At 34.4% G+C, this 134,527-nt stretch overlaps 4 protein-coding genes across 6 annotated transcripts; 3 read left to right on the top strand and 1 right to left on the bottom strand.

Moving 5' to 3' along the window:
* Window positions 1-15,479: 15,479 nt before the first annotated feature.
* ARHGEF28 (Rho guanine nucleotide exchange factor 28) lies at window positions 15,480-93,855 on the top strand (the record flags this gene model as incomplete). Of its 2 annotated transcripts, XM_012938154.3 has the most annotated exons (16): window positions 23,429-23,617; window positions 29,945-30,003; window positions 33,706-33,902; window positions 39,370-39,638; window positions 42,725-42,847; window positions 54,024-54,141; window positions 57,448-57,738; window positions 63,631-63,737; window positions 65,963-66,170; window positions 67,137-67,529; window positions 69,420-69,560; window positions 78,218-78,270; window positions 80,659-81,087; window positions 85,324-85,786; window positions 87,099-87,466; window positions 91,405-91,656. In XM_012938154.3, 16 exons carry the CDS (start codon window positions 23,429-23,431, stop codon window positions 91,654-91,656), a joined length of 3,660 nt encoding a protein of 1,219 aa, XP_012793608.3. The 2 variants fall into 2 exon arrangements, with proteins under 2 accessions (XP_051066912.1, XP_012793608.3); XM_051216334.1 differs by lacking the exon at window positions 23,429-23,617 and adding exons at window positions 15,480-15,535; window positions 19,975-20,031 and having other exon boundaries at window positions 24,795-30,003; window positions 65,963-67,529; window positions 69,420-81,087; window positions 91,405-93,855.
* A 12,004-nt stretch (window positions 93,856-105,859) lies between these two features.
* On the top strand, window positions 105,860-111,795 carry MS3_00007997 (uncharacterized protein). The gene is made up of 2 exons (XM_051216333.1): window positions 105,860-107,183; window positions 111,479-111,795. Exons 1-2 carry the CDS (start codon window positions 105,988-105,990, stop codon window positions 111,741-111,743), a joined length of 1,461 nt encoding a protein of 486 aa, XP_051066911.1. The 5' UTR covers window positions 105,860-105,987; the 3' UTR covers window positions 111,744-111,795.
* Window positions 111,796-119,585: 7,790 nt separating this feature from the next.
* Window positions 119,586-124,549, top strand: MS3_00007996 (uncharacterized protein; the record flags this gene model as incomplete). 2 transcript variants are annotated; one of them, XM_051216332.1, is made up of 5 exons in its annotated part: window positions 119,586-120,783; window positions 121,676-121,733; window positions 121,780-122,223; window positions 122,268-122,450; window positions 123,138-124,549. In XM_051216332.1, the coding sequence occupies exons 4-5, from the start codon at window positions 122,409-122,411 to the stop codon at window positions 124,434-124,436; spliced, it is 1,341 nt and encodes a 446-aa protein (XP_051066909.1). In that variant the 5' UTR covers window positions 119,586-120,783; window positions 121,676-121,733; window positions 121,780-122,223; window positions 122,268-122,408. The 2 variants fall into 2 exon arrangements, with proteins under 2 accessions (XP_051066909.1, XP_051066910.1); XM_051216331.1 differs by lacking the exon at window positions 123,138-124,549 and having other exon boundaries at window positions 119,586-122,046; window positions 122,080-122,223.
* A 365-nt stretch (window positions 124,550-124,914) lies between these two features.
* On the bottom strand, window positions 124,915-129,288 carry PSMA3 (Proteasome subunit alpha type-3). The gene is made up of 6 exons (XM_051216329.1): window positions 129,221-129,288; window positions 128,808-129,187; window positions 128,630-128,773; window positions 127,036-127,148; window positions 125,136-125,203; window positions 124,915-125,097 (listed from the first exon to the last, which is right to left on the bottom strand). The coding sequence occupies exons 2-6, from the start codon at window positions 128,901-128,903 to the stop codon at window positions 124,988-124,990; spliced, it is 531 nt and encodes a 176-aa protein (XP_051066908.1). The 5' UTR covers window positions 128,904-129,187; window positions 129,221-129,288; the 3' UTR covers window positions 124,915-124,987.
* Window positions 129,289-134,527: the final 5,239 nt, after the last annotated feature.

The following is a 134,527-nucleotide window of genomic DNA, read 5'->3' as shown; positions in this document are numbered from 1 at the left end:
AAAATAATGATTTGTTTGCTTTTTGAGCCTTGGTTAATATCAACCAATCAAATGTCTGTGTTGTGACCAATGAAATTCAAGGAAAATGTTTCGATTTCACCATTCAATATAATTTAGAATAATCTATAACATTAGATGGTGGTTGGAGGTAGTCTACAGGAAACCCTGGACCCGGGTTTCGTGCTACTTGGCACTCGTCAGCAAGGTGTACCTGTAATCTTGAGGGAACTGGTGCTCCCTGGCGGATTCGATTTCGTGTCACCCAGCTTCACAGTCAGAGACGTTACCACTGGTCGATAGCATTCGATCTGCACTAATAAGGACCAGACACGCATGAAATTGATCGCAACCCAATGATCAATCAATTATGAATGTATAATATTAATGAGTTAATTCAAGACATTTAGTTGAATGAATAAATTTGATAAATACGGCATAGAATTCATTTGGCATTGTTCATTTGAATCTTCCCATTGATGTTTAGGACTACATTTGATCAGCTTCTTAATGGCATATGTGCATACTGTGTATTGCCTTGATGTAGTCTTAATTCACAAACATTATTTGCAAAGATGGATGGCGGTTAGCAATGGAATCCAGGATTCGCGTTTCGTCCTATTTGGGAATCGTCATCTGGATGTACCTGCATCTCAGAGTTCACTCTGGGACTCGAACTTAGTGCCGTTCGCTTCAAACGCCATCACGTTTGATCACTGATCACTGATGACTGGTCAATTGTAGTCCTAAACATCAATCGGAAGATTCAAACGAACAATACTAAGTGAATTTAAGCTTCACCCCAACACAGAATCAGGACTCAGTAGTTAATAGGAAAACGCGATGGTGTTTGGAGCGAACGGTACTAAGTTCGAGTAACGGAGCGAACATCAACTCTAGGATGCAGATATATCCAGTTAACAAGTCCCAAGTAGGACGAAACACGCATCCTGTTTCCCACTGCTAACCACCATCCATCTTTGCTTATAATGCTAGTGATTTAAGGTAATATCGAGGCAATCTGTACAGGATGCAAATATTCCAATAAGAGACTGATCAATTACATTCCTAAACAACAATGTGAAAATACAAACAAACAGTACTAGGTAAATTTAACAGTAGAATATGTTTATACCTTATCGTTTGAGGATGTTAGTTACTTCGCTGAATAATTAAAAAAAACCATTTAATGTAAAAATAAGCACTGAATAACATTGAGTACACTTTAGTTTTTATTTTGAAATATCTAGACGAATTATTTACTGTGTTCTGTGGAGACAGTTTCATAATTTGATTTTTGTGACATTATGAACTAACAACAAATGTATAACTATTTAATATACGAAAAGAAACTGCTTGGATGATGTCAGTTGTAAGATTACATATATAATACGTTCAGTTGTACTATGTCTATCGTAAATTGCACTATTTCGGGAATTATAAGTCAAAGTGAATACTTCGAATTATCATATAAATATAGATAACAATTGTCTTTACAATACGAAATAAACTAAAATCATGTTTTCATAAATATTTTCATTCTTTCTTGTTTATCAAGCCTTTTGTTAATGTCAGGTCTTTTTAAAGCTAATGTTTATTAGCCCCACAATTAATGTCGGGTGCGTTGATGAGAACTGAGGTTTAATAAGGTTTAATGAGAGATCATTGGTAAACAGTGAGGTCACAAGAAGATCTACCATGGCCTCCTATGAAACTACGGACAAAGACGCTTTTCAGTTTTACCATGCTCTGTCAACTTCAATACAGATTGTTCAGCTCCGTTGATGATTCACTGACTTGGACAGATCAGAAAAACCAATCTGATTGATGTTAGCCAATAAAATGGGGTTTAGTACAAGGTCAAACGCTTTGGTAAAGTCTGGGAATAGTCCACGTGCGGGCAGTTTCTGATCTTGATTCTCTGTACAACTGTCATATGTTGACAAGGCGTTTGTGTTATGTGACTTCTATTTTCCGAACTCATGATGTGGTTTGTAAAATAATTTATGGACATTTTGTCGTACACCAAGCTTTCAAACGTAATCAAGAGTTCTAGAGGCAGCAACACCAGTCTACAACAGTTTTAATGCTTTATGTTACCTCTGTTGAAAATCACAGAGAGGATCAGTAATTTCCTTTTGGAACTGCTTAGAGATTTACAAGAGTCAGGACAGGTAACTTATTACAGTATAAACGAATTAAGCTCATATTTCTAAAATGGCACGGTATATTTCATTGCAGCCTGTCTAATTTTTGGATGTAGGTTTTTTTGTGCAGTATTCCCCACTATTATGGTTGTCGATTAATCGTTTTAACATTCACAGCCTTATAAGTGATTAATTTGTTTGTCACAATGTGTGATAAATACTTCAGCAGTTTCGAGGTTAGTGATAGTCACGCCTAGGAACCTTATAAGTGAAATAACCCTGTTTTATTTATTTTCTTTAAGAAATAAATTGGTACATGTAGTTAATGTTTTGCAGTTCACGAAGACCTTCTATCTTTCTATACCCTAAGTGCACACCTATTTCTTAATGTCATGTATAAATCATGCTGGCAGTCTCTTTATCTGTTTCTGGTACTTAATACAGTCATAGCCATTTTGTATTTCTCCACCGATAGACGTCTTTCCCATTACGTGATGTGGGAAGGCCTTTCCTCTTGTTTTGTTGTTGCTCATTAGTGATAATGAATATGGAGTGTGGTCTTTGTTGTCACATGACGTATACATTTTGCATCATGTGACCACTACTGTACACGTTATCTAAAATGCTTCTCTGAGTTCTATATCAGGAGTTTTTCAAGGACTTCTGGCTGAACATACAAATTCTTCACTTGTGAAATCCCTCCTTCCTGAGTTATGACACTGACTAGGTGTTCTCATATTCTTGGTGTAGGAACTGGTCAGAATGTTAGTACTGTACTGGTACACAATGAACGAAAACAACAGAAGTAGTAGTGTATCGTACTTGTGTCGACAGATATAAGTATTATGTAACACTAATCAGTAGTGCAATGCTTGGCAGCAGAAAATCGAGAAGACTGAATCGAAGAAAACAGGGCTGTAAGTAGACAGTTATTGTAATAACAACAAGAATGATGGAACGATGAAGTTTGTAAGAAACAGCTAATGGAAGATGTGCAAATGAAGTATTATATGTGTAGTGGCATTGGACCATAACCACACAATCTTCAAAGCTGAACACAACACTACTCGGAAAATAGGTATTCAATATTTAACGCGGAGAAATACCTAACGATGGAAAAGACGGGAACAGATAATTGAATGAATTGGAGTTGATCGAACGGCATGGCTCGGCCATGCATGCGTGGTCCCTGCTGAATGTTACCTTATTTCTTCTATTCATATTAAATATATTGTTCTTTCTCTAGCTTAACCTTGTTCTACATCATGTATTGGTAATTGGTACGATACAATGAGTTGGCGTAGTAGTCGATGGTGTGACTTCCACGTAAGACCTTATAGATTAGGCAGTTATATCATGACAAATCTACAATTTTAGGATTAGGTCTATTATTAGAGCAGCACTAATATCATAGTAGACCATAATTCTACATATGTATGGTTTTCATAATTTGCAAAAATACTCTGTAATTTTGAACTGAGAAAACGGTTTACCCCACTTGAGTGTACGTCCACTACAATGTGAGGGAGTTCAGAAAGGATAAGGAAGTACACAAGATAAGGACAAGATAAGGCAAGAGAATCCGTAATGAACAACAGTGTAACCTTAAAATTGCAACTTTATCCTTGACTGTCTTAATTAGTAGCTTCGCTTGCTTCTGGTAGCTATTTTACTAGTGTTGTATTTGCAGTTGACTGCGTTTGTAATTGTCCCATTTACAGCCAGAAAAAAAAGCAATTGATCTAAACAACAATGATATTTTCTGTATTAATTTTCGTAAAGAAATAAAAGTAATGGGTTAATGTGATAACTAGAAGTATTTTAATGATTGTACAAACTGTGGATCCCATAAATAACACAACTTAAGCCACGAAGAACGATATGTAGTGACTCACTTTTATCACGAGAACACGATTGGTTTGATGAAAACAATTATTATTATTATAACCAATTGTACCTGTGCTTGTCTAATGTACTCTTTGTTTAACTGTGCTAATGACAGCTATATTATGCTTCCATTATTATTCTTACACTTTGATTGTGACCTCGCACGAATTCGGTTACGCTCTGTAAACAAGATTGTATCCTGGTACGATCTCGGTATTCTCTCGATACCACGAGATCGCCAGCAAATATATCTCAACCTGGTCCATTAACTGCCTTCTGATATTTGGCTTCCGGGGATTTTTTTTTGAGTAATTTGGCACGTGTTTCTCTGTAGCGGTCTTCATAGTCAATTGGGACTCCACGTCCCGCTACAGATATGCACAGAAACGAACGTATTGTATTTGGAATTCAAAATCAAGTACAAAGGAATCATTAGTTCATACAAACACCACATCTGCCACAGCTTAAATTGGAGTATAAGCTCGTATAATCAGTTGTACGTCTTCTACTTATATTCGTTCTATGTGTGTCCGACAGTGTTTTGGATACAGACTCTCTATTATCTAGAATGTACTCATTAGTATCAAAATTAACGACAAAAATTAAAATAGACTCACCTAGCTACTGAAATTGTATTTGATCAGCATGTCAGTTGTATATACTTAAGGTATTAATATTTAAAATTCGCATCATGGATTTCCCGGCATTCTTCACCACAATCATCGCGGCTAGTCGGAGACCGTTTGCACGATAATACGTAACTTCTGAAGACTTCAAACACTTCGTATTCGAACGAAGAATTCTTCTTTTTAATAGTTTTGATGGAGTGTCTTTCGTCACAGAATGGTTAGCATTTCTTTATTGCAGTAGAAATGTGTTTACTCCCCTCTCCAGTTCGTTAAATGTTGAAGCAGCAATAGAATCAATAGCAATTTTCAATGTCCTGACAAAATGTCTGCCTGACCATTAAAACAAGGGTGCCTGGGAGCAGTGAATAGACGTCTGCACCTTATAACATTCAACCAGGTAGTAGGCATCTGAAGCATAATGAGAGCCACAATCAGTCGCTAACAGCATTGGAACCCCTTTTCGACTAAGCACCTTTTCTTAATGTTTGGATTGCTAAGTTAGGATTTGGTGAAGTTGTGAAAAGAAATTCAGGCCACTTTGAAAAAAAATTAATCACTTCAAGAGCATAGTATTTACTGAGAAATGGACCACATTAGCCTGTGTAACGGAAAGAGAACGATGAAAATCCCTCCGCAGCTTTTTTGTTGGACACTACTGTCATTTATTTGTTTCTTCTCCCTGTCGCGTATTTTAACCTTTGTTCAGATCTCGTTTAACCACGCCTTTTTTTCTTCAGTCTTCCCCGTCTGAGCCTTTATCGTGTGATTTTGGATAAAGACTTATCTTTTGTAATCTACTGGACGTATAGCTCAGAACAGATTCTTCAGACCAGAAATGGGACTTTTGTTTCATAAGAACACAGCAAAAGTTTGAGAAATGCCGTGGCTATCGATATTCTTATCCGTTTATACATCAAAGTCAACAGATCGGTGTAGCTGGAACAGCCTTTACTGAAACCGTAATTTTTTTGATGATGGTACCACAGGGCGAAGAATAGCAAAATGTCAAACCTTGACTGAAATGCTTCGAGTTATAGTAGACCAAGGATGCTTTTTGATGCAACAAGCACACAAAAGCAAAGATGATCAAAACAAGCACCTAATCACCGCCTTTTTCAAACGCTTGCTTCAAATAACGTCAACCCCTAAATTTCCAATACCTCAAAGAAAAGGACAATCATAGACTTCTTCAATTGTGATAAGATAGTGTCTTTCACAGTCTCTGTGACGAGTCCTAGTGAAAAGGGGAACATATAGGGAAGCTGTGATTGCTGTGATTTTTGGAGGAGGCCAAATAGTAGCAGACTGTAGGTCAGGTTTATGGATATACAGGCGTACTGTTGTAAGTCCTGTGCTTCTCATTGGTATAGAGCGTTTAGTAAGGAGAGCCATAACAGGAATGTATTCTAAGGTGTCTTTGTGTAGCAAGAGGGATTTTGGGGGCCGGTGTAACGGAAAGAGAACGATGAAAATCCCTCCGCAGCTTTTTTGTTGGACAGAACCGTCATTTATCTGTTTCCTCTTCCTGTCGTGTATTTTAACCTTTGTTCAGATCTCGTTTAACCACATCTTTTGTCCTTCATTCTTCCTCGTTTGAGCCTTTATTATGTGATTTTGATTGAAGACTTATCTTTTATTACCTAATTTTCTATTGCATGTTGCCGGACTATTGACATTATGGTCGTGTTTGACTAGGCTCAAGGTCACAGCGTGGTTCAGTGTGTGACTGTTAACCTTCTGACTGTCTGCTTGGGAGGATTGCTGGAATTCCTGCGGATAGATATTTGATCCCATCTTGTTGGGAATATTTTTATTGATTCTCAGGTATCGAACCCTTTGGTATTAACCGTTTCTTTTATTGTTTAGCGCGCTACTTTGAGTCAGAAAAAACCTTTGATTGTATAGCACAAGCTGTACCATTTGAGGCACTTTGTATTTTTGTTATAATTTGTTGTACTTCCTAAATTAGAGCCGTTTGAATTGAGCACGCAATTAGTGTTTTGATATAATTTATTACGAGTATCTCGAAAACGCTTGGTACACTATACAGAAGAACATAGTCTGGCCTTTTCAATTAAATTTTGGTTCGTCAGTCCTGCGTTCAAACCGAATACTGGCAGTTCGGTCGTTACAGTCTGCGTGAATTCTCTGCCAGGCTTCAGACAATACTGACCATGAAGTCCACTTCGTAGACTGACTTTTCCAATTGTGACATTTCCACACGCTTTTGCTATATGACATATATCTGCATTTATCTCCGATCACCAATATATGGGCCTAGCCAAAGACTTCATTTTTTCAACACCAAATGTCCACCATGTAGATCACCATTTACGCAATGAAGGAGGAATAACAAAACGATCGTTTAGGCGCAGATTACCATCAGGATTAACGGATGACTCATCGTGCCTTGAAAAATGAACAGGAAATCTACGTTTCAGATTAGCATTCCAAACTTTCCGTATAGCATTAAGCATGTATCGTAAATATCGACGGGTTTCTCTAATGAGATTTAGACGTTTTCCCGGTAAAGGCCGCATTAAGAGACAGTTTGAATTATTAACAGGTCTGTCTTGTAATGTTTGTCGATTTGTGTAATCAATACGTTGGATTTTCGGCATTTCTGTGGTGAATCGTTTAGTCATAGGCACTCAATGCAATACTTCATCGTTGAACAATAGCGACTGAGGAACATATTAAGATTTTTTAGGCTGGTAAATGAACTTTAAAGCTTCATGGTCTGTAACAATAGTGAACTTCTTTCTGAATAAATATTCATGAAGTCTTTTAACAGCCCAAAACGCAGCTAATGCTTCTCGATGAGTTTGTGAATAAACTTGTTCAGTAAGTTCACGTGAAACACAGATTGTGGATCTACCGTCCTATTCAGAAACTTCACCAATATCCACAGGTTATGCATCAGTAATAAGCAGAGAATGTACACTATGTGAGTATGTTTGAACAACAGAATTACTTCGAAGAAACGTTACTACGTTTCGTATGCATGATTCTTGTTCCTCACCACATCTAAATGGATTCGATGGCAAGATCTGGAATAAAAAATTAGCACAAGGGAAATTGTGAATAAAACAGGAATAGTGTTGAAGAGTGCCCGCTGTTGGACGCAGTCCTGTAAAATGTCTCGGGGGGTGGTGTATTTTTCAGTGCAGCTAATCGCTTCATATCTGGTTTGAAATCGTTACCATCGACTAGGTGTCCAATATATTTGAAAGCAGATATACAAAACGGATACTTACTAGGATTCACTGTAGTGTTTTCTCAATTAAACGATATTATAATGCAATTTGTTCCCGATCATGGTCCGCTTTACAAAACCATGAAAAATAAGATCATCTTGATAAGCCTCAACGCCTTTATGATCACTGATTACCTTATTCATCACTTTCTATAATACGGCTAGGGAACAACCTAGACCAAATAGAAGAGAGCTGTATTTGAACAGACCAAAATGGAGGGTTAATTGTTGTCAAAATAAATGAAGATTGGTCGAAAGGGATTTGAAGATAAACATCTTTCAAGTCAACCTTCGAGAACACTTTAGAGCCATGAAGTTGATTTAGTATATCTTCATCCACCACCGTGGTTCGTATCTTCTTCAACAAACGGGAGTTCTGTGTTAATCTATGGTCACTACACATTCTAGGGTTCTTACCATCCGATTTCAATGGCGTAACAATAGAAGTACCCCATGCTGAAGACTGAATAGGTTCAATTATACCATTCGAACACAAGTCGTCTAATGTCTTATTTACTGCTTCTCGAGGACCATAAGGAATTATTCCTCTTTTAAGAAGGACTGGATCACCATTAACTCGAATTTTTATTACCTCCACTACACTTTGTACACGCAGCTATCAAATCTTTAGGCAAAGCGCCAAATTTTTTGTGTACTAGTAAAGACAACTCCACTTTAAGTCTTTTAAAATTTTTTAAACTAATTTTTGGCAATCGTGTTTCGCTAACCAAAAAAATTATAAAGTATGTATGAAGAATTGTCACCTCTTACTAGCAATTCATAACAACCTCGTATGGGCAGTCTGCGTCCAGTAATCCCCAATATTGATACTTTAGTGGATCGTAACACAACGTTAGGATCTAAAGATTTCAAGTTCTTAGATTAAATATTGGATTCTATACTGTCTAAGTTCACAAAGAAGTCATGAAATGATCCAATATGAGCATTATCTTTCAAAATGGTGGAAAGAGATAAATGACCATTTGGAACAGCCGAATTAATGGGATCTATATTACAAGATTTAGTACTACTGGAAAAAAAATGAACAGTAGTTTAGCATACCGACTGAATATGTCCTATTTTACCACATTTCAAACATTTAGCATTACGAAATGCACATGAATTACGAGAATGAAATTTGCCACAGGATAAACATTGACCGAACGTGTCTCTTGATGATTTGCTTTGCGATTCCTTGTTTGAATTATATATTCACGAGCAACGGAGTCACTATTAAATGAATGCGAGTTTGGTCGATCCTGAGATTCATCATGAAGACTAAGAAAAGAATCAGAAAGTTTCATCGACTGAATATCAGGTTGATTCACTGCTCCGTAGTTGATACATGCAATTCTAGCATCTTGAAAAGAACAATCCTGCATTTTTAACAGCCCTCTTTCACGGCCTGGTATGTTAATTCCCTAAATTAATCGATCCCTTAGCTGCACATAAAGTTGATCACCAAAATATCATTTGGCAGCTTATCTTTGCAACTCACGGATGAATTCTCTAAACTTCTGGTCATTCTGATGAGTCGTCTTGTGAAATTTCGCCCTCTCACAAAATCCAAAACTGGTACACTTTACATGATTTAATAACAGTTCCTTAAGATTAACATAAGGAAGTGAAAAATGCTTTTCAGGGAATTCCAAAGTTTTTAATAAATTGCGAGCTTCCCTTTTGATGAATGTCAGGAAATGTGCCGAAATTTTATCACCATTCACATCTATCTTGGTCATGCTCTAGACTTAAAACCTTTCCAAGTAATCCTCAAAAGCTTTGAAAGTTGAATGAATGTTCAACTGTCCTACCGCAGTCTATCGCGACGCCAATGCGATAAGTAGAAGTATTTGAATTATTGTGCAAATTAGGAACTACAGAAATAGCGGAATTTAACCAAGAACTATATGAGGACAAATGATAAAACTCAAATTTTAAAATACTACGTCATGTTGTGTATACAATAACAGTTTAAAATCTTATTGCTTCTACAGGATGTGTATAAGGAGGTGTGCAAATTTGGTGTGCTGACGATGTGTTATAGTGTTGCTGACACGTGTGGCCAGTGAAAACTTGATATTTTTGGCTATTGGGCCTAGAGAAAAAAACGTTGATCAGCTGCCTAATGTGTGGCCTTCTTTCTATTATCTATTTCTTTTTCTCGGCTCGTTGAGTGCAAACTTCTTGTAGTTGTTTAGAATGAATGATTCTCCAGCCTTCATGTAATCCTCTTTATTAGGTTATGAAACATGCATTTGGTGAATCGTGATAACAAACTGTACTTAACATATCGATCAAGTAATATATTTGACGGTAGCGCTCTTCTGACTACAAGGAATCACATTTTATTACGACATGTATCCAAAACTCAATAGTTTAGATCAAATTGATGATCATCCTAATTAGATTAATTGATTACCAGAGAAACCTTGGATATTGCCTATCCGAATGCCTTTCGACTGATGTTTGATGGTGATCAGCGCTTATGATATAGCCCATGATTATGTTCACCTGAATGAAATGTGTGCATTTATTTCAATCATGGAGAATTGTTCTGGTCGGTTTACAATAGCTTGTCAACCGAATAAGTTTAGTCTATCTCTAATGTTACGATCCACTCATTTATGTCCCCATTCATGCTACACTTAAAAAGCCTAGCACATATTAAATGCTGACAACGAGTAACAACAGAGGTTAAGAGATCTTTTATACATAGAATGAGATACTGAAACATGTTTATACCCACATTCAAGATTCTCTTAATTCAAGACTACGATGGAATATCATCAGTACTGTTTTCAGAAGTTCCGCTGATATCATCAAGGTGAAGCTACGTCAAACTACTTTGATGAAGTTTCTCTTACCTATGACAGTGGAACGTTTGTTCCACCATCTCAAATCAGATGAACTAGTGGCCCTGATGTTATTCACCCGCAAATCTCGAGAGATTTCGAGGGGACGATTAATTGTTCAAGAGTAGTGCTGTCTATCAGATCGTTGTAGCAGTTTAAACCACCAAGAGCACGGAAATATGACAAATTTAGCCAGGCAAATGAAATCACCGTAAGCATTTGATTAACAACTGTTATACAGTTGCGATAATTGATATGTAAGAAGCTGTTTCTGACATTATTTTGGGCTACATGGAAGGAAACGGCCTGTTTTGTAATGTAAACAATTGACTTAGAAGTGTAAACGAGAAACAAAATAAAGTCGTGAATTATTGTCAATCTCTAATAGGACGGGTAGTACCAGAACGTCCTATTGATACGATCAATGTGGGACTCTCGTCTTATGGCATCAAGAATCTGGGGGATGAACGCGAGTCATTTGACTTCGTATCTATAACCGTCAGGGGAGTAGTGTAACAGATCCGCCCACTATTCAGATTCAGATTTGTGTAGTAGTACAGAAGGCCTACGGCCTATGTTATTCCTTTTCTAGTATGCTTCTGTGAGTGTCCAGTCTTCTCTCGAAAGAGTCAATTGAAGGTGCGGACACCACTGCTTCAGGCAGCAGGTTCCAAGTATTGATGACTCGGTGTGAAAACCTGTATGCCACGGGTATTTTGTTCGTTCTTGGCTTTTCTAGTCGCCTGCTATGTCCTCCGAGGTGTCCCGGTCTAGTGGGAAGAAAGAGAGAAAATAAGTTAGGTCCGAAATCATTTCTCAGTATTCTGTACATCAAGATTAGATCTCCCCTTAGTCTGCGACAGGACAGAGTAAAGAGGTCCAGCTTTTCAAGCCGCTCTTTGTATGATAAACCCCGTGGTTCCGGAATTGCACGGGTAGCTGCCCTCTGTACTTTTTCTAGTATGTCCGAGTCACCTTTTAAACAGGGGCTTGCAGCCTGAACACAGTTCTCTTAGTTCTCACTAAGGATGTGTATACTGTGGTGAACATGGTAGAATCTAACTTGGTGAATGTCCTTTTTAAAGCTCAGAGGGTTCGAAACCCCTTAACTGCGACCTCCCGGCAATGGGCCGTCGTCTTAAGATCATTACTCACTGTCACCCCTAGATCCTTATGAGACCGGACTACAGGTAATGACACATCCTCTATGTTGTACGTATTAACCTTCGAATCCTTCAAGTGAATGTAGACACAATTTTTCGAGTTGATAGGCATCAGCCACTCTTTAGACTAGTTTATCATATTATTTAAGTCTGCCTGAAGAGTAAATACGTCATTGTCTCCAGTTATTACTCACCAAATTTTTACATCATCAGCGTATAATAACATTGGAGACCGTACTATACTTGTAAGATCACTAACGTACATTATTAAATGTAAAGGACCTAGGACCTTGGGGTACTCCACCAAGTATTAGTCTCCAGATGGGGCACTTGGAATTTATTCTTACTTTCTGTCTACGACCTACTAGGAAATCCATAATCCATTTTAAAAGAGGTTCGGCAATACCAAGGTTTTCAAACTTCAATAGCAGTCTATTAATTGGCAAGTCTATGTAGACAACATCCACTGAGTTTCCGTTGTCTAGCACCTTTATCCAAAACTCCCTTGCTATAAGGAGGCTCGTTGTGCAAGATAGACCCTTTCTAAAACCATGTTGTGCCATGTTCAGCAAGTTATTGGTTTCCATAAATGCTGTTATGGTCCGTTTGTTTATCCTTTCCAGTATTTTAATTACAACACTGGTGAGGCTTACGGGTCTGTAATTTGATGGAACTTGTCGTAGACCTGTTTTATGTATGGGAGTGACGATTGCGTCCTTCCAGTCCATAGGTAACACACCTTGGTCAAGTGACGTATTGAATATCACAGTCAGTGGGGCCGCGATATATTGGGCAGTATGTCTCAAGATTTTGGGGTATAGTTCATCTGGTCCTGCTGAATTCTCCATGTTTAGGGTGCTAAGAGCCTTAAGCACATCGTTTTGGTCGAAGTCCACGGGGAGCAGCTGGTTTGTTGACTCGGTATTTGGAACTGGTCCTTTCTCTAGAGGAGGTTCCTGAGTGAAAACTGCCCCAAAGTAGTCAGCTATAGCCTCTGCTTTTTCCTGATCTTCCTCTATCATTCCAGATTCACTTCCTACTTTAATTAGGTTGGGAATCCAATGATGCATCCTTGTTCTGTAGTTTATGTACGAGAATATTCTCTTGGGCTGCTTGAGTGCAGATTGTGCCAGCTGCGTTTCATATTTTCTTTGAGCTTCCCGAATTTTTGTTATACACTCGTTTCTTATCGATCTGTAACGTCTCATCGTACCTGCTGTGCCAAGGCGGATGGCAACATCTCAGCATTTCTTCTTTTGTCTTAGTAAGCGTCGAATATCCCGCCCTATCCAGGGATGTCCGTGCTTCTTTTTCTTTGGGACAGTCCAGGTATGTATGGTTGAGTTACCCGATTGTATAACTGCCTGAATAGAGTCCATGCTTCTTGTACTGATGCCTTTGAGCCAATTTCTCAGTTCTCAGCCGATGCTGCGGAGTTAATTGCCTGAATATCTGCCTTCCATATGTTGGGACGGGCCGGTGCAACTGTTTGCCAGGCAATCTCAGCCATGAATTTGAATAAGATGACTGCATGGTCACTTCTCCCAAGTGGTGGGAGAAAAGCCATTTGATCAACATCATCACCATGTGTGAAAACTAAGTCTAAACGAGAGGAAGAGTTTCTTAAGTCGTATCTCGTGTGATCTCTAATGTGTTGGAATAATGCTAGTCCAATCGAGGTTTCTAACAGTTTGCAGTCGAACGACGATATTGATGACCCTACTTCCAAGTTAACCCAGTTTATATATGGTGCATTAAAGTCGCCTACTACAAGGCTTTTACCGTTGCTACACCAGAACGTAAGTTTATTTAGGAGAAAACTATCTGCTAAACATTCTGAACTGCGATATACTACAACTACTTCAATATCTTGCCGTCGACATTTCAACTTACATCTCACCAGTTCACATATCCTTGAAACCTGTGCCACTGTCACAGCTACTCTTATGGCTAAGGTACTTTTCGTGTACAAGATAACATCGCCCCCCTACAGTTTAATCAATCAGCCCTACTGGTTGAAAAAACAGTCAACTGAATTTCATTACCTAATACTTCTGACGTCAACCAAGTTTCCGAGATAGCAATAACGTCCGGTTTTTCTTTATCCACCACTGACTTCAGCTCCCCCATTTTATTTAGTAGGCGAGCATTAGTGTAGCATACCTTCAAGTCTGTGGAGAGCTTTCCCTTGCCACCCAGAATGGCTTGGGGATCGTTTTGCTCCGAACGTTTACAATTTGAAAACCCTTAAGAACGAGGTTTCTTTCACCGTTTTGGCGACACTCATTTATTTCTGCTTCTGCAGCTCGTCTCTTAATACGATCTGCTAGGCTGAGATCCTCACGGACATATATTCCGGATCCTATCAGTTTACGTGAATTACTTAGAATCAGGTTCCTTTCTTCCACCGTGTTGAATGTAACCTTTAGGAGGCGGCTTTTCTGAGGACTTTCGGAATCCACCCTTTTTCCTATTCTATAAAGCTTACAAATACTAACTCCTGAAACTGTATCTGGGAGTAGTTTACTTAATGATTTCTTAATATGATTGAGATCATGTTCAAATCTTGCCTTTGGTTCAGTATCTGAATATTCTCTTATCTTATGAAAAACGACTGATCTCTCAGAGAGATCTGTTTTGTCACACAGTGAGGATTTTTCTTCTGATAACATCCCTTCCAATGCCTTGCTGACCAGCTGCGTTTTGCCCACAGACTTTTTCTTCCCATATCGTTTTCTCCTTACTGAAGTCTATTTATCACCACTCAGGACAGCCACACCTGGACTATGTGGAACGGTGACAGTTTTATCCGGATCTTCTATTTTGACTAGAGGTGTATGATTGCCGATGTCAATATCAAGCGGCACTTCATTCCTCGTTAATTTCAACGGAGATTTCACGTTCCCGTCAACCGCAGTCAGGTGTTTAACGGGTCTGGTAGCAGCACTTACTACACCGACACATCCTTCACCGTCAGTGCTCTTGTTATCAGTGCTTCCGCCATCGTTTTTCTTGCAGGCCAAAGCCAATAGGCCCATAGCCTCCTGAATTAGTACCTTTTTATCCGTAGAGCAGAACATACAAAGCCAATGCGAGTTAGTCTTCGAGCATCTTTTGTAAGCCGTCGGACTTAGGCGTGTACACATTTTGGGGTACCACTTTTTACTATCGTCACACTTCATTCCCTCCTCAACGGGGAACAAACAATTTGGTTGCTCACATTTATGAGTCGTACCAACCATTGAACATAAGTGTTAGTCAAGGAGTAAAAAAAGGTACTCAGGACAAAATTTAGCAAAAAATTTCAAACCTTAACCAAAGTACTTTTAGTTAAAGTAGACCAAGAATGCTTTTCAGTGCAATAAGTACCCAAAGCAAGTATAATCACAGCAAGTACAAAATCACTATACTATCCAAGTTCCTGATGTATCTAAGTCCGTTCGAATTCTGCTCAGCATATGAATTCAACAGCGTAATCTCAATGATATATTTGCAAACATAGATTTTTTTGTTTAGAAATACATTTTCTGTTGTTCAGTTAATTCAATTATGTAGGTCATGTTGAGGAAAAATTTACAGTTTTTCGCGGGGGATATAAGTCTACGTAAGCGTGTTTGTTATTCGAAGTGTCTAATTTGACTTTAATCATTGTGGTCTAAATAATAGTATTTGTTCTCCACGAACACAGTCTATCCTTAACTACGTGAATGTCTGGATAACTGAGTTATAAGAAAGCCATTTATCTATTTGTAACAGCCCAAAGAAAACCTAATATTGACCCACCAATTAAGTAAGAAAAATCTTTTCAGGAACGGATCATTAGTTTAACCTGATTTTCATTGTACTTACAAAATATTTTGCCCATCATCGAAGCCTTCCCAGACTTGAAGTCGTTATTGTTAAGATTCATTTATTTGTATGTAGTTATATTCGTTATCCATGAAAATAGGACTTACACGTTTATAATGAATATATTCAGGATATAAACTTTTTGTTGAGAAAAACTTACTCTTCAGGTAGTCACCTGTTCACTATTTGTCTCCAGGTCTCCCATCTGTCAATTTTATTTGTCCTATTATGGAATGAACCTGTTATAATTTGTAAGTTTTGGTACTGAGCTCATTTTTAAGGATGTCTCATTTGTAATTTGTAAAAAAGCTTCATGTCCCGAGAAACTTCAGCTATGACTGAACTATCTGTCAAGTGACGGGTTTGTATACTGCTATATATTTTATACTGCACGATGACAAAAGCTACTAGGTGGATTTTGTTTTGACAAAAAACATGAGCTGCTAAATTAGCATACAAATATTATGATGAAAACCATCATTCTGTATTGAACTGATCCAAATCTATTTCCATTTCAGTTTGAGTAGTTCTCTGTCCTGAAACGGCGAGACTATAATTTATGGACTAACCCATCAAGTGTAAGATAACAGGTCTCGAATTTTGGCGCGAAATTCACCCATCCATTTGTCTAAATAGAGTTTTAGCATTATAGCTGATGTCAGTTAGTGATGAAAACCCTGGATGTAATTCCTAACCCTAACCATCAACTGTAAATCACACAGGTTTATAACATTCATTTGGTCCTAGCTGTTAGGTGAAAACTCTCAAGGTCACTCAAAGGTTGTCCGTAAATTATGGTCTCACCCTTTAAATACTACTAAAACTTTAGGTGTTATTAGTTGAATATAACCAACTATTAAACAGTGTGAATGACTGCCAGCACTCATTTAAACCTACTGCTATTAAATCTATAATAACCTTGTCGTCTGACAAAGCCGTTGCTTGTAGACCGTGGGTATGATTCGGTAACTTTAATCCCAATTGTTATGTATGGTACAGTTACCTTTCCTGTGGTGCTTCATATAAATACCTGCACTTCAGTATAGTTACGGGTTTTTGTCAGCCTTTATTTTTACAGTATATACAGCTTTGAGGAAATGTATTTTATGATCTGTGTTGAAAAACCGAAAAAAGATCTTCGAATGTTTCTTCATATAGGACATACTTTCCCCAGCATAAATCAACACAAACGTCAGTGAAACCTTGCAAAACGTACTTATATTAGCAAAGTTTTTCTTTATTTTCTGTACTATATTTTTTATAAAACATGTGTATATCTATATACAGATCGAACACATATGAACAAGATGACTTATTCCATTCATGTGTTTTGGTTTTCATTATGTTAAATCTGTTTTGTGTAAAAATATGGAGCGACCTAATCACATGACTACTGTGTGATATTTTCGGCATTTTCATAAAAATATATCGACTTACAGTATCCAAAATCTTAATAATTAATGCCTGTTCCTAGACTTAAAAATAATCCATTGAAGTAAAAAAAATTTATTATAATGATAGTATTATCACTTCAGTCATTTTTATTATTAATATCATGGTACATTTATCTGAGGCATAATTTAAACATTATAATTACTACTGTTATTCCGTATGAATTTTGCTGTAGTTTTTCCTTTTCAAGCACGCACCTCTTACAGCTGTTCCCAGTCACGTAGGCATGATATTACGGTTTAATCTTTATTGGGTATATTTAAACCTGCACGAATTACTGTAATGTTTCTACACATTTTTATTCGGTTGTTAAGAGGTAGATACAATGTATTTATTTTGTGATTATTGTGTCAACCTAGAAAAGCTCTATCGGCCAAAAACCCAGTGGTTATTAATCGATCATATTTAATATTAACTTGGGATAAAGATAAAATGATCATTTCATATATGATGTTTCGCATGAAATTTCAGTCAAGTTCTCATTCATGTGTCAGTGGACAACAACCATCTCTTGGTTTTAGAAGTCTTAATCACAACAGTCTTTTACTCTGATAATTTCATCTTTTTGTGCTAATAAGTCGTGGAAATTCGAACCTATCTATTTGTGTGTTAGGTTCTACGTTACGTATGATTGATTGACTGATTACAATGCACTCGAGAATTGAACTGTCATAAGAAATTACTGTTAAATATAGATAACAGTTGTCTTGATAATGTGAAACTAATTTGAATCGTGTCACAAATTTTTAAATGTCTAGTTGCACATAAGTTCACCACTGAATTTAAGGGATCATCAACTGTTGTATGTGAAACGTGATACTTCTTAGTGTCAGGTAGTACTTAGCTTTTGGTTTTAGTTAAATAAAAACGACCAAACGCGGAAAACTGTGTAAACATGTTTTATGGTGTTTGTTCAGTCATGTTATCAGTAACTCATTACAAAGTGTAGATTCATGCAATTGGCTTCTAGAGACTTTAACTTTAGGGGTCTGTGATACTTCCTAGTCGTTTTAATCAAAGTAGATGGAGGGGGGGGTAAATAAAAGACTTAGTGACTGAAAGTCAAATATCTTAACTACTGAGCCCCTGCTCAATTTTAGCATACAGTTAATAAATAACAGCATGTCGTTTTGGTCCTAGCTTGTTAATAATGTGGATGTGCGAGTATTGATTTAGTTAATCCGTGTACTTCTATCTCTGGATGTTGGTATTATAAATTTCCTCTGACTATATGGCCATTCTGAATTCCTAAAGTTCGTCTTTTACATTAAGTCGTCATAACAATAGAACGTGAAATTTAGTCTTTTAAAAAACAGTAATGCTTTTCCAGTACTTTTTCCCTATCTCATCATTTCAATAACAAGTCTGCTCCCAGTTACATTGTGCATTGAATACAAAATCCGTTCTATTTTGAATTAATAACAATTTGAACTGCAAAATTAGTGTGCATTGTCCTACTTTTATCTTAAAGATTTCTATCTTCTTTACAATAATAAGTATCCTTAGTTTCAAGCAAATATGAATAGCAAGTTTTTTGTAAACGTTTTAAGAAGTTATACATTGAATGAATGGAATGTGACTGGCAGTAGAATCCAAGACGGGTGTTTCGTTTTATTCAAAACTTGTCATCTGGATCTACTTGCATCCTAACCAATAGTGGTCAAATTTCATTCAAAACATCAACTACAGGATAATCCAAGCTACTACAAATCAAATGAATGGGATCTTAGTTATTAAATTTTGAAAAAAATCAAAATTATTCATCTTATAATACGAACTATTAATTTAAATATGTAAATCTTAATAATCGGGTGTCCGATTCGAAATCAGATTCTTGTTGTGTCAGTGTAACAATTCACTTCTCTCGTTAGTTCCTATTCAGTCAACAAGAATAAAATTTTATTTTAGGTATCTTTTAGGTAGATATTTATATTTTTGCAATTGTTTCTGTGTGCTTTATTTAAAGATAACCTTGTAAGCTTGAAAGGTTAGTTACCTCAGCTTAGTCAACTACAAATGTAACTTAATCATTTGTCCAGTCAATTAGTGAATGTAATTAGAATTTATAGGTAATTGATTATTTCATAAGCTGTCAAAAAGTGGTAGCTTTTGACAGTATTGACACTGTTATTATATTAACTGACTTTACTGTATATATTTGAAGCGAGTTGTCAGAGTTTATGATGCTAACTAGTTTTCTCTCTTGTAGTCAATTTTAATAATTTTCTTTTTACAGTTTAACTTGAACGTTTTTTTGTTTTCATAGCGGATAGCTAATTTAATTTACCGTTGTTTAGTATCAGAATTTCTAACTATTTTCTGGTTATGTGAAGAGTCTATCGATTTTATAACCGAAGTCAAATAATACAAAGATCATCAACCTTCTCTTTTTAAGATACTGACGTGTATCATAAAGTTTAAACCCTGGCACTCTTGCTGATTGTATTACAAAAGACATTTTATAGTTGTAGTGTTAAAGTGACTCAATATTGACTATCAATGTGATAATTTAAACAAAAGGCTCTATAGTCAGATTTTGTAATGATCAATTACAGAAGATAATAAGATAAATGGTAACTGTAGGAAATCAATGAGTTCAATAACAACAACTATGAAATCCATAATCACTGTACTGCATTGCTTATTTGATCCTTTTTTTAAACAATTCAGTTCACATGTTTTTTCTTTGTATATTTCTCGAAAGTTCAACTGTTATATTTATGGATTTCTTTCTTTTTTTAGATGAACTGAACTTGTAATTACTATTATAGTTTGTGTTATTGAAGAATGTGTGATGAGGTAAATACATTCTCAATTAGATAAAATCTATTAAACATATATTTGGAATTTTTATTATGAATAAGAATTTCAGATGAGTTTTGGTAATTTAAGATTATTTTACATAATATATTATCTCCATATTAGTTAATAAATTCAGTCAGATGTTAAAATGAAATCTAGACACATCCATCAACTTTGAGATGCAGATATATCCAGCTGATGAGTCCCGAATAGGACGAGACGCGCATCCTGCTAACCACCATCCATCTTTGCTTATCATGCTAGTGGTATGAGGTAATATAGAGGCAATCCGTACAGGATGCACATATGCCAATAAGAGAGAGACTGATCAAATGCGGTCCTAAACATCAATGGGAAGATTCAAACAAATCATAGAAAATGAATTTAACTCTACAAGTGTTTGCATTTTAATGGTCAGTGATACGATATTATCTAAAATCAAAACAAAAGCTCAGCTTCTAAAATGTTTCACAATTAAATGGAACAAAACTTGACTTTAGTTCTAGATTCCAATCGTTAAAGTATCATATGTATTTGTTATCTTATTTAAGTGTCACACATTCATTGTCGATCGTAATATCTACTCCTATAAACCTATCTATTTGTAAATGTGAATCAATTAGGCATTGAAAAAGAATCCTTGACCTAAAGAACCGAAACATTTTTATTTTACTCACATACCATTTCGAATGATTATTAAGTTTAAGTATTTAGGAAATCAGCCATGCAAATAATGATTGATATGTACACTCCTTTTTAATGTTGGCTATTGTAAAATAAAGTTTTTCATAATGCCTAAAGTGTACTCAATTTTGGATGGATGAAAAAATCTAATATCTTACTACTGATCTTACTATTTATCTGTCGTAAAGCAAAAATTAAATGACTCTTAGAGTGATAGCAGTTACAAAGCTTTACTGTCTTAACTTCATAGTTAGTTAACATTCCACTAAGTATTTACACCCTACGACTAAGCAGTCTGCGCGTCCTTCTCTTCCTTCTATTTCTAGAGATATTCTTCACCCTGATGATTTTATGACAGAAAATGTCATATGATTTTAGTTTGCAGTTACCATAGTAGTTTCTTGTTTGTTTTTTTTCGCTATATAACTTGATTATTAATTGAGTGTAGTGTAGTGTTTAAACTAACATTTACCAATTTCAAGAAAAAAAAATTCAATTCCGATAATTATATGTTAGATTGTCAAAAAAGTTGACCCTATCACTTTTAGTTTACACGACAGTGTTTCTGTTCATTACGTACAAGTAATTTCCTTAATTTATCTTATCACTCTGAAGCCAGTATTAAAAACGTAAATACTTACGCACTTATGTACAGTTAATCAACCATGTTCTAATTTCCCATGTTCACTTTTATCATAAAATATCATTTTGGGATTTGTCGGTTTAGGGTTGTGGAAATTATTAGGTTATGGATTGATATCATGAACCTATTGATGTTAGACCACCATTGAAAACCTAGAAGCACTGGACGGCCGTTTCGTCCCGTTTTGGGACTCCTCAACGGTGCGCATGCACGATCCCTCTCGCGGGATTCGAAGCCAGGGCTTTCAGTCTCTCACGCGAACGCCTAACCTCTAGAACACTGATTCGGGATCCAACGGTGTTAATGTCTAACCTCAACCAATCCACGAGATTGCGCGATCATCCTCTACTGTACTGAAGTAGATACCTGTCTCTACCCGATGCGGATTAGCTCCGCTTTGGGATTTAACCATTTTATTTTATATTTAAATTTGAATACATTTATGTTAATACTTTGGAGTTCATCGAATATCATCATAAAACAACTCTTGTTTGAGATTAAAAATGTACTCAAATCTAAGTGTAATTTCTTTAATCTTCAGTAGTATGCCAGTCATTTGATTTCATTATGAACAATTACATTTTTGGTTACGTACGTACTCAATATTTGCGTGCATATACTTGATTTTTGTGCTCTAATTGTATACGTGACCTTATATATAATATATGTATACTGATCAATAGTGCATACATATAAATTGTACTTTGTTTCATTTTATAATCATTTGCTTTATTATCATTGTATTGTACACCGTTCGACTTCAAAAAATGAATGAATGTACTAGTGTTGAGAAAAAATATACTTCACTTAAACAACATGAAATCCTAAAATGTTTAATCTCATAGGTCACTTACATGTATCATTTAATTTCTTGTCATACTCAGTCTGAAATTAGAACATTGAGCATAGACGTAGAAAGTATTGGAAATAATTTACAAAAGTATGCGACAACCGATAAATATCCTTTACCACTCAAATAGGTGAATGATTGCCGATCTGTCGAGCGATTCACAATCGGCCTGTTTTCTGATTTCCTCACGACTTAGATTATCATAGAAAAACGTCAGAATTTGATCATATTTCATCATTTTATCACTATTTATGTCATTCTACCATACTTTACACTGATCAGGAACATACGTTGATACATAATCATCCAAGTCAGTTAATGTCGTCTATTACTGCTATTGATTTGTTTTCCCGAATTAAACTACCAATCTTATGTCAATATTCTTGTTTTTATCAATGACTGTGTGTTGGAGCGCGGTAGTGAAGCTTGCCGATCTATCCTTTCTCCTTGATGTGTATGAGAATATCTTGGTGAAATCATTAATTGCATATGGTGAATGTTGGTAATGATGGTACCATAGACACTAGAAAAAACAAAATTAAGAAAAACAACTAACTAGTCATTCAGTGCTGTATGTTCCAACCATGTACTAAGTAATACCCTAAACTTCAGATCTTATAAGCAGTTAAAACTATTTTATTCTGAGATCATTAACCTTCTCTGTTGTCACTTCATGTTGAGCAGCTTCTTGTTCCTTTTTTAAACACGTTCCGTAAATACCATCTATTTCTGTTCTGGATGAGTTACTTTTCAATTCTCTTTTTCTAAATGATCCTTTTTCTGCCTTTTGTGTCTTCACAATTATGTTATGATTTCATTTCATACGCTGATGAATTTCTTAATGGCTTATTTTATTAAATTTTTCTTTATATGCTAGGAGTAACTTTAGAACAAATAAATATCCATGTACATTGACACCATCATTGTTAAATGATTGGTAGTTGGTATGCGTGTTGGCACTACGATGACATTCTTGTGTAATGATTATTGTCTACTAAAAAAGTGTATTTGTGCACAAATAATGTATAGACTTAAGGTCATAATGAAATCAATAACTCAATAATATTTGTGATCACAATTAATGAATAGTTTTACGTACTGTCTTAGTACCATGGACCTGTAACAAGACGTGAAATGTCGTATTGCAGTGAACGAGCACTTTGTGGGAAGAACCCATTTATTGTTTAGTGTAAGATTACAGAGTGTCTTTATAAAATATGGAAAGTCATACGTTAAATACATCATTTGCACATCTTCCATCAGTTGTTACTTATAAACTTCATCGTTCCTTCATCTCTGTTGTTATTTCAGTCACTCTGTTTACATTCCCGTTCTTTTCATTTCAATCTTGTGCTCGCAAGCGTTCCACTTCCGATTGGTGCTACATAGTACTTATACCTGTCAACGTAAGTAGCATACACCACAGTATCTTACTGTCCAAGCCAAATTTACTCCAAATATATTCCACGATGCACATCCTGGCAAATCTCACTGACGATTTCCCAACAGGATGGAATACGCCTCCTGGGTTCCTCTACCTCCCATAATTCATCTATTGATAAACACTTTCGACGAAGTGGCTGAATTTTGATATTTCTCACATGATGCAAATATGTCAGCATAGACTGATCACATTTAGTTCTGAATATCAACAGCGGGATGATTCAAATCTTTATTAGTGATGATGTATGATTAGAAAGCTCATATGTGAACACTGCAGTTTTAATCACACACCCAGTTTATATTCTTAAATACAATCTTCATTACTAGCTAACATCAAATAAAAGGCTATCAAAAGTCATCAGGATCTTTATTAGACAAGCTATTGTGACTAACATAGAAATCACAAAGAAGACGAATAAGTGTGTTCACATTTAGATTGAAACTTTAATCTATACAGATATCTAATTTTTATCTCATCCGTATGCGTAATCTGAGTGATTATACCAATTTATGGTTAGAGACTCTAAATGATGTGGCTGATGATAAGTTGCAGTGAACATTGTATATTTCATAAGTTCAAGCTTATATATTTCTTGTTTTTGTATTTTCACTACTTCATTACCTCCTCTTCTTTTTTTTTTCACATACTGACTTTATTTTCGTTGTGTTAGTATGAGTGAGTAGTGACAGACTTAAACGATGCTCATTCACTCATTTCTCTGACAGGCTGAACGAGTGCAGATATATCATGTGCATGTGTTCACAGGCCACATTAAGATCAAACATGCGGTGAGAAATTAATAATGAGGCATGGTATTGGATGAAGTTGATCGGGGACCTAGTCAAGGTTTCAGTTTACATGTCGTTCTGTATATCGGAAAGATAATCGTATATATATACCTATGATTCACATACATTATAATTCGATTTGGCTATTAAGCGTTTTTACTCATTTAAAAATTCTCTCAATTTCATAGTTGGGTTTCGTATACCTTATGAAGTGTATTTCTAAATTGAATTAGACTGCAGAACATAACAGTCTCACGTTGTTTATGCATGTTTATCTGTTGTTACATTTCAAAGTATGCTTCATTTTTGTATGTTTAAAGTATTTCATTCTTTCGTTTTAATGTTGTTTAGGTTGATTCAAGTAGGATGAATACAGTCAGAGTGATTACAGTTAGATCAACTTCAACTTCATCCCAACAAGATACTCGTAAGTCTATCTCTATATGCGTAATAATAATCATACAAATTTTTAAAAAAAAACCCATTTAAATCCGTACAAATGGATAAAGTTTAAAGTTAGTTAACCGTAAGAATAATTATTATTGTGATATCAATATTGTGGCAACAAAAGCTGGTCAACTGGTCCAATGTCCTACTTTACCAGCTTCTTGATGTTCAATAGTTGTCTAGGTTAAGTTGGTGCTTGATGTAAAGTGCATAATTTAGAACTGAAAAAAAACCCAGTATCTAATAGTTCGACATCGTTATTGTTGCAGACGTCGTAAAATACATAAGATATTTACTTATTTGCTTCAAGTACTGAATTTATTCTAACATGTCTTTTAAATAGTGTTTCTAGTTACCGTCGTTGTCAGCAGATCTCAGACAATAATATTATCTTACACTTAAGAATACCTTATTTTTACAAATGTAATTCATGCTGTGTTTTTAGTGAGTTTTATGATTATGTCTTATCTAAATTGTTTGTCTTAAATTACTCTACGTTACGTAGAGCCTGGCACAGATTTGCATGGCCTATTAGTACAACTAAATGAACATAACAAGATTATCAAGAGAGATCGAAATGATGTAGTAGTAATGATAATGATGAAGACGGAACGTTGACAATGTGGTTCGAAAAGAAAGTGTGAAAAAGTATGCATGAATGAATATTGGAGTTTAATATAAAGAGGATGATAAAGAATGAAGGCTTCTGTGTCATTGTGAATGATTCTAAGTTGTCACCTAAAGTTTCCAACGACTGATCACGGTTATCACACGCACCCTAACCAGGTAATCTGCTTATAAATAACGTAGCTTAGACAAATAGTCAATGACTTCATGGATTAATATCATGTCTTGGTTCTACTACTCTCAACTTTCTTCCAACTTGCTTCTGCACCAGCAAACATCCGATAGAGGTAAACGGTAATTAGGCATGCATTACACATATCCTAAATATCTCAGTCGATGCACATTCTTGGTCTCATGAATCGGTTTGAAACTCAAGGTGTGCTTCTAAGACATACATAATTAAAAAGCTACATCCCATACTTGTACTTCTTTTAATACTCACTACCCAAAGTCAATAAAATATTTGTCAACACTCCTATTGTAATAATCCAAATTTTAAAGATAATCCTCCTGGTGTTAGTTGGTATGTTTTTTTCTCTCTAAAAACGATCATCTTTTTAATAGTTGAAATCATGAGTCAATTTAAGCTAGACCACCATGGAAAACCTGGAAGCACTGGACGATCGTTTCGTCCTGGGACTCCTCAACAGTGCGCATCCATGATCCCGCCCCCCGCGAGATTCGAACCAGGACCTATCAGTCTCGCGCACAAGCGCTTAACCACTAGACTACTCATGTTTTCAACAATTGAAATTTATAAAATCTCCACAAAACCCCTTCTGATATCATCTTTTTACTTTATTATTTCTTTCTAAAAAATCTCACATTTTATATTTCTGTTTTGTTTGTTGCAAATATTCATGTTTATTATCTTATACATTGGTACACATGAATAAATATATGCTGTCTACTTGTTCACCGATCATAACATTCATTTATTGTATTCCTACCAACTGGTTCTTTTCAATTCAATTTGTTGTTCAGCCTCAGTAAGTGTATATTCACAATATATATAATAATAATTATTATTATTATTTTGTAATCAAATGAATAAGTTATACTTCTTCTTTGTATGTCCTATTAATATTTGCAAAAACAAAGCTAACTACAGATGGTTTTCAGATTTGATAGAATGTTTTTTGTCATTGATCTACTATGTACAAAATAGGACAGAGGTCAAACTTGTGACCCTCTGTGATAGTTGGATGTGAATTAACCTAATGACTAAATCATATTTTAGTAAAAGTTTGATAAAACAATACAAGTTTGTCTATCAGGAGTGTTTGGTAAGTGTATTATGTAAACATTAGTAATAATACTCTGGTACACGTAAATTCAAATATTTGAAATGGTTTTGTAACGTGATGAATTAATATCTATAAAGCAAGTTGTTTGCTTGAGTTACTAGTATTTCTCTTCATATTAATCATGAGGTTTACTGATTCCCTTCAATTCATATCGTGATTTTAATTCAGGCGATAATATAATATGTAGGTTGTGTTCGTCACAAATTGATCTCAGTTGGGATAACATTAAAAGCTAGGTAGCAGTAGGATTTATTGTCCAAGTCCAAAACTCTTCAGTTTACACCTTTGACCCCACTAGAAGTCGAACTCAAAACCTTCAAACTGCTCGGTGAATGCTTAGGCATTAGAACCACTGGATCGGCTTTCAGTAGTACATTTCTAACTTTAATTAGTTCACGATACATTGAGACGATCATACAGTGGTATCGGTGACAACTGTTTCATTCCCGATATTTTTGACTTCCTCCAGCCACGACTTTTCAGTAAAGTTAAAAGAAAACCTTGGAGTACGTTCATGGTGAGTTGACTATTTAAGTATGGTTGAAGGGATTTTGTGGACGTTAGTTTAATTTGTTGATTATTCTATTATCCTCGATTTTCTCAATATTTGTTAAGGTACTTAATTCAAACCCCAAAGTGCTTCTGTGATGAATAAGACCGATCATATTGGTTTTGACCAGTATGTTATTATTTCACTGCAAAAAGGTAGTATATGTTTGTTTGAAGTAGATCTCTACAGATGACCTTTGTTTTATCCATTTCGTTATCATTACTCATGAAAACATGTTGTAAACTGAGATTAAAATTACTTTATACCTTTCCTTCTACAAACGAATTCTTATTGTATTATATCCTTATACGAAATATTTCTTTTATATATTACTACCATTGGAGTAAATACTTCTATGAGTTTTGGTGTTCATCTTGTTGTGCTAATGAGGTGTGTCTGTGACTGTGAAGTTGGGCAACATGGGCTCGAATCCGTCAGGGAGCATCAGTTCCCTCAAGATTACAGGTACACCTTGCTGACGAGTGACAAATAGTACGCAACTTAGGTTCAGGGTTTCCTGTTGACTACCTCCAACCACCATCTTATAGTGAGGTGTGGCAACTTGAACTGATGCATATATGTGCCTCGTCCTACGTTGTAGCTGACTGACTGTAACTGATCAACAACCTTTCCTTGAAATCTGTAAAGTTCGGGGAGTGATTTCATAATAATAATCTTTTATTTTGACAGCTAACTGATTCAACGTATTAATTAACTGTTGATCTAACATCACATTAAAAGTACTTCATGTGAATGACTACATATCCAGATTGAAAATTAAATGTTGTATTGTATTTTCACCATACTACAACATCAACTTATTACCATTTAAACCTAGTTAAGGGACCGACTGATATCGAATAATAATAATAATAATAATAATAATAATAATAATAATAAACGTTTTATTCCTTTAATGCACACAAACCCGCTGCTGGTCAAATCGAATACACACTTATTTGTCCAAAATCGATTCAGTTAATACAAGTAACTAAGTCAACAGTTGTGTGTTGGATTGGACTAATAATTGATGAAGATAGGAACATTTAATTATTGATTTAATAGTGAATTTTCAATGAATAAATTAATCAAATTTGTTTAAATCATTTCAATAAAGTTTTATAGTACAATGATATATTACTTGCATGTGTATGTGTGTGTGTTTACAGACACACAGATACAAACACATATACAGATATACAAACGAACAAAACTATTATGTAAGAATACACAAAATAAATCAGATGTAATTCACCTGATGATTTTGTGTATATTCATGTGATTGTAATGCAACGCCATGATGTTGTAACTATAGTACTTACGGATAACTTGGTGGTAAATTGTAATATAAGTAGCTTTGATGTTTGACATCAATTATACCTGTGATATATTTATCGGTATATTATTGTAGATTTTAAGAAAAGAATTAGTTGTACGAAAAAAATATTCATGAGGATATAGATGGGTTCATTCTATCTTACTGTACGGTTATATATTACCATCTCTGAGTTAACTACTTCCATGAATCCGGTGTTCATCTTGTTGTGTTAATGAGGTATGGCAACTTGGACCGTGCATATATGTTCCTGGCCCTACGTTGTAGCTGACTGACTGACTGCTGTGCGGTTGTAAAACGAGGATATTTGTACGTTACTAGTATTTGACCATGTATGCCATCGAAGCATTTTTAGTATATGTTAAAATTATCGATTACCACAAAGTACTGCTTAATAATAATAAATTGGTTGATGAGATGAGATGGTTGGAACGTATACTAGGTACGCTCCACCACTCTCTACCTCAACTCATGATGTCAGCTAGTGTAGATTTAGTTTAGAAGAAAGGTAGGGTGTTGGCTAAATTGAAATGTTTCATCAATCACAATTGATTGATCACTGGGTGGTGATCAATGTCATGCGTGTCTAGTCCTTATCAGCGCAGATCGAATGCTATCGATCATGTTGCAGTGTGGCCACCAGTCTAGGTGACTCGACACTGTGGGCACTATATATTGAAATTTAGATGGTGGTTGGAGGTAGTCAACAGGAAACCCTGGACCCAGGTTTCGTGCTACTTGGCACTCGTCAGCAAGGTGTACTTGTACTCTTGAGGGAAGCTGGGTGACACGAGATCGAATCCGCCAGGGAGCACCAGTTCCCTCAAGATTACAGATACACCTTGCTGACGAGTGCCAAGTGGCACGAAACCTGGGTCCAGGGTTTCCTGTTGACTACCTCCAACCACCATCTAAATGTATCATCAATCCATGAAATCATTAACTGTTAGACTGCTTCGTTTTTATAGGCTCAAATCTTGTTGATGTTCGTGCAATTATAGTCTATCTCTAACCTTTTCTATTACCACCGATACTGTTACTACTACTAATTTCGTATTTGTCTTGATGATTTCATTTCTCTGTGTTGATATATTGTGATAGCTTCAACCTATGCACATATGTGTAGGTTCTACGCTGCACATGTATATATCAAATTACCATTATTGGCAATTCAAACTTGCAAAAACGATCTTTCTGATTTTTTTAAATTTTTTGTTTTCCACTAACCTTTTAGAGTCCGTCAAGAGTCAGTGACACTGGTAATCGTAATGCCTTCAATCAAGATTCTGATATGTGAGTAAAGATTTTTATTTGCATTTAAATAAATACAGCTAACTCACCAATGATATTGGTTTGTTGTTGCGCAATATTGTAGATCGATTGAAGTTAGAAATGTTGACTTAGTAGTTTGGATATTAGGCGTTCATGGTAGGACCTGAAGGTCGTAGTTCTGATTCTCAGTGAGGTGAATAGATACTGCTGAGGAAGTTTCATACTATAACGAAATAGCTGTTTAGTGATTTTACTTTTTTGCAGTGTTTGTTTAAGTGAGATCAATCTGTAATGTACATTTTAAACGAATGTTGTTAACGTTAATTAAGTGGTTCTGATCTTAGATGCTTTTGTGACTTGGAGGTTAAACCTTTACCTTATACGGCAATCCCAATCTATTTATATATTGGCTAGAGCGTTTGCTTTTAGATATCTTTTTGTCCCGTAAAAGTTCTATGACTGCGAAGTTGTATAATTGTTGATTGTTCCACATTGCGTTTATTGTTTATAGAGAAAAACTGATACATGTTAAACTTTTATCAAGTCGAATTCTCCATTCAGATTGTCCAATTTATATTTTAATAGTTGAAATCATGAGTCAGTTAAATCTAGACCACCATGGAGAACCTGGAAGCACTGGACCGCTCGTGCGCGAGACTGACAGGCCCTGGGTTCGAATCTCGAGGGGCGGGCTCGTGGATTCGCACTGCTGAGGAGTCCCATACTAGGACGAAACGGCCGTCCAATGCTTCCAGGTATTCCATGGTGTTCTAGCTTCAATTGACTCATGATTTCAACTATTGAAATTACTAAAATTTCCACAAAACCCCTTCAGATAATTTACATTTGTAAAAATGTCCGAAAATGTCAATATATTACTCACTGTTAATATCTGTTGTGCTGTATCACTTTTTTCTAATCTCTTTTAATGTCATTATGATCATGACCAATGGTTAAAGATGTTGTTCTGATTTGACTGAGAATCAAGTACTATGATTCAGATCCATTCACTCTTCAATTTTCCTTCAAATTTACGGTTTTTAAATTGTCTTACTTTTTTCTATTCTGTAGATCGTTTCATTCTTCTCCAATCGTATTGTATGCGCTGAATATTTTCTACTACTAATGATACTGTTCTTACTTTTATTACTCTCATATTTGTTTTGTTGAGTTGTAAAGGCTAATTTCTTCTACATCTGACTCCAATAAATAATATTCCGTTGACTGAGTATTTAATTCTCTCTGGATAGGTAATCTAACTAGATTAATTAATCAAGGATTTAATCTTTCCTATCTTGAACCATACACAAATGGTACGTGTACTTGAATCTTACGCCACTCCTTCTCTTTCTTCATCTATCTTTGGATTAAGTGACCCCCTCCTGTAAAAGGTAATATAATTATTATTCTACGTAAAGAAAATGATCAAATGCACATGGCACTATAAACACAATAAATAACCCAATCATCAAAATAAATGGATAGATTAATGATGATGATGCTGAGATTTTGACATTTTTCCAAATATATAATATATTAGATATGCATGTATACCCAGTCATGTGTTTAATGTTGATGTGTGTGGTATCAACAAAAGTATCATTGCTTAAATTTGTAGTCAAATGTTTACAGTTGTATATCATGTACTGTATTCCTGATAGTTCTATAACAACATTATTTTTCATCATGATCAAAAGAACAGACTAATATTAACTTATGTGCTGTTCGCATTGGGTATTTTCTTGATTAACACAGAATTATGCATTAAATTTAACGAAATTTATACATAATTATATACTTCAACAAGAAAATGTTTTATAAGTGTGTGTACAAATGGTGTTTTTGTGTAGTGTTGATTCCGATGTCAGAGGAACAAACAGTTCTATTATGTGAAGTGGTTTGAATTATTTTTTCCGGTTAGCGTGTTTTTAGCGAGTTAGTTTTCTACGGGATGGGGTCGCTAACCCCATGCCCAACCCTCCTCCTTTACCCGGGCTTGGGACCGGCAGTAATGCTAGAAGAGCTACAGGCGGAGTTATTATGTGAAGTAGTGGACTTTAATGATTTATAGTGGGAAGAATATTTGAAGGCTGATTGTTCAATTAATGAGTAAAATGCGTCTATCGATTGATTTAATCAACTATCAACATTGTGCACTTGAATGATATATATATATACTTACCGTTTACCCTTCAGATCCATCGACAAGACTTTGAAGCCATGATAGCAACCAGAAAAATAATTTACATTGACAAAGAACACTTCTTTCATCAAAATTTATTTTGGAGATAAAGCCCCATCTTAAGTTCTGACAAAATCATTCGTTTCTGTTGGGTGTTGTACACTCCAGTCGCCTACTAATTAGTGTGTACGTTAGGAATAAACTGTCGCTTTTCATCACACCATTGTGTATACAGAGTTTTACTCACCAACAGCTATATCTTTGAAAGACTCCAGCAATTTGCTGCTCCACTAGAATTACATTCCAAAATTATCCACACTCAGAAAATTAACTCACAAGAGTATAGGTGAAAAATAATCTGTGCATTACAGGGGCGACAGAAATTCATTAAGTCTAAACTCTGTATGCCAAAAAAGGCGTATACAATCTCATATTCTGTTATAATTCTAACCATTTTCTTATTTTTCATATCTTATAACCTGTTGATATTGTCCTCTTCTGATGATTTGTAGTTATTGATTTGTTGTCATGTATCCACTTCAATTTTGTCTACTTTGCATTCTTTGTATTTGTTCAGTGAATCAGATAATTACTACTTCTCAACTATAAAACCATATTCTTCACCATACTAATTGAGTTATTTTTTTAAGTAACCAGTAATGAACGTTTGGATACTTGAAATTTACGATTGCTTTACAACTCAATACAATTCTATTCTGCAAATGACTAGCATAAATGCTAAACATCTGTTGAAGATGTATTAAATGATAATGTAGTTCCAAAGACAGGTTTTTTTGTTTAGTTGAGTTTGTTCCTTGTCAACCTCATGTAGTGGCGCTTTATCTGTCACCATCTCTCGATACCTCATCTGGTTAACAGATGTCATACAGTATATGTCACCTACATTCTATTGGATAAACAGATATGTCAGTTTCGCTATTCGAATTCTGTCCATTTTACCTTGTAACTTTCAACTTTGTTTTTGTTAAGTGGTTGTAGGTAGTCGCCAGGAACTTAATGACTTGGGTTTCGTCCTAGTTGGCACTCCTCAGCAAGGGATACCTGTAATGAAGGCTCTGGTTCTCCTCAGTGGATTGGAAAGTAGATCACAGTCTGAGGTGTCACCACAAGTTAACTGACTTACTGTGGAATAGAAATACTGACAGCTGGTTGATCATTAGTTAGTAACTAATGTCATATCTGTCAAGTCTTTTAGCATTAATTACATTCTATCACATTTACCAAGTACGAAACCCAACTTCAAGGTTGTCCATTAAGCCATGATTGAGAAGTCCTAGCAATTGAATGCTCTCTAGTTTTCATTAGTTAGTTAGGTTTATATCCTGTTGTCGAATTCATATACTTCATAAACCAACTAAACATGTTCATTTTCCAAAAATGATCGTGATTGAATTTTGGAAATGTTTTACTCTTACGTGCATTTTTGTTATGCACTTTTTATCTGTTAGCTATTCCTATGTATTTTTGTGTCATGCATAATTTAGTTGTTAATTAAATTTTGTGAATTTGTCAACTTACAGAGATTCTAATGAAGATGAAATATCCTGTAAAGATGATGAAAAGATCAGAAAATTCTTGGATTCTACTGTTTCTGTTTTTGAACTAATCGATCAAACGAGTTATTTGCAACAATATCCAAGCTGGCTTGGATATTGTGGTCCAGAAAATAAAAAGAAATACACTCCAACCTATATTAATCGAAATGATAATATATGGGGTGAGTAGTCTTATATATCATGTAACAATATATATTATACATTGTTAAATAAGATTTATGTGGTAATTAGCTACCGGATCACATTGTCAGTTTGGGAATTGCTCCAGTGCGACAATACTATAAACTTACAATTATTTTCTGAGATTAATTACTACTTAAATCGCATGTAACAATATATTGTATATATTGTTGAAGAAGATTTATGTAGTAATTAGTTTTGGAAGAAACACTCTTTAGAAAAATGGGTAAAAGTTTATAGTAGCGTCACCCTTAAGCGATTCTTAGTTGACAATGTGATGCTGCAGCCACTTCTCATTTCATGATCAAACTGTCTGTATTAATCAAAAGTATTTTGCAGATAGGAGTAATGAAGCGTTTTAGACTTCAGTGTTTTTTCATCCTCTTAGTATCAGTTTTCTGATCTCAATTTCTTAGAAACACAAACACATAACGATATTGATTATTCATGTAAAAAGTTTCTTTTCTTGAATCTTTCGTACAATGACAAACATTTCAATGGTAACCTCATCATCAACTGCAAGATCTTCATCAATAAATAATTCATTGAAGAGTTACCGAGATGAAATTATGTGAAGAACAGTTGTTGTCACCGTGTCGATATGAACAGGTCATATGTAAAACTCGTTGTCGAGTTTTGCATTCTTACTTCATTAGTTCATGCCTTTTATTCAATGTACCATTAATAAAATAGTTTATCTTCACATGTTTATCAAGAACGAAGTATGCTACAATAAAAACTGATTAATTTATGTTACACAAAATGTGTATATAGGAGAGTGAGTATTTGATACATCTAACATTATCCGTTTTACTGTGTGATGACAAAGGGAATTCTTTCGAACAATTTTAAACCTTTTTAACATGACACATAGTGTGTTTCTGTGGCTTATTGTAATGATGAAGATAAAAATGATTCACTTTTGGATTGCTCCACAAACACTCAAAAAGTAGTTTATTCAATTCTTTCGGTCTCATCCCTATTTTGTACTGCAACCAATTATTGTTTCATAATTTTAGATTAGTTGAAACTGTATGCATAAATATTTATCACTTTCTTTTTTACTAAATATTTATAATAATCCTTCAAAAGTATGGGTCTAGATATTGTGTTCTTCTGAAGTTCCTAACTTTCAACTTCATTAACGGAATTGTGTGTGTTTTGTCAGCGCAAAAAATCTATTTATCTTATCACATTAATTCGCTTGGATGCAACTAGATGATTTGGATTTTGCAGATGACCTAGTCATTCTATTGCATACCCACAATCAAACGCAGGTCAAGCTAATCAGTGTGGAAGAAGCCTCTGCATCACTAGACCTCAACATACACAAGGGAAAAAAGGGAGAACACTAATACAGTCACACTTGATTGAGAAACTTTGGAAGGGGTGGAAACACTCACCTATCTGGCCATCATTATCAATGAACAAGGAGGATCGAATGCAGATGTAAAACCAATGATTGGCAAAGCATGAATTAACATTCCTACAGTTAAAGTACATATGGAATTCAAAACAACTGTCAATAAAAACTGATTGATTCATATGTTTTTGTACACTAGATAAACTGTGATATATACCGTTTTTTTACACATTGATTATGTATATCCTTAATCAAAATGAAGTTTATTCATAATCAGATCTTATCAATTGTATTGAGAATATTGATTTGTTTGAACCAACTACATAATCAATCAAACTGATCACATGTTGTTGTCTAGTGAGTAGTGATATAATAAGAAATAATGTTCTTTTTTCTTTTATGCACAAATAGTTCATTATGTGATGGCACAATTCTTATTACAATTTTTGTTAAAAAGCGTTTTCTGCACACATTCAACTTCTTTTTTTTTCTTTCTTAATTCCAGTAAATCTAGTTTATTCATAAATAAGCATGAAACAAATAGTTTTGAAGTCAGACAAATTTATGTTATTAATTTCGTTTTAGTTTGGAATAATGAAATTTTGACAAATTCGAATAAGTACGTGTATATATATATATACCTAATGTGAACGAAGACGTCATGTCGGGTTCTTCTTAGGTTCTTCTTAGTGCAGATTGAATTGTATCGAACAAGTTGTAATGTGGTCACTAGTCTAGGTGAAGCGACATTGCATGCACTATGTTGGGATAAGATGGTGGTTGGAGGTAGTCAACAGAGAACTCTGAACGTGGGTTTCGTGCTATTTGGCACTCGTCAGCAAGATGTACCTTTAATTTTGAGGAAAGTGATGCTTCCTGACGGATTCGATCCTGTGTCACTCAGCTTCATAGTCAGAGACATTACCACTGAGCTATCCGGGTCGCGACTGACTGGGTGACATGGGATCGAATTCATCAGAGAGCATTAGTTCCCTCACGATTACAGGTACACCTTGCTGATGAGTGTCAAGTAGCACAAAACCTAGGTCTAGGGTTTCCTGTTGACCACTTTCAGCCCCTATCTTTTCACAGAGTATGATCGTAAAATATGAAAACCGGACATTAAAAAAAAACACATGATTTGCAAATCTTCCTTCAATTTTCCTTTACATGCTTCATGATTCTTTCACTTCTGTTGTTATTGAAATTACTCTCTGTTTACATTCCTATTCTCTTCAATTCAATCTTCTGCTGTCAGGCATTCCACTCCTGATTGGTGTTACATACTACTTATATCTGTCAACATAAGTTGCATACATCACATATTTAGGTTTCATGAAACATCAACTTTTCTGTTTGTGTTCTGTAAAAATTATACATTATTGCAGAATGTAGTTGAATAATGCTATGGAAAATCGAAAGAAACTTTTATTCAACTCATTTAAATTCACTTTTCATAAACTATTTCTTAATGAAATCACACTTTTCTTAGTATTTATTATGTTCACATGATTCGATCCTTATTAACTAATGTTTTTAATTGTGTATCCTAAATCACACTTAAAAGCTAAGGTGGTCACTTTAATGCTCTGTGATTTTGAATCATGTTTATGGTTTAATTGTTGTTATTGATTTGATTTAAAATATTTCACCCCGTGGCGACCACTAGAAACTATGAAGCACTGGACAGGTACTTCATTGTAACATAGAGCTTAACAGTGTACATTCATCACCTACCGGGAATCGGATCCAGGACCTTGGTGCTTCTCAGTAAGCTCCTAACCTTTAGACTTCTGAGTTGGCACCCAATGACTTATTCCGGTAACTTCAGTTCATTTTCTGTATTGCACAGTCATCATCTGACTGAGATTTGACGATCATATATGTGGATCAAATGTAAATACTTTCCTTATCTAACAAAAATCTCATGGTGTTTTGGAATTCGTCTTCTGACAATATTCTGTGTTATTTATTAACATTGTCTTTATACTCGATACCTTGGTTCGGTTGAGAGCTAATACGTCGTAGCTTGTGATAAAGTTCAAACATTCTATTTTACCTTAATCAGCTTTCGTTCGCTAATCGGTATTTCTGTCAGTTAATCATCAGTTAATGAATTTAGGGTTTATTTTGGATTTTAAACTGTTTTATCATAAGTTTCTAATTGATCAAAAATTAATGATGAATTATAGACTTCAGCTTATAATACAGTCGATACTAATTCAAAAGTTATGTGCGTTAAAATCAAAGTTACTTTTTAATTAATTTATGTAATTGATATTATAATAATACAATACAATTCACTATCTAGAAATGTCTAGAAGAACAAATTAATTTCAGTAGTTGAGATCATGAGTCAATTGAAGCTAGACTATCATAGAAAACCTAGAAGCACTGACGGCCGTTTCGTCCTCTTGTTTAAATGATCTTCATTTTATCTTTACTATCGAATTCGAAATTATTCGATCAGAACAGTAGTTATCACGATCTTTACTTTAGTTTTCGATACATGTATTTAATAAAAGATATCCTTAATCTGTTTCAGATGTACAGGATGGTAAGGTTCGTAAGCGGATACGTCATCATTTAAGTTTTGTAAAGAGTCTTATTTTCCCATTTATATCATCCTTATTGTCATATAGTTAAATTCCACGAATTTTCAAATGACAGTAAATTGTATCAGGTTTTTTTTACAGGCATCTGTAAACAATTTATTTCTTCAGTACCAAACGACTGACGTTATGAAGTAGTTCAACTTCACTTCTATACATCTAGTTATTGGTTTTCTCACACTGATTTACGTGCATAGATTGTTGCGTTAAACAGTTTGCTACAAATATTGCATATCTGTCACACTTCTATGTTCATATTTTCCCCTGAAACAGTAAATAATAGATTTCCATTGATCTGTTCAGTGCACTAGTCAGTAGCTTAAATAAATCAGAATGGGTGTGGCCGTTCTATTTCTCCCAGAAATATTTTTCTTAGTATAGGAAGATTTATGGAGATCGTAACATTTTTATGGTTGAAGTAACAAACTTATCGGATGGTTCACATTTCTAAGAAGTCCAATGCTAGGACGAAACAACCACCCAGTGCTTCCACGTTTTCACTAGTAGTCTAACTTACGAAAAAATTCTGCAACCTCCGGAAATCTCTTTATGCTACCTTTAACAATCATTTGCTCTCCAGTGACTAGCCTTAAGATGCAACTATAGAAGTTCTACTAAGAAGCCATGACTAGCGGAGTTTAATTATGTTGAATGTGAGATAGTTATCAACCGCAGGCGATGGATGAAGGTTGCGCAATATCGTGGATTGATTCAAACCAGATATGTATTTCGTTTGATGCCAGCTCATTGGTCTAAAGGTCAAGCGTCTGCATACGAGACCTAAAGTGCTTGGTTCGATTTTCGGGAATTGTAGTGATGGTTTAGCTAAGATCTGTTCGTGATTTAAACTATGAAAATATTCATTTGTTAAATACCAATTGTCCAGTAAGATAGTTGAGTTAAACTATTTCAGCTTACATTCATAATAGCTCAGATGCATTAACTTTTTTCTTCCCTTTAATAATAAATTTCAGTATTCCTTCTAAATTTTTCTCAAGGTTTGATCTTTCTTTGTACTATTGGTTCTTTATCATTTTAGTCGTTTATTTATCTTGTTATGTTAATCAACTGACAACGTGAGCCAACGTATATCTGTGCCAAGCTCTATGTTGATAATATCTGTCTGTTTGTTCGGGTTTCTCTCATTTTCTGAAATATTTTCGCTTAACACGCTTCCGTATCGTGTAGCAGTGGATCACTGATGCCTCCAGGTAAAAACCTAGGTATGTTTAACCATAAAAGAGAAACAAAATTAGTAAAATTATATCGAGAAACTGTCTTAAGTCCTTAGGAATATGTCAAGTTTTCTCCAATGTTGACTAGATCTGTGAGGCAAGCAAATAGAAATTTTAGTGGGATTACAATTGGCTTCTATTCTGGGCCATATTTGATAAACTCTCGGTAGTTGCTTTCGTTTATTTCTTGTAGATCATCCAATTTTTCTTTTTTCTTTACTTTTTTTTCACTTTACAGAACTCGTATTTTCTGAACGTGGATATGTAGATATGTTACTTATTGTTAGAGATTTATATATGAAACCTTTCCCGAAAGTTGATGTTAATTCAGTAATTGGTTTATCTACGGATCATTTATTAGGAGATACAGATTTATGTACAGCTTTATTCCCGTGTATTAATGAACTTGTTACTTCTCATGAGAAAATATTTCGTGTTCTAGCTGGTTTACATCTAGAACGTGAAGATCATATTATACCATCATTAGGAGCTTATTTGGTGCAGTTAGTGAGTTTTAAATTTTAATTTTGTAACACAATATTCTTTTTATAAAGTGGTTGTTCTTGTATCTATTTATTTTTGGATTACATCTATTTATAAATTTGAACACAGATATTGGTACAAAAAGGAACCAAATACATATACGCCACACAAATCTCATTTGATTTGTGCGAGGGCTGTGATACTGCCCGGTTGCCCAAACCGATGCAGGTGTTTTCTTAGGGGGCCAAACCCGGAACCTTCGACCTAAAGGTCTGACAGTGGAGCAACGTTAGGAGATCTAGTCACATGGTAGCCGGTGACCAACGATTGGTTCATACGCCATTTATTCCTTCAGGATACTGTAGCCCATGTGCACTATTGGTTTGAAATGAGGGTTTTCCAACTCCCCTAGTTGGACTTTTCATGTACACCGACCCGGTTAAAGCGCCGGACATTCGCTCTTCGTTCTCTCAATTTCGTAAACAACAGTAATGTCGCGAGAAGACGGTGAATAGGACTTTCTTGGCAGTGGTTTTATGCACGTGGCCATGTGAGAGCATCTCGAGAGGGAGAGCGGACTCTCACTACCCTCGGCCGTACCAGGGCATTTGGGGGAGACTTACATCAATAGTTGGAGGTGTTATATCTTCATTAAAATGATTAAGTATTGTAGTTTTCAGTTGACTTCCGTTAAATTCTATTTATGAACAGTTGAGAATCTAATACGAACATGAATGAATATGCACTTAATATACCGTAGGTTTGATACGCAACAGCATTTCAGTTTTAATAATTCATATATTATTATCCGAAAACGGGACTTTCAGGTTAACTTTATATTCCAGTCAAATATTAGGAATGAATAACTCAATGACCTTAGACCACATGTCTGAGTTAACAAACCAAAAGCAGTCACAACCACTAGGTTAACAAGGACTGTTGTTACACAAGTAGGACTTAGAAAATGTCGTCGAAATTATTGTGTAAACAAAGAACTAACATTTTAAACATAAATGATAGATAACCCGATCTCTTCTTAGCGTTAGATCACGTAACAGCAATATCTTCACTTTAAGTTTAAAAGAATGAAAAAAATTGACAGAAGGTAAGCGGAAAGAAAAAAAAGCGACTGAAGCAAACGTCACAATAAATGTTACGCATGTGTTTTTTCTTCAAATCAACTCTAAGTTACTTTAGTCAAGTTGGTCAATGGCATATTCCTACCATTTTTGATGCTAGTATGAAGCAATTATCTTGTTTATTAGTTGCTTAAACTAAATTTCTTGGTTTTATATTCTTCAATATCCGTTAGTTGATTAAGCGTACCATGATTCGTTTTAATCCTATCTTACAACCACATGGTTTCTCTTGCTAACTCTTCTGTATCAAGGTTCATTTTTATGAAGCGAGGTCGTTAACCCCATTTCCAATTTTCTTTTGTTTGCTCGGACTTGAGATTGAGAGTAATTCCTCTATAATTTGACTAATAATCTTTATCTTGATTTCTTACACGTCCTTCTTTAACAGTTGTTTCATTAGTGTAATACATAGAACAAACAATAATGATTGACTGCTTATTAACTAAATACTGATAAAATCCTCCATAACTCATTCAATGACTTCTTTAGTGAATTGTTTTTTAAATCGTATCAACTGTAAATGTGAATCTCCCATGAATGATTAGTCTTTATTTTGTACGCGCTATGTACGTTCCATAAAAAAATTGATGTTTCAGAGAAAAAAAAAGCTTCATCTATTGGAAACATTCTGTTCGTTTATTTTATTATTGAAATACACTGTATCTCTTGGATGATTGTTACACTTGTTCAACTAGATAACTAAGAGTAAGAAACTGTGAGTAATACTAATTAAACAGGTCTAAAAACTAAATCTGTCATATTATTATTATTATTATTATTATTATTATTATTATTAGCTTTATTCAACATTATATTTTTGGTACAATATAGAATTCTCAGCATAAAGTATTTCAACAAATTTCCTTTTCTTATACCTTGATCTATTGTGACGATAAATTTTGAATGATGACCGGTTAGATGTTAGGAGTTCGGTTATCCACATTTGATTAATGTTCATTCGTTTCAATGCATATTGCCAGCCACCATGATGTCGCTGATTGTACCTTTTTGTATCCCGTATAGCGAAAAGTTGTAAACTTTTCATAAACGCGCCTGAATAGATTGTGTGCACAATAGAGATAATGATGTGCTAAAACAAACAACAAAACAGATAACTTGATGAAATATCTTGATCGGAGGAACAGGTAGCCCAGATATTCAAGCAGGCCGCCATTCAATTACGTATATCTATTCACCAAACAATAGTATTGATAATAATAATAATAATAATAATAATAATAATAAAGTATGTAATGTTATTATCAGAATGGGTTTTGTGGAGAGTTTTAGAAATTTCACTTGTTGAAATCATGAGTCGATTAAAGCTCGACCACCATGAAAAACCTGGAAGCACTGAACGGCCGTTTCGTTCTAGTATGGGACTGCACGATCCCGCCCCCGCGAGGTTCGAACCCCCAGGACCTATCAGTCTCGCTCCAGGCGCCTAACCAACTAGAACACTGACCACTGATAGGTCCTGGGTTCGAATCTCGTGGGGGCGGGATCGTGGATGCGCACTGCTGAGGAGTCCCATACTAGGACGAAACGGCCGTCCAGTGCTTCGAGGATTTCCATGGTGGTTTGGCTTCAATCGACTCATGATTTCAACCTATGTAATGTTAATTGACTTAATCCATTGTAGAACCAGTAACATCTCCATAAAACAACTACTTACTTTAACATTGTTTATTCTTTGATGTTATTGGATTAGAATGAGATTTTTAATTAATTTGCATAGTGATTTAATGCTTGTACTCTTTTTATACTGTAAATATAACATTAAACAACACACTTGTTATTACTTTAGCATTGTGAAATAATAATCTTATGCACGCAAATTTGCGCAAATACAGTAGTACACTGTTGTTTTTAATGTCTTTCAGTCAACATTATTGATTATGTTGTTTGTTTGAATCAATTTATGAATTTTATAAATGTCACTTTTTTGTCTTAACCTTTATTTCTGTTCAGTTTGACCAAGAAAGTCTTTCATCCTTATCACAGTTATATGGCCATTTTCTATATGCACAAAAACGTATTCGCGAACGTTTACAAGCCTGTAAAAATCATGCACGAATTGCAGCTTTCTTTCAGGTATGTTCACACTTATATATATCGACAGAGTATTCAAAAAAAATCATTTATTAATGTTTTTCACACTAATAAACCGATATTTGTAAATAGATAGATTGATGTATTTCAATGTGTACCTTCAGACGTTAGGAAGTTGGATGTAGCCGGCTGGAAAACCTGGACTTATGTCTCACACTGTCTACTTCTTGTAAGTGAAGCGCATCTGCATTGTTGAGGGAAATGATACTTCTCTTAGGATTCGAACCCGTTTCACTCAGATTCATAGCGATCCAGGCCTCAACTGATCTCGTGAAGGACTGAGGTATTTATAACACATTAATTACTGAATAGTGATTATCTGATGTTTGTCTAGTCCTGTATTATTGATTGAATTCTATCAATCAATTCGAAATGTGATCAATACCTCCGTGCACGTAACATCTATATTTGTTGCATGTGATGTTGAGTCTGTAACACTCAGAGTGATTATTCGAATCATGCATCATAACATCTCATAGAGTTGTGGTTTCTACCTCGATCTTCGAACTGTATATCTGCTTCGACTGACAGCATTGAGAAAATAAGATAAATTAATGGCAACAAAATACGAGTAGGTGACCTCCAAATAACTGGTTCTGTGATTTACTGAAGTTTTGTACTTCAAATTAATGAGAAAGAATCAATAATGCCGGTAATATTTATGGTATCTATTATTCATCCAGAGATAATATTTCCAATATTCAGTAATCACCATGTTAGGGAACAGCAAATAAAATTTCGGAAGTTGGTTTAAAATGAATCATAGAATACATTATACCAATGCTGATTAATGTTCTTTCAAATTGTATTCTCCTTGTTCATGAAATATAATAAAGAGATTTCATTATAAGCTCTTATTTCCACCATATTTATATCCCTTATTCGGTATATTCTAGTATGCTACAATTCTATATTCATAGTAGACAATTGAGGATAATTTTAGTCATTTAGAATATAATTTTTCATGAAATTTACATTGTAATGTGCAATATTCACTCATTCAATAAACAGAATAATAGTAACCGAAATTACTGAATACAATACATCTGTTGAACATTGAAAACGTTTCAGCCAACTTAAAATGATCCCATAAATTTACATTTCCACATGTTTGTTTCTTTCTTTCTCAGAAAAAAAAATTAAGTGGTTCTTTGGCGCCAGTCCTAAATTCTCCTTCTTTTTCCTTTATATCTCGATTGTATGTGTGTGTCTGTGTCTGTGTGCGTGCGTGCGTACGTATGTGTGAGTATTTATCTACTTGTAAAATAAAGTAACTTCATTTTTGTCTTATTTCCATTGCTTCTATTCATGGAAAAGATGTTTGTTTTTTTATTCAAAAGAATTGGTTGTTTGTTTCTAGATAGAATCGGGTTAACAACCTTTTTTTTTTTGTTAAAAAAAAACTATTCTCCCGTATAATTACAGCTGTTTTTAGATATAAATGATAGTGAACTTCAATTGGTTCTCAATGGTTTGTAGTTTGTAAACAGTGTAATAATGATTAAATTTGTCCATTAAAAGGGATACAATAGATTGTTACAAATTAGAATTACAAAAAATTATTTATTATCTTTAGTGTTTGTAACTTTGGAAGTGATTGACTTTGAATTCTTTTGTTAAAAATTATCGTTAGTAGTTTGCCAGGTTTATTTGATTAAATAATACAGCTGTCCTAAAAGATAAATTAGTATGATATATGTATGCAGAATATGGTTTATTGTTTTTTTTGGGGTGGGGGCTATTAATGCTGAATATGCGAATCTGTTCTGTTGGGATACATTGTTTATCTTTTAAAGTAGTAGAGCAATGTCTGATTAAGTCATAGATTCTAATTCTGTTTCATCTACACCAGCAGTTTGAGCAACCAATTTGTTATGTTCTTATGACCTGTTAATTATCATGTGATATGATCATCAATTAGAACACCGACTTACTGACCAGGTCAATGATACATAAACCAGTACGAGCAGTTCAGAGTCAATTCCTTAGTCTTTGTTGATCCACCAAGATAGTAGCTTCTCTCCCAACCCAGCTGGTTCAGTCCAGAACGCCAATATCAGCCTCCATTGTACGAATAATATATTTAAGATATACTGGGTTTACATAGAAACAAATCCGACCGCATCACACCATAAAATAGAAAATAAAAATTATACAAGATCAAGGTAAAATGTGGCTGTGATTGTGAGAGACTGTAACTAATAAACCGGGAATAACATAAGAATAGTAAATCGTATAATAATAGTCAATAGATCAAATAAAAGTTCATAATAAAAGGAATATAAATTCACATATAATGTAGTCACTTAATAGTTATACAATAAGAATATATACATATTCATAGTCCATAAATAGATACTAGCAGTTACCACTCGTCCGGATATAACACAAGTAGTATCTGTAACAGTCAGATTTAGAATATGGCTGGTAGCCATTTATTTGTACCTTCGTTAAATTAACTAAACATGTGTCTATCTTTTCCAATGATGTTTTGTTACAAGAAATATATATATTTCTTGTAAATCGAAAGGTGATCTCAGATATCAGAAAATAAGTAGATCAGTTGTTTCTATCCAACTGTACTTCAAATGTTTCATATTTACTAGAGAGAGAAGTATTTACATGAATTGTTTAGAATGTTAACATTTTATGCGACACAATTTATGCAGTCTTAATTTATCATTCACTTGTTAATTCATCTACTAATGATTTATTCTCTTCATTTGTCAACATTTTGTCATTTTAATCGTCATTAGTATGAAGGACCTTTATGTTTGGTACTCTTTATAAAGCTCTTCTTGTATAATAGTTAACATTATCTGTATTCTAATACTGTTCACGGTGAAATACTCAATGAGTGAGTGAGTGTCCGTAATATCGAATTTTAACTACTTCAGTGGATAAAACTTCATATTGAGTAGTTCCATGATACAATAATCCATATCATGTGGTAAAGTACACACGATCAAATGTTTTAGATAGTTATTTCGATTGCAGAATTGAGTATACAATTTTTTTGATTACAGTTTTTTTACTTGTACTAAGTTGTGAGTATCAATTTAAACATCAACACTAGAGTGAAAGTACATCCATATGACAAGTCCAAAATAAGACAAAATGCATATACTGAATTCCATTGGTAATAATATAGTACACCATAATTTGTTGAATAAATAATTTTCTATAACCATAAACAAATGTAAGTGTAAAAGTTGAACAATTCATTTAAAACTAGTACTATTACTCTTAGATCTGATGTAGACATAGTCTATGGTGACCTGTGATCTAGTGATTATCAACATCTGTTTTTTTTCCTATTTACAAAATATTTATTTCACTATCAAATATCACTATGCAAATACACAATTGGCGTGCGTTACTTGGTTTTGTTTTCATTTTTTAATTATGATGATGATGAGATCAGGTGATATAGCTTCTATTTTCATCGCTATCTTTAATCACATCATGTTCTGTCTGAATAATACTGCTATTCAAAGAATATTCGAGATATATATATATAGTGATTGCCCCCATATTATCGTTGTGTAAAATGTAGTTGTTTGGTGAAAATGTCAAATTATCGATCATGGTATAAGTGCCAATGATACATGATTACGCATCATCATTTTTCGATGTAGTATTTAAAGATATGTTGCGCATTGAATGTGTATGAAGAAGAACATTTATGAGAGTGGATCTGTTAAAGAGGAAAATAGATGTGAACTAATGACTGAGAAAGCATATGACGTGTACTTATGTTTAATAATAAAAGTAGTCAATAACAAAAAGCAATAATACTGGGTTCAGATTGACAATTGTAACTAAGATTTGATAGTGTGAGATTCTGAGTTACACAGCTCCTTTTGATGAAAGAGCACCATCCTAGTGCTTGGATCATGTATATGGTTGGGGAGTTAAATACGATAAAATTGTTGCTGCATAATTAGCCTGACCCTACCTCCGATACCTACTGTTAACGTCCAACATTACATTTGCCGTACGGTATGTACTTGCTGTAACCTATACTGCGTCCAACAATAAAAGACTAAAACTAATCAGATTGTAGTGTAACTCATCAGTAAAAACAACTTATCATCATGCCGACATATATTAGTTTATTTCTAACATAACTTTCAGCTCAGACCTTTAATTGTGATCATACTGTATTTCCCAAACTTTGCATGATTTAGTTGTAAAGCTGGTTTCTAATGTAAGTAAATAACATTATCATCTATATGTTCCTTAACATCGTTTTAGAATCTTTCAGAACTAACTTTTATGTTTTGTGACCTGTGACCAAGTCACCAATCAAAATCTTGATTCTAATTTGATCGATTTCGCGTTTACTGTTTACTCCATAGTTTAGTCACTCCGAATTAGCCAATCACTCGTCCGACCAACACTGTTAACCTTGCGTCAACAGCTAAGTTGCTATTGATCCGATATTCGAAAGCCAGATGTGCCCTGTCTTTGAGTCTGAAAGCCAGCTATCAGCCTGTACCATACTTAAATTCGAAACAGACGTGGGATATATTCAGATATACCGGACCACAGCACTCTATAAAATTAAAAAACCCAAATATATATGAACAATTCAAAAGTGGTTGTAAATAGGGAAGACTACAAGTAGTCGACTAGCAACAAATTAATAATAGTAAATCGTATGGTAATAGTTAATAAGGTAACCGAAAGCTTGTGAAGTATATATACATGGCAGTCTAGTTACGCAGTACTTATATTGATAATTCGAAAAAAAACAATCACAACAATATTCGTTCAGTTATAACACTGACTAAATATTTGAACGTAAGAAAGGAACTGTGAACTAGTTGATATACTGTATTTGAAAAACATGTTATGTGAGTGAGATTTCGTTTTTTCTTCGAGTTTAAGGCTTACTTTCCAAACTATAGGAAAATAAGTGTCTTAAGCTAAATATCATTGATCAAAAATTGTGCAAATGCTGATTCGCTAATTCCCCCACTCATGATTTGATTCAAACTTGACCTATAAACTGATCTAACTATCATCTTCATATTCAAATTGTTTTGTGTTGTTTCATTCGTGATTATAGCTTTCCTCAGAATAAAAGTGGTTTTCCCCAATATTGACTATTTTATTTAAAATCTGTTCTATACATAATCTACTCCTTCTTATGTCGTTTTAAACTTATGATTTGTTGTACAATGCAAATTTATAGCAGGCTCTATTTATTTGAATTGCATATTAGACTAGAGAATCATATGACAACCAGTTACTTAATAATATGACGAAATCTGAACTCATATCTTACTCACTATCCCATCTATATTCATGGTATTTCATTGCATTGTATTACATCATTATCTGTTTTAGTTGTTAACTTACTAGTCTAATCTGTATCAAATCCAATAATGACTCTTTCATTCTGTTATGACACGTGTCAGCCAGTCAGTAACAACGTAGAACTTCGTACGTACGTACATCAGTTCGAGTCGCTATGCCACATTAGCACAGAGATGCAGTTATCGATTCGAATCCCGTAGTGGTAGAGCTAATAAGAGTATAAGCAGTAATCTTAATAATTTTTTTTCTTTTTCTTTAAACTCTTTTTTGCATTTATCACACCATTGAGTTTTATTCCAACTATCTTATTTTATCAACTGAACTCTACTCATTTTATTCCTATCAAGGTTTATTTGTTTCTAACCGTTTGAACTGTTGTCACAATGTTCTTTCATCACATAAGGTATATATTTACAAGATTCAGTCTATTAAATTTATTTACACCCTTGCTATACTATATGAATATGTCTTTAATATAACTTCCAATCAAACTCTTTTATGTAATTTAAACCCATTAATTATGATTTTAAATATCACAGGTTGTAAGCAGCTGACGAGAACCAACGAAATAAAAATGAATTCATGCTATTCTGCTAGAATGTTTGTTCTTGCTCTTTTCAGAAAGATTAGGGTTTGAAGATGTTATTCAGAGAGTATAATTCAGGGAAATAAATTTGGAAACAGAAAAAAAGAGAGACAATGAGGATTCAGGAGATTAGAATTTAAGAGAAAACAAAAAGTGGATGCACCTGCACCATTGCAAACGATTTTGAACGATGTCATTCAGGGTCTCTCTAACCATCGGTTGCTATCATCTCACGGTTCACAACCAGGTAGTCTACATGTGATTATTATTAAAATTAGAGTATTATTGAGAAATTAAATTCAGTAATACAATAAACATGGCATAAACAGCTCTGATTCTTTATTTTCCTATGAAAAGAATTATATCCCTATATATCTGATGGTTTGTAAACCTTAAATAACATTTAAATTCTAATGGTTACTTATATTTATTCTCTGTGTATGGTGTACATTTATTGTATTGTTTTAATGTTCGTTTGAAATTCAGAACTCCTAACCAGAATGTTTGCCTTCTTTTTCCTTTTGAGAGGTCGATTAATGTATACAAATAATTCAATATTATCATCTAATTTCTGATTAGTTAATATTTAACTCTACTTTCTTCAAGTTGTTTTTAGTTTCCATAACTCATTAGTAAAGTTTATTTTTACCAATAAGTACTTTATAATAAATAAATAAATAAATAAAAAGTCACTAATTAGTTAATATTTAAGTAATAATGATATTACTGTTAGGAGCGGCTAAACCGAGACGTGGCATCAGTGCTTGAAGTCACCAACTTCTAGTCTGAACCATGTTGGTAGATGCAGACTACTTGGTTAGGGTCCGCGTGACTATTGTAACCAATGGTTGGAGACTCTTGGTGACATGACTCAGAATCGATCACAATGGCATAGGTGTATACCCTCTCTGTCTTCCCTTAAACTAAAAGATTAAAATTGCTTTATATCTTTCTTCCTACGAACTAATTCTTTCTTTCTGTACTATATCCTTATACACAATAATTCTTTTATATATTGCTACCACTGAATTAACTATTTCTATGAATTCGGTGTTCATCTTGTTGTGCTAATGAGTGAAGTGTGGCGATTTGGACCGATGTATATATGTTTCTGGTCCTACGTTGTAGCTGACTGAATGATATTACTTACTTACTTAAGCCTGTTACTCCTCGTAGAGAAGCATATGCCGCCCACCAGCACTCCACGTGTAGCTCTATCAGAGTTACTTCCAGTCCCAAGCCCAAGTAAAAGAGGAGGGTTGGGCATAGAGTTAGCGACTCTATCCCATAGAAAACTTACTCACTAAAAATAAAAACGTTAACCGGAAATAATGATATTACATTTATTGAAATTCTATATTTCTTATATGCATCATTTCATTCAACTAAAGAATTTCTTTTCGTTTTTTTCATAGCAACAAATTCATTTTATAATGCTGTATAATCATGATAAACCATAAGCTTTTATAAACAAATTGTAATATTAACGTAATGATTTATGATAAGAGAATGATCTAGTTTAAAGTAAATATTTATACAAATGAAAGTTTATGGAATATATATATATATATATATCATTTGCAATAGGGTAAACAGAGTAAACGTTTCTTTTAATGATTAACCATTAAGAACAATTGAAAAGCTTGTGATCTTAATAATAATCATGAATATATATTACTTAATAGGTAAATAAATTAAGTAATAGGAATGTTTTTTGTTCGTGTATAAATAGCATAATTATAGTTATCATAACTGCAATTGTCTTTTGGATATTTTAATTTGAAGAATTAAAGAATTTTTCAAGTTTTGACAACATACTACTTCAAGTAATTAGCATCTTTTTATGTTTCTATAAAATTAACTATAAATAGGATTATAAGCAAAGATTGATAGTGGCTAGCAGTGGAATCCAGGATGCGCGTTTCGTCCTATTTAGGACTCGTCAGCTGGATGTGCCTGCATCTCAGAGTTGATGTTCACTATAGGACTCGAACCCAGTATCGTTCACTTCAAACATCATTGCGTAATCCACTTAGCTACTGAGTCCTGATAGCCACTTGCTTGTACAACGGGGTATTATTTTACTTGGATCTTCTCGTTGATGTTTAGGACTGCAATTGATCAGTCTGTTATTAGTATATGTGCATACTGTGCATATTACCTCGATACTGACTTAATTTACAAAATTATGTAGATGAAATCGTCGAGAAGAAAATCTTCATTGTGTTGCCTTCCTACTTTTTCAGTGATGTAATGAGTTACTTTCCTTATTGATTAATCTATTTCTCTTGAACTTTCATAACAGTATAAATTAAGTGGCCGGTATTGATAGATAATGATGATGAGTTTATAGGTATTTATTAACCTGCTTTGACTTGGGCACGCGAGCAGTATCACAGCCCTCACACAAGTTAAATGAGATTTGTGTGGCGTATATGTATCTGGTGCCCCCTTGTACCAATATCTATGTGTCCAAATAAATAAAGATAGTTATTAATACGAAGGTTAGACTTGATAGTTTCAAATAAATTGAGCATTGGGTAGAGAGTTAATAATAAATTTATTTTTTTGTTGTTATATCCAAATGAGTAGAAAAATTGAATTTCTGACGTTTTGCGACTTCATACGATCCACTTCTTCAGAGTAAAAAGGTAACCACAATAAATCAACACAATCGGAGAGGGATTTCGTACATATTATATTAATTTAATAGTCGAATTCATGAGGTAGGATTGTGGATGCGCACTGCTGAGGGTTCCCACACTAGAACTAAACGGCCACCCAGGGCTTCCAGGTTTTCCATGGTGTCCGGCATGCGGGATCGCAGGTGTGCACCACTGAGTAGTTCCGTCTTAGGACGAAACAGCCGTCCAGTGCTTCCAGGCTTTCGATAGTGGTCTGTCTTACATGGACTCATGAATTCAGCTAAAATCAGTACAAAATTACAGAATGTCTACGTAAGATATGAAAACCATACTTTAAATGCATCATTTGCACATCATCCATCAACATTCTTTTGCAAAATTCATCGCTGCTTCATTCCTGCTATTATTACAATTTCTCTTTGTTTATATTCCTGTTATCTTCAATTCGATTTCCTGCTGCCAGGCATTTCGCTTCTGATTAGCGTTACATAGCACTTATATCTGTCATCATCAGTAGCATACACTACGGTAGTACTAATCTCGTATCACTTAGGTTAAAGATGAAATATATATACGTGTATTCGTGAATATCTCAGTGAATAGCAAAACTATTGAATTTGTGATGTAAGTGAATATAACAAATTTGTACCTCTTAATAGTGTGATACTTGGACAGAACCATCATTATTATTGAAGTTAAGGAGAGATCGTTCGATTTCCACGAACCGGTCTTCGTCAGACTATTACTGAATATTAGGACGCACTAGGAATCTGTTTCGTCCTAGTGTAGGACTCTTCGGCGGTGCGCATCCATGACCCTACCGAGGATCATACTCAGAATTTATCAAAGCTGGACGTTTACACCATTGAATTCTGGTTCACTGGTTTAGATGTTTAGCGCTCGCATCCGATACCCAAGATCCTGGGCTAGTTACTTTACAGGATGGTGGTTGCAAATAGCTGGGGCGTCTTATACAAGGACGAAATGGCTTTCCAATACTTTCAGTTTTCGATAGCAGGCCACCTAAGATCAGTCCTTGATGTCATCTATAAGAAGAAAAATAATCGGTGTTTGGATAAATAATCCATGAATTGCTAACTCCTTTCTATTGAGTGCATTGGGGTTCAGCAATATATGTTATGCTTCAGGCACTTGTTCTCGAGTTGTTCCTATATTTTCAGTATCGACTTGATGGTTAATAGAAAAGCACTCATCCTTGTTGCTGATTTGATTTGTAGATAATCGAATTCTACAAACCATTAGATCTTGTCGTGTGGTTTATATTTTCATTCGGTTGAATTGCGATTTTACGTGATTCCTATATTAAAGTCATCAGTCGACATAACCCAGTGTGTAGACACGATTGTTAGCAGAAGTAATTAGGGACTTTCCTTCCATTCTAATCAAAGCGTTTTGAGTAGTTTTCAAATATTGAGGATGCTTAATTTTATTCAGTTTGAAAAATTATATCACTGCTGTAGGTTAACGGTTTGGTTAAACTATGATAATAACCCATAACATTTCATTCAGTCTATTATTTAACAACGAATCATTTCGTTTTACTACAGTTTTGAGGATATTCATCTAGAACTTATTAAATTACAAGATATCTATCTTATTATTCGCTTTCTTTTGAATTAATTTAGAGACAATGAAAGTTTTGTATTGAATAAATGTGTAGATTTCAATGTTAATATGTTGGTCTATTCATGTGTCAGTTTATAGTAGTTAGTTAGATTTTTAAGTCTATCTGAATTTTCTTTCAACTAGACAGATCTAAAAATATCAACGTATTGTGTTCAGCTTTTGGTTTTCAAAAATTGGATTCAATGCGTATTTATCAATTTATATATAGGTAATATCAGAAGGGGTTTTGTGGATATTAAAGTAATTTTTAATAGTTGAAATCATGAGTCAATTGAAGTTAGGCCTCCATGGAAGCAATGCACGGCCGTTTCGACCTACTTCGGGGCTCCTCAGCAGCGCGCATACACGATCCCGCCCTTTGGGATTTTAACCCAGAACGTCCGGTCTCGCGCGCGAACGCTTAACCTCTAAACCACTGATCCAGCATCCAACGGTGTTAATGTCTAACTTCAACTAATCCACAAAATTGAGCGACACATCCACCTTTGTCTCCAGTGAGTAACTATCTCACAGCAGACCCGCTTGAACTAAACTGGTCACGGTTTCTCACTAGAAATCCGGGAAATATCTCTGGGGGCTGATGAGTCCCACAGTGGTACGAAACGGCCGTCCAGTGCTTCCAGGTTTTCCATGGTGGTCTAGCTTCTATTGACTCACGATTTCAACTATTAAAATATTATGTAGTTCTTAAGAGTGAATACATTATTATTATTATTGAAAAATGTATCATTCACATATGTGAGCCAAATTTATTATTATTAGCATGATCTAAGTTTGAATTGTATTCCCAAGTGTGTTTGTTTTAATGCTTTAGATGTGCAGTTATTATGCAGTAGATAAATTTTGTTTGGGAATATTTACATTTCTGTCTCCCACTGTATGTCGGAATTATTATTATTATTACTATTATTATTATTATTATTATTATTATTATTATTATTATTATTATTAACAGCAAGTGAAACAGAATCCTCGTAGTTCACGTAAATCATTAGAAGATTGTTATATGGTGATTGTACAACGTTGGACTAAAGTAGAAACGTTACTTGAATCAATTATACGAAATACATTAAGTAAGTATTTTAATATAGTTTCATAATTATTGAATTTAACCAATCCCTTTATTTTTTTAAAATTATTTTAGTGGAGTTTTGTTTTTCGAGCTGGATAGTTGTTTGGTTGTAGAATATTCATTGTTCTTCTGAACAACATCATGATGAACATTTATCTAGGCTACAAATCTTCATCACTATCTTAATATTCCGATTTCTATCTGCAATCAAATATCCATCATATAATTACATACTTTTTCTTTATTACTTTCATTCACAATACTTTGTTTTTCAATGTCGATGCAATCGATCTTTGTTGTTTTTCACCATCTGATTTTATTACTATGTATACCTCTTAAGGTACACCAAATTCAATATCCAAATGAAAAAACTGCAACTGATCAGAATGGTGGATTGTCAAGTTGACTTATTATAATCTGTACTGCCATATAAATATGCATTTATATGTTTGTGCTATTGATCCAAACAAAAGTCTGCAAACCTAAACCTTATTTTATGTCTGACCGACTTCCTCCGAAAATTTGTCTCTCTTGTAATTTATCGACCAGTCGATAGTGAGATGTTGTTTGGGCTCTCTTAGACTATCAGTCTGTTACGCTTGAGCTGATTTTTATTATTTTCCTCCTATATTAGTGCGTAAGTCAGTATCCTAGTCATGTCCTCATTCATATTAAACTATAGTAGCTTATATCTACATATGTCCTGATCTATTTTTATTTATGTAATTCGTATGGATTCGGGTACAATGTGGCACCGAAAATTGAATGTGCTGTTTAAATTAATGGTTTGTTTTGGTTGTGATATTGTCAGCGCACCCATACTGAAACAGGAGCTTTTCTTGTAGAGCGTTTCTCTGAGTACCTGACCCAAACGTTTAATCTTAGAATAAAACCTGCAACTTCAGGAGCTGTTGGCTCATGGTGGTTGATGACCTCAAATAGGTTTGTATTCTACTCGTTCTTTCAGGATTCTGAAGCCTATTTTCATACTACTGGTTTAAAATTACAAATTTGCAACATTTCTGCGTGGAATCTTTGTATATGTCATCCGGGTTCGTTAAAAAGTTTACCCTTACTATCCAATAGCGCCACATGAAGGCATTGAGTCGAATTTGGCTACTATATCCTTTTTAAAATTTTGTAATCGTTAATAACTAACTAGTGTATAAATGTCAATTATCACTAACATAAACTAAACCTATCGTTTTTTTTTCTTACCAAAATAAATATTGAATAACATGTTTCGTAGGCAAAATCCAATTTCCAGTGTACTACAAAACAGTTTTGATACTTTGATCTAACTTAATAATTGAATAGTTACCTAAGTTTAACTCTGATCATCCACTTAATACTCTATTTTGATCTAATAACTTTGGATTTTTTGAAGTCGTTTTTCAATCGTCACCGACTCTCTACTTCATAATACTTATGTTAAAAAAAACCAAAGATAGTAATAATATAAAATTATCTTGAAATAAATGCCTAAGAATATGATCTCGAATAGCTCCAAACTACTGAACAATGTCGTAAGAAGACGTATATTGGACACCGGTTGTTCACTTAATCCTGTTACTGCTTTTCGGATAATAAATCGACAGAGTAATGACAGATTTCCACGCTATACAGAAGCAACCGCTACCCATCGTTCCAATTTTAGTTTATGTTTACTGACGCTGTCATTGTGACTAATTCATCGTTAGCCTTCTCTTCCTCCTTTTTTTTATCTCTCTCGTTTCCAAACAAAATATTGTAAGTTTTGTCTTATTTGTTTGGATTCATCTTTGTTTCATAACTTATATTTTCATTGTTCAATATAGTCAGTTAGTCACTTCTAATTTGTAGTTATTATTACTTCATTGTTTTAACATGACTCAATAAAATGTTTGACCTTTTATCAATTTAGTCATGCAACTACCTCTATTTTCTCGTGTCCCCTTCAACTAATATTATTAAGATTATTGTTGTTATAACTTCACCTTTTGATTTTTTGGCAGTTGATATTACATTGATCATTCTATCTACCGTCATCATAACAGTATGTATTTGATTACATCATAATCTTTCTTCATTTCTGTTACTTAATCCTCTCACCTTGTACGAATATAGAAGTCATGTATAGTTATTTTTCAATAGTGAAACCAATCAGTGTATATATGAAAAGAATCAAATCACACGATACGATTAGACGCTCTTCCGTTATTTTCTTTGTTCTTTTTGTATAAAATTTAGTTCAAGTGCTTTGAATTACCACTCAGTAGAAATTGGGAACTTGTAATGAAGTTATTTACTCGCATATAAATTACAGCGCAAAAGCTAGTTGCTATCTGAACTTACTAGCTCAATAGACTAAGACATTGTGAGTCTGAAGCCTAAGGTACTTGATCCTCATCCTCATGTTAAGTATTAACATTGATTTGACAGGTACGATTTCCTGACCGCTCTCAAATATGATGAAATAGGCATCCATTAATCTAACTTTACTTAAAACATGACAACAACAAAGCAATCTACTCAAGATTGCATATGCCAGTCAGTCAGTAACAACGTAGTACTTCGTACATACGTACATCAGTTCGAGTTGCCATACCACATTAGCACAGAGATGCAGTTGTCGATTCAAATCCCGTAGTGGTAGAGCTAGTAAGAGTATAAGCAGTAATCGGAAACATTAGGGTCCGAAGATGTTATTCAAGGAGTATAATTCAGGGAAATAAATTTAGAAAGAGAAAAAAAGAGACAAGGAGGATTCAGGAGATTAGAATTTCGAAGAACACAAAGAGCGGGTGCACCTGCGCCATTGCAAACGATTTTGAACGATGTCATTCAGGGTCTCTAACCATCGGTTGCTATCATCTCGCGGTCCCCAACCAGGTAGTCTACACCTACCAACATGACTCATTCCACTTGTCAGTGGCTTCATGGACTTGTGCTATGTTTTAGTCTGGTCGCCCCTAGCTTTCTTCCAACCTACTCCTGCACGTCGGGGCAGTTGATAGTTGGGCATGCGTAACACGTGTCCCAGCCATCTCAACTGATGAAGTTTCACTACTTCATCAATCGATTTGCCATCCTTACGTAGTACCCGTTTCCTAACAACTGCATTACTTACTCGATGGTCCCAGGATATACGAGCAATATTTCGAAGACACCTATGACCAAGTACTAGTAACCTACGGATATCCTCTTTCAAATTATAAATAACAAAGTACATAATATGTAGTTTTTATTCTTAGTACTTATGGTTCCATTTCATGTTTATTTTCTATTTCTTCTTTAAAACCATAATTCACTTTTTAACAACGTCAAGATGATGATAATGAAGTTGCGAATTTAGAAATTTCTCGTAAAGCAGTCAAATCACTAATAAAATCTTCAGAAACTATATTGACAGAATTTGAATACACTGGAAAATTGAGAGAATTTGCCATGCGCTTAAATGTATCTGATATGACGACTGGTACAACAATGATGTCATTATCAAATAATACTTCATCGGATGAAATGCAATTACTTAATGAATTGAACTCACCTAATGCAAAGTTAATTAATCATGGACGATTATATGCTAATCCAATGGTTTCTGGTTGTGGACTACAGTGTGAGTGTTTGATAGCTAGTTCTGTATTATTCATTATTCATTATTATTATCATTATTATTGTTATTATCGTTTAGCTAATTTATTTGTACATGATTCAATATTATACTTTTGTGACTTGATTTTCTGGTCATAACTGATTCAGTACAAGTGAAATAGCTCGTATATTACATTCTTAAGTGTTAATCGTAGTGGTATTTATTGTGTATTTAGATACTACTCGATATCACGTGTTAAATCCGTTTACAATTTCTCTATTCCGCGTCGGTTATATCGATCATAAACTAGTATTTCAGCCTTTAACATTATGGCGTTATGGCCTGCACAATTGACCTTAAGTTAGCTTGATCTACGGATTTATTGTTTCTTCTACCCTCAGGTTTTTCCATATTTTCAATCTTCAGTTCAGAAGAGAATTCAACACTCAAGCATCTACTATTATCATACTTCAGTTAGCCAGGATACCACTGCACTTCAAATACCTGGACTACTTCTTTTATAGTCTGAAAGTTCCTATGCACATAGGCTAAGCTTATTACCAAGGTGTGACTATAATTACAATAAAAGGTACTTAAGTCGTCATAGGTAATTTGAGTATATATTCTGTGTAGTTGACTCTCTAAAAGTTATCTAATGTTAAGTAGCTATGTAAATTTAAGTAATTAAAATATAGTAACTTTCCACTAAATGTTTTCTAGATGATTTCCATTTGATGATCATCAATCCCTTTTAGGTAATGTTCTATCTATATTGAAATACCTTGGCAAAGTACAACTGTATCCTTATTTTCGATCGGGCACTATCAATATTTTTATTTGTATTAATTGACCACTGAATGTTGACTCGTCATGTATACTTTGCTCGTCCTAATCTTAATCGAGTCTTAAAAATGATTTGCAATTTTACAGAAACCAGTCTATGTAACTCTGTTCCCCGCCCACTGGTCAGTAAAGCAGTCATACTCAAAGTAGAACTTGGCACATCCTAAAGTAGTAGAGCTGGTAACTGTATTAATGGTAATGTAATAGTTTAAGCATTGAACATAAATTTCGGGAGGAGAATTAAATTGGTGATATAAGACTAAAGTCATCTATAAGGTATTTAAAAAGAAGAAAAAGGACGAATTCACCATTGCAAATGATTTTCAGCCATTTCACCATAAATCTCTAACCATTGGTTACAATGATCATGTGGATCTCGACCAGGTAGTCTACACATGTTAATATGACTCAATCTAGTTGTCATTGACATCATGGGGACTGGTGACATGTTTTGGTTTACCACCTTTGCTTTGTTGCAATCTATTCCCACACTGGCCATCATAGTGCGTCAAGGTATTCGGTGGTGGGGCATACATAATACATGTCCTAACCATCTCAGTCGATAAAGATTCACTACCTCATGAATTGATCCACTATCTTTATGTAGTACTCCGAGTCTAACCTCAGAATTGCTACGCCGTGAACTTAGCTTTTAGTTGGAAGACGGGTTTCTCACCTACGACAAAAGTGATAGAAGTTGACAGCAGCTAATCGGGTTTTCCGAAGCCATCCAGAAAGTTCATCAGACATCAATCAATTAGAGTTATTATCTAACTAATATATTTCATATTACTGGAGTTATAAATTGGCTTTCATTCCAACGAATTGCATTCAAAGATGCTTTGTGTAAAATCGTAGGACATTAAATGACAGCCCATAAAATAATGTTAAGTTTATTGTATGTAATTTTACCATATATTCAATGAATGCTTTTCTCTAACTTCTACGCATGCACTTTTGACCGTTTTGTATATTTTCTTAGTAATCGTATGTATGTTGCACCCGAAAAACACGTCATTCATCGTACTACTTGTAAGTAGTTTAACACTGAATGCAAATACTGATCATTTAAATAATAGTTCAGCGTGATCATCCATTGTTACCAATACAGCATAATCTTGAGCCGTAAATATGGTCTTGATACTTATCCAAAATGCTGTTCTTTTTTGTTTTTATAACTTTTTAAAATCACTAATCAACTAAAATCCTGTATGTTTGTAAAAATCCTCCGCTTTTTTGACTTTCTGAGATAATAGATGGATAACTACCAAGTTGAATTTGATTACGATCAACTTTTTTCTTAGATCATTTCAAATCAAATATAAGGCTAATAAATGTTATGTAATGTTTAGCCACGTGAAGTGTTACTTCATTCACTAAGTACGTTATATTTCTTGGTAATAAGGAAAACAATTACATATTTTTTGTACTATTTAGAATTGATTACTATCACTATTGTTAAAAGTGAATCCAGAAAGGATTCATTAGTTAAACACTAAGCCTCAGGTCTCAAACCCATTTCTATCTACTTCGTTGGTTTAACCAACCTAATAACACTATTATCCATCATCACAATTAGAGTATAATTCTAAGCCTTATACACTAATCTATACCTGGTAAATGAGTGGAATAAATAAATGAATATCTACAATGATTATTGACACTCGAATCGGAATATTCATAAATTTACGATAACTAAAATGGGAACTTGACATGATACAGCATTTTTCATAGGTTTTTACTTATTTATCTATTTAAACACATATACATTGGTTGAAGGAGGCACCAAATACAATTGCTTTACATGATTCGATTTGTGTGAGGGCTGGAATACTTCCCAGGTGCCTAAACCGAAGCAGGTGGTTTTCCTACGTAGCCAATCCCAAAGACTTCGATTTAAAGGTATGATCCACAAGGAAGTGGAGCAACGTAAGGAGATGAAGTGCCATGGTAGCCATTTGTTCCCTCAGGATCCTGTAGCCCATATGCACCGTTTGTTCGGAATCAGCGTTTTCAACTCCCCTAGATGGATCCTCCATACGCATCAACCCGCTTAAAGCACCTTACATTTGCTTTTCGTCCTCTCAATCTTGTAAACAACGACCTCGTCGCGAGAAGGCAATGAGTGTAAGATTTCCCTGACATTGGCTATATACTCGTGGCCAATTGAGAATATTTGGATAGGAAGAACTGATTCTCCCCACCCTCTACCGTACCAGGGCATTTAAATAGATATTAGAAATAAACGAAATCGAACTTCACAGAATCTTTTTCTCAAATACTAGATATCTATCATTCTTCAGTTATACCTTTCACTTAGTTGGACATTATCATGCTTACATACTTCATCATTAAAACTATTTTGACAAAATAGAATTCTTAGACATGTCAGTAATAGCTAATTTTCCTTTTTTCACTCATTGGAAAAATGAAATTTCTTAAAATAACAACCAATATCATTTACCCAATTCCCAAATTTTTTTAAAAGAAAATTATTACGATGTAAGGTGGCTGGAGGTTGTCGCCTAAAAAATCTGTACCACCTAGGTTTGATGGTGCCAGTTGATATTTATCAGTAAGGTCTACTTCATTTCATAAAGATTGTAGCTAGTAAAGAATGTTTCATTTAATTACCGTATATGTAATAAATAAGTGAGTTGTTTCATGCTATTTATAAGGTAGTCTGCTTTCTCTGTAAAGATGTGCACTATATATATATTCGTTTGTAACCAAACCGAAACAGACACAATCATTTCTTTTACACGAAAATTTTATTGAGGGAGAGAATGAATATGTGATGTAGTATCTTCCCAATTATTGCTCTTCATAAGATTGTTGTTTTCTCTGTTATTACCACCCAATAATAATTGCTTATTAGATGATACACTTTTAACCATTCAGTAACAATTTTGTTATCATTGAACTAGTTTTTATCTATATTTATGATCGCATCATTCTATTTCTTTATTCAACTCTTTTGCATTTTCTATTTCGGAATGTCCATTTGTTTTGATTCTTAGATAAAACAATGGATAGTGTAAGGCTTTACAAAATCATCAAATTATATTTATATAACCAAGTAGGTTTTATTTTGTGAAAGAACAAAAAAAAAAGAAAACTGTTTATTTTCTTTCAACCGTTTAATGACTTTCCTTTTGTGAAACATATTTAAAGTCTTTCGTTCTCTTTTTAATCACAGTTCGAACAACTCACATTCATATTAGTGTATTATTTTAACATTAAGTCTCATACATACAGTGTATACAGTTGTGTTAGCCGAATATGCTTTAATAAGTTAGTTCTTGAATATTAACTTTCATAGTTCAGTCAGTTTTGAGTGTTGTTAGAGGTATAAGAGCGGTTTTCACTTCCCGGTCACCCACACTATGAAAGGGTTCTTCTAGAAGTACCTGAAAAGAAAATTGGGTTGGAGGTAGTCTTAGTGACCTGAGAGGGTGACCGCAGTGCTCAACGGCTTGAAACCGGTCATACACGACCTGTTTGTGAGTAATTTTCATGTCAGCTCCGCACGTTTTGGGACCTTACCGCAGGGAATGTATATCCATGGGATTAGGTGTGTATATTTTTGGGTCAACCTTTTCTAAACACACCCCTTCTTGTGGAAGGCAGCACCACTGTTATGCTGGTTGTTTGAGGGAAACCCCTTCCTATCGTCTCACTTCTGTACATTCAGCAGTACTACTTCACCCTCGGACCTCGGGTTTGCTGATTTTAGGCTCACCGCTCTTCAAACGAACTGTCTGGCATGGTAGGACGTTGAGGAACGATTGTTCTAGCCAGTGCAGCTCGATTGGTTCATCAAGATAAGCAAGGTTGCAGCAACGGTCGGGACTTTAATGATTATGTGAACTCAGTATCTCAGTTGTTAACACGTTGCCGCTTAGCCTCAATGCCAAAATAAACATCAACATTGGGTTGTGACAGTTACATCTATCTGATTTGTTCCTAATTGTCCTAAAGTCTAGTTCTTGTCACAACGATGCATTCCAAAAATCTTGCAATCTACATTTGTTCAATGTTTTAATAAACTTATCAAAATGTCAAAAAAACTAGGACTAAACAAGTTTGAATGTTTCCTTTTAAAATTTTTCGTGGTGAACTCCTTCCAATTACATATACATGTTAACTTATTTCATCTCTCTCAACAATTGGCCATGTACGAACAGTAGTGACATGTGACAGATTACAATATCGCAAATTCTTATTGTGTACATTGAATAAGTATATGTGTAATGGATCCTAAAGCGCGTTATATATTACCTTCTATTCGATAAACCTTGTCAATAAATAACGATATTTAATCAGTTGGTTAAATACCAAAGACAGTTATCTTCTATACAAAAAAGGTGTTGCTTGTGAAACATTCATTAAGATATTTCAGAATTATGGTATAAGTTAAGACATCAATCCTTACTATTTAAATATAGTGATCTGTTTATTTGCGAAATGGAGTATTACAAATGTGTTCTGTTGTATTTCTTTATTGGTCGTACTTTTTTTTATTTCAACACTTTTCCGGATGTCAGATGACTGGATGCAGTCACCGGAAAACCTTAGATCCAGGTCTCCACTCGTCTGCAAGGCATTTCTGCAATCTCAAAAAGAACTAATCTTACCTATGGGAGTTCAGTCATTGTCATTCACCTTACAGTTTGAAACATTACCACTGTGTTATTCTTTGAACAGTCCCAGTTCGATTCCTACAGATAGTGTCAGTTCCTCTAACATTGCGGTTATACCCTTACTGATGATTATTAACTAGCGAACAACCTAGATCCAGGGTTTAACTCCGGCTACCTCCAATCATTTAACGCCTAAACATAATTTACTAAAGAAAATTAAGTAACTATTATGACATCACTCGCTACTATTTAGTGATCAATCAAATCTGAATCGTTTTTTTTTTAACTATTTTTTTATTCTCTATCTGTTCTTGTTTTGGCTTCTTCATTTATCTTTACGTTTTGTCGTTTACTACTACTTACTTTTCTCATCCATTATTATGTGATACAATATCATCTACAATCTATTTTCTGTCTTTCCATGTAATAGCGAGTACATCATATGAAGTAGAAGGTGTAGCGTTAAAAAGTTGCTTCTTTATGCTACAAAAAATACCGGATTCAAATCGATACCAATTATTCCGTGGAACAGAAATGGTTAGTTAATTTGTTTATTTTTTTTCTTTTCGAGACACTAATCGTTTATTATACATTTACTACGATTTACTTAAGAGCGTAGTCGATTTATACATTATTAATGTGGAAATAGTTCTCAACATAAATTTCGTATCAACCGCAAAGCTTACTGTTATAACTGAAAATCAGCTGTTGTTTTCAAACATTGAAGTATCATATTTTAGATTAATCAACTTTGGCATCTACTCGTAGCTTCTTGTACAGTTATATTGAGATAATATTATAACTTATTAATGATTCTTGTTCGTATGTCACGTATCTTTGAGTGAACGTCGATATCAAATAAATACAAGATATTTGGATTAATCTCCCATCATAAATGACTGTCTAAGCCGTTCGCATTCTTCATTCACTCAGTTATCAACTGGTTCTTTGATTATCTTCAATCAATAATAACGTATATCAAACAAGAATGACTATTGCTCAAAAGAGTTTTAGTGATTTCATCAAACAGAAGTCTTGTGGTTTCTTTGAAAGGATAAGATGTTTTACGATATCGATTTTTCGTACAATGATCTAGTTTACAAAGCGACAGCGATCTTAATAATTTTTGAATCATCTATGTAAAATATGTCACGAAACAGTATACGTGATCAAACATATGTAGGACCAAAGCAATAAGGATTTTTTATACTGAAGGTCATTACGATATCAGCACAAGAGGTTGGCTTTAATTTAGCTTCCTTTTTTAAAGAATAAGGCATACGCCATCCATCAAAAGGTGTGGTTTTTTATAGATGAATGAATGCACATATATTTCGCGGTCCGGTTTTAGTCGATAAAGCTTTCTTCTCTCTCTCTCGCTGTCTGTCTTCTCGCTCAAGTAACTAGCTGCATTTTTGTAAAGAGGAAGCTTGTATATCAGCATCAGAATTGAACACTGAACAATATAACAGCATTAACGATCACTTGTTCAAAACTGATGATTCACGTCACTCAATTTCGTGTATATAAGGTTAGGTCTGGCTTCTTCAAGATCTAAGTGATTCTAGATTCAAAACTGTCTAATGTCAGATTTCCGAACTGCTTTCTTACCCATCATTCATTTACTATTATTATTTACTAAAAAGGAATACAGTAACAAGTTGTATTAGACAACTATTTTTCATTTCTGTTTTTTTTACTTGCGTATGCCTTAGATTGAATAAATAAACCATCAAACCGAGTTACAGACAATTAATTCATTATCTTTAAGTTGATTACCAGATACACTTTGTATACAACCATTTTTAGTACAAATATGGTACTGACTAGGTTTTTTGTGCCAAGCTTTAGTTAGGAAATCATATTGATATTAGATTCAGTGTTCAAATGAATCCTAGTTACTTATTGACCATACAGTTCGGAGTCATTTTTCAATATTAAGATTAGAAAAGTCTTCAAAGCCTTGCTTTATACCCGATTACTTTACAAGTTGTAGATACATTCATTTTTGGTAAGAACTGTTCGGCGCCACATACGCTATCGATGACTCATAGGAGCTTTACGATTATAACTGCACTGAACTATCGAAAACTTCCTACATATTCTATAAAACAAAAAGGTAAGCTCTGTATCCAGAGCTTAAACATTCGATTACTTTTGTATTGAACTTCAAGTTAGTAAGATGGTGACAATCACTAGTGATTTTTCTCAGTGTTATCGTAGAATTCTGTGGTATGCGACTTACGATGCCTGTACGAATATCGGAGCCATATGGGAGATTGTAGATTATACATCGAAAAGTTAGTGAAACCTTAACATTCTCGGTTATTTCCAGGTGTTTCCCCGAACCTCTGTTACTACTGATGCAAAATAAGAATATTCTGAACATATTGACGTTAGTTGGTTTTTTTCTCTATTTCACTTACCACACCCTGTTACCAGAATCTATTGTGGTCTTACAGGTCAATGCACCTACCATCCACTCTACTAACACTTGTATAATTCTATCGTATTGAGGAAGAATATAAGTCTAAATCGGTACTTGATTTACTAGCTGGTCAAATAAGTAAGCTTATAACTGTTATATAGGTGACTTGATTGATCCAGATAACGACATGTACAGTTGGTGTTTATATGAATAATCCAATATATGGCAAATATTTTCCAATTTATCATTCGGCATTAAATATCGTTCGATCTTTCTGTACTCATCTCAAGATTTTCGCATCTCATTAGCCTTTTTTTCTTGTTTACTTCTCAAGCCTCCTATTCTTTGGTGGGGCAAACATTATGGATATTTTAGAAAATCAGGGGAGAAAGCCAGTTTCGGATTTTACATTCTTTTACATTCCGCTACCGCCCTTACGTTATTCCGTTGTGCAACTGTAGATGAGTTAGCAAGATGGGAAACTATTTTCAATGATGGTTTTGCTCAATGGCGAGAGCACATGGATACTTTTGAAAGTTTATGTAAGTATAATATAACTAGTTCCTTTTGCCTTACTGTTTCGTTTGTGTAAGTATTGTTGGTGAAGATTTCTTGAAACGGCATCATAACAAAATTTATTGAAGTCATAACTCATGTCTTTGGCTAAATACTACAATCCTTTTGTACTATTTATTTCTAAAGCTCTTTTAATGTTTAGACGTTGGATTAGACAAGGTTAGTTTTATCTGTTTTGAAACTGTTCAGTGATTTCTTTATCCTACAATTCCTTTTGTGTATACAAGAAATCTAATCAGATTGTTGTTGGATTTACTTTTTTGTTTGTTCATTGCAAGAAAAAAAGTTATTCATCAAGCTGTAACAAAATCTCTGATACCTTTACTATCACTACAATAGGATTTCTCTTGATAATAAGTATAAGACAAAGAAAATGCATCTGTAGCATTTCAACTAATTCTTAATTATTTGACTCATCGTCTCTAACCGTTGATCGCAGTTTTATCGTCTGCATCAGCCAGGTAATTTGTACCCACGTACATATTACAATCCAGGAGTCTATACTTCATGGAATGATATAACGTTACGTTTCGCTTCCTCCATATTTCTCACAACCTATACCTGCACTAACCAGCACCAATTCAGTGGCTGAACACTTATCCCAACCACTTCAGTCAATTTAGATTGAGTACTTCATCAATCGATTATCCATCTTTATCGAGTACTTTGCGTTCAAACGCATGATTACTCAGTCTGTGGTCCTAATATACACGAATAATGCTTTGAAGGCATATTTGATCACATAATATCAATCTACGAAAATCGTTTATTTTCAAAGGTCATCTGTAACATCCCTGAAGTAGAATGGAGTGAAACGCTGAGCAGTATATTTGTATTTTGGTTGGGAAACGGTTCCCTTACCTTTAAGATAGTAAACGACCGTGTACATATCAAGTTTTTGAGAATATCATGTTTGTCTTATTTACCTATAGCTGAAGAGTTCTCTAAAGCTCGTGATGAAATTGCTGAAAAACAAAAACGAACAGAAGGTATTCTTGAATTACTATACCAATTAAATGATAAACGTCTTACATTCTGGAAAATTTGGGAATTCATTTCATCTGTATTAATTGATGAACGTCTAGCTGAAATGGAAATGCTAACGTCTAAAACAGAATCATTGTCTACATCAACACAAAATAATGCAAATCGTTCAAGTATTAAAGTAGACATAACATCACCTCCGATTACACCAAATATTAATAATAATAATAATAATGCTCAACAAATTACTACCATGGATACGCTCAAGTTACATACGTTTATTTTAAATCTTGATACATATAATGATTTAGATCAACTTTTTGATTTATTTCATGAATATTGTAAGTTAATTTTCATTAAGTGTTGTTTATTTTGATTCATGTTTCGTACAAGGGTATGAAAATATTCTTCCTTAAATGAACATTTACCAAATAAAAACACGAATGATCAAGAAAAACTAAGTTACTGTTTATGACAGTTCGGAATTCTTTAGGTTTCATTGAAATCATGAATCGATCAATATTTTACTATCATATATCCAATGAAACTCAACAATCTCTACAACCCTATACTGGCAAATATCATTTGTTCACTAGTGACAATCTTCAATAGGAAATTCCTGGATTTCTAGTAAGCAGCAGGGACCATTGAAGTTCAATTGTGTTGTTTGTGCGGCAGTTACGCACCAAAGACAATTTGGGATGGCTGCTCAATATCATGGACTGATTGAAGTTAGACATTAACGCCGTTGGATACCGGCTCAATGATCTAGATGTTAAGGGTTTACACGTGAAACCGTAGGTATTAGGTTCAAAATTCGCGTACGAGCTCGTGGATAACCACTACACAGGAGTCCTATACAAAAACAACACGGTTATTCAGTACTTCCAGGTTTTCAATAGTGATCTAACACTGATCAGTTCATGATCCCTATGCTATTTAATTCCTAGTCTGCTTTGTTGTAAGAGTTCAACAAATAAACTTCTTATATACACTTATAAAATTCTGAGTTTGTTCATCATTAGAGTAAGGTAGTGAATGCATACTATTGACAAGTTTCTCACACTGGAATAAAAATTAACTATTCTGTATGTTTCATAGTTTTCACCAGTTGTCTAGTTGATGCTAGTTTATAACCTAAAAATTGACCATTTTCACAAACAATATTTTTGAATACCTTTTATACAAAGTTTAAACTAACTGTGTTTACTTAATTTATTCCACTTAAATCATATTTTGAAACTTTCTTCAGAAAAATTTGTTTTGATTTAATTAACCATAATGTAGTTATAATCTTTCATTTAGTTTTTTTAGGGTTGAAAACATAGCATGTAGGTGAATTGTATTACATCTAGTAGTTTCTGATATGCTTGAATGCTATTACGAGTTCATCTTACTTGGTAAACGGAACGAAGGTCAAAGATATAGTGATACGATAGGCTATTCTAATCCGTTGTCTATGGCCCTGCTAACTAGATCACGAAGTCTTGATGAGGTGTAGAGAATTTATTCTATAAGCACCCAGAAAATACGAGGTCTTCTTGTTGTCACGAGCGGCATTGCCAGCCAACTGAAGAAATTCAACCACCAGGTACTCGAGGACAGTTGCCAAATAAACAGGGGCACCAGCTCCGACACATTCTGTGTAGTTACTCTTGCGAAGGAGGTGATCGACACGACCAACTGGGAACTGCAGACCAGCACGGACTGATCGCGTTTTGGCCTTAGCACGAGACTTCACACCTTTACCACGTCCACTCATTGTCCGTAAGAGTCGATAATCGTTAACTCGTAATCGGTTCAAACATAGCAGTTTCAGCCATTTCTACGTTTATTTAATAGCTGCGTCCTGTATATCAGATCGTAATTTTCGCTAAGGAATCTATTTCAAGCGTCTGGAGTTATCTCAAACTATTTAATATGACTATATCAGTTCAGCTAAGCCCAGTAAGTTGGATAGAAAGGACAAAAAAAGCAGTGAAACGTATGAACTCTCTAATAACTACCACTCATACACTTAAATGACCTAAAGTACTCACTTATTGAACATTGAAAATTTTATGGATTCTCTTCGGTCTGTAAAATTAAAGCATAGCGTTACTTATATTGTCTGTCTATGTAAATGGTTTTTTGTAACTTCACCATGGAATTTGTTCTAAGCGTCCGTTTTGTTGAAGTTTATATACTTTTTGCTGCTACTTGTTTATTATCGTTTTTTTTAAATCTTTCAGTTTATCGTTTATCTTTCGCTCTCCTCAGTGGACCGTCTTCCAATCTATCCAGAAGTGCCTCAGATGTAGATGGTAGCAAACGGCCTCAAGCAAATTTAGTTAAAAAACACGAAACATTTAGTGTACATGATAGTGTACCTGGTAGGTTTATGCTCTCGTTTATTTTGTTTTATTTATTCCTTAATTGATTTAATTCATGTAACACATGTTGTTACATTTATTCATTCTTAAGATAACTCACTTTTGTCTAAAGAAACCAAAATGATGAAGGAAAGATTAAATAAAGTTAATGAAATGCAAAGACCAAAGTTTTTCAAATTTTCCTAATCACATAATATATTAGTAGTAAAACTAGGCATTGAAAAAAGTTATCAAATCCTCTCTTATAGAGTATGGTGGTTGTTACCGTTAATCCCTCAGTGATAAGTTTGAATTCAGTCGGAAAGATGTGATGGAATCTGTGGAATCCCTATAAAATACCTTTGATCTGTCACATGGTCATTACTGATAGAATTTGGATCAAATAAATTTTTATAGATTTTATATGAACTGAGAAGGGATTAGCTGACTATGGGCTGTGTTTGAATAATATTATTCGCAATGAATTATTCCTTTTTCATTTCATCTCTCCCTCAGTTTGTTGTTTTCTTTGCCTCTCTATTTTGTTTATCTTTGTTGTCGTAGCTGTGTTTTTAGAATTTCACCAGTGGATCATTCATTACCAATTTCATTGTATCAATAAAATTTGTTCTATTTATTAAGACTATCATCTTCGTTTATCTAGTTTACTTATATTCAACGTGCCTGTGATTGGTTGGTTTATTGTCATAAAGTTCCTCCACGGTGTTGTTTCACTGCTAACGTTTTCCTATTATATTTACCAATATTTTTGGCATTGTTGGTAACTATCGTTTAACATAGTTCTTGATTTAAGTAATTATAATAGGTGAATCAATTATAAGCAACATAGGACCTTACACATACGTACATATCATCACATTGCAGTGCCATATAAACACAACAAGACGGAATTTTCAAGAGAAATTTGATAGTAGAGGTAGTAACAATATCAGTAGTAATGGCAAATCTTAAATATAGTCAATGTAATTTGTAAAGAATGAATGTTTAAAAATCAAAGTATTTTCTTCTCATAGATTCTGAATCATTTCGCACAATTTTTCCGACCACTGGTTACGACAATCATGTTGACTTTTACTCGTTTACCAACATAACTCTGTTCACTATGTCTTCAACAAATAGAGCTATGTTATCTACGTGAATCTAGTAGAGTGAGATCGATTCCATAATAATCAGAGGATAAAAACATTATTATTAAAATTCTTTTTTCTAAAAAGTGGAAAAACTGAACAACCCTGAAGTAAGACTCTCTTCAATGAACGTTTATTGTAGAACGTTTATCGTAGAGGTAAATATACAGACAATAAACTGAATAAATTTCAAGACTTTGAACATTTTATTCTTCCATTCAATGTTCGTCTTTGTTAATATACACCTTTTGATGATCGCTCTTCTGGTGGTTGACCAGTTTTGCTTGCATTTTTACAAATGAATGCTATAACAATTAATGTATATATTATTCAACTATATATTCTTTACTAAGGTTTTTACTTTCTTATTTCGAATTCACTAAGGATTTAATAGATGATTGATGATGATGATCCATTTGTAGAATGTTAAATATCAGAAAATTGAATTTTTGACTTCGTGACTGTCAGGTTAAGTTAATTCTTTAAAGAACATTTAATTTATTCTGTGTAGAAGTGACTTACCCCAAGTCATAAAGCACTAAAAACTCAATTTATTCAGATTCTGCAAATATTATATATATTCACTAGTCGATTTGACCTAGACCACCATTGAGAACTTGCAAGTACTAGACGGCCGTTTCGTCCTAGTATAGTGGTGTACTTTACATCTGCTCGTGGATTCAACTGTGAAAATGCTATGATCTCCGCAAATTCCCATACTGATATATATATATATATATATATATATATCATACTGTTTACTGACTCTTTTTCTGATGTACGTTTTCCCTGTGATAATGATTATTTTAGATGAATTAGATAAACTTGTTGAAGAAAGTAAGCGAATTATTGTACACAATATATAGATTTATTTATCACTAAATCTAACCGTTTTGTTTGTTATGTTGCTATACAATGCTAAAGTTTATACTTAACATTCAATTGTTTAGACTAACTATCTGTAATCAACATTACAATTTAATATATCTGCACTTTTAAATAGATAACACTTATAAGTAATGAATCTAATCAATAAACTCCTATCCAGTGAAGTAGCTCTATGTTACGGGTAAAGTTTGCCATAAATAATAAATGTATCATTAACTCTACCACACATAATTGTAACATCATGTAAACATAACGATGGAGAAAATCAGCGAGAATCCTTAAAGGCAAAGAGTACGAAGTAATAGTAGTATTAATAATTGTGGAAAAAAATGGATAAAATATGGTTACAATAGAAGAAATGAAGTAAAAGAGTGAAGTGTATCAAACAGTATTTAATTTCTATATCTGTGGTATTATAAAGAATCAATGATTTCACACTGATTCCTAGTTTTTCTCACCAAAGACTTCCTAACACTATTGTAAGGGTCCTAATCATACATTCAAAATCTATCAACACTTCTCAGACTTCTAGTCAATGACTTCATGAACTGATTCCGCGTTTTGATTTTACGGCGCTTACCTTTTTTCTAACCTACTCCTACACCAGCCGGCATTGTGTCCCTAAGTATACGATGATTGGATATATGTGACACATGTCCTAGCTGTTTCATTCAATTAAAATTCACAATCTTATCAACTAATTTTCCGCCTTTACTTAATATTCACTGCTTAACCTAAGCATTATGCACTTGGTTCTTCCACCATTCATAAACAGTTTTTTTCAATTTTAACGTAATAGATATGCCATGTAAATGGAGACACTAAATGACTTAGGAATAGTAAACTATCCTAAAAGGAATAAGTTAGGTGTTGCATGAATCTGTATTGTTAGGTCAAGTTTTTTTCTAACAAATAGAGAAATACCACAGATTGAAATCATGAGTCAATTGAAGCTAGACCATCATGGAAAACCTGGAAGCACTGGAGGGAAGTTTCGTCTTAGTATGGGACTCGTCAGTAATGCGCATCCACGATCCCGCCCCCTGCGACATTCGAACCCAGGACCTATCAGTCTCGCGCGCGACCGTTTAACCACTAGACCACTGAGCCGGCCGGAATCCAATGGTGTTAATGTTTCACTTCAACCAATCCACGGAGTTACGCCACCACACATCATTGTCTTCAGTGAGCTGATATCTCACAACAGACCTGGTTGAACTCCACTGGTAACGGCTTCTCGCTAGAACTCCAGGAGTATCTCTTGAATTCAGTCACTAGTGAGCAGATGATTATTATCGGAAGGGTTTGTGGAGATTTTAGAAATTTCACAGATTGAAATCATGAGTCAACTGAAACTGGACCAATGCTGAGGAGTTCCATACTAGGACGAAACTTCCCTCCAGTGCTTCCAGGTTTGCCATGGTGGTCTAGCTTCAATTGACTCATGGTTTCAATCTGTGAAATTTCTAAAATCTCCACAAACCCATTCTGAAAATAGAGAAATAGTCCAACCTCTCTAATCTTCTATTTATATGATCCTAAAATAAATTCAAATCTTTCATTATAGAATTAATTCATTCGAGAGAAAACTCTCTTTTATAACAAATTTGAATGAAGAAGGTACAATTCACCTAATTATCCAAATGTGGAATAAATTTAGAAATAGGATACTTTGCCAATTTAGTTTTATAAAAAAATATTCCTGATATAATATCAAGTTTATTAGTAAAAAGATCTGGTGATTATCGGTATCTTCCATAATCTCATACGGGCTAGGTTTTTGTCCTATAAAAGACAAGCTATGGGAAATATGATCTAATAGATTAAAAGGCAAGATGTTAAATTAGTAATTAATACAAAAATAAGTAAGTATATTGGTAATCTCTTTATGTTATCAAATACCTGATATTCTTATTACAGAATAGACTAATGGAGAATTTTCTTTCTTCAGACAATTTACCTGTAAATACCTATCCAAGTCACTGCATGTATATATATATATATATATATATATATATTCCTTGGCGTAACTTGTTTACCAAGTACAGGTTTGTCTACTTGACTTGAAGACACTGTGTCAGGTCTAGGGACGCTACTCATATTGAAGTGGGTGGACCGGAACTGAGACCTTTCAGCCGAAAGTCAAATACCTTATGTTTTTTTGAGGTGTTCTGTAAATACTGGAGTAATCATAGATACAAAAAAATGTAATCAGAGATACATTTCTAATAGCAGATATAAAATAAACAAGTGAACTCCATTGAAATAAATAACTTCTAGCACTTATTCTCCTTGTTTTCTATTCTGTCATTATCACCTTTGCTGATTTTATGCCCCCAAAAAATTGAACATTTATAGGTGTCGAAAGTATTGAGTGGTTATATTATTTTAGCGTTAAAATAAATGATTTAATAGATTCCAGTGCTTCCAGGTTTTCAATGGTGGTCTAACATCATTCGGTTCAAGATCTCAATCAATAACTTAATAGATTCTATCATAAATATTCTACTTGTGACTGGAGAAGATGTTCGAATTCTCTTCGGTTTTACATTCATTCTTCTTGGCCTATGTTCATCCCCTAACACTGCGTCGGCGAGACTATGATTTTTCGACGAACCGATCACATTTACGATAACAGGTCTTCAGTTTTGGCGCAAAATTAATTCATCCATTTAGTTAAATAGAGTTTTAGCAGTATAGCTGATGTCAGTTCTTAATGAAAACCCTTAAATCTAATTCCTAACCCTAATTATCAACTGTAAATATTAATTTTAATTCCTCACATTAGTGTATAACCTTGATTTGGTCGTCATATGTCCGTGGACATTTTCAAGGTTTTTTTTAGCGTCATTCAAAGATCGTTCATAAATTATAGTCTCATCTATTGTGTCTTTTAATATCGAATATGTTTTGTCGTATATTTTGTATAAATTCAGTAGTTAATATTACTTTTATATATATCTTTAAATACAAGTTTTTACAATATGAGCTAGTTCATTACTCCTTGTGGATTTCTGTAGATTTCCAAATTCTAAACAAAATATATCATCTTTTATTCTCACACGGTGTTTTTTTTTTAAACATAAAGTCACCCTTTGACACTTTTTCCACACTGATAATTGGAAGAAAACTTTATTGAATGTACTAATCATAATTGAGTAATATAAAATTAAGGGGTCAAATATGCAATAGAACTTTAACAAAGGGATGTGCTTAACAATTATTATTATCATCATCATCGTTATCAAGAAATTTGTATTTCTTATGATGGTTTTTATGTAAAATTGTTCTTCGATTTTTTTCTTCTATTATTAACCATTATATAACAAAGAAAAAGATTACCGTAGCAACACTACCTTATATAAATGAAGGAATCACTTAAGCCTGTTTTTCATCTAGTTTAATTTTAATGCTTCACAGTAATCTGACAGATTATATTAAAGTGTATAGGAGAAAGAAAAGATAAAATAGAAGGAAAATAGAAAGTATCAGAATGTTTTTTTATCTTAATTTATTTATTTATTTTAACACATAGGCATTGGTAAAAGGAGACACCAAATACATACGCGCCACACAAATCTCACTGGATATGTATGAGGGCTGTGATACTGCCCGGGTGCCCTAACCGAAACAGGTGGTTTTCTTAGGGGGCCACACCCCGAGCCTCCGACCTGTAGGTCTGATCCACAAGGCAGTGGAGCATCGTAAGGAGATGCAGTCCCATGGAAGCCGGTGACCAACAATCGGTTCACACGCCATTTATTCCCGCAAGATACTGGAGTCCATGTACACCATTGGTTTGGTATCCGGTTAAAGCGCCGAACATTCGCTTTTCTTCCTCTCATTTTCGTAAACAACACCCCCGCCAGGAGAATTCAGTGAGTCGGACTCCCCTGGCAGAGGCAATATACGCGTCACCATGTGAAAGCATTTCTAGAGGGAGAGCGGACTCTCCTCACTCCCGGCCGTACCAGGGCATTTAGGGGCCTTTATCTTAAACATACTATTACATAAACAAATGGTTAACTATTTAATTAATTACAAATGTTGATGTTAAAAGAGATTGATGCACTTTGGTTTTCACAAAACATCGATGTTAGCCTATAGATTTTCATCCGACTATTCATTATTCTAAGCAAAGTATTTGATGTACATGTGTATGGGAGAATGTTTACAAAGACTTTTCTAACTTGTTCGAAAGATGTTGTTGTATCGTCAAACATTAACTGTAAATTAATTAACACGTTTGGAGAATATTCTTCGCATCATCTATATATATATATATACATAGCTTATTTCAGTTCACATCCTTAATCCCTATTGGTTTCAATTTAACCTTAGATTAAATTATTTTTTCTGCAAAAGACAATTATTCTTTGTGTTTTTGTTGCTCTGGATTACACACTAATCATTTAATTGATTCACATTTTAATAGCTATGTTTGTAGATAACAATAATTTAAACATTGTTGTTGCAGCTACCTTTTGCTTTTATCAAATTGTTGTTATGCATCTAGTTAATTTTATATGATAATATGATCAAGCGAATTAATGTGATAATATAAATGGATTTTTTGCGTTGACAACACACACACACACACGATTCCGTCAATGAAGTTGAAAGTTGGGAATGAGACCTACAGAATTGAATAAACTACTTTTTGAGTGTTTGTGGAGCAATCCAAAAGTGAATCATTTTTATCTTCATCATTACAATAAGCCACAGAAACACACTATGTGTCATGTTAAAAAGGTTTAAAATTGTTCGAAAGAATTCCCTTTGTCATCACACAGTAAAACGGATAATGTTAGATGTATCAAATACTCACTCTCCTATATACACATTTTGTGTAACATAAATTAATCAGTTTTTATTGTAGCATACTTCGTTCTTGATAAACATGTGAAGATAAACTATTTTATTAATGGTACATTGAATAAAAGGCATGAACTAATGAAGTAAGAATGCAAAACTCGACAACGAGTTTTACATATGACCTGTTCATATCGACACGGTGACAACAACTGTTCTTCACATAATTTCATCTCGGTAACTCTTCAATGAATTATTTATTGATGAAGATCTTGCAGTTGATGATGAGGTTACCATTGAAATGTTTGTCATTGTACGAAAGATTCAAGAAAAGAAACTTTTTACATGAATAATCAATATCGTTATGCGTTTGTGTTTCTAAGAAATTGAGATCAGAAAACTGATACTAAGAGGATGAAAAAACACTGAAGTCTAAAACGCTTCATTACTCCTATCTGCAAAATACTTTTGATTAATACAGACAGTTTGATCATGAAATGAGAAGTGGCTGCAGCATCACATTGTCAACTAAGAATCGCTTAAGAGTGACCCTACTATAAACTTTTACCCATTTTTCTAAAGAGTGTTTCTTCCAAAACTAATTACTACATAAATCTTCTTCAACAAAATGACAGTGTGATTCGGTAGCCATTTCTCATGAAGTTTTCTATCTGTTCGCTCATTATGCTATCAATGACGGCAATGTGATTTTCTCAAATAAAGTATCTGTTTTGAAGTTGATCGGGCCTACGATAAATTTAAATTACGAACGGGATCTCATGCAAAGTCGATAGACCAAATAACTGACACACTACATTTCAACAGTAATAATAAAGTCTAGAATTCAGGAAAAGTATAATGTTCACGAAAATTAATTTGATTTACAACAACTTTTTATTATATCATATAGAAACACAACCTTAATTCACTAAAATTACAAAGTAGAAGTGACAACATAAAGTCATTTAAAAGCCGATGTCAGTATGTAGATCTAAATTTTGAAAATGTTATCACGATTATCCTTACCGAAATGAGCTAATGTATATGGATAAAATCTAGACAACCTTAGATCTCAACATTATCTAATTTACAGGACTTAAAGCATTCATAGTAATTAAAGTTTATCGTACTTCTACGAAAAAATATGTGTCTATGAAATGTTTCGTCTAAATTTTTCACTGAGGTTCACTTGATGTTCAGAGTGATTAGTCGTTAACCCTCTTTTTACACTTTATGTAAAAGATATATATATATATATATATATATATATATATATTGGTTTGAATTACTTTTTTGTGGTTGGCGTTTTCTAGCGAGTTAGTTTTCTACGTGATGGGGTCGCTAATTCCATACCCGACCCTCCTCCCTTATCCGCGTGGGGGGCCGGCGATAACTCCAGAGGGGTTATATATATATACAGATATATACGGAATGTGTGTACCTCAATCCCAAACTTCCTTAGTTGAATTTACAGTTATTGTTTTCATTAGATTCCTTGCTCTGAACTAGACAGTTTAATTACTAAGCTTTTTTTGTCATGCTGAACATTATCAGGACTTCATGTAAAATTGAGTCTATTAGTTTCTCCATACACGTATTAATCATTTTTCTTTTAGTACTGTTTGCTGTTGGTTGTTTCCATGTTGATTGTCAGTTTTGGTCGACCTGTGATTGATTGATTGATCTCTTTTCCTTATGAGGTGATAATAAGTTGAATATGCCTCGATGATCGTAGAGTTTTGAATTTAGCTTCGACTTATTTTTCGTATGATGTTCAAACTACCGATCCATTCATCTCTTTACAATCATCGTAATCCTTTTACATTTTAGTGGCTAATGAATTACGATCGTCAATTGATGTTGGTCGTATGAAATCAAAGAAGGTATGTTGTTATTTAAGTTGTAATAATCGGACGTTTTGTGATATCTCTGCTACACTTGTTTTACTGTTTTCATAGTATAACATTTATCTGTTCCGTCAGAAATGGGTTGGTGGTGGTAGTGAACTCGAAACGCTGCTCGACTCAGTTGTCGTATTAATTAACACATATCACCATGGTATTTCCTATAATTCTGAGGGGATTTGTGGATTGAACCTAGACTGTCTAACTTCTCAATTTGAAACATTGCCATTGAACTAGTTGGGTCTCAACTGTTGTCATGTCGTGGTTTTATGACTGTGACCCCTTAATTGTAAAATTAATCACCAATTTTGCTGTCATAATCAATATTCATTCAGTCATATTAGTTTATTGTGTAAGCAGCCTAATAGAATTTATTTATTACATGATGACTCTATTGTGTCGCTCTATGAATTTATTGAATACTCCATAGCTATATTATAATGTGTTTATGTGGTTGAAACTGTCAGCAAATTGGAAAGTCTTTTATTGCGTAGATTGCCAAGCGTGTTTTGAATTGATCATTGACAAGATAGTTTTTTTTACAATCCAGTCCTTACTCATGAATGGAAAATTCCACTTCTTCAACATTACCGTACGACACGGAGAGAATAGTACAATTGAACGTCCTTTTTACCGAAAGGATGCCTTGAATGGTGTTTTTCTGAAGTTTAATAGCTTTTGTCTGATGAGTTACGAAAAGCACTTATCAAAACACTGTTCTACAGAGCGGAAAAGATACATTTTACTGATACACCAGAAACAAAATTAATAAACGTAAAAGAGTGACTGAAGAACGATAGGTATCCAAAGAAATTTGTTGAAAATACAAGGAAAGTTAAGACAAAATACCTAAAGAAACCACAACAGACAAAAAACATATTTTCATCCAAATTGAATTCAAAAGAGACGATGTTGCAGTGACAATCAATAGAAGATTAAAAACCACACTTATCAGAACTTATCCAGTATAAAACAATATGTTCTTTACTCCAATCAAAGATAGGTTAGTACCCCTTTCATGATACCACTAATTGCGTATAGAAATTGACGTGTACCTGCCAAGACAGTTGTATTGGTAGAACAATAAGAAAGACTTACTTTCAATTCTAAGAACATATCCCAAAACGTTTGTGATCGATCGGGATAAAGGTTTTAACAGTGCTACTGTAAAACATCTATGCGACACATCAAGCATCAAATTGACAGACAAATTTTTCAGCATTGTCAATCGACAGTCAAATTCGATGAATCTATCAAACAACTTAAACTGGACTTATTTATCCCAAAGAAAACAATTGTAACTAGTTATTATGAGTTTGTTACATCAGTCTTGCAATTTTGATGAATAGTATCATTTCTTCCAAACTCATAAGCTTATTGTTTGCTTTTTTAACTGACTGATCTCAACTCATGTTATTCTTAATGGTTATTAATTTATGTTCATCTAATTCTATTACATAATCAACCGATTCATTTCTTTGATCTGGTGATCTAGAATCTTTTTTTACATAATAATTTACATGTCTTCACTCTCACTACTCCATCATGATGATACATATACATTTTCACTATAATACTTATGTAAACTTGTTGTAATTTTAATGGTTGAGATCATGAGTCAGTTAAAGCAAGACCACCATAGAAAACCTGGAAGCACTGGGAGGCCGTTTCGTCCTATTATGGGACTCCTCAGCAGTGCGCATCCTTCATCCCACCTCGCGAGTTTCTAACCCAGAACCTATCAGTTTCATGCGCGAGCGCTTAACCACTAGACCACTTAGTCGGCATCCAACGGTGTTAATGTCTAACTTCAACTAAGTTGCTTATAAGTACCTTATGAATAAAATGAATCCGTTATTTTGTTCAATTCTTTGTTCTTATTTTATTCAAGATAATTTGATCTCATGTAGTCCATTTACACTTCATCGTAAACATGACAGCTTTTTTTTAATAAGAACATAACATGATATTGGTTCACTGGGGATAATGACCAACTCAGCAACAAACCTACTGTAATACATGTAAAGTTCACTGTTTTTACATAATTAATGTAATTTTCAAAATTGAATATAAACTCAGAGTTTTAAGTCAGTTTATTTGTATATAGGCCATAAACCATACTCATAACCCTAAACTTAATTCTCTTATTTTTTAATAAAAGCTCATTCACAATTATTTAATTTTGATTGGCCGTTTTTCGTACAGTAATCTAAAGTCTTTTAAGTACCTAATGAAATTTCCCTCATTAAAACTAATTGTAACACATTCGATAGACAACATCGTGACTTGATATTTACTCTGTGACCTTGATGTCCTTTTGATTCTTATTTGTTCCTAACTTTTTATTCTATGATTTCTCTGTTCTAGAGAGATGTTCATCGACTTAGTGCTACTATGGCTAGTATATTCCGTACACCTAGTCGGGATAAACATTTTACTTTAAACAATCAATCATCTACAGATCATGGTACAAATGGCTGTGGTATCAATACAACTGGAACATATAAATCCATTAAACAACGTCAACCTTTATCTTCTTCCTCACGTACTCAACAACAATTATCAGGTCCTCCTCTACCTCCACGTCCACCACCTACAGTTTTAGCTAATTTAAATCTCACTGGGGGAAGCGGAGCAGGAGTAGGTGTTAATGAACAACTTTCGCCAACCAGTCAATTATCACTCAATCCTGACAGTTTAACTGATGTATCGAATTCATTGATTGCTTCAGATCAACCATCTTCCGAGTCATTAATATTACTTGGGGCATTAAATCACATAGCTGGTGCCCTCTTTGTAAGTGTGGTTTTTTTGTACGTATTAACGATGTACAGATTTTTGCACTAATCAATGGATAGCAACTTTCTGTATAACATTTAAGCATACAATGCAAAGTATACTTTACAGGTGACCTTCAATGCCACCTAAAATGACCTTGAATAGGTGAAGCCACTTTTTAACCAATTAGAATATATTACGTAAAACCTTGAGAAGAGTTTATGGTTAAGATTTAAAATTGAGGATTAAGATTTAGGCTTAGAAGTTTGAGTTACGAGTTAGTTGTAACGATTACGAATCAGATTAGAGAAATATCTTGCAACCATATGCCTCAGAACTGGCCTGCATCAACACCTGAACTAAGGGTAGGGAGTGAAGTAGTCGAACGCGTTGACAACTTCACTTATCTTGGAAGTCTGATCAGCCGTAATGGGTTGGTGTCTGATGAAATCTCAACATGGATTCAGAAAGCTCGTTTGGCTTTTGCCAAATTACGTCACCTATGGCGAAGGCGAGATATCCGTCTATCAACTAAGAGACGAGTATTCTGTTTTAATTTATGGCTGCGAAACGTGGCCATTAAGAGTAGAAGATACTCGTTAGTTACTAATGTTTGATCACAGATGTCTTAGAAATATTGCTCGCATCTGCTGAGATCATCGGGTAAGTAATAGTGAGGTTAGACACAGGGTATTAGGGAATGATGGTAAATCAGTTGATGAGGTTGTGAATCTTCATCGACTGAGATGGTTGGACTACATGTTGCCTATGCCTGAAAACCGATTACCACGACGAGCAATGCTGACTGGTGTTGGAGATGATTGGAAGAAAGTTAGGGGCGGTCAAACCAAAACGTGGCATCAGTGCTTGTAGTCACTAGCTCCTAATCTGAGCCATGTTGGTAGATGCAGACTACTTGGTTGGAGTCCACGTGATTATCGTAACCAATGGTTGGAGACTGTGTGTGGCATTGCTCAGATGCGATCACAATGGCGTCGGTGTATACAATCTTTGTCTTAACTTAAACCGTTAGATTAAATTGCTTTATATCTTTCTTTCTGTGAACTAATTCTTTCTTCCTGTACCATATCCTTATACACAATCTTTTTTTTATATATTACCACTTTTGAATTAACCACTTTTATGTAAACGTTGTTCATCTTATTGTGCTAATGTGGTGTGACAACATGGATTGATGCATATAAGCACTTGGTCTTACGTTGTAGCTGACTGACTGTGCATACGAAGAAATTATTAGTTAGATTCTTAACTTTAAATATCAAAAACCTTCAAGTTACCTTCAAAAATCGGTATATCAGGTTATGTTACAAATGGAAAGTTAATCACTTTGTCATCATTGTAAGAACCGATTAGGTTTATCCCTTATTCTTAAATCTTTCCATGTTTATCAATTTTAAACATCTTAATAATTAACAATAATGGTGGGTTTTGCTTATATCTTACTAAGGTTTTAATAAGATCCAAGTTATCTATCATCACATTTTGAATTTCGAGCGAAATTCCAGTAGGCTTTATCTTCAATCTGATTATTTCGTTAGTGAATTAGGATATTTCTTTTATTCAATGCATAAATAGCACTCATGGTTTTGTTTTCTCAATATGCAATTTCCTGGTATATATTGCTGAATAAAATACTGTTATTTTTTTTCCGAAACCTCACCATGTGTCTAATCACATTCTGGTTTATGATTAGTCATAAAATCAACGATATGCTCACAGGACCATACCTGTTGGTTTGATATGGTGGTTCGAGCTTGCATATTAGAATGACCCAATTAATATTTTTTGTCCTGAACACTTGTTCGTTTCAGTGATACGACACCAGGGAGGTCAGTCAGAGAACGATATCACCAAAAGCAGCAACTTAATGTAAGATAACAAAGTTGCACTGTTGTCTTTACAGTGGAGAGACATTAGCGTATCCGTCAGACAACCATCATCTACAACAGTTCTCCGTTCTCATAACGAAAGGATGGAGTTTAAAACGGTCTACCATAAAAATGTCACACCTTATCTTATTCCATTGGATTCGGTCGCTAGTTCAAGAGCATTTTTAAGTACATAGCTACTACATCGAAAACTTCGCACAGTAAGACCGTTTTTGATCGGTCTAAGACAGTTGTCCTTCGACTCTAAAATATCATTAATCCAATTTATTTATCAGATCCGCCAAGAATAAACATCGTTTCACGGCGTGTGTAACCGAAAAGTGAAAACTACCTTCTTACTTCTAAAACCACACGTGATTACCTCGTTCTTAATTAAACCATACATGTAATCCACCAGTTTATTTCCGAGCTTAGGACATAATCACCTCAATGTTTTGGTCTTGTCAATAGCTAATAATATCTTTCGACAAATTTAAACTACACCTCTTATTCCCCTGCCTGCTTAGTTCAAACACACCTATTTTTTGTCAACTAGTCTACAGTATTTAAATAACACTAACTCACTTAGACATTCAATTTTCTTCAAACAAGAACTAAAACAAATATTAGGATCTCAAACAATTTAATGATTAATAAGTAAATTCTGATAATATTATCTAGAACGACAATGAAAGCTTTCCAATAAAATCATCTAGATCAGAGAAATCAACAACACTGAAAGCTCCCGTGAGAATAACAAATCTCCACCATGCTAACATGCATAGTGCTTCTGATATACATCTACCCTTCTACTATATATATATATTCCCATCTGTTATCTTATCAACCATTTTGTAAATTCTTATTTATTTTTCAACTCAAATTATCATCACATACAATAGTTCATTAATGTTAATGATAATATTAATTCTCTGTACAAATTCCAAACTTATATTTTCAATGTAGAAGTATTTCTATCACAAACCTTGATTAGAATGACCATTTAATTGAAATCAGATCATTTTGATCGACAAATTCAGTTCTGCCATAGATTTAAAATCATGAAGTGGTTTTAGTTATACCACTATTAAAAACTTGGAACCACTGAACGATTGTCTCTTTATCACGTTCGTGGACGATACCGAAAGTTCTAGGTTTGACTCTCGGATTCAGAGTCTTATATGGTTACCGCTGAGATTTCCCATGCTAGGACGGAACGGCTGGCCATTGATTCTTAGGTTTTCAATGATGGTCTAGCCAAGATTGGTTTTATTTATGATGTAAGAAGAATATGAGCAACTTGTTGAAAAACACTATGCCAAGAATTTTATATTGTACTAATGCATATATTATTGAATAAAGCTATTAATAATAATTAAAAAATAAAAGTAAAAACTCAAAGGTTGTGGTCATATTCAATATTTTCAATGTCCATCAGGTATTCTGAGTTCAACACTTCCGGTTATTTTTCCGTTCTGTTTTTGGCTATATACTACATAGTTTAGTATGCTTTTCATTGGAGATTTTATTTCAAGTCGTAGTTTTTAAAATATTTGTGTTTTTCGTCTGGATCGCTTGGTTGCGCTACAGAGACGTATTTAGCACTTATCTGCCAACTGAACGGAAAATAGTTAAAATTGCTGAGTATAGCATTGGAAACGTTGCTTATAATTTCAGCCATGATTATATTCGAAGCCAGAGATCTCACGGGAAATTAGATGACTCTGTACTGATTGACCTATGAGACTCGGTTGCTAACCAATCAGACACAATATACTGTTATTAAAGCGATAAAATAACTAACCAATCAGCTTACCTATTACCAATTTTTGTGCTTGAATTTCCTTCTAAAGACTCAGTTATTATCTCAATTTTATAATCATTACTCTTATATATTTCATTTCTATTGGATGCGAAGCTCTGGCTTTTTGATCCGAATAGCGATTGCTTCAGCCGTCTGCAAGATTTTCAATCTGATGGAATTAGGTAGACTGTTGTTAACACTATACATTATTGCAAGAGATTACTCCATGTTGGCTGTATGTCCCATCTGAATTAAATGGGTTAAAATGGAGCTGTTAACCGTTTTGATTACATCTTTGCTTAACCACACTAAGAGGTGTTCACGAGCCAGAATGTACAAATTCCTAGAACATCTGCTCCTGTGGAACAAGTTATATTGGCAAAACCCAGTGCTTCCATGTTTTTCATGGTGGTCTAGCTTCAATTGACTCATGATCTCAACTGTTGAACTTACCAAAATCTCCACAAAACCCCTTTTGATATATGATCACAAAGTTACATCATCTTTATTCCGTTTTAATGTTGTTTTCATTGTTTGTTTGTTTGTTTGTTTTACTTCAAGCCTCAAATACAATTATTACGTACAGAAAATGTTGAATTACGTTCTACTATTAATAAATTAGAAATTGAACAATCTAATTGGAAACATTTTCGTAATCGTGATAATCAATTAATTATGCGTACTTCTTCATTAAATACTGGTAATGGTAATATCACTCATACAGATCATCTTAATAATTATTTCATGGATAATACAACAGTAAAACAAGAAACAGAAAAATTACGTCAAGATTATGAAAATTTTACTAAAAAAACACATGATTGGGAAAAAGAATATCAAAAACAACGTTCTACTATTGAAAGAGAACATAATAAAATTGCTAAAGAACGTGAATTATTAGAAAATGAACGGTCTGAATTAGAATATCGTCAACGTCAATATGAAGAATTACGTAGTACATTACAAGCACAATTAAATATATATAAAAAAATGGGTTTAAAATTAACACCTATCAATAGTACAGGTATGTTTTGTTTAATGTTCATTTTTCGTAATTGTTACTTACTTCATGATTATGAATTATTTCTGCTTGCATCATACAGTGATTTCAGTTAAACAATCATTGAAAATCAAGGAGCATTATATAATTTTGTCGTTTTAGTACCTAAATAGTTGCTTAGTGTAGCTGACGTACAATACTTCGGATCCGTTGGCCAAATACTATCAGCAACAACCTACTGTGGGAGAGAACAAACTAGATATTCCAATTCTTCTTCTAAAATTGTTTACTCTCACTATGAAAACTGGTTCTTATCCTTACTGTTGGAAAACCGCGTACATCATACCACGTTACCAATCTGGAGATAAGACTGACATGAACAGTTATCGGCCGATAAATGTTACTCCTGTTATCTCTAAGATTATGAAAGAAATTATAAGTGATGAACTTTCCAACTATTTACTCGCTGGAAAATTTATCAATGATACTCAACATGGATTTCTTAAAAATCGATCTTGCATGACATGTCATGCCTGTAAACTGGCGTGAATTCTGTAATTATTATTTTCAGAATATAAATTATTATTATTATCCCAGCGGAGGAGGAAATAAGGAAGAAGCGCTGAAAGTGGATAGGACATACATTGAGGAAAGCACATAACTGCGTCACAAGACAAGCCCTCACATGGAATCATCAAGTCCAAAGGAAAAGAGGAAGACTAAAGAACACATTAGACTGAGAAATGGAAACAAACATGAAAAAAATGAACAAAAATTGCATGGAACTAGAAAAGAAGGCCCAGAACAGAGTGGGTTGGAAATGCTTGTCGGCGGCCTATGTTCCATTGGGAGTAACAGGCAAATTGAATTTAATTGGACTTTCGGATTATTGACTCTCATTACTTTTATACTCGTTAATGAACCGTTATAGTAAGTGCATCTTAACGTGGTTGGCGGGCCGGTGCTTCATATGTGTTTGAGATCACATCCATTTAACCACAGTGATGCTGAACATCATTTAAAATTCATTAGCTGGGTTTGAACTAAATTGGAATCGAGTTCTTGAAGTTCACTTCTCATCATTCTTCACTTGGTTTTTCACTGATTAGGACGACCAATTTCCGGCTTCTAAACTCCAGCTTCAAATCTTGATTCACTTTGAACGAGAACTCAGGTGGTGACAATCAATTTATTGTTTAATACAAAATTACAAATATCTTCATAAAATATGAGAACCATACATGAAATATTTCATTTTCAAATCTATCATTTGTCCTTCACATTTTGGTTGACTCTTCCTATTCACAGTTCATTTCTATTTCCATTTCTTTTATAGAACTTCAAGAACTTCAAGCAAGTTGTAATGCAAATGATTTTAATTCACAATTAAACCAAAGTAATTCCTCTATAATAACCAATTCATTTGATGATTATTTAAATGAATTATCTGGAAATAATAATACTGAAACTAATCGAATCAATTCTGGTGGTATTAATGATTTTACAAAACCAATACATTTTTATTCAAATAGTGATGATTTAACAGGATCTCGACGTGCTATTACTAGTCATTCTAATGATGTAAAACAAAGCTATCTATATTCTACAGATATTGATCATAATCCAAAACCATCACTTGTACCGTCGAGTTCAACACGAAGTGATAATGTACCGGTACATTTACGTGGAAGTTTAGTCAATCAAGTATGTGTTTATCTATTGAATCAATCTTGGGACTATAAAATTCTTTTATTTTGATAGTCTGAACTGATTCTTGTTTTCCAAGGTTTAAAAAAGGTGATTCATGGGATTTAAGCACTGACACACCAGATTCATTTATAGAACCACGTGACCTATCATGCATGTAACAAGACTACGAATAATTGCCTAATTTATGATTGACAAACCGAATAAATAGTACACAAGTCATTGATAGACAATACATCTATCTTTCGGTTGTAGAGAAGATCATATATAGACTGAGACTTGGACAAAGTGTATAATCGGCTTCGTCCAGCAGTGTTCCTTGTTTATCATATGAGCATTGGTAACATGTGACGATATATCTGGTTTTTGGTCAGCCTATCAATAATAAAAGTGTTTCAATTGAAATCAGGATTTAAAAAATTACTGAGCTTTTAGGATCATTTACTCACTCGCTGACTGAATAATATCTCTCCCATTCCAGCAGAGTTATATCTGATAGTTTTGAATATATTTTTATTATTTACATTTATCTGTACACATTTTACTGAAGCTACTGCTTTAAGTTTAAAATCGTCCCACTGCTGAGTAATTTCAGTGCTCGAAGTCGGACTACTTGCAGTAGATAAGAACTTTTTTGGTGGTTCATCTTAATCACCAACATCTGATATAAAACTAAGGAATGATAAAAGACAAACGTTCATTTACACTGTGTCATGTTGATGAAACTCACCAACATTAAATGGCCTCCTGAAGCAAACATCTTGAACTACATTTAATACACTCGAATTAAAGACGTTAGATCATACAAAACCAAACCACATAGTTACAAAGTGAGAGAGATAATATAACTTACGAAACAAAATACCTATGGCATTGTCTCTCAATATTTACGTTGTTTGTATGGAGTTATGCTCGGAATCAACTTCGTTTAGATACTGAATTACTCAATCACAATTAAAAATAAAGTTTTTCTCATACACTTAATAAGGTCACTAATTGCTTGAATTCACTAATGATCTGTTTGTTTATGCCAAATCACACTAATGACCTTCGCCTTATCTATTGTGCCCACTAATGTAGTGACACTGATTTACCCACATAAATTTCTTCTACCCTTAACCTGTCCACTTAGAGCAGAAGAAAAGCCACCTAATCTATTTTGCATACTTTATGACTTAAAAATTCACAAGATCATACACATCAATTGCATGACTGGTATGCACTGCATGTAGAAAATTCTAATACTTAACAAATACGTAATAAGCTTTTCTGCGTGACAACCAAGCGTAAAACAGTTCTGAAGTCCCGACTCTTTAACTTGTTATTTACTGGTATCTAACAGTTAGTTTTGACTCTTGTTTCTTTATATTTCCTTCTTATAGAATAATATGCGTGGACAGGTTTGTTTTTGCCTTTAGTGTTTTCTCTCACCCTGTGATATAAGTTTTTAATAACCAAGATTTTTCTAAGTTATTAGTTTTCTGGTGTGTCTGTGTGTGACCTCCTTCCCAAAAGCTCTAAATTGTTATATTTTTTAACTTCTGGTTTATTAGTTTCACAAGTGAACACTTTACTTTGATTTCCCAATTGCTAACTTTACTATTCGTCATCCTGTAGTTAGTTAGAGGTGTGTGATCAGAGGCCACTTAGGGCTCTTTAAGGAAGTACCAAGATCGCTATTCTGTAAATTATATTTCAGAGAAAATAGAATTTACATCATTTAACAAATTTTTAAATCTGGATTTAACAACTCAGTGGATAGTGCCGTGATATCTAAAACTGATGTTTCTGGGTTCGAGTTCCGATATAAACATAAGCACTGATCTTTAGCAGGTATGTCCAATTGACGAATCCCGTATTGGACGAAATGTGCGCCCTAAATTCAACCGCTATCTGCTTTCCATCTGTTACATAGAGGAAATATAGTTGTTTCATTTTGCATTTATTTACACACATAACTCCATCAGTATTTACAGGTGTTCAAAACTTTGGTTTTAGTAACCCAAGCTTTTTATTTCTTCAGTATTACATTCCTTGTTTTTGAACTTTATGTTTTTTTTAGTTTCTCGCACTACCCATATATTACTTTGCTATTAATCTTGTTGATAGTTTTTCCACTCACTGTTCCTTGGAGCAACTTGATTCCCCCATACCCGTTTGTTCCATGTCATACATTGCTTATGAACTGGTGATAGTATGATGTGGGATGATTCCTGTTTTCATACTTATCAATTCATTTCATATGATAAATAGATAACCCATAGTTATTACTTGGACGTTGTTACGCTCCGCGATCATCCAATTCAGATAGACACGCTTTCTATACACTTACCCAAGTAGCTATGAGAGCGATTAAACTGAAATGACTAGAAAGCTTTGATTAATAGGCACAAAAGTTATTAGCGTATATGTACTTTTTTTCTTTTCATTCAGACATCAACATGTAAGCTGATTATGTGCATAATCGAATCCCTTTAATGGCGTGTCTTGTTTATAATTTCTTATTTACGGTCTAAACTTGAGTAAGCATATCAGCACAGGTACATAACATGCTTAGAGTCGACTAGCTTATCGGATGTATCTTTTTCATAAATAAGATTGTTTCACTTAATCAAGAATTGTGTTGAGCTAATCAACTGACGATAATAGTTCTTTTGCTTTTTTTGTCGGTTCAATTTAATTTTCAACACTGATATTGTGTTAATTTTGTGAGCAATTATTTTTCTCACAATTCCAGCTTATTATTCAGTCAGTCAGTCAGTCAGCTAAAACGTAGGACCAGGCACATATGTGCATTGGTCCAAGTTGCCAAACCTCATTAGCACAACAAGATGAAAACCGATTTTATAGAAGTAGTTAATTCAGTGGTGGTAATATCTAAAAGAAAGATTGCTTAGTGACCTGAGAGCGTGACCTCAGTGCCCAAGGCGAGGTGTGTATTTTTAGGGTGCACCTTTTCTAACCCCACCTCTCCTTGTGGAAAGGCAGCATCGCTGTTATGCTGGTTGTCTGAAGGAAACACCTCTGTACAGTCAGCAGTACGACTTTGCCCTCGGACTCTTGGTTTGCTGCTTTTGGTCTTACCGCTTTTCAACCAACCTGTCCGGCATGGTAGGACTTTGAGGAACAATTGTTCCAGCCAATATAGCTCGACTGGTTCATCACGATAAGCAAGCACGACCACCACGTCAAGGTAGCAACAATGGTCGGGCAGCTTATTATTGTTATTATTATTACTATTAATGAATCGGCATTTAAGTAATAACTAACTGTTAATCTACTTTCCGTTATTCTTATAAAAAACAAATGCATCTTGAATCATCTCTTAGAATTAATTGACTTATCTTATCACTGAATCCTTAGGTTCAATTACAGTTCTGAAGATGATTTTCATATTATGTGTGTCGAACTCAAAGAAACTACGCTTGCATTTCAGACAATTAAATCAGTTTATTAGTACTTACATTGTCTAATGTTTTTCTATGAACAAGGTTTATATTCACTTGGTGTTGTTTTACTCGTATCTTCCCATTGTTGTTTAGGACTGCAATTGATCAGTCTCATGTTGGCATATGTGCATCCTGTACAGATTGCCTCGATAAAGCCTTAAGTCATAAGCTTTTTAAGCAAAGATGGATAGTGGCTAACAGTGGAATCCAGAACGCGCGTTTCTTCCTATTTGGAACTCGTCATCTGGATGTACCTGTATCTCAGAGTTGACGTTCACTCCGGGACTCGAACATCAATTCTTCGGTTCAGGCACATTCAACTGACAAGTTCCAAGTAGGAAGAAACGAGCGTTCTGGATTCCACTGTTAGCCACTATCCATCTTTGCTTGAATAAGGTTTATGTTTTTTTTTTTTTAAAAAAAGCAATAATGTATTACTTTGTATTAATAACCTATTCCATTCTCAATTTTTTTTTTCATTATTAGCCTAGTAGTCCACGTTCATCAGATATTCTATCGGACAATAATAATCGTAGCAATTCATCAAATGAAACATCTAATATTAATACTTTAACTCATGGTATTGGAAAATCTATTCCTAGTTCTTCATCTTCTTCATTGTTTACTGATTCAAATCCTCTTATGAAATTAGTTGATCATACAAAAGTACGAACATCAGGTTCATTGACTAAATCAAAAAAATCTTATCGTTCTAGATCACGTCAAAAAGATACTTAATTGAATTTCTTTCTCTTTTATTATTCATTGAATAATTATGCCACATTCATTCATCTTCATTGTGTTTGACTCAATTTTCTCTTTTATTTTGTAGAATTATTATACATTTATATCTGTGTATTATAATGCGTTTGTTTCTTATTCAATGAAATATTTTACTCTTTAATATATTTCTGAAATATTTCCTCATGAATTGATTATGTAATGATTGTTTAATTGTCAGATTTAATGATATCACCCGATTAACTTACCCAATGGTCTATATACTTACATTATATATATATATATATATATATATATATATATATATATATATATATTCATATTCCCTGTGTATATTTTTCAAGGATGATAATAATAATAATGTGCCTTAGGAGGTTTTGTTCATGGAAATGTAATCCAGCATCCTAATGATGCATATGTACATGTACAATATTTTCTTCTATCTATCTATGAAAGTACTTCAATATTCTCATATTCCTGTATACAACTATACAAATGTATTTCTTCCAGATGTAATCATCATCATCAGCATGTGCAAAAAGAGTAAATAAGAACACAATTTGTTTATAATTTGTCTTTCAGATTTTATTTTGTTCAATGTTTTACTCATTAACTTATTGTTTATATTAAAAAGGGAATGACATGTTGTTGTTGTTGTTGTTTCTTTTAATGTTTCTTCTATTCTATGGAATGTTTTGTTTCATTCACATTGAAGGCTCTGTCTGCCTTCATTACATACTTTTCTCGTTGTTGATTATATATATATATATATATATATAATTAGAATTACGATCTTCCATATATTCGAATATATGACTACTGCAATGATGAACTATGGTGATTTTACGTTATATATATATATATAATGACCTTTGTTATTAATAGTTCTCATTATTAACTTTGAAGAACTAGATGTATATCAGTAAATTATTTATTATAATGTGTTATTGTTTTTCTTCCAACGACCGTTTCTGTTAACAATCTTATTAGAAGAGATACAATGACATTGTTCATGTGAAATACTCTCTTTAAACATGTTAGTGTATAGTCAAGAAATGTCGGTGTTCTTTGTTTTTGTAGTAGTGTAGTGAACGGGAACAAAAGTTGCGACAATTGAATGTAATTAAACACAAAATTACAGAATACCTTAGTAAAATCTGAGAATCATACAGTGAATTCCTCATATGCAAAATGTCAATCAATTGTCTTAGACTTCACTGTTCTTTCGTTTTCCATACCAATCCTTGTTTGTTCTTGTTCTCTTTCTTTGATTTTCTTAAACTTGTGCCTCCAGGTATTTCAATTGATGATTGATACTACTTATATCAATCAATGTCAGTAGCACACGCCACAGTAGTACTGTTCCAATATCACTGAAATATTTCCCATTCTTTATAAACTTATAACGTTCGGTTTTACTTTGTCTACACATATGGGACGTTAATTTACCTTAGACGAATATCTACACTAGATTCCTTCTCAGTGTCTATTCTACAGGATTTCAACACAACTCAGATCAAGAACATGTGATTAGCCGGACATAGAACGTAAATATATTTCTCCATCAAAACCCGACACAATCCAACAACAATGAACAATCAGTAATATTTATTATAAGGATAGGGGAATATATAACTCATCTGACACCTGTCTGACTAAGCAAACAACCAATCATTATCGTTCTCGCCTAAACATCATAAACTTTAGCCATATCAGTTATTGTTTTGCAATATTCATTGAACCTTCACATGTATTCGATGCTAACTAGTGGACTTGAATTTAATCCACTCGTTACAGCTAACATTTGTGTATTTTCATCAAACTAGGAATTACGATTTACTGGCTAATGACATACTTTTAATTTCGTTAGTGATGCATAGAATATTAGTACAATTATTCTCATAACCCAACTTTATTAGGTCTATCCTGATGCATGCTTATTCGATAGATAGTTTGTTTAGTTAAGCATATTCTTGGAATTAAACTAAACTTTAGAACGGTAACGGTATTATGATATCCTAGGTATTTGATGAACAACTGAGGAAACAGATATTCTCGAATCGATACTTTTGCTTTTGGAACTGACCCTCACATAATAGTTTTTATAAAAGGAAACAGGTTCCCGTGTCGAAGTTGAGAAGCAAGCTTAATAACTCTATTTTAATGTGACTCAGTCGACACAGGAGCTCAGGACAGAGTTCGATGGCGAATTCTGGTGAGCAACGTTTGCTCCTGCACTAGGAGTAACAAGCGTAAGGAGGTGGGTTTGATGTCCACTGCCAAGTCGTATTTCCTTACTTCCACAGTTATTTTACTGGTCCGTGTGGTCTTCCTCATTGTTCGAACACTTCATGTACCTAACCCCCAAATGCCCTGGTATGGCCGAGAGTGAGGAGAGTCCGCTCTCCCTCTCGAAATGCTCTCACATAGCAAAGTGCACACAACCACTGACAGGGAAGTCCTACTCACTGCCTTCTCGTGGCGGGGGTATTGTTTAAGAAATTGAGAGGACGAAAAGCGAATGTCCGGTGCTTTAACCGCTTTGGCGGACATGAAGAGTCCAACTAGGGGAGTTGGAAAACCCTGACTCCAAACCAATTGTGCACATCGGCTCCAGCATCCTGAAGGAACAAATGGCATATGAACCAATCGTTGGTAACCGGCTACCATGAGACTGCATCTCCTTACGTTGCTCCACTGCCTTGTGGATCAGACCTGTAGGTCGAAGGCTCCGTGTGTGGCTTCCTAAGAAAAACACCTGTTTCGGTTAGGGCACCCGGGCAGTATCACAGCCCTCACACATATCCAGTGAGATTTGTGTGGCGCGTATATATTTGGTGCCTCCTTGTACCAATATCTATGTGTTTAAATAAATTGTTGCTCCGGCTGTCATAAGGAGTATTCGCTTCGTGATTTCTGAAGAATATGGGTTTTCAACTTGAGGCTTCATAACTTTTCTAAATGAAGATCCTTCAACCCCCAGATGACAGTTTAAATGATCTTTATGGCTAACGTAGTTTCATTAGTGTTGTTCTCTACAGGATAGAGTTGCTGATGTCATGCCCAACCCTTCTCGTTTATCCGGGCTTGTGACTAGCAATTATACTAGAAGAACTATAGATGGAGTTAACAGTTAATGAGTGGAGTAATAACTTACATTAAAAGCAGTATAGATTACTATGAACCAATCATCTAACTATTATATATATATATATATATATCCGAAGTGAGATGAAATTTATTGTTTTCTCTACTTCAACAGTCAGTATGGACTGTTCAATAATCTATACGTAATTTTCAAAATCTAGTATTTATTGAATAATCATCTTACTTCATTACAGTTCAAGAAAGAAAGTTGTGTAGGCCTGACATCTATCAGTTCATTATAAGTTCTTGATTGGGATCCTACAGAAATGGTACAATTCGTGAACTTGGCCTATTATCAGATATTGACTCACAATAGAAATCAATAGTGATTATGGTGTAAGTAGTTTCTCTTTACATTCTTTTAAAATTGTGAGGTACTTCCTCAAGTAACAACTGTCTGTTTTGCTTGTATTTTTAACTGAACTATATTCTATTCTCATAAGTTATTCTCGCTCAGTTGTCTTTGATGATACTAACCTTCCTTTCATTATCTCATTTTTTTATTCTGATGGTGCTTATTTGATGTAGTGCTCATCTGTACCAATTTCTTTTGTATTTCAAATCAATAAATACACTATTTAATGTTTGTAAAATAGAACTGAAAGATTGGTCTGTGCACTCACATCAAAAAAAGGAGGAAGCAAAGCAATAAACCCCTTTCAATTTGTTCGTTGTCAAGGCTTTATGCTAATTAATATATAAGTTGTTTTTTTTAATTAAGTATCAAATCAATACCGAATAAATGGTAGTTAATTAATTTAACAATGTCTCTTTCAATATTTACTCTAGAATTAGTAATCAGTAAATTCATCAAGTGGATACAAAGAAAATTAAGTTATTCAGACAGATTACGTAAGAATTAAGTTAGAAATTGGATCGATTAAAAAAACATTAATCAAAATATGCTCAGTAGTGACGGTCTACAAGAGGTAGTTCTTGGATTTCTTGAGAGAAGCAGTGGAGTTCAACTAGGTCTGTTGTGAAATAGTAACTCACTGAAGACAATAATGGATGCATCGCTCAATCTCGTGAATTAGTTGAAGTTAGACATTACCACCGTTGGATGCTGGCCGGTTCAGTGGTCCAGAGAATAAGCGTTTGCGCGCGAGACTGATAGGTCCTGGACTGGAATCTCAAGGGTCAGGATCGTGGATGCGCACTGCTGAGGCGTCCCATACTGGGACGAAACGGCCGTCCAGTGGTTCCAGGTCTTCCATGGTGTTTGGGCTTCAATTAACTCATGATCTCAACTATTAAAAAAACATTGTTTATCAAACGTAAAAGTAATTGAATAGAAGGTCAGGTTACAAACGTTTTCTACACACGAAGATTATTTTTATTGATGTATGCTCCTATGACTTCCACTGTACGTGATAAACTGATTCTGGCAACTTAAAATATGTACGACAGAAATCTTCTGATAACATTAAAAGTTCACTTTATTGTGATACTGGTTTTTAATCGTTGAAAACAATATTCTAAACACGTATATCCACATGTTCTGAACTCGTCAGTTAGATATACTTAGATCCAGTTGTTGATAATCCCACTAACACTTAAACCCAGTGCTTTATAACAAGAAAATATACACCCTTACAAGTAAAACTCATGATCAATGCATAAGCTAACGACTACCTAAACTCAATAACTTATTGAATTACACAATGATATTTGAACTGAAAAGTATTAGATTCAAATCTCAACATGAATATTAACACTATGATTTAGCTAGTATATCCAACTGATGAATTCCAAATAGTACGTAATCCTCATCTTCTGTTTCATTACTATTCGCCTTTAAAATTGTGATAAAAGATCAAACAATATTAACTGAACTATTCATATAAACTAATGTAACAGCTACGGATGAATTTTACTAATCGAATATAGATATATATATATATATATGCCTTTCATTCTAGACAAGAATGAAGTCTTTAGGGAATTGTATACATAATGCATTATTTAGTTACTAAGTATATTTTTGTTATCCCTTTTTTCTAAAACAAAACTAAAGTAAAATATTCTAACTATGGAAAGGGAATCAGATTAAGAACTATTCTTTTTTCTGATCAATCTTCATCATTTTGGCCTGTTTATTTTCATCGAATACAATGATTACGTAATATTGAAGCTTGAAGAAATGGTCATTTGGAACAAAACATGAAAAGAGTAATCAACAACAGTCTTTCATAAGTGACTTAAATGTAATCTGATGAAAAGATCTATGAATTTATAAGAATTAATAATTGCATCAAAATCATCCCATAGAAATAAATGCATTTAATATCAGGTGAAATGGATGATAAGTAGTAGCGGAATCCAGGACGCGTGTTTCGTTTTATCTGAGACTTATCAACTAAGTGTACCAGGCTTATCAAAGTTAATGTTCAATCCGGGACTCGAACCCAGTACCGTTCGCCTCTACTTCAATACTGAGTCTAGATAGTTGCTAGTTTGTGCCAATGAATTGAAGATGAATTCATATTTATATTGGTGGTTTGAGTTTTTTTTACAATTAACGTTTAGGACCGCGAGTGATCAGTATCTTATTGGCATATTTACATCCTGTGTGGATTTCCTCGATATTGCTTTCAGTCACAAGTATTATAAATAGAGCTGGATACTGGCTAACAGTGGGTTATAGTCTCGAAGTGGACATCAACTCTGGAATGCGGGTACCTCTAGCTTGTGACGAAACGTGCATCCTGGACTCCACAGCTAGCCACCATTCATTTCCGCTTATAACGCTTGTGACTTGATTATAATATCAACACAATCCGAACTTCATGCACATATGCCAATGAGAAACTGGTATATTGAAGTTCTAAACATCGATGGAATGATTCAAACTACCACTACAAAAACGAAATGAATACATTCAATGTTTTATTTTCTAGTATATTTGATATCTGGTTAGTAGTAGACTCCATAACGCGTAGGTTGACTGAATTGAGACTCATCATCTGAATATACCTTTATCTTATTTTCGATGCTGACAATGAGGTTTGAACTTAGTAACTCCTACTTTAAATGTTTAACCGATGTGAACGGAGGAACTAGAAGCTATGACAAACTACGAAAGCTATTTTTGGACACGTTATTTCACTTAATTCAAAGCCTGTAAAGCACTAACATTTATTTTCGTACCCAGTTCATTCTACAGACCATAAGCTTTGATGTATGATTTACTGCCATATCATTTTCTATTCCAAAGCTATCTTTATTTAAACGTTATCTTTTATACTCTACTTTCTACCCTAATATCCACAAACTCCCATTCTGACATAATTCTATTTTCCTAATGGTTTGTACGTTGTGGTTGTGTTAGCCATAGGTTTATTCATGTATCTTATGCACTAATCTGAATCGGGAACCCGATCGGAATTGAGAATAAATCGAGTAGTGTTCCAGTTGAATTGTGTTCTCTCACGCAGGCGCTAGTCAGCTGATTAGGTAATAGGATAGTTTTCGTCTCTCTACCCAAGACAGACAGTCCCACTTCGGGCTCGCGCGTTTCTAGCCTCAGTGTTAAATCAGTCAGTCTATTGTTTAAAGGCCTTAATCGAGATTGAAAGAAGTTACCATCCGCATATTAGGGGGTGGAGAGACCAAGAACGTAACATTAACTAAATAAACTGAAAACGTGTGATGTAGCACAGTATCAGGGTACTGCTTTCAGGATGGATATATGGCAACAAAGGCTGATCAGTCGCGATAGTGAATATCAACAAAAATATATAAGAAGTGGCTTACACTGTGTCATGAAATGTCAGAAAATCTCATTTTTCTACTGATTGGGATATTACAAATATATTATATTTATTTATAACAATCCACCCAATTCTCAATTTATTCGAAATTATCAAGTCAAACCTTGATAATGATAACTACTTTACAAATGTTCTGTGTTTGCTTGTATAAAGAAAAAAAGAATGTTAACGGAATCAAACAGAAAGTCCATCCTCGAATAAGAATGAGATTAGAAGAACGTCGAAATTCTGGATCGGAGAAACTTTTAAAAGACTAGAGAAGAGTGATATTCAGATAAGTTGATAATCAATAGATACACTTACATAAAACTATTTAATGAAACCATATGAAACGTCAGTTAAGGCAATGAAACCTAAGAGGCCAACCATTCAGAACCTAGATCACCCTTAAAAAACTGATATCATACTTATATCATAACGGAGAAGCTCATTTATACATGAAAAAGACACTGATACTGTTGCTATGAAAAACATTGAATACCCTTCAATTAAATCATCTAGTTCAAAGAACACAATGCTACCAGAATTATCCACCTGAACTGCAAATCTTCTTCATCATTTCGTGGTGAATTTACTTGATTTTTATGGTAAAAAAAAAACACAGTTAAGTAAATATTACCCTAAAGGAAAAATCATTCAAACGCATTATTTTAATCCTATTTACTTAAATGTAATCAATAAGAAAGCTGTAAACTTGAAAACAACTTATAAATTCTTTATATTTTACCAAAAACATCAGAAGTATACTCCAATGTTTGCATTTAGTAGTCAGGACACAGTGAACTTAGGTATTATACTAAATAATATTTGTTAGCGAAATGTTCTCCTTCAATCTCGAAGGGACCGATGCTTCGTATATGGTATTCAAACCGATGTCGCCCAACTTCACTATACTGAATCGTTATTCAAACTGATATTAACTTCTTATAAGATTGAAATAGTTTTAACTGATCAACTACTGAATAGTGACTAATGTTATGTTTGTTAGGTTCCTTAGTATCAGAAAAGGATTTTGGTGGAAATTATAGTAATTTTAATAGTTCAGATCATGAGTCCATTGAAGCTAGACCACCATGGAAAACCTGAAAGCATTGAACGGTCATTTCATCCTACTGTAGGATTCCTTAGCAATACACATCCATGATCCCACCTCGCGAGATGTTTATCGAAATTTATCGATTAGGTAACTGATTAATGAATTTTGATTAAATGACTAGATATTTCAAGTTTATCGTTAATAATCATGTTAGAGACTTAATTTTTTTAATGCAGAATTATTGATTTTTTTCCCCCAATAAAGTGAATTCAATTCGAGTTATCATCAAAAGTTTTATTTTCATTCAACTTTCTTTTTGTTTTTACTTCATGAAACCTACTCAACTGAACTTCATGAATCTTGATGTTAAAAACAAAAAAGAACAAGAAAAAAATCAATAATTAATCAATTGGTTTAATCCCAATACAGAATTGTAATTTTTTTATTTTTAAGGATCAATATGCAATACGCACAGTATGCCTATGTACCAATAAGAGACTGATCAATTTTAGTTCTAAACATCAATGGGAATATTTAAGTAAATCATATCGAGTGAATTTAAAAACTTCACCCCATTGCACAAGCAGGTGGATATTAGGACTTAATAGCTAAGTGGATAATGCAATAGAGTTTGAAGTGAATGGTACTGAGTTTGAGTCTCAGAGTGAATATCAACTCTGAGGTACAGGTACACCCAGTTGACGAGTCCTAAATAGAACAAAACATGCGTCCTAGATCCCACTGCTAGCCATTATCCATCGTTGTATATAAATCTTGAATGTTTCTTCGAATTTTAACATATAAACATGTTGATATGGTAGAGATATACTTACCAATGATAATGAATTAATAGAGTATCGTTTATATCATGAGTTAATCTTTGTTGAATAACTATAAAAAACTAAGAATAACTGTTTTGTTCTACGATAGGACTCTTCAGATGTGTATATCCAAGATCCAACAAAGGACTAGTTAAAGGCTGTCACGTTCTGTAGCAATCAATTAACTATTAGACCAGTTTAGTATTCATCATATGGTATAGATTTTCGAACTATCATTTCATAACATTCTACGTTGTTTGGACAGTTTTTTTACCTCATTGAAAATTTGGTAGAATCTGGGAATGTACGCTATTACAATCCAACTCGGTAACCTAATAGTATCATATTTTCTGCAAGACATGAAGAACCGAGGTTTGATTCCATCAGTATAATTACGATCAACTATAAACTATATCACTCAATGTTTCCAATTATATCGCAAAATTATCTCTAAGATACCAAATAAAATATATGTCGTATATTCTATAAATTGACACCTTATCTTGGTTTGATCATTTTTAACTTTTGCATTAACTCATTCTTGTACTATTTAATAAGTCTAGTTAGCAAAGTAGTTAGTTAGTATGTTTTATAATTTCGATTGTTGAAATTTACAACCACATTACCCAAATACGCTATTTCTAGATCTCTAATTGTACCATCGTTATTACTCCTGTAGTGGTAATACCGTTTGCTAGGAATATGATCGCAGTAAGATATCTGGTGAAAGCGAGTGCCTTATCAATAAACATACCTCCATGTAGGAATTTTCCTCAGATTTCTCTTTTTTTAGAGTCGTTCGCCCAACGATTTTACTATTCATACTAGTCATATTTTAATTATTCAGAGTGAACTTCTATGTTATGTTATAAACTACTTACATGATGCTTTAATTCATTTTCGTATTAGTCGTTTAAATCTTTCCATTGATGCTTAGGGCTGCAATTGACCAGGTTCTTATAGGCATATGTGCCAAGTTCCGGAGTGTACGTCAACTTTGGGATGTGGGGACATCCAGCTAACGAGTCCCAAATAGGATGAAACGCGCATCCTGGATCCCAATGCTACCCACAATTCATCTTCACTTATAATTAGATGATAAATAAAGATATCTGATCAAATCACTTCTGTCACTCGTACTGTAGCTAAGATATCAATCAATCTAAAATATATTCCTAGCACATCATGATTTTGTCCTATAAAATTAACACATCAGTTTCTGCTAGTCCTTCATGCTTCAAGTTAAAATATCCTTCTCAATATTGCCGAAAATTTGGTAGCCAACACTAATCAAACATATGTCTGTTAGTGGACAATAAACCACTAAAGTATAGCTTTTGTCTATTCAAACAGATAAACAATACTCATAGTCGATGCATCCTAGTTAATTAGCCTAAACGTGGGTTGATAATCCGTATGTTTGAGTAATAGTTTTGATATCTGCTTGTTTTTGTAAACCCGATTTCCCCGTGATACCTGAATAAAGACTATTTTTAGTCACAATCCACTCTCTCTTATTTTCATAATCTACCAATAAGCATAATCATTGTATTGATGTTTCTCTAATTGAGGCTTGAAAGTTGCTTTCTCAAACAATCATTACTGTAGGCCATCATCAGGAAGTTTTGTATAATTTGCTGTTGTTGTGCTTACGAAAGACTGATGGCATCTCAATTCTATCATCAGAAGCTAATCATCAATTAACAATTGATTATTGTTCAGGACGGCTTTTTATAGTACTTTGTTCGAAGCGGTCAAGGATACGTAGAATATGACAGCACTATCCGAAATGACTTCTTACACGATCCCAGAGCTAATAAAACCAGAAATCAAGAATGACTAGATATGAAAGTACATTTGGGGCTAAGATCGATGTAATGTAGTATATAGAATCTAGACTGACCCGTTATAATAACAGATAAGCAGCATGACATTCACAAACATGCTCTGATGAGGATAATTGACTGAAAGTCTTCAACAAGGGATGTATTCAGTAAAAGTAATAAGTTCAGTATCAGTGTTGAAAACTTACAAAACTATTTATTTTAAGGATTTACTTACCACTACATGTTCATTCTCATGTGAATGATAGGCCGTATGAGTCTAGGCATGTCATGTGTTGCAGAAAAAGCATATATATCTTTTACTTCAAGACCATGTATTGTAAATGTTTATTCATCCGATTTTGATGTCGAACTACACTAATCATTCTCAGTTTTTACATTTGCTTAACAGATGGGTTAAACATTTAAGAAACACGAGTATATTGTGTATAAATCAGAAGTGAGATAAACAAATAAACTTGTCACTTGACATTCCAGAGGAATTAGGTGAATGTGTTATAGCATAAAGGTTAACTTTGAAGATAAATTTATGAAAAACAAAATAGAAAGTAGGATTATCTTCCTACTTTCACTGAAATACTATTTATATAAATAAATGTTTATATAATAATATTTCAATGGTGATCTAACATCGATCGATTCATGATCTCAATCAAATAATTACCATATACTCACTAGTGACTAGCTTCATGAGAGAATTCTCGGAGTCCAATTGAGAAGCCATGACCAGTGGAGCTAATCTATTTCAGATAGTGACAAGTATCTATCTGAGACAATAGAAGATGGTCGCACAATTTCGTCGATAGGTTGAAGTTAGACATTAACACCGTTAGACGCCGGTCGGCTCAGTGTTCTAGAGCTTAAACATTCGCGCGCGAAACCGGAGGTCCAAGGTTCGAGTCCCTATGGTGCAGAGTCGTGGATGTGCACTACTCATGAGTACCATACTAGGACTAAACGACCGTCTAGTGCTTCTATATTCTCAATAATGATATAACATCGATCTATTCATAATCTTAATCAGAAATATTGTAGTTAGTTGGAAGAAGGTGAACCAATTTCGAATTGTTCCATCTTTATTTATTTCTATAATGAAAAAAGTTTGTCTAATGTATAAAATAACAACTCCTTCATACATAAGTGGCTTCACTAAAGTAATTTGTCTTCTTTTTTTATATCTTAAGTTCATTTTAATAGTGTAGCTTTGTCGAGCTTTTTTTTCCATAAACTTCTAATTAAACGTCTATATTGATTCGTCGATTAGACCTTGTAGTTGCTGGCACTATGTATTGAAATGAATGAACATTATTTAAATATTGATTCCTGAACTGTTACTATCTAACTGGCGATCACTTAGGGAGGAGTAATCGTGATCTCCAAATTAGGGTGAACATGTACCTAAACGGGTTTCAGAAACAAACAGATTCAAATGACTCAATAAGAGTAGAGGATAAACATCTATCATCCTCTATTGGCAAACACATAATTGAAACAGATCGTAAGATTGATCTTAACCCGTCTTTTGTGGTGTTGTACAAAAGTATGAAAAGGCATATTACTAAGGTTTATTGAAGCCTTAGCCATACGAAAATTCTAACCCCCTTTGTGTATTTAACAACAGTTTGTTCTCACCTTAAGCCTACCTTGGTAATATTAGCCTATTATCTAGAGTGATCCAATTTCAAATTGTTTTCACGTTATTTGATATCAGAAGTGATTTTTGTGGATATCATAGTTGCGATCATGAGTCAATTGGAGCTAGACTACCATGAAAAATCTGGAATCACTGGACGGCCATTTTCTCCTATTTTAGGACTCTTCAGCAGTGCGCATCCACGAACTCGCCTCATGAGATTCGAACACAGGATAACGAGGTACGCAGCGATAGACCATGCACCCCGGAATGTGCTTTGAAGCAAAGTACGATTTCGTTCCCATTTCACTGAATAAGTAAAGAAACAATGATAGCAGTGGTATTTCATTTACGCTGGACACTGAAGCACCCAGTTCCCATCTATACTACATCCATTATGTCTTCTCACAAAGTCGGACTAGAGTCAAGCTCAACAGGGTCTTCTTTCCTCGCTAATTCTGCCAAGACCGTTCCCTTGGTTGTGGTTTCGCTAAATAGTAGATAGGGACAGTGGGAATCTCGTTAATCCATTTATGCGTGTCACTAATTAGATGACGAGGCATTTGGCTAAATATTGTTAACCAGTTACTCTCGCTGCACATGCATGTGTACCGCTCACACGGCACTAGAGATTGCATAGGTGCCAACTGCACTTCCACTTCCTGTTAATGACATACAAGTTGACTTATTTTATTCTTCTAGATCACCGAACATCCAATCCGGGATATCTTAACCGCTAGATCACTGAGCCGGTATTATATTTTTATTATCCTTGTCTCCTCTTACCTTTCATTTCTAGTCTAGTTAACCTTTTATTTTTATATATCAATTATCTTAACAAGTATATTGTATGTGATCAGATTGTTCAAAAGATATTACACTAATATATCATCACATAGTTCTGATAATCTTCATCTTCTGATTACACTATCGAGATCACTTCATATTGATCGTCAGGATTGATGAATCATTAAGAAGAGGAAACTTGTTGAAATAATTTGTACTGTCAATTCTATATTGAATAATGCTAACCATAATAACTATAATAATAATAATATTATTATTATTATTACTATCATTATTATTATTATATAATCCTGTGAAGAATTTACATTGTAAAATGCATGATCAATATGAAATAATCAATAATTGTATTCATCCTCACTAGATGATTAATATTCTTTCAAATCTTCATCTTCTGATTACAGTATCGAGATCACTTAGTATTGATCGTCAGGATTGATGAATACTTAAGAAAAGGAAACTTGATTTACATGTGTGAATTTTCTAAAATTTCCACAAACCCCTTCCGATAATAATCATCTGCTCACTAGTGACTGAATTCAAGAGATACTCCTGGAGTTCTAGCGAGAAGCCGTTACCAGTGGGGTTCAACCAGGTCTGTTGTGAGATATCAGCTCACTGAAGACAATGGTGTATGGTGGCGTAACTCCGTAGATTGGTTGAAGTTAGACATTAACACCATTGGATTCCGGCCGGCTTGGTGGTCTAATTGGTTAAATGCCTGGAGTGAGACTGATAGTTCCTGGGTTCGAATCTCGCGGGGTGCAGGGTGGTGGATGCGCACTACTGAGGAATCCCATACTAGGACAAAGCGGCCGTCCAGTGCTTCCAGGTTTTATATGGTGGTCTAGCTTCAACTGACTCATAATTTCAATCTGTGAAAAGGAAACTTGTTGAAATAATTTGTACTGGAAGTTCTATATTGTACCAAGAATGTAATATTGAATAAAGCTAACCATAATAATAATGATAATAATAATAAGTATTATTATTATTGTTATTATAGAATCCTTTGAAGACTACACTGTAAAATGCATGATCAATATGGAATAATCGATAATTGTACTCATCTTCACTAGATGATTACTATTCTTTGAAATATAATACTCATATGAATAGTATTTACAACAACAACGAATTGTGTAATCAATTTTACTTTTCAGTTCTAGTTTTTTTATTGTTTTGTTTAACGAATAAAATACAAAAAAGAAAACAACCAAACAATTCTATTCATCATTATTAAAGAGACCAAACTATACTACTTATTAAAATGAATCAACAAATTAATCAACAATCATCTATTCTAATAAAATATCTTATAAAACCATGGATACTTATATTCAATATATGTATAACATTAATTCTATTATTATGTAATACATTATCTAGTTGGATTATTGTCAATGATTTAAATCAACAATTACCTGGTTTAGTTTATGATCAAATATCCAATATTATGATCCATTCTATAATTTTATTTAATATTATTGAATTAACATTGAATTTAATAGAATTTTTATTATGGTTTAATATAATAAGAAATAAATTTACCTTATGGTTATTGATTGATTGTATTACTATAATCAATATATTGATAGCTGAATTACCATTAATGATATTATATACTTATCTATATACATGTCAAGAATCAATTATATCGATTGGTTATTTAATAAAAGGTATATGTATCATTCTATTGATTTGTTTACGTTTATTGATTTGTTTTATATCATATATACATATGAAATCGAATGATTCTTATATGAAATCAATAAATTCTATGATGAAAGAAAGTCAATATTTATTAAGTCATTGTCATGATGATAATAATAAACAATCGAATCAAATCAATAATCAGAATTTAGAAGAGAATTTCATATGGAAACAAAAATATTGGTTACATATTCGTATCCTATTATGTTTTAGTTGTTTTTGTTTATTCATTATTATTTGTATTCTATTCAACTTTTTCTTTCATCCATCTATATATACTACTTATTTATTATGGAATCAGTTCAATAATCATCAACAACAATCATTATTATTATATCATTTACCGAATCATTCTTATTTAAATAATGTAGAAATCTTTTTAAAAGATCCATCATCGAATCATTCTCATCAATCAAAATGGTATCATTTAATAAGTTTAAAACAAATTATCCATTTAAAATCAATTAATGCCAATGAATCAGTAACATTAACATTCTATTTAAATGGTCGAAAGAAATTTATTGAATATAAACAAACTATTTATTATCAGAATTATTCAAAAGAACATTCTAGTTCATGTTGGCAAATATTAAATCAGGATTTATATAAAGAATTTATATGTCCGCCATTATCTATAATTCATATGATTAAATTAATTCATCGTATTAAAATTGATTTTATTTATATTGTACCATCAAAAAGACAACCATTTGGAATGGTATTATATAATGTAACAAGAGTGATAAGTAATAGGTAAGAGTGAAATTGAATTGTTCTTTTTTTTCTTATCAGAAGGGGTTTTGTGGAGATTTTAAAAATTTCACTGGTTGAAATCATGGGTCAATTGAAGTTACATTAAAATGGAAAACTGGGAGTTTGACCAGGTCGGTTGTGAGATGTTAACTAATTGAAGACGATGGTGTATGGTAGATTGGTTGAAGTTAGACATTAACACTGTCGGATGCCGGCCGGCTCAGTGGTTTAGTGGTTAAGTGCTTGAGCGCGAAACCACTAGGTCCTGGGTTCGGATATCGCTGGGGGCTAGGTCGTGGATGCGCACTGCTGAGGAGTCCCATACTAGAACGAAACGGCCGACCAGGTTTTCCATGGTGGTCTAGCTTCAATTGACTCATGATTTCAACCAGTGAATTTTTTTATTTGTTTCTTATAATTATTTACTTAGTTATTTACATCTGTTACTTGCAATGGAGTATTCTCTAATAATTCAATCTGTCTTGGATCTTCCGTCCTAATTCTATTCAATTATTGTCCGTTTTTCTCATGTCTATTTCTCAATTTCTTGGTGTAATGTGAACTTGGGTCTTTCACTTTACTTTTGGCGTTGAAGATACAGTTAAATCCTATCCACTTCCAGCGCTTGTTCTTCATTTCTTCCTTCCCTTGAATCTGGTTTGTTCTCTCACATAATAGGTTGTTGGTGATAGTGTCTGACCAATGGATCTAAAGTATTTTGCGTAGATAGCTGCTAATAAACATTTGTACCTTCTGGAAGATGGCTTTCGTAATTCTTGAAGTTTCTGTCTCATACAGTAGAGCTGTCTTGACATTTGTATTGAAAATTCGGACATTGGTGTTGATTAATAGGTGTTTTGAGTTTCAGATGTTCTTCAATTGTAAATATGCTGTTCTTCCTTTGCCAATCTGTGCTTTCACATCTGAATCAGATCCACCGTGTTCATCAATGATGCTACTCAGGTATGTAAAGGTTTTTACATCTTCCAAAGCTTCTCCAGTGTTTACTGTTGAGTGTTTGCAATAGAAGAGAGAGATCATCTGCGAAGTCTAGATCATCCAGCTGTATCCTAGCTGTCCACTGTATCCCATGCTTCCCCCCCCAGATGTTGATGTCTTCATGATCCGGTCAATCACTAGGTGAAAAAGAAAGGGTGAGAGTAAGCAACCTTGCCTGACACTGGTCTTTATTTCAAACTAGAAATAATATTAACATTAAATATAAGATCCAATATTAAATAGTAAGTTGAAATTATTGTATGTAATAAATGACAAATTTCGTATATGTACAAATAGTAAATGTTTTATAATTATGATGTACTGTACTAACCGAAACATACTAAAGATCATGTATGGAATTCTTTCAACGCTGTAAGCTTTATATAAACTTTTTATATGATGATCTGATATTTAAAAATCTTTTATTGTATCATCCTTACGGAAGTAACAAGAATAGGTAAGTAAGTAAGCATTGTATCATACTACTTTTAGACAGGTTAATAAAGTGAGTTCAATATTTCCAAATCTTATACAACTGATGATGATTGCTTACACAATAAAATAATAACTCTACTTCCCTTGTATAATGTAAAGTTTAAACTTTAAGAGTTGATCCAGTATATTTGATTGCAATTTCTCATATCATCAAAATAAATCATGTTATTTAAGAATAATGTCAGCTTTCCGATGAATGATCTTTCTACTAATGCATAAGGATTACACATTACTAGATAACCGAAATATAATCTACAGTTTACAGTCAAACATTTATTTTCTATCAGTTTTAGGGGTTGTGCAGATTGTTAAGTTTTTGATTGAGATCATGAACCGATTGATGTTAGACCACTATTGAAAACCTGGAAGCACGGGACGGCCGTTTCGTCCTATTGTAGGACTCATTTATTTTCTAACTGATGCTTGAATCTATAATTCTATGCATTCGTACTAACAGATTATGTTTTATTTTAATGTAATCATGAATAACTATCTACATTGTGCAAATACGTATCAGTAATGATCAGATTATTCTCTACATGAATATTCATTGGTTTACTGTTGTATATTACCATTTTGATGAATATTTGATTGAGAATATTATTCTATATGAGTTCTAATGAGAATGAAGATCGAGGATTGTTAGGTTTCTGAATCTATCATTCCTTGTTATTGTTTTGGCTATTTATAGAACTTCACTTAATGTCTTATTTATCATAAAAGTAACTAAGCATGATAGAAATAAACTTTACTAATGTTCACGATGATGATAATGATTGACTTCAAAATCAAACTTTCTATCTACCTGATATCTTCTGAACACCAGTCACCACGGCGCGCAATGCTGATTAGTTTTGGAGATGGTTGGAAGAAAGTTAGGGAAGGCCAAACGAAAATGTGGCATCAGTGATTGAAGTCACTAACTTCTGATCTGGTTCATGTTGGTAGATGCAGATCACTTGGTTAGTGTTCGCGTGACTATCGCAACCAATGGTTGAAGACTCTGGGTGACATGGCTCCGAATTGATCACAATGGCATAGGTGTATACACTCTTTGTCTTCCCTTAAACCGTGAGACTTAAATCGCTTCATATCTTTCTTTCCACGAACTAGTTCTCTCTTCCTGTACTATATCCTTATGCACAATCTTTCTTTTATATATTACCACCATTGCATTAAGTACTTCTATGAATTCGGTGTTCATCTTGTTGTGCTAATAAGGTGTGACAACTTGGACCGATGCATATCAGTACCTGGTCTTACGTCGTAGCTGACTAATTGAGAAAATCCCCAAAGAGAAAACAGCTTTTAATAATATATTCGTTTTTCTACATTTCCACAACATTACAATGAAAAGCAATAAGCTTGGTGAGTATTATATCATCAAATGAATTGTTTTAAAATGTTTTCACAAACATTGGGTGATGTTATTCAAAAACCATTGATTTATATAATCCAAGATGTGACGATAAAAGATTAGTTCTAGGAAATTCAAAGGCAGTCACCCTATAAATTAACTGCTATTCATGGGATAAATTGATTAATCCCTTTTCCATAAATCAATCATGTACGTCGAATACCTAGAAAATCGTATAAGTCAATCTGATAAGAGTACATACAACAGTTACCACTTTTAGTAAACTGTTTATAGTTTATCAATCTATGTTTACTCATTCTTGCTTGGTTTATTAATTCAAAGTTAAGTAGATGCTGGTAAACAGGTGAGAAGTACACTAAATTGTAAAAAGAATATTTGATTAATGCTTGAACACATACTTTTCATTGTAAAGTTAAATAGGCTAAGTCTTATTCTTTTAAAACTCTTTGTTAGTAGTATGTTCTGATGAGTATGTTATGTGGTTTTAGATGTGAATAACATAAATAGTGACGGTCTTCAAGAGGTATTTCCTGCAATTCTAGTGAGAAGCAATGACTAGCGGAGTTTAGCTGGGTCTGTTGTGAAATACTAACTCACTGAAGACGATGATGGATGTGTAGCTAAACTTCGTGGATTACTTGACGTTAGACATTAACACCGTTGGATGCCGGATCGACGGCCTTGAGGATAAACATTCGAGCGCGAGACCAATAGGTCCTGGATTCGAATCTCATGAGGCGGGATCGTGTATACTCACTTTTGAGGACCCCTATAATAGTAGGAAACGGCTGTCCAGTACTTCCAGGTTTTCCATAATGATCTAGCTTCAACTGACTCATGAATTCAACTACTAGATAACATAACTAACAAATAAAATATTAACTTATGTAGAATCAACATATGACAATTAAAAATTAAGAAGGGTCTATTGAAATGAATTTTCTTCTATGAGGTACTCTCATTAAATTTATTGATAAATAAATTTAATTTCATAATGATTATGTTTCGTACTTTGAGCCGTCAGTTATATGGTGTTAATTCATTAAATACATACTAGACTGGTTATAAGCGCTAGATATATAAAGAAAACATTACCGGTTATTAGATAATAAACACAAGATCCGTGGATAAAATAGTATCTATCAAATAGTTGTAACTAAAGGAAAATATTAACACATAGTTAACGATATTTTAAACTTTTAAGCTACTTCACTAGTTACAAAAACTACTGCTAGTTGTTTGTTCTTTTCTAAACTAGAATGAAATAAGCCGCGGATAACCACTATTGTCAGTAGTATCTAACTAAATATTATAGATCCATTGATTAATTTAGTTATCTGTATCGCATACACACGTCAAAAAAAGGTATCTATTTTAATCGAATTTTCACTTCTGATTCTGTAATATTTTAATTAACTTTCAGGTATAAATTTCGGGAACATGAATTGACGTTAAAATATTTCCAAAACACCATAGTTCATTTTTCTTCTAAAAAAACGACAGAATTACAAGGTAACCATGATCATGATGAATGGTCAAGTGGCCCGTTTAGATCAAACAATCTTGAAATTGATGATCATCAGTACACAAAATATCGAAGTTCAGACCTTGTACCTGTTAAAGAATTGTGGAAAACAGGTATTGCAAAGTGCCAAAGTACGGCACCTATAGGACCACAGAAAATGTAAAACAATTTTGTGTCACTTGTTTATTTGGTTAATAAACTTATTCGTTAACTAAGAAAGTGTTTTATTTTAAATATCCCCTTAGTAACATTAAGTATGGTTAAGTTTAGCATGAAATAATCGGCTACTAGAAAATACTTATGGGTACGGAAGAATTAGTCCTGATGTTGAAACAGCCTCTTGTGGACGTTATATACATTTCTCTTTACGATTGTACCAGCTGAGTCAAGGATAAAATTGATGAAATTTACATAAAACATTTTGTTTAACTTAATCAACAGATTTTATCTCCATGGTTTTTTGTAACATCATTGCAAAAACCAAGTTAACGAAGTTCATCCGTTGGTTTACCAATGTAAATTATTATTAGCTGTTTAACTGATTCGATGATCCAATCATTTCCCTATAATATATACATGTACATTTAATCCTATATACATTCTCGACTCGCTGACTCACTCATTCGCCTCTCTGCTTAGCGGTCTGAGTTATCTGTTAATAAAACTGTAGTCGCTGCTTCTCTTTGCCTTATGATTTCAAACACCATTGAGGATTATATGATAACGGTTGCGAGGGTATTTGGTTAACGAACCACAGCCACTACAAACTGCAAATAAAATAACTTCGTTTGCGCTCATGGGTTTGAATTAAACACAGATCTATGGGTAGCTACCAGAGTACAACATGAATAGTTCTGAGAACTAGTAGTTAGCATACCGAATTCGACTACTACCACCACTATTACTACTACTACTACTACTAATGATGATAATAATAATAATATTATTATTAAGCATTCTTTTGATGTATGATTTACTGCCATATCATTTTCTATTCCAAAGCTATCTTTATTTAAACGTTATCTTTTATACTCTACTTTCTACCCTAATATCCACAAACTCCCATTCTGACATAATTCTATTTTCCTAATGGTTTGTACGTTGTGGTTGTGTTAGCCATAGGTTTATTCATGTATCTTATGCACTAATCTGAATCGGGAACCCGATCGGAATTGAGAATAAATCGAGTAGTGTTCCAGTTGAATTGTGTTCTCTCACGCAGGCGCTAGTCAGCTGATTAGGTAATAGGATAGTTTTCGTCTCTCTACCTAAGGCAGTTAGTTTCACTTCGGACTCACGCGTTTCTAGCCGCAGTGTTAAATCAGTCAGTCTATTGTTTAAAGGCCTTAATCTAGATTGAGACATATATTCTTCTGCATATTGTTAGTAGATAGATTAAGGACGTAACAGTAAGAGACGAGATCAAACAACATAAACAAAGGTATTAGATAAACAACTAATTTAGATGACTCATTTTGTCTGCCTCATGACTGGTGTTGATCAAGTGTGACAGAATGTTGCTGCGTGTTATTCCGACTATGTTCTTTCCTGACCATGAAGGGAGGTGTTCACCAACTAGCTTGCACAGTCATCTAGTTATAGGCTCAACATAGCTCTTTTCGCAGGAATAGATGAAGTTATAGATACACGTGTGCATGTGTTATGCTCCTTATCTTGGTAATCTATGACTGAGGACAAATGAATAAAGTAAGATCTAGAATACAAGTGTTCTTAAATACATATTTCAGTAGTTGCATCCACCAGCATATGCGATGGTAAATAACAAAGTATTATTGAAATGAACGGACAGAACTCGACTGAAATAGTAGTAGTATTGAAATAATACCAGAATTACACCTCACTGTAATTGAATTGAATTTATTTTGACACTGGCACTTAGAATCACTAACGATTGCATTGTGGTGAAATAAATTTAGGACTGCATTAGACTGGTCTAATCTTCATTGTATTGAAATGGATGTAGACTGTCAAAAGTGTCAGTTAGTCGGCGTGTCTCAAGTATTTATCGATCAATATAGTGATAGAATACGATAAACAGATACATAAATATAACAGATGACCAAATATAGGAATATTAAAAGGACTGACATGCAAGAAATCCTAATTATTCACACAATTGAGCACAAATTGACTAGTAGAACTGAACTAATGCATTTAACAATCCCACATTCAATCAGATATCATTTCCCAAAATGCGTGGACTGGTATGTTGATTTAACATGTCTGTATGAAATTCACAATTTTGTAGGGCTAGCAAAAGTTCACTGGGCCCTAGCCAAATCATTAAGCAGACGGGACACTGAATGTCGAACACTTCACTGATTATTTTCAAGTTCAAAGAAAACTAACGCGCATCAATTAATCGCACGCCATAGACTGGCCCATGTGGTGATGGGCACAATCTCTTCCTTGTATCTATTCTTACCAATATATCTCTGTAATAACGTTTTTTGCGTTATAGTGTCTTCAAAGCAGCTACAGTACTTTGATATTCACGTTAGCTGCTGACTGCGAGGTATGAATTTGAAGTTAGCTGGTTCGTCAGATCATTCCCGTCTAACTTCATTAAGCCCCCGATCGTTCGACACAGATAATCTACGTTAATGATCTACAAGTTTCTATAACTTATTGTTATCTGAAAGTAAAATGGGTATCTTTTTAAAACTAACTTTTCAGTTCAAAACATCTACATTTGTCGTTAACTGGCTCTCATCAGATATTAATTATTTTCAATAAGTAAAAGGCATATTCACTGGTAAGAAAGAAATAGTCTAAATTGGGTAACGGATGGTAATCATACCGACTCCCAAATAACTGTCAAATCACTAGAACTGTTATATTCCAATGACTAGACTACCTTCATTGAACGCTATCAAGGGCTTGAAAGAATGCTTAAATATAGACACAAGAGTAAACTACTTAGTTTGTCTGTCAATCAAAACTGTGGGCTTTTAATGTTCAACTGGTTATTAGGGAAGTGTTCGACCACCCTAAAATATTGTTTTTATATATGACAGAAAGAGAACGTTGGAAACCCATGAAGAATATTTTATGGAAAAACAACATTGTTACTTATTTATTCTCCTACTCTGTTTTGCATGTTAAACTTCAATCAGGACTCTTTTAAACATGTTTTACATTCCTCAGTCTTCTCTGTTTGAACTTTTAATTTTTTACCTTTGGTTAAAACTAAGCTTTTTTGTTTAATTTTCCTGGTGCGTATTGTCAGGTCATTGACAAAAATGTTGTGGTCAACTACACTCATTGTTACAGCATGTTGAAGTTGATGATTACTGACCTTCAACTGCCTTCTAAAAACGGTTACTGCAACCCCTTGCAAGAAGATATCTGATATCATCTTGTTGGGAATATTTTTGTTGGTTCTCATGTATCGAACTCTTATTAATTAACTATTCCTTTTGACGTTAAGAACGTTACTTTTTGCCAGAGAAATCTTTGACTGTATATCACAAGCCCTACCGTTTGAGGTATTTTGTAGTCCGGATATAATTTATTTTCTCTGTCATATTAGAACCGGTTTAAGAACAATTTAACACTATACAAAAGGCTTTGTACTCCATTTGTTAAAGAACCCAGTTTGGCTTAATCGAACAGACCCTGGTTTGCTAGCTCTGCATTCGGACCAAAAATTGAAATTTCGTTCGTTACAATCTCTTCAATAGTTTTTTAAACGTAAACATTGACAAACTCTGCGATCACCATTATGAATCTTGGGACAAACCATCATGTGGTATATTCAGCTATCTCAGTTAACTAATTTTCAGTTACTACAAATGAAATTCTAATTTACTCAATGACTTTAGAGAATAAAACGTGCACAACTGTTTTTAAAATAATGCGCAGTCGTCTGCACGAGAAACCGCAGGCAAAGTTTCAAGCACATGAACACAGTGGACAACAATGGAAGTTTTCATCACGCTATCTAAATGTGAATCAGAAAACATATCAGCGTGATCTAAATTATTTTTTCAGTCGCATATAACGGAGATCAGCTCACCTAGATTGCTGGCTATCAAATTCAAGAGCCTAGAGCATTTAGCTGAATTTGCCCAGGTCAATAGATTAATACATCCTTGATGTTATGACCTCAGTTGCTCATGCAAACCAGGGAAGTCACATGAACTCCACAACTATATCGGTAGCCTTTGAACAGCGACTTCTGGTTAAGGCGATCAAGTGTAAAAGTACAGCGGGTGTTTTTGTCAGGCGAGGATATAAAACTCGTGAGCCGCGTTTCACGAGACCGGTCAGTAAGTAGACTTAAACTCTACCGAGTATGCAGCCCCTAAAGAGTTTTTTCGGGTGTATTTTGTCTAATTCTGCATTTAAGTCTATTCTATCAGTACCACATTTAAAATATTTCAATATGTTTTAAAAGTTACCTTGCACAAACTATTACTCATTATCATTGTAAGATCCATTTTGAAGGTTTTGTGTGTGAAACTATCCCCGTGCATACACTTGTAATTTATTTATATTGGTTTCTTCAGTCGTACATTTCGTTAGTCTTTTTGATTCCATTTTAGGTAGTAATATTGTATTTTATTATAATGTTTCTGTTTCTCACGTCTTCACTGAGTTTCCATGTTTATTCCTGAACTGCTTTTATGTTGTCTTAGTTGATACTTAGTCTTGGCGGCAGCCAACTTGATTTGTTCCCCCTTTGATTGTGTTGCTTTCATTGATAGCAACTGTGTATTTTTTATTGTGAATCGAAACACTCTGTGTTATAAAACAACCAACTATTACCTTTCGAACGAGTCTGTACTTGATCTATCCAGAAATAATAGAATAACATTTATTTGTTGCGTTTGGATGATTTTCGTACATCCTTTATCAACTTGTTTATTTATTGTAATTTAGATTTGTCTACTAATTGAACAATTATTGGTTGGCAATATTTGTTTAGGTAACAATGTACATTTATATTTTTCAATGAAATCTGATACCATCATTTACCCAATCACCTTGTTTTGGTTTAAATTGGGCGAAAGCGCGTACCTAAACTATCTAGACACTTATTCTTCAGTGCAAACCTTAGTTTGGATCCTACAATCATCTCTCAATATATATGAAAAAAGATTAGTCACTGATCGTTTTCCGGGAATGATCTATAGTAATTTCGAGGGACTTAGTTTTTTCTAGGAGATCCAATAAGAATATGTGTCTGCATCGAAATGAGATTAATAACTTTAGTACAAACCTGGTTGTTGCTAGATAATACAATGAAGTGCGCACCCAAAGTAGTATAGTAATCGGAAGTGGTAAGAAAAACCAGGCAGTTCACCTGGTTCAGCTTCATTGCCAACAATACTAACTATTTCACAAGGGAGATATATCGATCTGCCAGGTAAAAATATACACGAACGAAAGATATTACAAATGCAATAATTACTAGCACACATAGGTTTCGCCAGTCACACCAAGCTATTGGCTCTAATACCCCGTTCACATTGGGTCACTCATATGATTTTCCACCAAACCCCTAATGACTAACACTAGATGTTAAGTATAAGGTCCACAATGTTAGATGATGGAAAGATGAGAAATCTTGAAGACCACTGTCAAATTACCAGCTTCTGGACGAAAACGTACATGTACATATCCCTAAAAGTAGTTATAACCATACCGTCATCACATTCGATATGTGAGGCACGAAAATGAAATAACAGCGACTAATAATCGTGCTGTAGTCAAAATACCCCTTCAGTCCTGATGGTGCGTCATCGACAGGTTGCATGTAGAGATGAAGCTACAGTGTCTCTAACATAAGTTTGCTCGAACGCGTAGATATTTCGTGTGACTCAAACAATTTGTTCATTTTAAATGATCCATTTTGAGTTAGCTCGCTCGATTGTTGTCTTTTGTTCCACTAGTAATGTTGGACGGCATGAAGTATAATTGAATAAATCTACTAATCCAAAATACCGAACAGTTATAAAAAACACAGTCCGGGAAAATATTCCACAGTAAATGTGAAATCCAGATATGAGAGCATAATGATATTTGTACGAACTAATGATTCCTTTGTACCTGATTGCGCGTTTACTACAAATTCCAAATATAATACGTTCATTTGTGCATATCTAGTTCTACCTACCTTAAATTACACCATTTCAGGAATTCTTAGCACATTAATTCGCATAATTCTAATTATCATAAATATTCAGAATTAAAAAGGAATTTTACGACTGATTTAGAGAATGTGGAACACTAGGATGGTTGGTGAAACTTACTAAACGACGACAACCGTAATTTGTAAAAACCACTAAAAAAACAGGTGTATTATTATGGTGAAGAACTTCAGTAGTTAGGTGTATACAGAACTGCCTCAAGTATTAACAAAGTATTTCAAATCCCGCTGTATAGCCGTGCTGGAGAGTTATTCAGTAAAGACAGGTACGTTTTAGGAATCCGCGTGGCTTCAAGAAAGACAGATCTTACACCATAAATTGCTTGTCAGCGTGAAACAGTTCTACAAGTTTCTGGGATTCCCCACACATGGATTACTTCAGGACCTTGTCAAAATACTGAACATAGAGCCCCACACCGCCCTGCGGATGAAAATAAAGCGAACACGGCTCACTCGTTAACTCCTCTTACGGTTTATTAACTGTTCAGCAATTTTAATGAATCGGATTCAAACTGGAGGATTAGCAATGTCTTGAGGAGCAAAAATACCTATATTGGCCATTGGCTGTCCTTCCAAAATATTATTTTATTATTTTTCTACCTGAAAGATTCCCGTAAGCAATGGAGAAGTGTCATATGTGGGGGTGGTCCAAAAGGATTTAGGAAACGTTTAAGGACGACCGAAAAAAACTGCAATGGTAAGTAAACCTTCAAAATCAGTGGTTCTGTAAGTCTTTGACATATGATGATGACCACATTAGTGTGACTGGACTCACCTACCTGATGGTGCTTGGTCACACATCTGCCCCACATCACGAGTAGGTACGCCGTGGTATCCATCCCTTTCAGCTACAAGCTATCTAAGACCAAACGTTCCTTCGACACATTGATAGCCTTCCAAATACAACTTCGAACTCTTTCATTCTAGACTCCTGATTAGACTGCGTTGACATACTTTGATTATAAACGTTTTACTTGTCAAGGCGTTGTCGAACTCCGGATACTTGTGACATCTTTGACATAACAAATCGTGACCCATGTCTTTTGTTAACAGAAAGTTAGAATACTAGCAAAAGTTATCCCAGAGATGAAAGCAATGTATATTCAACTCTCTGTTACGTCGGAATACTGTTAGGAATGCAAACTACCTAGTTCTTTTAAATGCCCTCTAAGGTCTACATCTGCTAGTGTCTCAAAATCCACAATAACTTCAGCTCTTCTCAAAGTTTGTGACTTTGGATTTTAAGAGAGCATGGAGTCGCCAGATAATGTACGAGATGCAACTTACCTATGCCATCAAGGCAAAGCTTTACCGGAATCAAGTTACAGAATCTGACACTGAAACACTCAGAGAACAGCTAGTCCACCAGAAAACTTTATTACTGCTCGATCATTTTTAAAGCGCCATTTCAGCCGTCGTAACTACTGTTCCTTAGATGGACAATTGAGAAAGGTGACATGACTATCGAGCATGTTATCCAGGTTTATTCTCTTTCACCTGGAATGACGTTTAATCACAACCAGGGACATGCTTGAGCTTATTTCTTATGCCCTAAGAACTTCTCACAGGTAAGCTCTATTTCGTTTTATTACTTCTTATGTCTTTTTGTTAATTAAGTAATTTGTTTACTCCTCTTAACACGTGTTAAGCGGGGAGTACTTCTCTCTCTACTAATTCATATCCTGACGTACGAATCTAAATACTGAAATCAACTATTCGTTTGTCGAACAACATGATAAATGCTGACTTCAGAAACCTTGTTACCGCTGGACGAAAGTATTCACTTAAACCGAAAATCTGGCTCATCACGAAAAATTGTATTCAACCCTCACTGCTTGACCTTCATTCGGACCGCGGTGTTCCAGTTTTTGCCTTTGGTAGCAGGGTTGTATAACTCTTAGTTAGTACGATGGGGGAACTTTCTATTCGTTTCAGTTGTACACATACTAGACTGTTGTATGTTTGGGTTGCTGTTTCACTCAAATCTTCAACTTTCTGCTCACATTTTGTGATATTATATACTCAACGAGATATTTGATAGGGTTGATTTGCCTTTGTATCACTGTCAATAACACTAAATACCTAACGAATTAAACAGCATTTACTTTAAGAAACAACCGATATCGGCCGAGGTTCTTCCGAGCATTACAATGCTCATGAATGAGTTAGGTCATACTGCAATCAAATGCAGTGTGCTGTCCGAGGCTAAGTAAGGAGATAAAAGATATGATAATGATATCAAAGCCATTGAAGCTAGGTTTTATCTCATATGTGACCACAGAACAGTCTGAAGTATCAAGCACATTCCTCTATTGATACCAGTAGCCGCGCTCTGCTCATTTTTAACATGTTCACAACTGAGATTATTATGCGATAAAAAACTTGCATCTGATGTGCTAAATTAAATAGACAGATAATGGGACAGTATTCCCAACAGGCTTCATGATGTGTCGAGTAGAGCTCTATTGGTTGGCCGGAGTAAACTAAGCTAACGTCACGACAACAAAGGTCTTGGAAAACAGAACATATTGTTTGGACCACAGCAAAGAGAGCTCAACCGTAATGTCAATCCTAGTCTGGGAAATCAAAACACCTTGCCCCTAAACTTATACCCAAGTGAAATATCAAGACAGAAGACTATATTATCATATCTGTCATAGAAAATTTTGATCGAAAACCTCTTTGATCATAGTCTGGGGAATACTCATTGTTCAGGAAGTTTGTGTTCTTATAGATTTTTAAAGTGAGGTTCTCATGAGATTCAAAATGTCTTAAGTAGTCACCTCTATAGAAATGTCAATCACCATGCTATGCTAGGATAGCTTTTAATAACTAGATTTAAGACAATAATTTCAGTAATAAAACGAAGTGAACGTGTAATTTTTCTATAGTTGGAAATCTCAACTTATTTTGTAGAAATAAACTGGTATTCCGGGGCGAACTTGTCAACCCTGGGTTTGACCAGCAGTATGTAACGAAATTCCGAGACTGATATAGCCAAGAACAGTCCTAGTGTTTGAGTAAAAAGGTGAGTCATTTCGTAATTTTTATGGACTAAAATCGGTTGGTTTGTAGTTGAACATGTTGAGTATCTACATCCGTCGATATGCTATTTCTGGGTCTTTTTGGAAAATCTTATGTGCCTCACGGTTATTAATAGCTGCTGACATATGATTGCTTACACACGGAAAACGCGATATACGTAAACTATATACACCAAGATGGAGGGGTCACCTTTCTGAAGAGGTCGAAGTATATTAAAAAAAAGCTTTTTTTCACTTGGAAGCTGTCATGCTTGATGTGTAGTGGTTTCTGTAATAGGCACTGACGGCTTAAAGTGGTCGAATCTTCTAACTAGACAACTTTAAAGTTTTGTTGTGCTAGCACTTAATACCACGTTCATATAACGTCTTGAACTGATTGTACGACTCATCTAGTGTTATTTACGTCGAAAACAATGACAGCTAGAGTGAAACAATAATCTGCTTCTTCGTCCTGAAATCCACATTTTCACATCATCTTGCCCTTTATGTCATGATTATCTCTCAATAGGTGTTAGTTCGCGTAGGAGGTTAGGTTAAAAATGTAACTTATCTCTGCTGGTGGGCTTTATGTTTTACAAATACACTCGATCTCTGACCAATGGGTTGCATTTTCTAATCCAGTTTTACACACTTGTTGTTCAAAGTCAAGTATATTGAATAGTAAGCTACATTAAAATTTTAGAAATTATGCTTTTGATGGTATATATGATAGTCGATGTCCTCAAGATAACAGATTTCGAACATCATCATCTGTAAGCACCTGAAAATACAATCAGTTAATCATAAACAAATAGATTCTAGGCATTAACTGATTATTTTTGAGATGCTTCAATAAAATGCATGTACTTATATTTCTTTTTACCTTGTTCTATTCAGATTCGTTTCGTGATGAAATTCTCAATTTATATATTCACAACTTATCTTTAGTCATCCAGTAGTCATTGAGTGTAATCTGTCAAACAATATACACGCTCTTTTAGCAATGGAATTTGCACATACTATTTTCAGAGTAGCATTGTCTGGGGACCCCAGTATGTTACTACAAATTTTATCTGGGGATCGAGGTTTGGCGAATCTTCCTGACTTTGATGTAAGTCGGGAAGTTTGTCTTTATTTAACAGGGCAATATGCCACTTCATTTTGCTGCTATGTCTGGTTCATGGGAGTGTGTTAAAATATGCATTTCTGCTCTACAAGCTCGCAAGGATCTTGACTGCGCAACGGAAGTTCAACGTAAAAATTTCATGGTAAGTTAATATACTAATAAACATCTTTTAAAGGGTAAAGATGCTCTTACCATTTCCGTTGAGAAAAGCGATTATGAATCATTTAATCTACTGATAAGTGCAGGAGCAGAAACAGATTATCGGTGTGCGGATGATGTGCCTCCTCTGGTGGCTGCTTTAAGTCAAGATAACGTGAAGGTGTGTTCACATTATACTAAAACATATTATTAAAACCATGTTAGTTAACCGCTAACGTCCTGGATGCACTCGACATAAATTTTCTTCGTTTACGCCGGGATCGCTATTGGATTTTAGCATTGCATACTGACCTCTCAATATCTTTAGCTTATTTCAAGCTCCTAAAGGCTCATGCTGTCCCATACATGCTAAGTGAATTTGAGGAAATTTGTGCCATTGTTCTTGAAGTAAGTTTCAATAATCGATCTAATTTTCATACATTGTCAACGTAGTGTCAGTAATTGCTGAACCTTGCCGTTTTGATGGTCGCTTTTTTATTCATTCACCTCTAGCCACTCGTAAAAGTTTACAGCATGATAGTTTTGACAGATTCTAACAACGGACCAACAACTTGCCTGATTGGAAGACTAACTCTACATAGGATAACGTTAATCTACTTTCATTCCAACAGCAGCATTCTGTTGTTACATTACCTCTGCATTTCGGACCTGTTTTTTTATTTTAATTTTGAGTAAGCTCTTGCACAGTTAAATTACAAACTCGGCGCATTTTAAGGAAGTATGTTAGTTGTTTTGCGCAACATACACTGTCAAGTACACCCCCTATTTGTGTTGCCAGCCAACAATATTAGGCCTAAATAAAATATAGAGATGATACTCTTTGAAAGTCGAAATTCAAATTATTAAATAGTACTTTATTGGGTACTGATGTAATAGGAAAGAGACTACTTAAAACAAAGAAACAATATCGAAGCAATAACATTAAATACAGTGTTCTTTCCAAATGAAACAATTATGAAGTTCGATACGAGTAGAATTATAAACTCTTAGAGCATATTGTATAATTTAATTGCAATAGTTATGTAAATTTAAATAAATTTGTTTCTTTACTTGTTATTTATTATTGGCATGTAGAAAGAACCATCAATAATAGGGATTGAAGAATTTTTGATTTACTTGGGGTCAGATGCTGTGGAACGTTGGTCTATTCATCAAGAAGAAGTATCTCTTTGCTTAATGCGTATTTCATCCTACTTTTTAAGAAAAGTCGTTCCATTTAGTCAGAACTTCAGTTGTATTCATCGCTTGCAAAAGTTAGGATTATACACACCCCCGTCATCTGCTAGAACTTGGTTGCAAGTTCTGTCTCAATGGGGATTCCCAAGGATTTGTATTGAACAACCGGAAGTCCAAAAACAACTGATTTGGAATTTAGCAGATATCGATAGGAGTCCAAAAAATACAGTTCCGGACAGGTGTTTGCTGCCGCTTGTACTATATTTCGCTGTCTTAGCCTTACGTTTCCCATATACAGATTGGATCGATTGTTGGCGTGAAGTTTGTTCTAAGGCGAAATTTAATGAGCATGAATATAACCTAGGAACACTTCTGGAATTACACAGTGTAAGGCAGTCAAAATCTGTCTTCGATTTCTTCTGGCATAATATATTCACTTTTGCTATTTCACGTGCTGTGTTGTATACTAATTTAAAACTTTTTCCCTTAAATGATACTCAGTGGTCCATGGACAAATTTTTAAATCATGCTTATCGCGAATGCCAGTTATTACAACCACTTCCTCCAGGGAATCATGAGAAATTAATTTATCTCCTTTCTTACTTTCCAGCATCTAACAATATTACTGGGCATGAAATTTTTATGTCGATTGTGTATCAGCATTTCTTACCATTGATATCTGATGATGATATTGAATGTAGTAGTAGTTGCTCAAACGTTAATCCCAATGTATTGATGACTGCTACAGTTCATGTGCTTCATCAATATTGTTTATTAAATCTAATTGTAAACTTTTCAGCTAAATTAGGTCTGAAATTCCTAAGCAATATTAAAGACTGGCCACGTTCAATATCAACTGACTACAAAATCAAGTTGTTCAATATATTAATTGCATGCTATGTTGAGTCTAGTCGACATACCAAAGTACCTAGAAACATATCCCAGATTCTACCATTGAGACAAATGGGTTGTGATCATTCTAGTTATTTGAATAATTTAGTGAATGACTGGCTGAGTAAGTGGTTGTCTGAGCCGAAACGTCTCTCATTATGGTCTAAAGTTACTATACGCACATGTCTCAGACGTTCCACGCAACATCGTTCTTTCCCTAAACAACCTGTAAATGAACTTATTAGGCGTTTACCGCTGGCCCCGATGCTCCAGGAGTACCTTATAGATAATGAATATCTAAAATAATGTTAATTCTGGTTATTTCTACAAAGTAAACTCCTGATATACTCTGTGACTGTATATTCATTTACAACACACAAATCAATGCGATCTTGAGTAAATACACTTGCTACAACAAATATTGGTTGTTTTATATCATGCTGAATGGGTGAGAGTTAAGAACTTACATGAACAATGCTTCAAAAAACTGTCCGGATAGTATTAACCGTATTAGTGTTTTACAGACAAGTTAGTATTAAATGAAACACTAAGTAACATACTTATTCCCTAATTGATGGGACACCTTACTCTCTGGGTAAGTGGGACATAAACGGTAATGGGGAGACGAAATACTTGGTGCGATAGTGATACACTAACATCCAAAGAGAGTATCAAACGTTCTATATCTACCCATCAATTCCTGGGAACACTCAGTGCAATGCCAACAACCATATCAAAAATGATGATTGTCGTCTTATAAAGATTGGTTTGAAAACCTACGCTTGAGAGACGCCACAGAATTTCAAAGATATGTGGTTCAAAAAACTTATATTTAGAAAATAATAAATGTACATAGCTTATTCCACTTCGTCATCTAAATCATCAGCTTCTTCTAAAGCCTGTTTGGCGAATGTCTCTGCTTCATCAAAGAGTTTGCGAGGAACAGGTTGATGTATACCCTTTGTATCTAAACGTATGTATATATTACCAGATCGATAGACTTACTTGCACCAACCCAACTAAGATCCAATTCAAAATTTTTGTCCTTGATTTCATCGTGAACGGTATAAATTCTACAAAAACGGAAAACCGTGACCATTGATTCAACACAATAAGACAGGTTAATATTGGTAGTGACCTTAATAATTCTTCTCACCATTGTGCCCTTTTAGTTTAAAATCTAAGTCACGGTATTACTGTACCGATTTGCCACATCATCAATTCTAGTCCGGAAAATATTTTGAGGCACATTAATATCAGAAGACTTATAATCGTTTACAGTTTATTTGTGACACTAATTGGCAAGACTTAACGAAGCTCGCTGTGATAAATACGGATAGTACTTTAAGCAGATATTAGTAAGACCTGCCGCTAGCCCTTCCCAACTCTGTAAACATATCCATCTTTTCATGGACAGGTGTCAAATAAACTTCACTGTAATTCATAAGTGTAGTTAGTTATCTATATTTCCTTCTGGGTGTGGTCTTGCGTGTCAGTTATCTATTGTCGTTTTGGCTGTAAATACGTTTGGCCAATAATCCGTAACTCATACATGCATCCATATGCAAACGACACTCCTAGTTTGGAATCAAGCAATGCACACCAAAGGCATTGCATCGAACGAGGTCCCAGGCCTCAGGAAACTGCAATAGCTTTAAGTCAGAGTTCAGTTGTCCACACCTGTCGATTCGGAAAAACTTTTATATACCTTTTGGTTTTAATGATCTTTTCGGTAATAAGCAGTTGGTGAAAACCGTTTGATTACGTTTCCCTTGCAGGGAATAATTATGAAAGTAGAGAAATATGTATTGAGACGTACATAAACTACTTAGCACACTGTAAATACCGATAGACCTAACTTTTCTGTATAATAAAATGTCAAGGAAATGCCATTTGTCTTTAGTCTTTTTTCACAAGTGAACGAGTCACAGAAGGTATACAGTTAAACTCCCTCAAGAGTTCTTTACTAAAGTAGTTTAGGGAGATTAGGTAAGATAACACCTAAAAAGGTCTCACTGCTATCCCGTCAATTTGTATGTTATTAAAAACGAAATTACAAGATAGTCCTCTCAAGGATGCTATCTAGTCGGCCAGTGGTGGTCGGCTAATCAAAGGGTAAGTTAGCTGGTTTTACTACTCCAGGTTGCATTTATTAATTCAGCTGCTCCTGTGAATTGAGCTACATTGAACTACTAACCAACTTAGCCAACGAGCATCTTTTGCGGCTAGGAAAGGGTCGGACGAAATACGTACGCCTAACGATCTGTTACTGTCGATAAAACCAAAATCTCTAAATTGGTTGGCTGTATATCTTCTGGCCTTTCCAGCGAGCTTCGATTTCGTCTTCTACAAGTAGCCGAAGCTATATGGATTCGAGCAAACTCTATTCTCTGTACGTGAAAGTTAGATACGTTTGTCCCTTTTTTTAGTCAAAGAAAACGAAATAAACTATTTTAGTGGTCCTTTCTACTTTTTGTCAAACTTTAACCCTTTCGTATCTTTTTACGAATATATTCAAAGTGATCATACGCTATTTACTACGTAGTTTTTAGTGATTATCATTTAGCGAACAGTCTGTGTGCTATCTCAAACAGTAAGACAATTGTTCGATCGGAGTATATAGGTCTCTTAAAAAGTAGATATAGACTGGCACTACACACTTTCTTCAGAGCAGCTGTCACACAGTCAAAAGATACAAGTTGGTAACACAACAACCTTCTAGAGGCACATATATTGATCTACGAAACGTCGGACGTACTTCACATTCTTCTACTTGGCTACAAACTGAATGGACTTTGTAGAGTGCATATTTACTAATACTCAGATGTTTCGAACAATTACACATGCGCCAAAGTATCAGTAAACTTAATGAACTCATGAACAGGGAGATGTCATGAAGACCTACATTTTGGCTGCTTCCTTGATTAATTCTTCAGGAGATAAATCATTCATCTTCAGTTTTTCTATTTCAGTTGTTGCATTTTGTTTGGCTTTTCCGATGGCACAACCAAAATAAGCCTTTCACGTAAAGAAAGTAAAGACAATAATGTTGTAAGATAAATAGATTCTAGAAAATAGAGGAAATTTATTATTTTGATAATAAGTAGCTAAATCAAAATCTACTATAATATAGTGAAGCCATTAGGGCATCTACTGAGTGACCAGATGTTTTGTATGACAACATTGAGGTTAATAATAACACTGCTGACAAACAATAACCAACGTCATACAGAAGTTCATGGAAAGGGATTTAACAAATCACACATGTATCAGATAAGTAGACTACTTAGAGATCTTAGTTTGAAGTGCCGAGGTTAAAACTTTATAAACAATCTGTCCAACACCATAATTTAGTTTCCAAGCTCGAACTTGAGAGGAATAATTGACTTTGAACATGTCCTTTTATTTAGGGGCTTGTCAACCTGACGAGTAGAGATCTCTTGAGAAGAGTAATCAAATGAAATAGTCAGTCAACACTAACGTAAAACCTCGCATGAGTGTCAATTGGATAAAATTTCCACACTTAACACCAGTGCAGTGAGAGGAAATAAAAAACCGAAAGCATGTTGTGAGTAATGATTTGAAAAATAATGCACTTCAAAATATGAGAGATTCAATTATAATGGAGCAAATGGAATGACGGAAATTTTGCAATGACTATCAGAATCAATTGGATTTCGAAAACTTCATAACAGAACTATTGTGACAAAAGTACGGATTTTGTAAGTATACATCTAAAATTACAATTTTTAATTACTGCAGAAAGTGAACAAAGCAAACGTTAAGACTGCATGACATGCCTTGCTAAGCACTGAGAATATAAAGAAACAGGATGGATAATGACCCGCATGAGTAAAGAACGGTGAAAAACTTAGAATCGGAAATACGGGACACTAAAATTTGGATTTAGGAGACAAAAGGAATGTAGTCGCGTTATTGAGACTGATTTCAGACTATATCAACAAAGCACTTTTTCACGGGCTCTGAGGACGAATTCGGCACTTGTCGACACTTGGGAACTAACAATTTATAACCTGGTGGCATTTCTAAATCTGTTTACCCTTAGATGTGTATTAGGGTACGCGATGACTGCATATGAAACATCCCCAGATATGGTCACTGAAGATAGAGCCTCACCAAACTTATTTTTTATCAATATTTAACTCAGGAGCTCAGCATTACTCACTGTGTTTGCATCACGTAGTAGCAAACAGCACACTATATTTGCCCTATTATGTTCAGAAAATAGAATTAGTCGAAGTATTCGAAAATGATTTAAAGCTAATAATGAATGTACATATATATATTAGATTTTCCGTAAACACAAACATGTAGTTATCTCTGATGACTTAACGTTAATATATTAACCTGTTATCGTAGATCTGATTGGTTCGTCCAAAAAGTATAGTCTCGCCCATTACTCAAATAAAAACTACTCTACCTCAGAGTAAAACAGCACTTCATAAGGAAATTACGGCACAATATTAGCGTAGACTTACAAAGGACAACCCGGAAGGCTCTATCACGAACAAATGAGGACCATCGTTTTCGTAGGAACCAAGCAAAACTGATACACCGAACGGTCTGACCGCACTATAAAGTGTATGAGCGTGCATGTACATAGCCAGTCGTTCCGTCAGAGACTATAGAAAGAAATATGGCAAACGGGAAACATACATAGAGAGGTATACAGCTTCCAAAGCTATTACGATAATTCGAGCATTCTTCTCTGGCTGCCTCAACGATCGCCTTGGCGTCAGTTTGAAATCCCATCACCACCTAGAATGTATGGGGATTGTAACTAATAAATTACCATCCCGATATGGTCATCAATATTATAAATTCGTTTAACACAACCGGACTCGTAAAGTTTTGATGTGACAATATTCTCCACAGCAAAAACTACACAGTCTTTACCTTGGATAGCAATGGCTGTACTAAAAACATGGGTAAAATAATGACGTTATTTCTTGCCCGCTATTTTCAACAGCCTTACAGGCATACTCTATCTGAAAAACATTTCCGCCTCGAGAGAACTGCGATGCAGTAAGGTCATACTAAAAAATAATTGTAAAGAACTAGAGACAAACCCCACTACCGATTGAAGACATGATTAAGCTACTACAATTCCGCGACCAACGACCTTTTTCAAGGGAATGTCCGACGCTCAATATTTTGGTGACGAGTTTGTATAGCCCAGTAGATTTCTTAGTACAACCCTTTCGATGTTAAGCAGCAGTTATGTAATTTTTGGTCACTCCCAGCGAAATGTTTTTTTAGATTGTTCTTTGTGATATGTACTTCAGTATTTTTCGAGTTACTCCTTCTTACATTCATTCACTCTTATCGAAGTTTCTATTTCAGCAGACAGTGAATTGGCTGGGGTCATTTACTATTTCTCCATCAAGTATTGTCATGTTGAGCATCAGCTACTACAATATGAAGTATTGTGAACTGAAGTGAAGATGAGCTTAAAATGAACGGTAGATTTATAGGGCGGCGAATGTAAAAGAAGGGTTATTAACATGCAATGTTGAAGAAAGCTGCTTACTCACTGTTTTGTTGGCATAGTTTCCACCGTGTCGAATATCAGAGATCATGACATGTGTCTATCTCTTCTATGTGGGTCATCGTAAACAGCACTAGCTCTTCCGGCATATCTTTAGTAGCCCGTAGTTTGGTTTTGTCCTCATTTAGATCGACGATATTCGTTGAAGGGCTCACCATTTTAGTGGCCCATGAATCTGACTCCTATTTAGATCGTATAAATGTTTGTTATCGCCTTTTCTCGTATACAATCGTCGACTTAAATCACGTTATCCAATAACGGAATTAAATAAATCGAATAACGAGCATTGATTTGTGAATACATATATTTTGTATATGAAGCGAATGAAACAGAGCAAAGCAAAATGACACGTATGGAAGATGGCTGGGAAGCCAACTCCATTTTAGTCAAGCGTTACTCAATATTTATAAGCAGACAAAAGAAACTACAGACTGTGATGAGTCATGGGATATGGAGTGTACACATATATACGCTCAAATAAAAACAGTCAATACTGATAAGCGAATAATTGACAAGGTCAAAATATGACTCAAGTAGAATGAATAGAACGGAATGTCCGAAAGCTAGAATAAGATACATGGGCTTAAAATAATGACTGACACTACATATCCATGCACCCAAACATGTACCTGAAAACCTCAGTCGTTAAGCCTCTTTCTGCATTCCCCAAAGGATTTACATCCGCCTTCTGAAACGAAGTTAAGACCTATTATCGTTTTAAACATTAGGGGCAGTTTGCGGTGAGTGGGTCAAGCTTTCTTGTGGAAAAACGACGTAGGCTTTGTCCATATCACCTAGGTAACTGGCACAGGTTTCTAAGGTACCTGTAATCAGTAAAGCAAAATCTTACCACTTGTAAGTGTTCGTGAGGAGTTGGTGAGGGGGATGTAAGATGACCGTTTTGTGAAGGAAGTTCTTCATTGCAGAATATTTGAAGAGAATAAATTCCAGCCGACTGTCCTTCACTGAATTCCGTAATGTGGAACCGTTTGAACGACTTAAGATGTGAAATATGAAATGTGTGGGCATCGGTAGAGTTTATTTTTAAAACGCTGAAATAAAGGCAAATCAGCTAGCTTCGGTTGGAGGTGAAAACCAGAACTGACGTGTAATAAGACAGGATGTTCATCTATTGCCTGATAAATTATAAACACCGATAACTAGCTAAGTACAATTTGCTCATCAACAATGTTCACCACGATGTCTGCAAAACGGTGGCACTAGTAACAAGATAGCATTTCCAACCTAACATTTCTCTTAACAATAAGCCATATCTAAAAATCGACGGAATACCGGTCAAGATAGTCAACATCATCCGAATGAAAGACTCGATGTTAAAGAATAAAACTTTCACACCAATATCAAACACAACGATCATAATTGATTGATCACTGGGTGGTGATCAATGTCATGTGGATCAAGTCCTTATCAGTGCAGATCGAATGCTATCGACCATGTTGCAACGGTGACTGGAGCTAGTCGACAGGATACCCTGGACGCGGATCTCAACATGGTGCACGCAGTGTCGTCACATAGACTGGTGGCCGCGTGGCAACATGGTCGATAGCATCCGGTCTGCACTAATAAGGAATTGACACACATGACATTGATCGCCACTCAGTGGTCAATCAATTGTGATTACATCTCAGTCCTACAGGGGGTCGGTCGCGGCTCGGATAACTCAGTAGTAACGTCTCTGACTGTGAATCTGGGTGAGACGGGATTGAGTCCGTCAGGGAGCATCAGTTCACTCAAGAATACAGGTACATCTTGCTGACGAGTGCCAAGTAGCACGAAACCCGGGTTCAGGGTTTCCTACCTCCAATCACCATCTAATCTCAAACACAACTATCTTATTTCTCTACGGCGCTTGCTTGTATTTACAAACAGCTTCCGGTTTTAGCTGATTGTCTAGGTATTCCGTGTTATTCGAGGGTCAGAAGCTGATAATCCAATTTGCTAAGCCATATTGAGTCTCACGGATGCTTTTGCTTTCATAGTTGTGTTAACCTATTAGACTGCTGACAGACGTATGTCATAATAAGATGAATATTGACACAGCAAGTCCCTCGAACTACCCCAAAGAATCTGAGAAACTCTCCACCGTGGTTCATTAAGGAGATCCGCGCCTTTCTTTATGAAAGGGGAAGGATGTGGACGAGATCTGTGTTACAAGGTACTGATGGGAGAAATCTCTATCATCAGCAAGCTCGAAATATTGATGACTCATCATCCTCAAGTCTTGTGGACTGCATAACCAAAAAACTGTTAAAGAGTCTACAGAATAGCTCAAACGCATATAATCGTACATAAAATAAAGGATCAAGAGAAGAGGCAGCATTTCAGTTTTACTGGGACAAAATAGGGCTGAGTCAATAGCATAGCACAGGTATCCTTAAACTACTTAGGTAACTTTGTAGTGAATGCAAAGTCACGTGGGGAGGACCAATTTACTATTGAATGCAAAAGTTAGGAGTCGTTTCATTGAACGCGAAAATCACACATTAAATACTTCATTTGCGTATCTTTCATCAATTGTCTCAAACTTCATCGTTTCTTCATTGCCATTAAGAATAATCATTGTTCACATTCCCGTTCTCTTCAATTCCATCTCAACTTTCTTATACGAGCCATTCCTCTTCTAGCTGGTGTTACATCTTAATTATTTCGACAGAATTTACTACAATTTATATACCACAGCGATGTTCCTTTTTGCTTTATACAGCCTTTGACACACAAACATACAGTGGACACTGCGACCATTGTAGAAGGCAATCTCCTTAGTTTACTAAATAAGCGTGATATAGATAAATCTGAGGGTGTCGATGAAATACATCCTAGGTTACTAAAAGAATGAGCGATTTTCGGCGCGAACCCCCAAACATGTGTCTTAATCCATCTGCAACCAAGAGTCCATTACCAAAAATCTAGAAGAACGTCATAATGAGTTCTGTCTTTAAAACAGGTACGAGATGAACACCTGGTAATTATCGACCAGTAAACCTAACCAGCACGATTTTTAAAACTCGAGACAAGATTATTCAGAAGTTGTTTGATTTTTGCGACGAAAAACGGGTTCTTTCTGAAAAGTACTGTGATTTTAGAGAAAGTTATTCATGTAAAACTAGCTTATAAGTAGCCCGTGGAAGTTGATGCGCCCTTAAAAATCAAAAGCTACCTATAGACCCAATCTACGTCGACTTAGGTAAGTCTTTTGACAAAGTTCCTCACAATAAGTTGTTATCTAGGTAATTAATATTGGGATCGGAAGCAATTCATTTACGTGGATATAAGACTTTCAACTTGGCCACCGACAAAGTTTATGGGTGGACTAGAAGTTGTCTAGCTGTTATATGCTTAAGATGTCAAGATATGGGGAGCGATAAGAACTGAAGTTAATAGTTTAGAGCTTTAGAATGATTTAGAGAAATTACCCGAATGATCTGGCTGGCAGACCGAAACGGCTGAAATCCCAATATTCGGTCTCAATGCAAAACTAAGAAACTGAAGCTTATTCGGAAAAATCGAACTACGTTCTTCTGTTTGACGTGCAATTGTTTTTGAGTGACTTATACTAAACTGCGTCGAAACACAAACTCTTTGCTTTGTTTACACGGTTTTAATTTTAAAAAAATTATATCAAGGATACGAAATAACTCAAACAATACATCCTGTGCTAAAGAGTCAAAGATTTTTCTAGCACAAAGTAACGTGCTTAACGTGAAAAGGAACAGTTCGTAAATGACAGTTCGATACATGAGAATAAAAAAAATAATCCATTAACCGCTCTTAGAACTCAGTCAAAAGTTAACAACAATCAATTGACATCTAGTTTAGTCGAACACGACCTTATTTCTAATAGTTCGGCAGCATGCAACATTTTAATTAAGTAGTGAAAGTTATATCTTTAGACACAGTCAAATAATCAAAACCCATACAAGGAAAACTGAGGAGTACACAGCTTGGCTAAAAGAGACCTGAATAAAGGTTAGACTACAAGGCAGAGAAAAGGAAAAAATTAATAGCAATTTTGTATAATAAAATGATTTGAAAGGACTTTCCGGGTTCTTTCCATTGCATTGACAGTAAAATTACAATGATGGAGTGTTTTAGGAATTTCATAAATGTACAATATAATTTCATTTTTAAATACCATTACAAATTTACTGATACGCTTATTTGTTCATTTTCGTAACATCAATTAAGAAATTAGTTATCTGCGATATTCTACCTTCTAATATTGAAATAAATTCCAAATGGTGATGTTTTTAGTTCCCCTGAAGTTTTAGTCACGGATACGAAGTATATTTTATTACAAGAGTGAAAACAATGATCTCCAGAGAAATCGAAATTATCAATGATAATCTCTGTAATTTAAACTAGAACATTAAACATAAGTGAACAGTATTGTTTATCTTTGGATCCTAGTTCGAACCTATTCTAACATATGTATATATATTGGGACGTGTGCTACTGATGTCGGCAGATATAAGTGGTATATACCATCAATTGAAAGTGAAATGCCTGGAGGCAGAATGTTAAGAAGATCGAAGAAAAGAGGACGAGAACAAAGAATGATTGGTGCGGAAACGAAAGGACATTGAGGTATGAGACGATTGATCGACATTTTGCAAATGAAGTATTTACAGTATGATTCTCAGATTTTACTAAGACGTTCTGTAATTTTGTATTCAAATATGTATGTTCTCAATCACTACTGTATATATATATATATATATATATAAAGTACGCGATAACATGTAACATGTGCGCGAGAACCCATAACTTACCATTTTTGTTTTACTGTCCTACTTATTGAGTACATGTT

The sequence above is a fragment of the Schistosoma haematobium genome, chromosome 4 (genome assembly GCF_000699445.3).
Source record: "Schistosoma haematobium chromosome 4, whole genome shotgun sequence".
In the NCBI taxonomy this organism is placed as follows: Eukaryota; Metazoa; Platyhelminthes; class Trematoda; order Strigeidida; family Schistosomatidae; genus Schistosoma; species Schistosoma haematobium.
Note: the sequence above shows the minus strand (reverse complement) of the source record. Positions and strands in the feature narration are given on the sequence as shown.

What these genes read in the sequence shown, in the direction of transcription:
- MS3_00007997 (XM_051216333.1), top strand. Translation starts at nt 105,988, where the DNA reads ATGAATCAACAAATTAATCAACAATCATCTATTCTAATAAAATATCTT. An exon ending in ACAAGAGTGATAAGTAATAG is followed by an intron (nt 107,184 to 111,478) that starts GTAAGAGTGAAA and finishes ATTAACTTTCAG; the next exon opens with GTATAAATTTCGGGAACATG.
- PSMA3 (XM_051216329.1), bottom strand. Translation starts at nt 128,903, where the DNA reads ATGGGATTTCAAACTGACGCCAAGGCGATCGTTGAGGCAGCCAGAGAA. An exon ending in GAAGCTGTATACCTCTCTAT is followed by an intron (nt 128,774 to 128,807) that starts GTATGTTTCCCG and finishes TTCTTTCTATAG; the next exon opens with TCTCTGACGGAACGACTGGC. An exon ending in ATCAAGGAAGCAGCCAAAAT is followed by an intron (nt 125,204 to 127,035) that starts GTAGGTCTTCAT and finishes CCGTTTTTGTAG; the next exon opens with AATTTATACCGTTCACGATG.